This window comes from Sminthopsis crassicaudata, chromosome 3, assembly GCF_048593235.1.
Source record: "Sminthopsis crassicaudata isolate SCR6 chromosome 3, ASM4859323v1, whole genome shotgun sequence".
NCBI lineage: Eukaryota > Metazoa > Chordata > Mammalia > Dasyuromorphia > Dasyuridae > Sminthopsis > Sminthopsis crassicaudata.
Genome location: NC_133619.1, coordinates 114,965,634 through 115,109,812, shown reverse-complemented (window position 1 = coordinate 115,109,812; position 144,179 = coordinate 114,965,634). Strand labels below are relative to the sequence as shown.

Sequence of the window (144,179 nt, the reverse complement as noted above, 5' to 3'; positions counted from 1 at the left end):
GTAATCATCAAAACTATCTGTTACTGGCTAAGAAATAGAGCAGTTGATCAGTGGAGTAGATTAGGTACACAAGGCAAAATAGTCAAGGATCATAGTAACTTAGTACTTGATTAAAACAAAGGCCTAAATCTTTAGGATAAGAGCTCACTGTTTGACAGAAACTACTGAGAAAACTGGAAAACAATAGGACACAAACTAGACTAACATCTCACACCATATATCAAGATAAAGTCAAAATGGGTGTATGATTTAGACATAAAAGATGATATCATAAGCAAATTAGAAGAGCAAGGAAGGGTCTACTTGTTAGACGTATAGGTAGGAGAAGAATTCATGACTAAGATAAAGAGCACTATGAAATGTAAAATAGGTAATTTTGATTATATTAAATTAAAAAGCTATATAAACAAAACAAATGCAATCAAGATTAGAAGGAAAGGAGAAAGATGGGAAACAATTGTTACAACAAGGATTTCTGATAAAACCTTCATTTCTAAAATTTATAGAGAACTAAGTGAAACATGAGAATATAAGACATTGCTCAATTGATAAATGGTCCAAAGATATGAATAGGCAATTTTTAGATGATCAAAGTGCTCTAAATCACTTATTAGAGAATGCAAATTAAAATAACTTTAAGTTTAAGACTTCACTCCTATCAGAGTGGCTAATATGACAAAAAAAGGAAATGCTAAATGTTAAAGAGAATGTGTAAATTGAGACACTAAATGCACTATTTGTGAAGTTATAAACTACTCCAATTATTCTGGAGAACAATTTGAAACTATGCCCCAAAGCAACCAAGCTGCCCATATCCTTTGACCCACTCATGTCACTAATAGATCTATATCCCCCCAAAAAAGGGAAAGGATCTACATGTGCAAAAAATATCTATAGAAGTCCTTTTCATGGAAGCAAATATTAGAAATTGAGGGATGCCTATCAGTTGGGGAAATGGGTAGACAAGTTGTGGTAATAAATATAATGGAGTACTATAATACAGTAAGAAATGATGAATAGAAAGATTTCAGGAAAAAAAAAAAAAGTAGGCAAATAAATAAACCCTAGAAAGATTTGTGTAAACTGATTCAAAGTGAAATGAGTTGAACCAGGAGAAAATTGTACTTGTGCTTGTACAATATCAGCTGCTTGGTAACACAATGATCCAAGACAAATACAAAGGTCATAAAGGAAAATGTTAATCCCTATCCAGATAAGGAAATGATAGTCTCTGAAAGCTGTAAACTTTTCAAAGAAAAGATTGAAGCATACTTTTTTCACTTAATTTATTCTTTTTTGTGGGATTTTTCCCTTTTGATATGTTTCTTCTTTCCCAATTGTGACTAATATGCTTACATGGTAGCATATGCATAAATCCATATCAAGTTACCTATTATTTTCAGAAAAGAGGAAAGAAGAGAGGGAGAATAATTTGTAAAATTATAAAAATGAATGCTAAAAGTTATCTTAATATATATATTTGGGGAAAAATTCTATTAGAAATGTATTTAGCTATAAATGACAGACCATGATCAGTGATCAAAAATTACCCAGAGAAGAATAAAAACTGATGTATCAGTTTTGATCAAAAGATCAAAGGAAGATGTTTCTAAAAAAAGATGGTTCACAGAAAACCACATGAAGGAACTGGATTTTATTGTGCTTTCCACAAGAAAGATTATTTCATTAAACTTTCAGTCATTTTGGATTGGAATTCAGAAATGATCATGTGACCTTTCTATGAGCCTCAGATTCTTCACTTTTAAGTTAAGAAGCTAGAATATCTATAAGGACCCTTTATGAAATCATTGCCTTTTATACCAAACAACTTCATCCAGATACCCATTTATTCCCTTACCCCAAACCTTTGCTCTAAAATCATCTGTGGAATGAAGAAATTTTTTTGAGAATGAATGGAAAAGAAACTTGAAAGAACATAGCATATTTTCAGTATCCACATTTTTCTAGATTTCTAGTATAAGCCTTATTATATATTATCTTAGTATAAAATTCCAGTAAATAGGTGTGGAAAGGCAAAAAATAAACAAGTTTTTATATTTTCTGGATCTATGATTTCATCTATGTAATATACCTCCTGGAGATGAGATCTCCACTAACCATGCTGATTGACAATTCATTTACAATCTATAGTCTTAAATAGCTTCCAGGGAGACTAAAAAGTTAAATGATTTGCCTAGGGTAATGTAACTAATATATGCAGATGACACAGGTCATCCTACATCTGAGGTCAGATCACTATCCAATATACTACTATATTGCTTTAAAATTATTGATTATAGCCTAAGAGAATAGGTTGTAAGTCAATGGGTTTTTTAATGTTTAGAAGAGATGATAAGAGGGGTGACAATAACAGTCTAAAAATTTCTAAATACTTTCAATCACCTGTTAAAATGTAATATAATGCTCATTAAATAGCACTACATGATGTGGAGCATCACTAAATATATCAGTCCCCTTATTGTCCTTCTTTGCCCAACCTCTAATCTTCTATGCCCTTCTGCTTTTGAATAGAATTTTCTAATTCCTTTCATTTATCTAATAGTAATAGAGGTAAATCCATTAAAACAAAAGTCAATTTTTAAAATTAATCAATATAAATCAATCACCATAACAATGAAACTAAAATAAGCTTAAAATGTGTAGACACATATACACATTTGTTTCTAATGGTAGTCAACTCTAGGACCATGAGGGTGAGGGGAGAAAAAAACAAAAAAAGAAGAAATTTACATAATAACTATTATATATTTTAAAAAGAATAGCAAGTTGTACTTAATAGATTTGTAGCTTCATATGTTGTAATCACTTTTTAAAAATTATATTGTGCTGTTATATTATGTTATGGAAATGCTTGTTTTTGTTGTGCCACAGTTCTCTTTTAATGTCCTGACCCAGTTTCCCTAATTGTCCTATTCAGTTACTCTGCCTCAGGTTATAACCATTCCCTTTGAATGTTAGGATAAAGGTTTTATATCTTAGACCTTAGGCTATACTTATTCCCTCTTAATGTTTGATGGGAAAAAGGTCTTTATCCATTTTAGACATCCTTAGAATATTAGGAGCCCCTCTAGTACCTCCCTCCATATTTTATCCTAGGTGCCTCCCCCACCTTAGGTCATCCCCATCCAGGTACCTCCCCCATTATTTCATTGTTCTTGTCACCCTATTAAAAAATCCTGTATCCCATATTCAGTGTTGGATTCTTTGAGACAATAATTCTCGTTCAGCCCTGGGACCAACCATGGATCCATTTTGTCCCAGTAAATCTCTCCATTTAATAAATTCTGTATTGAATACTCTCTAATCTCTGTCTTGTTCAGTTTCTCCAGCATTACATTTTATTCCATAAATTAAAAACAAATAAAAATTTTAAAAAGATGGAGGCCAAAGGCAGCATTGGTTTAAATTTATGATCTCATGATCTTGTAAAATCTTTTGTATAAGGATGATGGATGATTACAAGGTAGGTGGCATTATAGACAGACCAAATGTATATATAATAAATGATTGCTATAATTGGTACAATTGTCAAGGCACTGAAGGACAAATTTACAATGTATTTGAAGGAGGGAAAGAAATCAACAGTGTTGAAAAAAATCTCATGTTACAGAAAAAAGTGAGGTCATTCTCCATCTCTTCATCTCCTATCACTCAAGTGTTAAGTGATTCTAGTACATCCTGTTTCCTCCAACAGATTTCTTCCTCTATCATGCCCACTTTAATTTATTCTTTATCTTTCTCTCTCTAGTGGCTATTTCCTACTGCCTTCAAAATGCCCTTCTTTCCCTAATCTTAAAAAAAAAAAAAAAAAAAAAAAAAAAAAGATCCTCACCTGACCCTTCCAACCCTGCTAACCATAGTCCCATATCTCTTCTGATCTTTGTAGTTAAACTCTTCACAAGGCTATCTATAATAGATGACTTATCTTTATCTTCTCTCATTTTCTTAAAACTATACACTAGCTTCCCACCTTATTTTTCCATTGAAATTGCTCTCTTCAAAATGACTAATCTTAGTTATCAGATCAAATGTTTTCTCAATCTTCATTCTCATTGACCTCTTCACAGCTTTTGATAGTTATTACTCTCTCATTTTTTATACTCTCTTCTATGCTTTCAAGATATCACTCTTTGCTGTTTTTCCTGCTGCAATCTGACCATCCTTATTTTCCTTTGCTATATCTTACTCCAGATCATGTCATCAAATCATAGATGTCACTCAGGGTTCTTTTCTGGGCCCTCTTCTGTTTTCCCTCTCTTTTACTTCATTTGGTGAGCTTATCTGCTACTATGAATTTAATTACCATCTCTATGCTAATGATTCTCAAATTTACTTGTTCTGCCCCAAGTCTGTCCTTTGACCTCTAATCTAGCATTTCTAGCTATTTTTAAGAATTTCCAGCTGGATATACAGTCTTCCTAAAGTCAATATTTTCAAAATTAAATTCATGCTCTTTCCTCCTAAGTCCTCTCTTTTCCTATCCTACCTTCTTTACTACTATAGAAAGCAACGACATCCTCCTAATCCATCAGGTTTGCTACCTAAGGATCATCCTGGATTTCTCACTATTTCTTACCTCTCCGCAATCCAATGTGTTGTCAATTTCACCTTTGCAACATCTCTCAAATCCTTCACATTATTTCTTTTAACAAAGCTACAACTTTCCGTCACAATTCTATTGAAATTGTTTTGAATCACTGCATTATTGAAAAGAGCCAAGTCTACACAGTTGATTATCACATAATCTTGTTACTGTATACATTGTTCTCCTGGTTCTGCTCACTTTACTCAGCATCAGTCCATTTAAGTCTTTTCAGGATTTTCTGAAATCAGTCTGCTCATCATTTCTTATACAACAATAATATTCCTTAACATTCATACACCATAACTTATTCAGATATTCCCCAATTGATAGGCATCCACTCAATTGGTAGTTCCTTACCAGTACAAAAAGGGCTGCCACAAACATTTTTGCACATGTGTGAACTTTTCTCTCTTTTATGATCTCTTTAGGATATCTCTTTAGTATACACAGAAAGTAACATCTGTCAGAGAATGAGATAAGATGGAAAACATGTGTCTCATGAAATTTGAAAAGATAGTTCCTACAGAATATAGAAAGGATAAAAAGGTGTGACAAGTAGTAATTTAGATATTACTTTCTAAAAAAAATTGAGCAATATCAAGGATAGAATTAGTCCAGCTGATAATGGGTCACTTTTACTGTCCTATGGGCAATCTTGTAGTTCTTACATTTTGGAAAAACATAGCAGATTCATTCTGATGCTTATAAATCTGATAATTCTTTTTTTTGTTCAAGTAAGGAGGATATTATTTTTCTGGGTCTTCCCAGCACTTTGTTTCATATTTATTTGAAATTTTGGTGTTTTTGTTCATGTTGTTATTATTGTACACACATATAACAGTACTTGGGCTCATTGAAAAGCAGGGAACCTATAATCAAATACTCTTGGTACTCAAGTATTTGAGAAAAAGGGAAAAAGGGCAGTTGAATGAAAGAGTCAAAATTTTAGAATTGGACTCAGATGATCTAGATTTGAATTCTGTTGTGGCTTTTCTTTTGTTTAATAGCATGAAACATTTGGTAAATCACAACTCCACTGCTATCCATCCTCACCTATAAAATAAAAGTATTAGACTAAGTGATTCTTGAAGGTTCTTCTGACCCTGAATGTATGGACATAATCCCTTGGTTTAAAAAAAAAAGTTTGGTCAAAAATGTTGTACTTAAAATATCTTTTCTAAAATTATAACCTATTATCATTTTTGAAATATTAATTTTTCTCTAGTTTAAATGAGACAGACCACAGGTGTCCTTTGCCCCATGTGAAATTCTAAGCACCATAGTATTTCTGCCTAAGCACTATTTATGCAGTTAACTATACCATAAACTTTATTGTATTATGTTATGACTATGGACCGTGTGTGATATTCCATAAAATAGGTTTGCCCAAGCATTTTCCCAAAACTCTAGAGTAAAATAATTAAGATCTTTAATGGACTATACAACCTCTTCTACTTATGAAGTAGAAACATACATTTTACATCAATTGTATTGCCAACTGGTAACGGTACATGAACACAACCATGATTATAAAAGCCATCATTCTCTTTGCATGGTGCCAGGGACTGTTTTCTAGTTGTTTTCATTCTCATATAAACAATATTATATTGGTGTACTTTTTGTTTCATTTAATTTCATTATTATTTTTTGATGATAGAAGAAGGGATACCAGCTTTGTATTACAATAGAATGAAAGGATAGAAATACAATTAGATTTTTCTCTGTAGCAGTCATAAAATTAAAACTTAGAGACTGAATTTATCTAACCCTTCATCAGTTGGAGAGATATATCTACTACATTAGAACCACAGGGTCCTGAATTATTTGATAATTGAATCATTTTCCATTGCCCATAAGTTATATCAGGATAAAACCCTGAGTAAAGACATTGTTCTAAATATTAAAAACACTCAAGGGAACATGCTATGGTTCCTACAACTGAGGACCTTGAAATTCTACTTGGGGGTTCTTTTTGTCATTTAGTTGTTTTCAGTCATTTCTGTCTCTTCATGACTGCATCTAGACACTTGACAAAAATACTGTGATAGTTTGCCATTTCTTTCTCCAGCTCATTTTACAAATAAAGAAACTGGGAAAACAGGATTAAGTCCAAGGTCACATGGTTAGTAAATGTCTGAGTTCATATTTGAACTCAGGAAGAAGATTTCTTTTCACTCCAGATCCAGATCCAGCACTCTACCCACTAAGCCATTTACCTTGATATTTAGAAGTTAGGACATTATTCATATATATAGTCATTTATTAATCAAACATATGTATGTATATATATACATATATACATATGTACATTTTTGTGTCTTCTCTGAACACAGGTATAAATATAGGCAGTGCTATCTAAATCAAGATAGTGTTAGCATAAGTTAAATGCCAAATAATTCATAAGGATATGAATGATTTACTTCAAATCCAAGTTAGTGAAAATGAAAAATATTTGCTAACATTTGGCAAATGTAGCAGGACATCATGATGATGATGATAGTATTTATATAGCACTTAAGTTTTAGAAAAGTTTTACATATGTTCACTCACTTTACCTTCACCCATGGAAATGGGTGTTTATTTATACCCCAATTTACAGAAGAGGGAACTGAGGAAAACAGAGCTTAAATGATTTGTCTGGTTTCACCTAGCTGGTAGTGTCTTAGCTTAAATTTGTACTCAGATTTTCCTAACTCCAGGCCCAGAGCTTTATTCCTGCTGCTAGGATTAGAGTAACAAATGAAAAATTTCTGATAGTAGATGAGTTAATGAATTAGTCAGGAAGAGAGACAATCACAGACAATAAAATGAACTGATTTTATCACATATATTAAAAAATAAAACCCTTTTGCACTACCAACTAATGCCAAAGGAAACATATTATAAAGGCAAAAATCTTTGCAGAAAGTTTTAAAGGTTTCACTTCCAAAATATGTAAGGAACTGATTCAAATTTGTAACAATAAAAGCCATTCCTTAACCTCAATTCCTTAATGTAATAAAATTACATAGATACCAATTGCAATGAAGCCATACAGAATTTCAACCAATAGATAAATGATCAAAGGATATAAACAAGAAATTTTTGAAGCAAGAATCCAAGCTATCAATTATCTTGTGGAAAAAAAGTTTCAAATTTCTAATAATTAGGCAATGTAAAATAAATCAGTTGTTAGATTCTAGTTCATACCCATCATACCCAATGAAAATGACAAAGTTTTGGGGCTGCAGGAAAACAGACATTAATTCTCTGTTAATGGAACTATGGATACTCCAAGTACTATGCAAAACAATTTGATATGAGGACCAAAAGTACAAAAATATTTATAGCAGCTTTTTTTTTTTTTTTTTGCCAGTGCAAAAGAACTAAAAGTAGGAGAATGCCATTAATTGAGGAAACAATGAAAAGTGGGGCAGCTAGATAGCACAGTGGATAGCACCACCAACCCTGAAGTCAGGAGGACCTGCTCCCAAATCTGTCTGTTCTCAGACACTTAACACTTCCTAGCTGTGTGACCCTGGGCAAGCCAATTAGCCCTAATTGCCTCACCAAAACAAGAGAAAGGAAGGAAGGAAGGAAGGAAGGAAGGAAGGAAGGAAGGAAGGAAGGAAGGAAGGAAGGAAGGAAGGAAGGAAGGAAGGAAGGAAGGAAGGAAGGAAGGAAGGAAGGAAGGAAGGAAGGAAGGAAGGAAGGAAGGAAGGAAGGAAGGAAGGAAGGAAGGAAGGAAGGAAGGAAGGAAGGAAGGAGAGAATAGGAGGGAAGGAGAGAAGGAGGGAGGAAAGGAGGAAAGGAGGGAGGGAAGGAGGGAAGGAGGAGGGAAGGAGGAAAGGAGAAAGGAAGGAGGAAAGGAGGAAGGAAGGAGGAAAGGAGGGAGGGAGGAAAGAAGGGAGGGAGGAAAGAAGGGAGGGAGGAAGGGTTTTAGAAAAACATGAATGGATATATGAATGGATACAGAATAAAATGAACAGAATTGAAAAATGAATTTATATAATTGCAAAAAAATCATTAGTACAAATAATTTCATTAAAAATCCTACTGACCTCTTAAAAGAGAGGTAATGCCCTACAATTCCATGCATTTTTAAACATCTGAATGTGGGAACTCATTGTGCTGGCCTATGCACAAGAGACACAAAGGTATTGCTTTTCTTTTCTCCCAGTGTTGGGGAGGAATAAAAGAGGGAAAATGATTGTTGGAAGTTAATGAAACCAGAAGACTGAAGAAAATATAAACCAAACAGAGAAATGGTTCAAAGGGTCTACTTATAAATGCAAATAAAAGAGTTGGCAGAACTATTATGCTTTTTTTTTAGTTACTTATACAAAAATAGAATGCATATTATTGCATACAAAGAAATGGCATTCCATGGAATAGTGGGCCATCTTATATTTCAGTATTCATGATAGTTACATAACATATACAAAAAAATAATGGCAATTTGTATACAATCTGCTGCAAAAAATGAAATTATGACATTTTCTTGAAGAATATGATTCTCCAAATTATATTAACTCATACTATGCAACCAAATAATTTTTAATACAAATATGGGAATAGGTGAAGCTAACAAATATGTTGAGAAATATATATCAAAAATAAAGAATGAAAATAGAAAAAGAACAATATATTCCAAAGAGGCCTTATGTGTATACAACATAAACACTTTATCTCAAGAAAAAAATTAGAAGGTATTGTACATAGAAAGCAACAAATATCACAGTGTACAAGTTGTCTGTACTCTTATCAGATCACTGACCTGCTAAAATAAAGATAAAAATTACTACAAAATTAGAAGAACAAAAATAAGGAAAAGATGATGGCCTGCAATTTAAACAAATCTGATAAAGAAATTACTGATAGTGAAAAAGGGGTTATGGATATAAAATTACATAGATAACAACTGCAATGAAGCCATTTCAACCAATATCAATCAAGTGCCATAACAAGATGACAAAAAGCCTGAAAACTGTCTTAGCACACTTTTGATGGCTGAAATATGACACCAAAAGGTAATACAAGTTTAGAATTTAAATTAATTTACAAAATCCTACAAAAAATAAAATAAATGATGGAAAAGAGCATTGAATCATAACATAAAGAAATAGTGAGTCATGCAATCAATTTAAAATAATTTTGGCAATATATGAAATTTGACAAAGTTATCTCAAGGACATGTTTAGATAAAACTGGAAGCAGGATCACAAACTGACAAAAATAGAAAAGAAATCTCCAATTAAAAAAATAAAAAAAAACTTTTTTCAACATTAAGTAAAATTCAACCACCATATTCAGGATTATTCATTTACAATTCCATGTTTACTTACAGAGGATGCAAGAAAATAAAGATGTGACTATATTAAATTTATGTAAAGGAGGACCTTGCTGGAAGTGACTCAATCTGAAGGCATTGCAGAAAGCAAAATATGAAAATCAAATCATATTTAAAATATTTTAGATTTTATTACTAAGAATGAGCAAAAAAAACCAAACTATATGTTGAGATGATTACACATTTCTAAGAAAACTTTGTTAAAAGTATAAGCGAGGATGACAAAGGCTCTCAGAAGTCCTATTCCACAGAAGCAATATCTATACATTATAAAACTGCCTGAAAGACAGAAAATAAGATAGCCCTCTGGCCCTCTTATTTATTGACAATATTTTTAAACAGGTGGAGTAAAATACTAATTTACAGGCAACTCTTAGAATAAAATGCCCCCTATCTCCCAGCCCCCATATTTACACATTATTTCTTGGCTTATTTAATGAGAGATAATTAATTTAATGAAGCTCTGATTAATTAATATGAGGTAAATGACAAACTATAGAGAAATAATTTTACAAAACATGATTAAAAATGTAATATTAAGAGATCTAGTGAAGAGATTATGTTGAAAATAAATTCCTAAAAGACAATGAGATTTTATAAATATTCCTATTTCCATGTGACATTGGGTTTCATCACACCCAGAAAATTATGGTTCTCCTGGATAGTTTTTAAACCATTAAAAAGTGTTCGATGTAGTTATTCAAATAAGAAAAAAAAAAACAAGCATATCAAGAGTATATAATATCTACAACATTAGTAGATGGACAACCCATGAAACTCATATACATATATGTAAATACACAAATATATGTATAAAAATGTACATATACAATTTCTTGAACAAAAATGAGAATGGATAATAAATTAAATACAGAATTTCATGGGAAGAGAAGAGTAGTTAAGATTGTCCATGGAAAATTTCAGGCTTCTTTAGAAGACACTAAACTCTTTCTGAAAACAAAGTCTCAATACTGACAGCCTTTCAGGATTGTATGGATATGAGTCACAGAACACTAGTTTCTGAAGAATTTAAATTGAATATGACTCAGAAGACAAAGTAGAGGCTCATGTTGAGGGAAATGAGCATTATCAAGTAAAGCAGATGGATTGGCCAAGTGGTAAGAAGAAAAGATAAAATCTAGATAGGAAATTTGTTCTATTTGAATCCTTATGATGCCAAGAGAGGTTGAGGGAAGTTTCAACATGTTCGGTGCGCAGCCTATGGAAAAATTTTGGAAAGTGATGGATAAGAGATATATAAGATTAGTAGATATGAATTAGTTGTCATTTGCTTTGTGGGAATGAACATTCACATTAATAAGACCATAGAATCATTTGTTAACTTGAATGTAGATCAATGTTTGTAGTATTAGATGAAGCAGAGAAATTAAACAAAGAATTAAGTATGTCCCTCTATGGTAAATCAACAAATATTTTTAAATTTGATGAGTTCATTGTTAAAAAAAAGAGGAGGTAAAGTCAATGAAAAATGGAAGTAAGAGTTCAGAAGCAAGAAATAAGTGTGTTCCACTGAAGTTTCATATCTACATATCACAAATACTTTCTTCCAAGAAAGAATCAGAAGATGGCTGATATGACCAAATGTCAAAAAATAGAAATTATGGTATTTTTACCTAATGAAAAAAATGGAAGTTATCACATTATTATCAAGAAGACACCAAAAGATTACTGTGACAGAGTCAGAGGACAGAGTACAATTAGAAAATCTGAAAATTATTGGTCACCTAGATAACCACAAAGATAATTAGAATCTTAATTCAATGTTCTGAAAAAAAAATACAAAAAAATCAAAAGAATTTTAAGAAGAGGGCAGAGTACAAATATATAGGAACCCAGAACACATTTTTATCGTGTTTCACATTGCTTTCACAATAGTGTAAAAGCAAACCAGTGACAATGTGGTAAGTCTTAAACAGGTCTTACTTAGAAGATAACAATATTGTATAAAGCTACACAATTTTCTTCAAAATCTGTTTAGCATAATGGTATTATTTTAAACTTATAACTTTTGAATACATTTTGAAGGAACTGACAATCCTGCCAGCATTTCTAGTCAAACCATCATTTAAATGAGAAGAGGTATGACAGAACCTTGAAATATCTTTGAATGATGAAGTAGGAATCATGGTTTTGAGTCTCAGCTCTGTGATTTACTAATTTTATTTCTTTGGGCAAATAACTTGTCTTCTTTCTTTATCTGAAATTTTTATTTTGGATTTTCCTGAATTTTGTCAACATTAAACCTACTCCAATGATCTGTTATAGCTCCTCTATTCTGTGTAATTCCAATTTGTGCTCTTCCATATATTCTCCTCAGACATCCCACTAAACATTATAGAGATCTTCCTTTAAGTCTCTTAAGCATTAAAAAGATGCCAATATTTCAAATATATTATCCATCAATCCTTAATATGTGACTGGACCATTTTCCATTTATTAATTATATATTTCTTTGATGACATTATTTTGCTCCTCAATTTAGCATTTTTAAAATATCACTGGTTGCTCCCACTTATTCCATGGACTTTCATAGTTCTTTGAGTGGTACACAGGTTTAATTCCTCAGAAACTTCATTTTTCACAACCATAAAGCATTACGAAAAGAATGTTATTATAAAAAATGAACAAATGGGGGTTGCCGCTGTCTTCTGAGGGCAGAGCCAAGCTGGTGAAGATGACACATGATTCTTTCTGACTTTCTCCTACTACCCTCAGAATAATTAGCAAATCCAGTCTCTGAATTAGTTCTGGACTGGCAGAAGCCAGGAATATTGGGAGTGCAATAAATGACCAGCAGAAGGTAATTTTGAAGATCACCAGAAAAGGTCTGTTTCAATCAGGAATGGAGGGAGGCAGGCCAAGAGTTGAGCACAGATGCCAGCACAAACAGCACAGAGCCGGGCATGTAGACTGCTTAGGGTGGTTCAGAGGTCATGTGGTGGAGAATCTACAGGGAGGAATCTACAGGAATCTACAGCACTGTTGGCTACTCAGCCCTGGTTGCAAGCCAGTAGATCAGCAGAGAGGTTATAAAACATTTAACACAAACACAAAAGGTAAAGAGTGGCTTCCCAAATGCCACGCCCACCCAGCACTTTAAGTCAGTGAACAATGACTTAATGCAGCCAGCACTGACGCAGCGCAGCTGCAACCTCTTGTAGAGGAAGCTTGGAAAACCTCCCCTGCCCTAAAAGCAGACCTTAACGTTTTTAAAAAATGCTTTAAAAAGCAGATCCTCTCCAGATGAAGCCCCCAAAAGTGATGTAACTGGTTCCAATCACACAAGTCTCTCCTAGAAGAAATTTAAAAGGATCTTAAAAGAAAGTTAAAAGAAAAATGAGGAAAGGAAAGGAAAACATTGCAAAAGGATTTGGGAAAGACATGTAACTCATTAAAAGATAGATTTGATAAAACTGGAAAAAGAAAACAACTCCCAGAAAAACAGAACTTGTGAAACAGAAAAGGAAAATAACTCCTTAATAACAGAAATTGTGAAATAGAAAAAGAAAATAATTCCTTAAAAAACAGAATTTGTGAAATTGAAAAAAATTCCACAGAACAAAACAACTCATTTAAAAATTGGACAAATAAAAAAATAAATTAAGAAAATAATTTACTAAAATTCAGAACTAAACAAATGGAAATGAATGACTAATTGAGACAAGAATCAGTTAAGCAAAACCAAAAAAATGAAGGAAAAAATGTAAAATACCTAATTGGGAAAACAACTGACCTGGAAAATAGATCTAGGAGAGACAATCTAATGATTATTGAAAAACTGCAAAACATGATGAAAAAAAGAGCCTAGACACTATTTTTCAGGAAATCATCAAAGAGAACTGCCTAGGTGTCATAGAATCAGAAGGTAAAATAACCATTGAAAGAATTCACTGAACACCTCCTGAAAGCGACCCCAAAATTAAAACCCCAAGGAATATCTTGACTAAATTTCAGAACTATCAGACCAAGGAAAAAATATTACAAGCAGCCAGAAAGAAACAATTCAAATACAAAGGAGCCACAATAAGAACTTAGCAGCTTCTACTTTAAAGGAACAAAGGGCCTGTAATCTGAGATTCTGAAAGGCAAAAGAACTGGAATGGAGACAAGAATAAATTACCCTGCTAAACTGGGCATTTTCTTTCAGAGAAGAAGATGGACATTCAATGAAACAGGTGAATTTCTTTTATTTCTGATGAAAAGACCAGAGCTAAACAAAAAAATTGACCTCCAAATATAAAACACAAGAGAAACATAAAAAGGTAAAAAGAAAAGAACTTTTGAGAACTGTATTTCTATTATGGGTATACATAGAGAGTGCATGTATAATCTAATTTTACTGTTATAATATAAAAAAGAAACTAAGGGTGGAAAAGGGATTATACTGGAAAAAAAAGGGGGGAAATGGAAGTAAAATGAGGGAAATTACATCTCAGGAAAAGGCAAAGAAAACCTATTATAATTGAGGGAAAGAAAGGAGGGTAATGAATATTGTGTGAATCTTATTGTCATCAGATTTGGCCCAAAGAAAGAATATTAGATATATTTGGTTTCACCAAGAAACACATTAGAAGAACATAAGGTAGTTTACCTCTCAGATCTGTGGAGGAGGAAGGAATTTTTTTTTTTGTTTTGTTTTTTTTAATTTAGAATTTTTTTTTACAGTATATATGCATGAGTAATTTTTTATAATATTTTCCCTTGTATTCATTTTTCCAAATTATCCCCCCCTCCCTCTATTCCCTCCCCCCGATGACAGGCAATCCCATACATTTTACATGTGTTACAATAAAACCTAGATACAATATATGTGTGTAAATACCATTTTCTTGTTGAACATTAAGTATTAGATTCCTAAGGTATAAGTAACCTGGGTAGATAGACAATAGTGCTAACAATTTACATTCACTTCCCAGTGTTCCTTCTTTGGGTGTAGTTGTTTCTGTCCATCATTGATCAACTGGAAGTGAGTTGGATCTTCTTTATGTTGAAGATATCCACTTCCATCAGAATACATCTTCATACAGCATTCTATTCATTCTATTAATTTCACTCAGCATTAGTTGATGTAAGTCTCTCCAAGCCTCTCTGTATTCCTCCTGCTGGTCATTTCTTACAGAGCAATATTATTCCATAACCTTCATATACCATAATTTACCCAACCATTCTCCAATTGATGGGCATCCATTCAACTTCCAGTTTCTAGCTACAGCAAAAAGAGCTATTAATTTGTTCCTGTCATCTTAACCAAGATAAAAAGGGAAATAACAAATTGGAAAAACATTTTTACATTCAAAAGTTCTAATAAAAACCTGATTTCTAAAATATATAGAGAAATGACTCATTTATAATAGTTCAAGCTATTCTCCAATTGATAAATGGTCAAAGGATATGAACAGACAATTTTCAGATGAAGAAATTGAAACTATTTCTAGTCATTTGAAAAGGTGCTCAAAATCATTATTGATCAGAGAAATGAAAGTTAAGACAACTCTGAGATAACACTATATACCTCTCAGGTTGGCTAAGATGACAGGAAAAGATAATGACAAATGTTGGAGGGGATGAGGGAAAACTGGAACATTGGTACATTGTTAGTGGAACTGTGAACAGATCCAACCATTCTGGAGGGCAATTTGGAACTATGCTCAAAAAGTTATCAAACTTTGAATACCCTTTGATCCAGCAATGTTTCTACAAGGATTATATCTCAAAGAGATCTTAAAGGAAGGAAAGGGACTCACATGTGCAAAAATGTTTGTGACAGCCCTTTTTGTGGTGGCAAGAAACTGGAAGCTGAGTGTATGCCCATCAATGGGAGAATGGCTGAATAAATTATGATTTATGAATGTTATAGAATATTATTTTTTGTAAGCACCAACTAGCAGGATGATTTCAGAGAGGTCTGGAGAGACATATGAACTGATGCTAAGTGAAATAAGCAGAACCAAGAGATCATTATAGACGGCAACAACATAATTATATGATGATCAGTTCTGATGGACTGACTCTCTTCAACAATGAGATGATTCAAACTAGTTCCACTTGTTCAGGGATGAAGAGAGCCATCTACACTCAGAGAGAAAACCCATGGGAATTGAGTGTGGACCACAACATAACATTTTCACTCTCTCTGTTGTTGTTTGCTTGCATTTTGTTTTCTTTATCATTTTTTTTCTTCCTTCTTGATATGATTTTTCTTGTGCAGCAAGATAACTGTATAAATATGTATACATATATTGGATTTAACATGAATTTAAATATATTTAACATGTATTGGACTACCTACCAGTAAGAGGAGGAGGTGGGGGAAGGAGGGGAAAATTTGGAGCAAAGGTTTTGGGTTTTGTAAGGATCAATGTGGAAAAATTACTCATACATATGTTTTGTAAATAAAAAAGCTTTTAAAAAATGAACAGATGGGTGGAACTAAGACACTAGTGGGGAATGTAACAAAGAATCATAGCCACAGAGATCTGTTATAATTGGAAAAGTGGAACCTAATGACTGTATAAGACATCAAGAATCAGTCAAACAAAATCAAAAGAAAGAAAACATAACAAGAAAATTTAAAATATCTCATTAGAAAAGAAGTGACTTGGAAAATAGATCGAGGAGAGAGAATTTATTTTTTAATATCTTTTATTTTTTATTAATTTTTATAATTATAACATTTTCTTTGACAGTACATATGCATAGGTAATTTTTTGTTTTACAACATTATCCCTTGTACTCCCTTCTGTTCTGAATTTTTCCCCTCCTTCCCTCTAACCCCTCCCCTAGATGGCAGGCATTCCCATACATATTAAATATCTTATAGTATATCCTAGGTACAATATATATGTGCAGAACCGAATTTTGTTGTTGTTGTTGTTGTTGCAAAGGAAGGATTGTATTCAGAAGGTAAAAATAATCTGGGAAGAAAAACAAAACAAAACAAAACAAAAATAATGCTCACAGTTTACACTCATTTCCCAGTGTTCCTTTTCTGGATGTAGCTGATTCTGTCCATCATTGATCAATTGGAATTGGATTAGCTCTTCTCTACATTGAAGATATCCACTTCCGTCAAAATATAACCTCATACAGTATCATTGTTGAAGTGTATAATGATCCCCTAGTTCTGCTCGTTTCACTCAGCATCAGTTGATGTCTCTCCAAGCCTCTTTGTATTCCTCCTGTTGCTCATTTCTTACAGAACAATAATATTCCATAACATTCATATACCATAATTTACCCAACCATCCTCCAATTGATGGACATCCATTCATTTTCCAGTTTCTAGCCATTATGAAAAGGGCTGCCACAAACATTTTGGCACATACAGGTCCCTTTCCCTTTTTTATTATTTCCTTGGGATATAAGCCCAGTAATAGTATAACTGGGTCAAAGGGTAAGCACATTTTGATAACTTTTTGGGCATAATTCCAGATTGCTCTCCAGAATGGTTGGATTCTTTCACAACTCCACCAATAATGCATCAGTGTCTCAGTTTTCCCACAGCCCCTCCAACATTCATCGTTATTTGTTCCTGTCATCTTAGCCAATCTGACAGGTGTATAGTAGTATCTCAGAGTTGTCTTAATTTGCATTTCTCTGATCAATAGTGATTTGGAACACTCTTTCATATGAGTGGAAATAGTTTCAATTTCATCATCTGAAAATTGTCTGTTCATATCCTTTGACCATTTATCAATTGGAGAATGGCTTGATTTCTTATAAATTAAAGTCAATTCTCTGTATATTTTGGAGATGAGGACTTTATCAAAACCTTTAATTGTAAAAATGTTTTCCCAATTTGTTACTTCCCTTCTAATCTTGTTTGCATTAGTTTTGCTTGTGCAGAAACTTTTTAATTTGGTGTAATCAAAATTTTCTATTTTGTAATCAATAATGGTCTCTAGTTCTCCCTTGGACACAAACTCCTTCTGAGGAGAGAGAATTTAAAAATTATTGTACTACCTGAAAGTCATGACCAAAAAAATCCTGGGCAACATTTTTCAAGAAATTATCAAGAAAAATTACCATGACATCCTTAAAGAAAAGAACAAAATAGTAATCAGAAAACTCCACTACGGGGCAGCAAATTGATGTTGTGGATAGAGTACCAATTTTGAAGTTAGAAGGACTTAAGTTCAAATCTGATCTCAGACACTTAATACTTCCTGGCCGTGTGACCCTGGACAAGTCACTTAATCTCAATTGCCTTAGGGGGAAAAAAAATCTGCTACTCATCATCTGAAAGAAATTCCAAAATGAAATATTCTTTGTATATTGTATCCAAATTCCAGAATTATCAGGTCAAGTTGAAAATATTGAACTATTGCAGGTAGCTAAAAAGAAACAATGTAAATATCAAGGAGGTACAGTTAGAATTATCCAGGACTTAGCAGCTTGGACATTAAAAAGTTGGGGGCCTTAGAATATGATGTTATAAAAAAGCAAAAAAAAAAAAACATTACAAACAAGAATCAACCACCCAATGAAACTGGATGTAATATTTTTTTAATTAAAACTTTTTTTATTTTTCAAACCATATGCTTGGACAATTCTTCAACATTAGCCCTGGCAAAAACCCTGTGTTCCAATTTCCCCCCTTCCCCCTGCCCTTCCCTAGATGGCAAGTAATTGATTATATGTTAAACATGGTTAGAAATATTATGTTAAATCCAATATATGTGTATATATTTAGACAATTATTGTGTCACACAAGAAAAAAAAAAAGAGAAGCAAAATAAAATGCAAGCAATCAACAACAAAAAGAGTGAAAATACTATGTTGTGAATCACACTTAGTTCCCACAGTCCTCTTTCCAGGTATAAATAGTTCTTTTAATCACTGAACAAAATGGAACTGGTTTCTTTTTTTTTTATTATTATTTTAATTGAAAACAAAGTCACTTTATTATAAATTTTTTGACAGTATATATGCATGAGTAATTTTTTTATAACATTATCCCTTGTAATCATTTTTCCAAATTATCCCCTCCCTCCCTCTACTCCCTCCCCTTGATGACAGGCAATCCCATACATTTTACATGTCTTACGATATAACCTAGATCCAATATATGTGTGTAAATCCAATTTTCTTGTTGCACATTAAGTATTAGATTCTGAAGGTATAAGTAAACTGGGTAGATAGACAGTAGTGCTAACAATTTACATTCACTTCCCAGTGTTCCTTCTCTGGGTGTAGTTGTTTCTGTCCATCATTGATCAACTGGAAGTGAGTTGGATCTTCTTTAATTTGAAGATATCCACTTCCATCAGAATATATCTTCATACAGCATTCTATTCGTTCTATTAATTTCACTCAGCATTAGTTGATGTAAGTCTTTCCAAACCTCTCTGTATTCGTCCTGCTGGTCATTTCTTATAGATCAGTAATATTCCATAACCTTCATATACCATAATTTACCCAACCATTCTCCAATTGATAGACATCCATTCATCTTCCAATTTCTAGCCATTACAAAAAGAATTGCCACAAACATTTTAGCACATACAGGTCCCTTTCCCCTCTTTAGTATTTCTTTGGGATATAAGTCCAATAGCAGCAATGCTGGATCAAAGGGTATGCACAGCTTGATAACTTTTTGGGCATAGTTCCAAATTGCTCTCCAGAATGGTTGGATTCTTTCACAACTCGACCAACAATGTATCAGTGTCCCAGTTTTCCCACATCCCCTCCAACATTTATCATTATTTGTTCCTGTCATCTTAGCCAATCTGACAGGTATGTAGTGGTATCTCAGAGTTGTCTTAATTTGCATTTCTCTGATCAGTAGTGATTTGGAACACTCTTTCATGTGAGTGGATATAATTTCAATTTCATCATCTGAGAATTGTCTGTTCATATCCTTTGACCATTTATCAATTGGAGAATGGTTTGATTTCTTATAAATTATGGTCAGTTCTCTATATATTTTGGAAAGAGACCTTTATCAGAGCCTTTAACTGTAAAAATATTTTCCCAATTTGTTACTTCCCTTCTAATCTTGTTTGCATTAGTATTGTTTGTACAGAAACTTTTTAGTTTGATGTAATCAAAATCTTCTATTTTGTGATCAGTAATGATCTCTAGTTCTCCTCTGGTCATAAATTCCTTCCTCCTCCACAGGTCTGAAAGGTAGACTATTCTCTGTTCCTCTAATCTATTTATGATCTCATTCTTTATGCCTAAATCTTGGATCCATTTTGATCTTATCTTGGTATATGGTGTTAAGTGTGGATCCATATCTAATTTCTGCCATATTAATTTCCAGTTTTCCCAACAGTTTTTTTTTTTCAAATAATGAATTTGTATCCCTAATGTTGGTATCTTTGGGTTTGTCAAAGACTAGATTGCTATAGATGCACCCTTTTATGTCCTTTGTACCTAATCTCTTCCACTGATCGACTGGTCTATTTTTTAGCCAATACCAAATGGTTTTGGTTGCTGCTGCTATATAATATAGCTTTAGATCAAGTACACCTAGACTACCTTCATCTGACTTTTTTTTCATTAGTTTCCTTGCAATTCTCGACCTTTTATTCTTCCATATGAATTTTGTTGTTATTTTTTCTAGGTCATTAAAATAGTTTCCTGGGAATCTGATTGGTATAGCACTAAATAAATAGATTAGTTTGGGGAGTATTGTCATCTTTATTATATTCGCTCGGCCTATCCAAGAGCACTGAATGTTTTTCTAATTATTTAAATCTGACTTTATTTTTGTGGCAAGTGTTTTGTAATTTTACTTATATAATTCCTGAATTTTCTTTGGTAGATGGATTCCCAAATATTTTATACTATCGACCATTATTTTGAATGGAATTTCTCTTTGTATCTCTTGCTGTTGCATTTTGTTGGTAACATATAAAAATGCTGAGGATTTATGTGGATTTATTTTGTATCCTGTCACGTTGCTAAAATTCTGAATTATTTCGAATAGCTTTTTAGCAGAGTCTTTGGGGTTCTCTAAGTATACCGTCATGTCATCTGCAAAGAGTGATAGTTTGATTTCCTCATTTCCTACTCTAATTCCTTGAATCTCTTTCTTGACTCTTATTGCCGAGGCTAGCATTTCTAGTACTATATTGAATAGTAATGGTGATAGTGGGCAACCTTGTTTCACTCCTGATCTTACTGGGAAAGGTTCCAGGTTATCTCCATTGCATATTATGCTTACTGACGGTTGTAAATATATGCTCCTGATTATTCTAAGGAATAGTCCATTTATTCCTATACTCTCAAGCGTTTTTAGTAGGAATGGATGTTGGATTTTGTCAAATGCTTTTTCTGCATCTATTGAGATGATCATATGGTTTTTATTAATTTTATTATTAATATGGTCAATTATACTAAAGTTTTCCTAATATTAAACCAGCCCTGCATTCCTGGTATAAATCCTACTTGATCATAGTGTATTATCCTGGGGATGATTTTCTGAATTCTTTTTGCTAATATCTTATTTAAGATTTTAGCATCAATATTCATTAAGGAAATTGGTCTATAGTTTTCTTTCTCAGTTTTTGATCTACCTGGTTTAGGTATCAGTACCATGTCTGTGTCATAAAAGGAGTTTGGTAGGATTCCTTCATTCCCTATTTTTTCAAATAGTTTATATAACATTGGAGCTAATTGTTCTTTAAATATTTGGTATATGGAACCAGTTTCAATTATCACATTGTTGAAGAGAGCCATGTCCATCAGAATTGATATGTATAATGATCTCCTGGTTCTTCTCATTATACTTAGCATCAGTTCATGTAAGTCTCTTCAGGCCTCTCTGTAGCATTCATATACCATAATTTTTTCAGCCCTTTTCCAATTGATGGGTATCCATTCAGTTCCCAGTTTCTTGCCACTACAAAAAGGGCTGCTACAAACATTTTTCCACATGTGGGTCCCTTTCTTTCCTTTAAGATCTCTTTGTGAAATAAGCCCAGTAGAAACATTGCTGAATCAAAAGTTATGCATAGTTTGATAACTTTTTGAGCATAGTTCCTAATTGCTCTCCAGAATCGTTGAATCTGTTCAAATGTATCAGTGTTCCAGTTTTCCACATCCCATCCAACATTTATCATTACCTTTTCCTGTCATCTTAGTCAGCCTGAGAGGTATGTAGTGCTATCTCAGAGTTGTCTTAACTTGCATTTCTCTGATCAATAGTGATTTGGAGCACCTTTTTAGATGACTAGAAATAATTTCAATTTCTTCATCTGAAAATTGTCTGTTCCTATCCTTTGACCATTTATCAATTGGAGAATGACTTGAACTATTATTATTTTGAGTCAGTTCTCTGTAGATGTTAGAAATGAGGCCCTTTGGTTGTAAAAATGTTTTCTCAGTTTATTGCTTCCATTTTTATCTTGCCTGCATTAGTTTTGTTTGTACAAAAACTTTTTAACTTAATATAATCAAAATTGTCTATTTTGTGATCAATAATGATCTCCAATTCTTCTTTGGTCACAAATTCCTTCCTCCTCCACACATATATGAGAGGTAAATTATCCTATGTTCTTTTAGTTTGCTTTTAATATCATTCTTTATATCTAGATAATGAACCTGTTTTGACCTTATCTTGGCATATGCTGTTAGGAGTACGTTAAGTATAATATTTCAAGAGCAAAGATGGATATTCAATGAAAAAGAAATTCAATATTCCTCCACTCTTCGTGTTTCAAATATAAGAGTCAGAGAAGCATTAAAAAGTAAATAAAAAAGAAAAATAACAGGTTATTCAATAAGATTAAACTGTTTACATCCCTATGTGGGAAGATGATACTTAAAACTCTTCACAACTGTATCTCTATGAGGATAGTTAAAAGAAGTATACATAAACAGACACCATGGGTATAATATGACTTTAATGTAATTATATAAAAATATTAAGTAGTGAATAAAAGGATTGCACTGGAAGAAGAAAAAAGGGAGATTGAATAGGGCAAATTATATCTCATGAAGAGGTGCAAAAAAAAGTATTACACAGGAAAGGAGAGAGGGGGGTAAACATTGAATCCAATTCTCATCAGATTTGGCTCAAAGTGGAAATAACACACACTTAGTTGAGTAGAGAAATTTATCTTAAGTAGGAGGGGAAATGGGGAAGAAAAATGAAGGGCAGGAAGCGGATAGAAGGAAAGGCAGAAATAAAAGAAAAAAGGGAAAAGAAAGGGGACAGATAGAAGAGAGGCCTGATTGAGGATAGTGGAAGTCAGGTGAAGAGGGATGGGGGAAAAAGATAAAGAAACGTACAAATGGGGAAAAACAGGATAGAGGAAAATGTATACTTAATAATCATAATTGTGAGTGAGATTGGGATGAATTCTGCCATAAAATGGAAGCAGCAGAATGGATTAAAAATTAGAATTTTACAATATGTTATTTATAAGAAAAATATATGAATAATTATCCCATAAGATTATATGTAATAAATGGCCATAGAAAGATAATGCAAAAATTAATTGGAAACTAAATAATATAAGCCTAAAGAATGAGTGGATCAAATAACAAATTATAGCAAAACTTATAGAATACAGCCAAAGTATTTCTTAAGGGAAATTTTATATTTCTGAATGCATGCATGAATAAAATGGAGAAAAAGGAGATCAATGAACTCAACATTCAAATTAAAAAAAAAAAAAGAAACAATAAAAAAGAACAAATTAAAAACCTTAAATTTGGGGAAACTAGATGATGCAGTGGATAGAGCACTGGCCCTGAAGTCAAAGGACCTGAGTTCAAAATTGGCCTCATACACAGTACTTTTTAGCTATGTAACCCTAGGGAAATCACTTAACCCCAATCTCCTCACGAAAAACCAAACCAAACCAAACAAAAAACACTCCCCAATTAAATACTAAATTAGAAATTCTTAAAAATCAAAGGAAATGAATTAAATTGAAAGTAAGCAGCCTTTTGAACTAATAAAGTTAATGATGGGGGCAGCTAGGTGGTGCAATGGATAGAGCACCAGCCCTGAATTCAGGAGGACCCAAGTTCAAATCTGGTCTCAGACACTTAACACTTCCTAGCTGTGTGACCCTGGGCAAATCACTTAACCCCAGCCTCAGGGGAAAAAAAAAAAAAGAAACTTAATGATGAATTGTAATGAAAAAAAAAGAATAAAATTGGAAAGCCTTTGGCTAATTTTATTACAAAAAAAGGAAAAACAGAAACAAATCACCAACATCAAAAATGAAAAAGATGAATTCATCATCAATGAAGAAGAAATTAAAGCTATAATTAGTAGGTATTTTGCCCAACTATATGTCAATAAATCTTACAGTGAAAATTCACAAAAATCTAAATTTCCCAGATTAATAGCAGAGGAAATAAAATATTTAAATAACCCAATTTTAGAAAAGAAATTCAAAAAAGAGTCCATGAAATCCTCAAGAAAAAAATATTCAGGGCCAGATGGAATTATAATTGAATTTTACCAAACATTTAAAGAACAATTAATTTTAGTACTACATAAATTATTTGGGAAAATAAATAAAAAATAGTTCTTCCAAATCCCTGACAAACACCAAATATGGTCCTGAAATCGAAATCAGGAAGAGCTAAAACATAGAAAGAAAACTCTAGATCAGTTTTTCTGACTTAGACTTAGACTTAGACTTAAAGCAAAAGCTTTAAGTAAAGGACTGGGAAGATTACAGCAATACATTACCAGGATCATATGCTTTGATGAGATGTCATTTACACAGGGAATTTCAGGCTGGTTCAATATTAGGAAACTTTCAGTGTAACTGACAATAACAAAACAAAACTAACAAATCACATGACTATCTAAAGAGATAAAATATTTGACAAAATATAGCACCAATTCCTCTTAAAAACACTCGTGAGATAGGAATATATGAGATTTTTCCTAAAATGATATGCATCATGTATGTAAAATCAACAGCAAGCATTATATGTAATAGGGATAAGCTAGAAATCTCCACAATATTATCAGGGGGTGAAACAAGAATGCCCATTATCACCACTATTGTTCAATATTGTATTAGAATATTAGCATTAGCAATAAGAGAAGAAAAAAAATGGAAGGAATTAGAATAGGCAATGAAGAAACAAAATTATCAACTTTGCATGGTATGCATGCAAGTGTTAAGTATTGTATACTTAGAGAATCAACCAACACATTACAAGAAACAATTAACAACTTTAGCAAAGTTGTAGAATATGAAATAAACTCACATAAACCATTAGTATTTCTATAAGTTACTAGTAAAGCCAAGCAGCAACAGATAAAAAGAGAAATTCTATTTAAAATAGCTGTAGACAATTTTAAATATTTGGACAACTCTCTTCCAAGACAAACCAGGAACTATGTGAACCCAACTACAAAACACTTCCTACAAACAAAGTCAGATCTAAATAATCAGGAAAAAATATCAGTTGCTTATGAGTACACATTATTGCTGAAGTTGTGAACTGCTTCAACAATTTTGGAGAACAATTTGGTCCTATGCCCAAAGAGCTATAAACCTGTGCATATCTTTTGATACAGCAATGCCACTATTAGGTCTGTTTCCAAAAAAGATTATAAAAACGGGGAAAATACTCAGTGGTACAAAAATATTTATAGCATTTCTTTTTGTAGTATAAAGAATTGAAACTTGAGAGGACACCCATCAATTAAGGAATGGATGAATAAGCCATGCTATTGAATGTGATGAAATACTATTGTTCCATAAGAAATGATAAGCAGGCATATTTTAGAAAATTGATACTGAGTGAAATGAGCAGAACCAGGAAAACACTGTACACAGTAACAGCAATACTGTGTGATGATTAACTCTGATAGACTTAGCTCTTCTTAGCAATACAGTGAAGCAAGACAATTCCAAAAGATCTGTGGTAGAAAATGTCATCAATACCCAGGGAAAGAACTATAGAGACTGAATGCAGATTGAAGTTTTTTTCTTTCTCCTGTTTTTTCTCTTTTGTTCTGATTCTTCTTTCACAACATGACTAATACAGAAATATGTTTAACATTGTTGTATGTGTATACCATATACCTGATTGCTTACTGTCTTGGGAAAGGGGGGGGGAGAAGAAAGAGAGGTAGAAAAATTTGGAATTCAAAATCTTACAAAAATGAATGTTAAAAAGTATCCTTGCTTGTAACTGGAAAATACTAAAATAATATTAAATGAAAAAAAAAAAAAGAAAAATTACCAACATTTGTCTCAGGAAGAAGTTTTATGTCATTATATATATTGTATAATTTCACAAATAAAACTGACATATTCCTCTTTTCTTTAATTCTAGACTTAGTTCATTGTTCTCATACAGTTTTTCTGTAGGATATATGTACTGATAAATTAATTTTATGGTTTGTCCAATGAACTACATATCATAGACTATATAACTGGCATTTTCATCCATTTTTTGTTCTTGTACCGAACTCTTTAGCATAACTATCACCCTCAATTAGATGCAATTTCACTCTCAATCAGAAGTACCTAGAGTATTTCACCATTTAGAGGAAATTTCCCTTCTATTTTGACTCTGTTGGACATTATTCATGATAAGCATAAGAATTTTTTGCTTTAGCTATTTTTTACAGGAGTGTTAAAATGTAATATTCTCCAAAATTAAATCTTCTCTGGGGTCAGGTTTCCACAGCAAAAGAGGAAGATGGAATGAATCTGTCTCAGCCTCCGAGAGTTTCTAGTGTGCTTGTCCTTTTGGCCCTGAGAGCTCCTACTTATATGTTCCACACTAGGAAACCGTTATTTGTTGTAAGATTAAATCAACACTAAACTAGATTTAACCAGTGTCTCCTCAATTCCACTTAGTACCTTGTTTAAAGTGCCGGCCCATAACATCTCCTTGTAGGATTAAATCAATCATACTGAACCATACTAAATTTGATAAATATTGTCTCTATCAATTCCACTGACTTAGTACCTTCTAAGAATCCTAACAGTTATCAAGAAAGAAATTTGTAGGGGCAACTAGGTGGTGCAGTGGATAGAGCACAAGACCTGAAGTCAGGAGGACCTGAGTTCAAATCTGACCTCAGAAACTTAACACTTCCTAGCTGTGTGACCCTAGGCAAGTCACTTAACCTTAGCAAAAAAGAAAGAAAGAAAGGGGAAGAAAAAAAGAAATTTGTAAACTGCAAACTGGTAGACAAATAAATTAATTTGTTTCAAGAATTCTATCATATACCCTGTCAATTATATGAAGGATCTTAAACACTTTCTTAAAGCAAGTATCAGCCACAAACAAATGTATTTTAAAGCATTTGATACTTTGAAAGATATTCTAATTTTTCTTTTTTAACTTTTTTTTATTTAGAAAATATATGCATAGTTTTCAACATTTACCCTTGCAAAACCTTGTATTTTAAATTTTGACTTCCTTTTTTCTCCACCCTCTCCCTTAGACAGCAAGTAATCCAATATATATTATATATGTGCAATTCTTCTCTATATATTGTCACAATTATCATGTTGTACAATAAAAATCAGATCAAAGAAAAGTATAAGGGGGCAGCTAGGTGGCACAATGGATAGAGCATCAGCCCTGAATTCAGGAGGACCTGAGTTCAAATCTGGTCTCAGACATTTAACACTTCCTAGCTGTGTGACCTTGGGCAAGTCACTTAACCCCAGCCTCAGGGGGAAAAAAAAGAAAAGAAAAGTATAAAATGAGAAAGAAAATGAAAAGAAAGCAAACAACAACATAAAAGGTGTTGAAAGAGAGCCATGTTCATCAGAATTGATCACCACATAATCTTCTTGTTGCTGTGTTTTAAAATAATGTGTTCTTGGTTCTACTCACTTCAATTAGCATCAGTTCCTCAAGGCCTTGGATCACCAGGCCTTTCTGAAATCATCCTGCTGATCATTTCTTCTAAGTTTCCTAAAGATATCATTGACTAATAACATTTATTATCGCCTTGCACTATTATCCAGTCACTCAACCTTTCCTAGAATTTCTCCATTTGGATTATAAATGTTTGTCAGAGGACTAAATATCTACTCAGACTGGGAATTACTTTTTCAATTATTTGTCACAAAGAATTCCTCAGCTACCTCCATATCGAATAATCACATCTCCAGATTATTTCAGAGTTTTAAGCAAAACTATTTATAATTCATTTTCTCACAAAGATGTGCCTGTTTCATGACAACTACATCTCAGGAGTTACCTTATTGGCATAAAAAAAAAAAAAAAAAAAGATTCTTTTGGTGAAAAATGGGGAGAAATTAAGCTGGCAGTTTGGAATGGAGAATGACACAAAGTGAGCAGTGTGATTCATAGAGAATATTCTTTTAAGATATTCAGCAGCTAATTATAATGTGCCTTTAAATCAACCTGTTTTATAATCTTATTTTTAAAAAGACTATCTTACAAAAGTCAAACCCTACTATAAAGTCCTCAAAATTAAAATATTTTCAATACCATGGTGACTAAAAAAATATATTACAGACAAACCATGTCATTTCATCAAAATAAAGTAATATGAAAATACAAAACCCTCAGTGTTATAAAAATGCATCTTTCTATATCAGAAATCTATATCTATATATCACTGTATCTTCTAGTAATTTTGAGGCGTTAATTTTCTTTTGATCATTTTATTGGTTTGCTAAATATATGTGCATATACATATTGTGTGGATATGGATATACACATATATATCCATATATATTTATATCATATACATATATATGGATATATATGTGTATGTATGTATGTATACATATATATTTAATCCCATGAGTTTATCTATATGGAGAAATTCCAGTGTCAGGATACCGTTTTTTCCCAGGCTTTAATAAAGCAATTGGTAAGCAGGATCAAAAATATTTTATAATAATTTTAGGATAATTAATTACCCCTTTCACTCTCATTCTCTCAGGAGTGCACAGTGGAGTTTTCTAGAAGCTATGTGATGTATGATTTAAAGAAATTACTACAAACATGAAGACTCAGCTAATATATCATTTGTAGAATGAATTCGTATAATTTTACCTTACAAATGGATGAATTTGTAGACATTATTGGATCTGCTGTTTTACTTGTAATTTTGGTATCAGCACCAATGATCATCAAAAACTTTCCTTTATGCAAATGCTTTCCAAAAAAATACAAGTGATGCTAAAATATTCAAAATATTGAGTAACTTTTTGGAATTTCATGGTTTATCTTGGAACAGCTTTGTTGACATTTTGCTGATGCTATAAAATTAATTTATAATTTACATTTTCAAATATGTAAAACAATGCTACTCTTCTCATTAATTTTTCATTTTGGAAAATACTATTTTCATGCAGATTATGTTATTTACACTGACATATAATGAGTTCATTATTATTTTCAATGAATTAATAGATATTTTAGATTTTATTGGGTTTAATTTCTAAATGGTATATATTTATAACTATTGCCCAAAAAAGCAATATTTATGGTCCTCAATAATTTTTAAGAATATAAAAGAAAGCTTAGATTAAAAAAAATAAAGTCACTATTTTAAAAAGTTGTTTTAGGTCAATGAAAGGTTAATTATTGTTCATGAAATATTTGACCCAGCATTTGGAGATGTAAAGAGAATAAAATCATATATATATATAATAATTTGTCTTTTTTTTCTGATTGTAAAAGAGAAGTTAGAATATCTTGACTCAATAAAGAATTAGGTTAGGATAGAAAGGGGAACATTTTATCTGACAGGCAATTTAGTATGAGACAAGATATTGGACCTGGATATAAGAAGATAGGGATTCAAATTCACCACAAATGCGTAGGCTGACTGATAATTCTCTTCAAATCAATTTATTTTGGGTAGGGATAGGGCTCAGTTTCCTCATTCATAAGGTGATAGGGTGGGATTCATTAACTTGTAAGGGTCCCATCCAGTTCTAAATCTATGATCTAAGATAGCACAATTTATTAATCATATTAAGACAGAACCCATGACCACATTGGTAATTAAAAATAAGGTCTTTTTGAAAAATATATTTTAACTGCATAATGTCAGGTAACTCCTGAGATGTAGTTGTCATGAAACAGGCACATCTTTGTGAGAAAATGAATTATAAATAGTTTTGCTTAAAACTCTGAAATAATCTGGAAATGTGATTATTCGATATGGAGGTAGCTGAGGAATTCTTTGTGACAAATAATTGAACCTCTCTCAAAAAGAAGAAAAACAATTATAAATATCCAGTTGCTAAAAAACAATAACAACAACAAAAACTTGACAGCTTAATATTCTCCTAACCAAATTTTTGTTAAAAGTAATTCTGAAACTAACTCTGGAGTACCTTTGAACATGAGCTTTATGTTTGGGGTGTCTGGACTACAGCATCATTCACTATTCTATGTTAAATCATGCATTCAGTTGTTTCCATTTATATTGCATCAAAGCAGTTGAAATCCAATTGAAAAGTTTCTTTAGACAGCCATTGTGCAGGAACATGATGTCAATATTAATAAAGACTGAATTTCCCCTTGGCTCACTTCTTACAGATAAGCTTTTCAATAATACACTGCTTGCACCAAAGGTCTGATGGGACTGGGAATAGTAAAAAACACTAATAAAAGAATGTTGAATGTTTTTATATTAAATTTCCCCACAGGCAAACTGAAAAGCCTACTTAGAGAACGCCAATCAACATGGCACTTATTAAATGTAACAAGAGTCCTGTTACAACAGATCTTTAAAGCCCCTAAAAATGAATTAGAAAATAGAGACAAAAGACAATTACAAATGCATTTTTAAATGCAAACCCTGGACAGCTCACCTGATACTCACTGACTCAACACTGAGTTATTTGATCTTCAAAAACCTTCCATTCCTGGCAGTTTGTAGTGATTTAAAAAATATATATATATATTTAAATGTAATAGTGAGCTATTTTACCTTTTAAATGTCTGGAATTTTTCTTAATGTATTTTATAATCACTGAATATCCAGTGGTTTTTCAAAAATTTACTCCATACTTCACTTTTTTTAGTGAAAAATAAATTCAATGGCTCAATGACTAAAATAACATTTAAAAGAGTTTTAAGAAAAAGAGATAATTGTTCAAATTAATTATTATAAAACAAATATGATGTGTTGTGATCCTATAATAAAAATAAACACTTGGGGGTAATGTATCAACATTAGCAACCTGGGGGTTATACTCAATTCAAAGACTCTCCACCCTTCACTTTCATCTGAAGTCAAGCAATATCTTTCCCACCATCAAAGTAGTGACAAATATATTAAATCTGCCCATCCTTTGAGAACTTGAACCCCAGGCTGAGATTTGCCTTGGATTCAGTAATAAAAAATAAAGCTCAATTGTTAAACATTGGTTATTTCTTGCAGACATGCAAAAAAAAAAAAAAAAAAAAAAAAAGAAATAGGAAGCAGGTCACAGAGTCTTTAAGTGAGTAATTTGAGTCTGAGGAATCATTTTACATAACTCAGAAAAATAATAAAAAGATTTTTAATCATTAGTGAAGCAACTTGGAAACTTTTCACAAAAATATTTTTAAATGAATCATAGATCCCTAATGCCAAAAAAAAAAAAAAAAAAATCACCCACCCACCCCCAAACAGGTACTAAGATTAAAAAGTATATGAAAAAAAAAAAAGTGGACAAACCATTTTTTCTTTCAACATCCTCTTTCAAAGTAAAAAAAAAAAAAAAATACATACTAAATGAAAAAGTAAGTTACCCATTTATTTGCATTAAGACAGATTTCCCTTCATACTCTCCATACTGTTTATTCTCATAGTCACCATGCATGTTATAATGCTTGCTTTCCCTTTTTGAGTAACCCTATTAGATAAAGTGGCAGTGTGAGATGAAGTATATTGATGGTGAGAAGATGAAGTCAGAAGGCAGTAACCTAGATGTTTTCCATGATTTCCTCACTGGGCTGAAATCAGGGTCATCCCTGAAATCATAGAAATCATTGCTTGAAGACTCATGTCACTTGTGTTTGAATTTCTGCTTCTTCTTAGATCATTTCTTTTCTTTTTCCTGTTCCTTCTTTCTCTTCTATTTCATTCTTGGAAAAGTTTTCTCACAGATTAAATCACTATGATTTTTCTTTCCTTTTTTTTTTTCTCTCAGAGTCCTTTCTTGCACTCTAGAGAGGTCCTATGTTTTCACCCCAATATTATCCAGTTCTCTTTTTTCCAAATTTCCATCTACCTTGTCGTTAGGGAACAGGCTAAGGATTGGGTGCTCCCCATCACATTGGATGATGGGGAGTAGTAGTGATGAGGATAAGACAGGTATCTAAGAAGAGGAGCTAAGAGGAGGTCAGAAGTCTAAGAATGATGAGATCCCTGGGATATTCTGATCCCTTTCTACCAGTTTGCCACAATTGCTGTGTAACAAAAGACAAGGATTAACTGTGGCTCTACCTATTTCATAAATGATTGTGGATGAAACATTTCATCATATGGTTGCCATTTCTTTGGCAGTAAACTCTTCCAAACTTAATTAGGTTGATCATTAGCTTATTTTACAATGCTCAACTATTTTATGGGAATAATATTGCAGAGATTCAGTTATTTGTAATTTGGGTTTTTCTTTTCTTTTCTTTTTTTTACATTTTTATTATAGCTTTTTATATACATGGGTAATTTTTCAACATTGGCCCTTGCAAAAACTTCTGTTTCAACTTTTCCCCTCCTTCCCTCCACCTCCTTCTCTAGATGGCAGGCAGCCCCATATATGGTAAATATGTTAAAGTATATGTTAAATAAAATACATGTATACATATTTCTACAGCTATCTTGCTGCACAAGAAAGACTGGATTTAGAAAGAAGGTAAAAAATAACCTGAGAAGAAAAAAAACAAAAATGCAAGCAAACAATAAGAGAAAGAGTACAAATTCTATGTTGTGGTTCATATTCATTTCCTAGTGTTCTTTCTTTAGGTGTAGTTGGCTCTGTTCATTACAGAACAATTGGAACTTGAAAGCCCTTTAAATGGGCGGTGCCATAGTGCAACAGGAGATTGAATGCCTCAGGAAGTAATCTCTGTGGATATTAGGACTGCCTTGTAGGTGGGATCTTGGCCACATTGAGATAGCTTCATAATGGGTGACTCTCTCACTGATTGGCTGTGTGTGTGACCTCACAGGCCCTTTATAAACCCACTGCAGACAGCAGTCGCTCTCTTTAACCTGGTGCTCTTTAACCTGACTCCCTAACCAGGGGTAGCCAAGCCAAGCGGATGGATGGATAGCGAGAGGTAAGGAGTTTGGTAGTGAACACGTGGGTCTTCTGACCAGGTGTTCACTAGGGAACCAACAAGTCAGGGCATCAAGTCAGGACATTATGTGAGTAGGTATAATAAAGGCTTTTAAGATTACACATGGCTGTTCTTGAGCACGCTACTGGTTATTAAACTATAGATTCAAGAGATCATGGCCAGAGACCTTTAAAGGCCTCAGAGGAGGCAAGCCGTGTAGAGTTGACACTGCAAAGGTCAGTGGTCAAAGGTACTCTGTTGGGCCTAGGACAGACTAGTAATTGTAACTGCCAGGAGGGCATGTTACAGGAACTGATTTAGATCCTCTCATTGCTGAAGAGAGCCACGTCCATCAGAATTGACCATCATATAGTATTGTTGTTAAAGTATATAATGATCTTCTAGTTCTACTCATTTCTATAAGGGGCCTTTAAATGGGTGCCACAGCGCATCGGGAGATTGAGGCCCGGAAGTAATTTCTGTGGATATTAGGACTGCCCTTGGGTGGGATCCTGGCCATATTGAGATAGCTTCATAATGGGTGACTCTCTCGCTGATTGGCTGTGTGTGTGACCTCACAGGCCCTATGTAAGCCCACTGCAGGCAGCAAGCGCCCTCTTTAACCTGGCGTTCTTCACCCTGGCTTCCCAGCCTGGGTGGCCAAGCCAAGATGGATAGCCAAAAGAGGTAAGGGTTTTGGTAGTGAACACGTGGGTCTTCTGACCAGGTGTTCACTAGGGAACCAACAAGTCAGGGCATCAGTTAGGGCATTATGTGAGTAGGTATAATGAAGGCTTTTAAGATTACACGTGGTTGTTCTTGAGTGTGCTACCGGTTATTAAGCTAGTAACTGTAACTGCCAGGAGAGCACGTTACACATTTCACTTATCATCAGTTCATGTAAGTCTCTCCCAACCTCTTTGTATTCATCCTACTGGTCATTTCTTATAGAACAATAATATTCCATAATATTCATAAGCCACAATTTATTCATCCATTCTCCAATTGGTGGTCATCCATTCAATTTCCAGTTTTTAGCCACTACAAATAGGGCTGCCACAAACATTTTTGCACATATAGGTCCCTTTCCCTTCTTCAATATCTCTTTAGATTATAAGCCCAGTAGTAATACTGCTAGATCAAAGGGTATGCACAATTTGATAACTTGAGTATAATTCCAAATTGCTCTTCAGAATGGTTGGATCCATTCACAACTCCACCAACAATGCACTAGTGTCCAAGTTTTCCCACATCCCCTCCAACACTCATTGTAACGAGCTGTCGTCTCCAGAAGCTGCTGGATCGCTCTCTGGGAAGAGATCTGCTGTGTCTACTCAAATCTCTCCAACAGATTCTTCTTCCTGTAACGAACCGTTGTCTCCAGGCAGTTGCTGTTAACTCTTGTCCAAAGAAGTGACTTCCCTTCCTGCAGAGAGCTCCGTCAAGCCTGATGCAATTCAGAGTCTCCTCTTTCTCTGAGAGTCCTCTTCTTTTATTCTCCCAGAGAATGGGCGTGGGATAATGCAAGGGCTTCTGGGAAGAACCACCCCAGCCAATGAGCTTGCCCCCTCTATCAAGTCAACCTGAGTTCTCACCTTGTAACTATCCAGACAACCTCAGTTCTCACTTAGTAATCCTAACAACTCATCATTATCTTTCCCTGTCATCTTAGACAATCTGACAGGTGTGCAGTAGTATCTCAAGTTGTCTTAATTTGCATTTCTCTGATCAATAAGGATTTGGAACACCTTTTCACAGGTCAATTTCTTCATATAAAAATTGTCTGTTCATATACTTTGACCATTTATCAATTGAAGAATGGCTTGATTTCTTGTAAATTAGAGACAATTCTCTATATATTTTGGAGATGAGGCCTTTATCAGAACTTTAGCTGTAAAAATGTTTTCCCAGTTTATTGCTTCCCTTCTATTCCTGTCTGCATTAGTTTTGTTTGTACAAAAGCTTTTTAACTTAATGTAATCAAAATTTTCTATTTTGTGATCAATAATGACATCTAATTCTTCTTTGGTCACAAATTCCTTTCTCCTCCAAAAGTCTGAGAGGTAAACTATTCTATGTTCTTCTAATTTATTTATTATCTCATTCTTTATGCCTAGATCATGAACCCATTTTGATCTTATCTTGATGTATGGTGTGATTGCCTAGTTTTTGCCATACTAATTTCCAATTTTCCCAGCATTTTTTATCAAATAATGAATTCTTATCCCAAAAGCTGGGGTCTTTGGGTTTGACAAACCCTAGATTGCTATAGTTATTGACTATTTTGTCCTGTGAACCTAACCTATTCCATTGATCAACCAGTCTATTTCTTAACTGATACCAAATGGTTTTGGTGACCACTATTTTGTAATATAGTTTTGTATCAGGTACAGCTAGGCCACCTTCATTTGATTTTTTTTCCAATAGTTCCCTTGAAATTCTTGACCTTTTGTTCTTCCATATGAATTTTGTTGTTATTTTTTTCTAGTTCATTAAAATAGTGTCTTGGGAGTATGACTAGGAGAGCACTAAATAAATAGATTACTTTAGGTAGTATTGCCATCTTTATTATATTCACTTGACCTATCCAGGAACAGTTAATATTTTTCCAATTGTTTAAATATGACTTTATTTGTGTGGAAAGTGTTTTGTAGTTTTGCTTATATAATTCCTGACTTTCCCTTGGCAGATAGATTCCCAAATATTTTATACTATTGATAGTTATTTTAAATAGAATTTTTCTTTGTGTCTCTTGCTGTTAGGTTTTGTTAGTGATGTTTAAAAATGCTGATTTATGTGGATTTACTTTGTATCCTGCAACTTTGATAAAGTTGTGGATTATTTCTAATGGCTTTTTAGTAGAATCTCTGTTGTTCTCTAAGTATATCATCATATCATCTGCAAAGAGTGATAATTTGGTTTCCTCATTACCTACTCTAATTCCTTTAATTTCTTTTTCATCTCTTATTGCCAAAGCCAGCATTTATAATACAATATTGAATAGTAATGGCGATAATGGGCAACATTGTTTCACTCAATTTTATTGAGTGATTTTATTGGGAATGGTTCCAGTTTGTTTCCATTACATATAATGCTTACTGATGGTTTTAAATAAATGCTAGTGACTATTTTAAGGAAAAGTCCATTTATCCCTATACTCTCTAGGGTTTTTAATAAGAATGGGTGTTGGATTTTATCAAATGCTTTTTCTGCATCTATAGAGATAATCATATAGTTTTTGTTAATTTGGTTATTGATATAGTCAATTATGCTAATAGTTTTCCTAATATTGAACCAGCCCTGTATTCCTGGTATAAATCCTACTTGGTCATGGTTTATTATCCTAGAGATGATTTTCTGTAATCTTTTTTGCTAAGATTTTATTTAATTTTTTTTCATTGATGTTCATTAGGGAGATTGGTATAAGTACCATGTCTATGTCATAAAAGGAATTTGGTAGGACTCCTTCATTCCCTATTTTTTCAAATAATTTATATAGCATTGGAGTTAATTGTTCTTTAAATGTACAATCACATATAAATCCAGCTGGTCCTGGGAATTTTTTCTTAGGGAGTTTAATAATAGTGTGTTTTCTTTTTCTAAAATGGGACTATTTAACCAATTTACTTCTTCCTCTGTTAATCTGGGCAACCTATATTTTTTAAGATATTCATCCATTTCATTTAAGTTATCAAATTTATTGGCATAAAGTTGGGCAAAGTAACTCCTAATTATTGCTCTAATTTCCTCTTCAGTAATGGAAATTTCTCCCTTTCATTTTTAAGACTAACAATTTGATTTTCCTCTTTCCTTTTTTAATCAGATTTACTGAGGGTTTATCTATTTTATTGGTTTTCTCATAGAACCAATTCTTAGTTTTGTTAATTAATTCAATAGTTTTTTTTTTTTTACTTTCAATTTTATTAATCTCTCCTTTTATTTTTAGAATTTCAAGTTTTGTGTTTGTCTGGGTTTTTTTTTTAATTTATTCCTTTTTTAGCATTTTTAGTTGCAAGTCCAATTCATTAGCCTTCTCTTTCTCTATTTTATGCAAGTAGGCCTCTAGAGATATGAAATCCCCCCTTATTACCTCTTTGGCTGCATCTCACACATTTTGGTATGATGTCTCATTATTGTCATTCTCTTGGGTGAAATTATTAATTGTGTCTATAATTTGCTGTTTTACCCAATCATTCTTTAGGATGAGATTATTTAGTTTCCAATTACTTTTTGGTCTATTTTCCCCTAGCTTTTTACTGAATGTAATTTTTATTGCATCGTGATCTGAAAAGGATGCATTTATTATTTCTGCCTTTCTGTATTTGAATTAGAGGTATTTATGTCCTAATATATGGTCAACTTTTGTATAGGTTCCACGAACTTTTTGTTTAGCTCTGGTTTTTTTCATCAGCAATAAATAGGGATGTCCATTGAATGTCCATCTTCTTCCCTGGAAGAAAATGCTCAGTTTTTCTGGGTAAGTTATTCTTGGCTGCATACCAAGTTCCCTTGCCTTTTGGAATATCAGATTCCAGGCCCTTGGATCCTTTAATGTGGATGCTGCTAGATCCTGAGTGAGTGATTCTTATTGTGACTCCTTGGTATTTGAATTTTTTTTTCTGGCTGCTTATAGTATTTTTGCCTTGGTCTGATATTTCTGGAATTTAGCCACAATATTTCTTGGAGTTTTGATTTTGGGATCTCTTTCAGTAAGTGATCTATGAATTCTTTCAATGTCTATTTTACCTTCTGTTTCTATAACATCTGGCCGTTCTCTTTGATGATTTCCTGAAAAATAGTGTCTGGGTTCTATTTTTCATCATGGTTTTCAGGGAGTCCAATAATCCTTAGATTATCTCTCCTAGATCTATTTCCAGGTCTGTTGTTTTCCCAAATAGGTATTTAACATTTTTAATAATTTTTCATTTTTTTGGTTTTGTTTGACTGATTTATGTTGTCTACTGGAATCATTCATTTCCATTTGTTCAAGTCTGATTTTTAACAAATTATTTTCTTCACTTACTTTTTTTATTTGTCCAACTCAGTTTTTAAATAAGTTGTGTAATGTTCTGAGAAGAGATCTGCTGTCTCAACTCAATCTCTCGGCCAGATTCTTCTTCCTGTAGAGAGCCGCCAACTCTGACCTCGAGTAGAGACTCCTCTCTCTTGCTCAATGTTGCTTCTTTTATCCTCCCAGAGAATGGGCGTGGAATAACTCAGGGGCTTCTGGGAAAAAATACTTCAACCAATGAACTTGCTTCTCTTAAACATGCAAGCTCCTCCCCAAGAAGTTCAAAGGGGTAAAACTCCCCTTAAAAGCCAGAACTAGAGAATTGTTAAGTACCGACTTAGCACTTAGTAAGAAACTATCATCTCTTTATCTCATTAGCACTTAGTAAGAACCTAACAAAGTTGTTTTGTTCTATAGAATCTTTTTCCATTTCCTCAATTTTTTTTAAAAAAAGAATTATTTTCTTTTTCCAATTCACAAATTCTGTTTTCCTGGGAGTGATCTTTTCCATTTTGCAAATTCTGTTTTTCAAGGAGTTGTTTTCTTTTTCCACTCCATCTTTGAATGAGTTCTATGCTTTACCCTGACCCTCTTGCAAAGCTTTCCTTTCCTTTCCCCATTTTTCTTCTAGCTCTCTTTTAAGATCTTTTAAATTTCTTCTATGAGAGACTTATGTGGTGGGGACCAGTCATATCCTCCTCTGGATCTAGAAATAAACTCTTTTTAGTCTCCTCAGGGTTTGAAGTCTGCTCTCTTTCAGTGTAGAAGCTATCAATAGTTAGAGCCCCCTTTGCCTTTTTGCTCATTAAAAAAAAAAAGCTACAGTTTGCTTATGGGGGGCAATGGAGTATTTCTAAGCTTTACAGACAACAGAAAGTGACAGTGAAGGGGCAGTGGGACAGTACACACTGGCTGCACTGGGATTAGCAGATGTGCTAAAATCAGTAGCAGCAGAAAGGCAATATCTGCACTGGGACCAACAACTGGGTTTGTGTTGAGACTAGTGGCTGTGGCTTTGCCTGGATCACTCTGAGTCACTCCCGGTGCTGGGTGGGTATGGCCGGATCCCAAGGGATTTTAGCATTTTGGGGTTTTAGCCTTTATCCCCTGTGTTTATAGCTTCTCTGCTGATTTACTGGCTTGCTGCCAGAGCAGAATAGCTGACACCCAGCAGATTTTCCTCCATCAGAGACCAGCCCCCGCCCCCCTCCAGTCTGCTCAGCTTGAGCTGTTTCCCATGCTCTCACTGCCAACTTGTCTGATGCTGCACCAGGCCTAGCCATCCCCACCCATGAGCAAAAACAGACCTTTTCTGGTGAATTTCAAGATTATTTTATGTTGGTAATGTGTTGTACTTCCAATATTCGTGGGTTCTGATAGTCAAGCACTAATTCCAAGGCTGAATTTCATTCAAATAGCTTGAGGGTAAAGGAGAGTTTAGAAGACCCATGTGTCCTCTCCAACATTTTGGCTCTGCCCCATGTACTTTGTGTTTTTCTATGATGTTTTGAAACATTTATTTTAAAATATATTTTTTAAAAAGACCATTACAAGCATATATATACACATATATGCATACATGCATACATACATATATGTATGTGTGACAAAAAATAGAACAAGTCCTAATACATCACCTAAGCCTTTCTAGCTTAGTAGAACTTGCCAGAATTGTGTTCTTACATTTGAAGTCAAGGTGACTTCCCCATTTTGGGGAATATTGGAACAGTTAAAAAACCAATATTTGATTTGTACACACACAATCATAGAATTGTAGACCTGGAAATGACCTTAGGAGTCATTTTGCCCTGCCCCTTCATTTTATGAAGAACCAGAGTGAAGCCCAATAAAGAAAACTGATTTGCCTTCTACTCTCTATATTTGGACTAGATCTATGTTGGACTAGTGTAAGGAGTTCTGAATGCACTTCCTGTGCCACTGCAGATCTGTATCTTTTCTGAAACTAACAGAACATTACCTGGGCCATGAGAACTTAAGTGACTTTCCCAGGATCACACTTCTGGTGTTTTTCAAAGTGTAGCTTCAACCTGGGTCTTATTGACACCAGGGCCAGATCTCTGTCCATTTCACCACAAATAATTGGATAACACTATGACATTACTGCTCTTAATCTCTTGAAGGTATACTGGTTTGCTGACTTAAAATATCAATGGAATCAGATGAAAAATATTTTCTACATGGTAGTATAGTTTCTTCAAATTCTAAATGAATTTTTATATAAAGCAATTAAGACTAGGAAGCACACCAGCTTTCAGGAACCTAGTGTTACCAATTGCTCTTACAGAATAGTTTTTTTTTTTTCCCTGTACAGTTATTCAGAATGGAGTTATTACAGTAAGTGAACAATTTCTCATGCTTTGGAAGCAGAATGAGTAGAACTATCTGGCCAGAGGATGAAATATCTAATTAAATACATTTTTATTTTTATTTATTTTTTATTAATTTTATTATTATAACTTTTTTTTTTGACAGGACATATGTATGGGTAATTTTTAACAGTATTATCCCTTGCACTCACTTCTATTCTGAATTTCCCCCCCTTCCCTTCACTCCCTCCCCTAGATGGCAGGCACTCCCATACATGTTAAATATGTTATAGTATATCCTAGATACAATATATGTGTGCAGAACTGAATTTCTTGTTGCACAGGAAGAATTGGATTCAGAAGGTAAAGAAAACCTGGGATGAAAAACAAAAATGCTTACAGTTTACACTCATTTCCCAGTGTTCCTTCTCTGGGTGTAGCTGATTCTGTGCATCATTGATCAATTGGAACTGAATTAGATCTTCTCTTTATTGACTATATCCACTTCAATCAGAATACATCCTCATACAGTATTGTTGTTGAAGTGTATAATGATCTGGTTCTGCTCATTTCACTCAGCATCAGTTCATGTAAGTCTCTCCAAGCCTCTCTGTATTCATGCTGCTGGTCATTCCTTACAGAACAATAATATTCCATAACATTCATATACCAAAATGTACCCAACCATTCTCCAAATGATGGGCATCCATTCATTTTCCAGTTTCTAGCCACTACAAAAAGGGCTGCCTCAAACATTTTGGCACATAAGGTCTCTTTCTCTTCTTTAGTATTTCTTTGGGATGTAAGCCCAGTAGTAGCACTGCTGGATCAAAGGGTATGCATAGTTTGATAACTTTTTGGGCTTAATTCCAGATTGCTCTCCAGAATGGTTGGATTATTTCACAACTCCACCAACAATGTATCAGTGTCCTAGTTTTACCACATTTCCTCCAACATTCATCATTATTTTTTCCTGTCATCTTAGCCAATCTGACAGGTGTATAGTGGTATCTCAGAATTGTCTTAATTTGCATTTTTCTGATCAATAGTGATTTGGAACATTCTTTCATATAAGTGGAAATAGTTTCAATTTCATCATCTGAAAATTGTCTATTCATATCCTTTGACAATTTTTCAATTGGAGAATGGTTTGATTTCTTATAAATCAGAGTCAGTTCTCTATATATTTTGGAAATGAGGCCTTTATCAGAACCTTTAACTGTAAAAATGTTTTTCCCAGTTTGTTACTTTCCTTCTAATCTTGTTTGCATTAGTTTTGCTTGTACAAAAGCTTTTTAATTTGATGTAATCAAAATCTTCTATTTTATGATCAATAATGTTCTCTAGTTCTCCTTTGGTCACAAATTCCTTCTTCCTCCATAAGTCTGCGAGGTAAACTATCCTATGTTTCTCTAATTTATTAATGATCTCATTCTTTATACCTAAGTCATGGACCCATTTTGATCTTATCTTGGTATGTGGTGTTAATTTTTTTTAAATTAAACAACAAGGCATTGTGTTTATTAAACAGCACTGAGGACATAAAGATAATTAGTCCCTCTCCTCAAGACAGATTCCTTCTTTTTAATTATGGATTCAGGGAAAGAAATATGTTTGCATAGATGAGTCAGCCAATACAATGTAATTTCCAGTGAGTATTAATAAATACTAATGGTATCATGCAAGGTATACCAAAGTAGTTGGTTTCTTAAGGTTATGTATTTCCACAGATCTAGTGTATCATCAGTGATCCCCCACCATCTAAAGGGCCTGCAAATCATTTTACAGCTTATTGAAATATTCATTCATATTACTAACTGGATACTTGCTTCATTGCAAGGAGTAGATCTGGGCTACATGAACCATGACCTGTTCTAAGGAGTTTTTGATCCAGGTGTTAGGGTACAAACAATCAGATGGCTAGGTGAAAATAATCTCAAAAATAGGAGGATGGATCTACAAAATATTTCTCAGGTGAAAAGATGTAATTCCTCAGAAATTCCACCTCAAAGGGAAAGCTACTATTATGGACTGAATTCACAAATGAATTTAAAAGATCCAGACTATAACTTAACTTCTGAAATTTATAAGATGTGACTATGAGCATAAGGAGTCACTTAATCTCTGAGCTTTCTGTTTCATTATCTGTAACACCTTGGTAATATAGAGAGACAATTAAGTGGCATAGTGAATAGATTGTTAGACTGGGAGTTGAAGACATATTCAAATACATGTGACCCATCACACATAATTTAACTATTTTGTGCCAAAATTTCCTGAAATGATTATGATGAAGTGATAGCATTAGTCTCAATGGCTTCCAAGGTCTTTCTAGTTCTATATGCATGTCTTATAAATATTGAGTTATTGTGAGTTATTGTGAGGCTTAAATGAGAGCACAAAAAGTGCTTCAAAACTTTGAAGCACTTTATTTATATCATTATTGTCTATAGTGTTTATTTAGCATTCCCCACAAATGGGATGATTATAAGTTAACTTTTTTTTAAAACATTCAATTTTATATAGTTAATTTTACATAGCAAACATATGTGTATGTATGTATAATTGTGTTATTAACTTATCTAAAACAAAATTAATTTTGTCAAACATTTTAATAACTATTTAATAACTATGAAAATTTGAAGCAAATACTATAAATAACAAACTGACCTGAAAATAACCTCCCTTACAGTTCCACTGTCATGCCTTCTTATGACACACAGACAACCTAAAATCTCAAATGTGATATCATCAGAAGCTCCTAACAATCTGAAAAGGTTTTGATTATGCATTTGATGATTAACTGTATGTCACTAGTCCAAGCACCAGTTAAATTTGGAGAGGCTTATCACCAGTTTGACTAGACAGTAACAGATTTCTTGGCTCAAACATCTTTCTTACATGTTACACTGACAAAATTATAGCATAATAAAAGCTCACAAGATCATTAGCCAACATATATTGGATCAGACGAATGATAGAGCTAGCTCAGTATGATGGAGGAAATAATTGTATTGTTTAGAATAGGATCACAAGACCTGGAAGGGATCTTGAAGACCATCTACTGTGTAATGCAGCATCCTAATTTTACAAATAAGAAAACTGAGGCTCCAAACTTTTAAGTGACTTGTCCAAAGTTAACAAATAGTAAGTAGTAAAGCTTAGATTTAAATCCAGGGTCTCTGACTTCAAATATAAATCTCAGTTTTTCAAAAATCTATCTTTTAAAATTCCCTAGGCATATGTCTGAGACTATACTTTAGAGATTAAACCAGTACTCCCATATTGGGAGTTCCTAAATTAATAAAATCCACAAGAGTAGAATCAGAGCAGGGAGATGTGAAAATCCCATGATAAAGCTACGTGATTTCAAATCAAAGAGCACAAGACAATCTCAAAATAATCTAAATATCAATGACATAAAGAGCAGTGGTGACATGGTAGATATAAGTAAACTATGGCATATTACTAAACATAATTTTGTTATGATAAGTGATGACTTATAAGTTATCTGTTGTGTGAAAAACATCAATAGTGATAATAACAATAACACATATTTGTATAGTGCTTTAGGTTTTGCAAAGCACTTTTCTCATAACTTTGTGAAGTATTTATCCCATGATTTTTATAGATTAAAAAAAAACTACATGATGTTTTTTGTTTTCACCTCATTTATATCACCCAACTTGTCTTCTCCCAATACCCTGTGTGAGATCTATCCCTTATGATATCAAATGAAAAAATAGAAAAATAATTGAGCAAAACTGATCAATGCATTGAAAAAGTCTGCCATTATATGCAGGATTTAATATTCCCTATCATCTAGCTTGTTGAAAAAAGGAATGAGGTATTTTTTTATATCTCGTCTTTACAGTCAACCTTGATTAGACTAATTTCGTAGCAATTTTAAGTTGTTTTCTTGTTATTGTTCTTTCCATTTGCATTGTTAAGGTCATTAGAAATATTTTTCTGTTTCTTCTTACTTAAATCTGCATCAGTTAATGGTTTTCCATGTTCATCATATTGATTAAAAATTGATTATTATAGACCAATAATAACAATTCCACTAATGCCTCACAACTGATTCAACTGTTTCCTAATCTATGGGTACCTACTTTGTTTCCAGTTCTTTGTTACTACAAAAATAATGCTATTACAAATATTTTTAACATACAGGATATTTCTTTTTTAAATATTGACCTCTTCAGGTTATGTGTCTCTAAGTAAAAATTTTGGTCAAAGTATTTGGACATTTTAATCACTATAGAGAAACTCAATTGCTTTCCTGAAGAGTTAGAGCATCTTACTTGCTCAGTCAATAATGTAGCAATGAATTTGGTTATCTACAACCTCTCCAAGATTTGCTCTTCCTATCTTGTGTCATCTTTTTTGATTTTTCAGGAAAAAGAGAAACATATATTCACTTGTGTTTCTCTTATTGGTGCTACTTGGAACATTCTTTCATATGCTTATTAAGCTTTTATTTCTTCCTCTGTTCAAAAGCTAGAAAATAATATATCTTTATGATTTCCATTAAACTCCTTAGCCAGAAAAAGATATCATCCACTATGATTTTACTTAAATAGTAGTTCTAAACTTATTAAAATTGCATTTGTTAGGAAATAAAATTTCCTTTAACTCTCTGTTGATTAAAAACCTGCTCTGAAAAGTTAAATGATTTCCCTACAATCACACAAATTTAACTGTCAGAAGCATAATATACATTTAGATTTTAAGACTCTTAATAGCAACAACTGGCATTTATATAGTACTTCAAGGCTTACAAAGTACTTAATAAACATCCTATTTTAGCCTCATAATAATTCTGAGAGATAGGTGGTCTTATTATCTCTTCTTACAGGTAAAGATACTGAGGTTAAATAAATTGCCCATGATGACAAAGCTAGTAAATGTATGAAGCATGATTTGAATTCAGGTTTTCCTGTTCTATCCCTTGTGATATTTCACCAATCCATCAACAGAAAAGAAGTTTAGTCAATCATGTGGAAAGAATGAGAGGGTAATTGATGAACATATGTTCATCATGAACGCCATGTTGTTCTGGTCAGTATATTACTTGATAGATATTAGAAGCTTATTAAAATCTTTATTGAGTGATGGACCAGGATCCATGAGATAAAGGACCACAGAGAAGCCTTCAGAATATTGTGTAGAAAATCTTTGAAAGAAAGATTTGTGGAAAGAAATGGACAAAATTTATTCAGAATAAGTTGTGAATGGGGTTTGCTTTACATTTTCTAGGGGAGTACTCACATCATTGAGATGATAGTTCCAAGCAGCTTTCAATGTAATTTTCAAAGTATCATTTGTATCTCCTCATTTAATTGTCACAACAAACCAAACTGAGTAATAGAAAGATTGTAGCTTATCTAAGATCACAAAACTAATATTGGACTGGATTTAGACCTCTAAATATTGTGTCAAGTATAGAATTCTTTCCAGTTCCCCATGTTGTCTATAATAAATGTTCATATCTCTCTTATTTATCTCAACAAGCTTTAGGAAATCAAATAATAAAATGTTTTCAAAAGCACTTAAAAGCATAGAACCCCATAAAACATAAGGTATAGTTATTACTTACTGACTGTTACATTACCACTACTATTGCCTTTACATTACCACTACTATTACCATGATTAACATTTGTAATAAGGAGAATGATGTTCATTAGTGATCTTTGCCTATCACCAATACATACAAATATCCATAGAACAAGACCTGCTATAAAAGTTGTGTTGATTTCATTTCTTTTAAGCCTGTTTTAAGTCTTCACTTTTGTTAAGTCTTAGATTACGGTAATACACTAGTTTGGATAGCATTCTTATTAGTTGCTTGGATATAATTACTGATTAAAAGGAGAGCATTTTAAATATCATTTTCAGTTGTATCATTCCTTGGTTAAATACTCATAGTGCCAGTATCTCTTCAACTAGTAAATATCTGTCACCAAACTTGGAATGAAGCTAACAGAATGAAGCTTGTCCTTATTTCCCTAAAGATAAATACTATCAAAACAAAAACTGAAAGTTCAAGGGATCATCATTGATGCAGTGTTTAAAATGAATTCAAAAAGAAAAGAGACAAAGGTGACATTCATTTCTATATCTGCAGGGTTTTTCGTGATATTTGATTAATTTTTACTGCAAAGGTTAATCTTACTAAAGTCTAGGAAAGAGATAGTGATCCGACTGACATTTTAAAACATTCTACAAGTATGATATATTAAAGTAAGCATTTAGGTTCTCAAGTTATATTGAAAAATTCCATTGTAGAGTTTTAGTATTGTTGTAACTGGGAATTAGATTTTATACAAAAAGGTAAGTTGGCAGACAAATTGATCATAGGCTATGTAAATTCATAGTTACTGCCTAGGAAAATATACTAATATCATTAGTAATTCATGTTTACAAAATGTTTTAAGGTTTATGAGTTTTTTCTCATAAACCTCTATGAAGTATAATAGTTTAAATGCCACTATCTCTATTTAGAAATCAGTCAATCAATAAGCATTTATTAAGTGATTACCAATATGTCAGGCACTGTATTAGGTTCCGGGCAGACAAATACAAAGCAGAAAAAAATTCCTACTCTCAAGGATCTTATAATTATAACAAATATATATGTATACATAGTGGAAACTTCAAATAGATATATAAACATGCTCAGAATAGTTCTATACCTATTCTATAGGCATTTTATAGGCATAAAAATAGAATTAAATACTCTGTTAGTTGAGAGTAAAGGCACTGGCATTTGGAGGGATCCATAAAGGTTAGATATGGAAGTTGATAGTTGAGCTACATCTTAATAAAGAAAATAATTCCTTGAGGCAGAAGTATGGAAGGAGTACATTCCATGCATGGGAGCTGTCCAAAGTAAAACACAGAGAAAGGAGATAGAATATATAAGAAATAGAAGAGTCCATTGGCTGGATCACAGAATAGAGGAGGCAGGTATATAACGTACATAGAACCTGAAAAAATAGAGGCCAGGATTGAGACCAGAATATCCAGAGCCTTAAAAGCTTAACAAATGTAGTTACATTTTTATCCTAGATGCAATTGGGAACCATAGGAATATAGTGAATATCATTGACATGATAGATCTAAATGTAAGGAAAATAATTATGTTAGCATTATGGAAGATGAAGTAGTACAAAGAAAGACTGAAGCAAGTAGAATAGTTAGAATGCTACCATTCTCTATGTAAGAGGTAATAAAGACCTGCATGAGAGAAAGAGGTAGTTATGTGATTAAAGGGAAAGAGCTGGAAGCAAGAGATGTGGAGATTGAAATGACAAGAATTTGCAAACATTTAATTGGAAGAATGATGGGTTGGGGAAGAAAGGGAGTTAAGGGTTGTACAACTTCTTGAGCCTTTTGCCTCTTTTGTAGCCCTAGCACTTAGCATAGTATCTGGCACACAGTAGTTGCATATTAAATGTTTTTAAATTATTGAATTATAAATGTAGGGTTCTATTCTAGACATATTGCGTTTGAGATGTTAGACAAATGCTATCAATTCTGCAATAGTCGATAGAAAACTCAATGGAGAGATGTGAGTCATCTGCTTATAGATGATAATTAATACCATGAAAAATTCTACAATGACTCTTCTGGTGTCAAAGAGAGATTTTTAAAAGCTGATATGTGACCATACAGGCAGAAAATTTGAGTCAGACAGTGGTTTGTTTGGTTTGGTGGAGTAAGGATATTTAGAAATCAGATTGGTAACTTTATTGATATAGGAAACTCCCAGTGAGCCACATTCCTGTCTCCCAATTCCAATGGGTAACTGCTCGTCAAGTTATAGAGATTCATCTGAAAGCACTGAGAACTTCAACTACTTGCCTAAGGTCAAACAATGATTTATAGTGACTGTTAGTCAATAAATAGTTATTAATTAATTATTATATAGTAAGTACAATGTTCAGTATTAAATATACAAAGAAACTCAAAAGTAGTTAATCCCCTCTGGAAGTGCACAGTCTAATGAGGGAGACACATTTACCAGCCTCTTCACCAACCTATACAAACAAGATACCTATAGAATAAATTGGAAATAATTAACACAGAGAAGGCTCTACAGTAATGGGAGATTGGTATATATTTCCTATAAAAAATGAGATATTAACTAGGATTTGAAGGAACTGAGGGAAATCAGGATTTGAAATGGAAAGAGAACATTCCAGGAATGGGGGATAATTAGTGAAAATGTTCAGCAAGGATTTTTGGTTTTAGTGTTTTGATTATGCAGTAGAAATTTTCAGTTAAATTATATAAAATAAATTAATCACATAAAATTTGATTAAATAAGGGATCAATAATATATTTATTTATTAGTCATTAGTATAAAATTAATAACAATGAGCTAATGTTATATTAATGTCAATATTCTAAGCACCCACACATAGAAGTGTCATGACAGGATAGCAATTTAATTAATTTGCCATTAATTCAAAGTATTCATTTTTAGATTGCTAATCATTAATAATAGAAATGCAAAACAAAACAACTCTGAAATTTCACTTCACACCCATCAAATTGGCAAAGATAATAAAAGCTTGAAATAGAAGACCTGAGTAAATACAAGAACACTAATGTATTGTGTGGATTGGCCTATTCCAGAAACCAATTTGGCATTATACTTTAATAGTAACTAAAATCTCTGTACTTTTTGACTGACAGATCCCACTACTAGGTAGATATTCCTGAGAGAACCAAAGAATGAAAGAAAAGAACCAGATTCAGCAAATTATGTATAATAGAACCTTGAGGCATAGTAAAGCATAAGAAATAGAGGATCCTTTAGGAAATAGATTAACAAATTGTGATAATCAATATAATGAAAGACTACAGAATTTCATACAATCTATTCAATTGCCTCATCATGCTATGGAAGTAGGCTATCCAAAATTATACCCTCATATAGAATAAATTCTGGCAATCTTAGCCATGTTAAAAAAGACTATGAGTATGGATCTAGTAATAGAGCAAGGATATTTTCTAAAAATTAACAATTTTATAGGATGACCATCAGTAGGCTGAACCCTTCTCTTGATTACTTATTTGTATATACTAATCCCTGAAACAACAAAAAAATAATGTTCCTCAATCAGTCCTGTGCAACACCTCCCCTCCCACTTTTGTTGTAAGGATGGCAGAATAATTGGAAAGAAAGTAGAGGATACTAAAAGCTGCATAATTTTGAATACCAAAATTTCAATATGAATATTAGTACACTAAATGTGACATCTTTATGCAATAATCAAGTGGTAGACATTTTGCTGGAGATACTAGTAATTTTGATAGTTTTACTATGAGTGAATTGAAAAGAAAAAAGGAAGTCACAGTTCAATAACAGAGTAGCATACAAAAATTCCTTGGAAAGTCAAAGTAAGGAGTTGGCAGAGCAGCATTCCTTGTATTCCTGAAGACATCCTTTCATGGATTATTTAAGCAGTGTGTATACCTCACTAAATCACATTTGTAAAAAAAAAAATGACTTTCATGAAAATATTGCAGATTATGTAGCGGCAATAGTTGATAAAAATAAAGTGGTAGAGAAATTATATCAAGTACTTTGTAAGACCCTTCACATCAAATCAACATATACTCTGTGTGAAATGGGAAAGGGAGAAGAGAGAGTGAAGTATATAGGAAAGCATGGCTCAATAAAGACTTGTAGCTTACACAGAATCCTCACACCTGTATATCATCAATACTTAATTAAAAAAAAAACCTAATATTTATTAGTACATATAAAATGGTAATATGATTTAGTAATTGTGATACAAAAAATGAAAAAAATAGCTGTCTATATATAACTGGACCACCAAATCATCAGAGCTAATTATGAAATTAGTTGAAAACAAGAAAAAAGAATAATGTGAAAAAGAAAGTGTATAACTGAAATGACAACTTCGTTATTTAAATATATAATTTTAAAAAATGGAAATGGACAATAAAAATTATACATAAGTCTACTAATACACACACACACACACACACACACACACACACACACACACACACACATATATATGTATAGATGTATATATGTATATGTGTATATATAGCCACAGGACCACAAAAAAAGTTCACAAAATGCTTTTGTCAGGAAATATCTGAGTTGCCAAAGGCAACATCAAATTAGTTCTTTTCCTTCTTATTCTTGTTCTTCTTTTTCTAGTTGTTGTTGTTCTTCTCCTCCTTCATCCTCCTCCTCCTATTCATTGTCTTCCTCCTCTTCCTCCTTCCTTCTTCCTGTCTTCTTCCTTTTTCTCCTCCTCCTCCTCTTTTTCCTTCTCCTCCTCCTGCTCCTTCTTCTTCTCATTCTTTTTCTGCTTCTGCTTCTTCTTCCTTTTCTTCCCCCTGTTTTCTATAGTATTTTGAGTTTTACAGAGAACATTTCACATTTAACTCATTTGATCCTCAGACAACACTGGAAGCTTAATGATATAATTATCCCCATTTTGCAGAGGAATCTGAGGAACAGAGAGTTTAAGTAATTTCCCATGATTGCCTTGATAATGAAAAATAAACCAAGAAGTGGGTATAACTATTTTCCTGGGCCATGCTCATTCTTTTGTCATCAGTTTTGCTAATGAGCTGAGAACTAGTCATTCCTACTATCACCTCTATATGCTCTTCCCAGTGAAAAATTCTCTCTATTTCTAAAGCATGTAGTTTATAGCATATGTATAATTCCCTAAACTAAAAGCATTAGTAGGAATTTAGTACAACTATGCCCCAAAGTTTCTTTATGCTACCTTAACTCAAAGATTTAAATTATCATTGAACTTATATAGGACTGGAAGAGAGGCTTGATGGGTCAACGAAATAGTCTATGTCAACTCCTAAATTAGCATGAAAGACAAGTGTTATCTTTAAAGACTTATAAAGTTGTAATTTCCCCTTCTCTTTGTTGTTTTATTCCCCTGCATATTTTTCAGAGGTATAATCTTAGTATTGCATAAATATCTTCAGAGTATCATAGGTTTAGATGTAGAAGTGGATCTTTAAGGTCATTTAGTACAACCCTTGGATTTAATAGCTCAAGAAACATACTTAAGCTCATGTAATAAAGTGCCAAAGGATATGAATCTAGGTCCTGTGTCTCTGGTACCAGTGCAGGTTTTTCTCCACTGTATCATCCTGCCTCAGAGTAATGCCTTCTGTTTATGAGGAGGCATTTTTTGTGAAGAATTGTGAAGAAAGGCATAGGCTAATTTAGCACAAGAAGAGAAATCAATAGATTATGTGAGCTATCTTAAAGGAAAGTATCCTATAATAGTAAAATCATAGAGCCAATAAGGTCTATTTGTCATTTGGTTGCTAACAGAAAACACCACAAACAACAACCTGTTAGGAAAGTTATTATATATATATATATATATATATATATATATATATACATACACATATATATTAGTAGACTTATGTATGCAATATTATGGTTAGTTTTAGTATAATTTTTATTGTCAATTCCAATTTTTTTTCAATTATATATTTAAATAAATTGAAGTTATCATTTCAGTTACACACACTTTCTTTTTCAAGCAGCAGAGCCATGGAGTTAGATTTCCTTTTACATGGACCTGGGTAAGAGTGCTTGGCCAAAGTAAAAGGTGATTACACAAACCAACAAGCTAAGTAATCATTGAATGAATCCTGGAGCTCACAGTCAAGATCATGAGGAAGTGGACCAGCATTTAAAACAGATGATTCTCAGACTCACCTCCTTCATTTGTGTAGCATTATTTTTTCTTTTTTTTATTAATTTTTATAATTATAACATTTTTTGACAGTACATATGCATAGGAAATTTTTTTTTTTACAACATTATCCCTTGTACTCCATTCTGTTCCGAATTTTTCCCCTCCTTCCCTCCAACCCCTCCCCGAGATGACAGGCATTCCCATACATATTAAATATCTTATAGTATATCCTAGGTACAATATATATGTGCAGAAACGAATTTTGTTGTTGTTATTGTTGCAAAGGAAGAATTGTATTCAGAAGGTAAAAATAATCTGGGAAGAAAAACAAAAATAATAATAATGCTCACAATTTACACTCATTTCCCAGTGTTCCTTTTCTGGATGTAGCTGATTCTGTCCATCATTGATCAATTGGAATTGGATTAGCTCTTCCCTATGTTGAAGATATCCACTTCCATCAGAATACATTCTCATACAGTATCATTGTTGAAGTGTATAATGATCTCCTAGTTTTGCTCTTTTGCTCAGCATCAGTTGATGTCCCTCCAAGCCTCTTTGTATTCCTCCTGTTGCTCATTTCTTACAAAACAATAATATTCCATAACATTCATATACCATAATTTACCCAACCATTCTCCAATTGATGGACATTCATTCATTTTCCAGTTTCTAGCCACTATGAAAAGGGCAGCCACAAACATTTTGGCACATACAGGTCCCTTTCCCTTCTTTAGTATTTCCTTGGGATATAAGCCCAGTAGTAGCACTGCTGGGTCAAAGGGTATGCACATTTTGATAACTTTTTGGGCATAATTCCAGATTGCTCTCCAGAATGGTTGGATTCTTTCACAACTCCACCAACAATGCATCAGTGTCCCAGTTTTTCCACAGCCCCTCCAACATTCAATGTTATTTGTTCCTGTCATCTTAGCCAATCTAACAAGTGTGTAATGATATCTCAAAGTTGTCTTAATTTGCATTTCTCTGATCAATAGTGATTTGGAACACTCTTTCATATGAGTGGAAATAGTTTTAATTTCATCATCTGAAAATTGTCTGTTCATATCCTTTGACCACTTATCAATTGGAGAATGGCTTGATTTCTTATAAATTAAAGTCAATTCTCTGTATATTTTGAAGATGAGGCCTTTATCAGAACCTTTAATTGTAAAAATGTTTTCCCAATTTGTTACTTCCCTTCTAATCTTGTTTGCATTAGTTTTGTTTGTGCAGAAACTTTTTAATTTGGTATAATCAAAATTTTCTATTTTGTGATCAATAATGGTCTCTAGTTCTCCTTTGGACAAAAATTCCTTCCTCCTCCACAAGTCTGAGAGGTAAATTATCCTATGTTCCTCTAATTTATTTATGATTTTGTTCTTTATGCCTAAATCTTGGACCCATTTTGATCTCATCTTAGTATGTGGTGTTAAATGTGGGTCCGTGCCTAGTTTGTGCCATACTAATTTCCAGTTTTCCCAACAGTTTTTGTCAAATAATGAATTCTTATCCCAAAAGAATAATGAATTCTTATCCCAAAAGTTGGGATGTTTGGGTTTGTCAAAAACTAGATTGCTATTTTTATTCACTCTCTTGCCCTGTGAACTTAACTTATTCCATTGATCAACTAGTCTATTTCTTAGCCAATACCAAATGGTTTTGGTGGCTGTTGCTTTATAATATAGTTCTAGATCAGGCACAGCCAGGCCACCTTCATTTAATTTTTTTTTTCATTACTTCCCTTGAAATTCTCGACCTTTTGTTGTTCCATATGAATTCTGTTGTTATTTTTTCTAGGTCATTAAAATAGTTTCTTGGAGTCTGATTGGTATAGCACTAAATAAATAGATTAGTTTAGGGAGTATTGTCATCTTAATTATATTTGCTTGGCCTATCTAAAAGTACTCCAATTATTTAAATCTGACTTTATTTTTGTGGCAAGTGTTTCATAATTTTGCTCATATAATTCCTTGTAATGTGCTGTTGTCTCCAGAAGCTGCCAATTGCTCTCTGGGAGGAGATCTGCTGTGTCAACTCAAATCTCTCAGACAGATTCTTCTTCCTGTAGAGAATCATTGTCTCCAGACAGTTGGCGTTAACTCTCATCCAGAGAAGATTTCCCTTCCTGCAGAGAGCCTTGTCAAGCCTGGTCTAGAGCAGAGACTGACTTTTTTCCTCCAGAGCTGCCTTCTTTATTCTCCCAGAGAATGGGCATGGGATAATGCAAGGGCTTCTGGGAAGAACCACTTCAACCAATGAACTTGCTCCTCCCAAGCATGCAAGCTCTTCCCCAGGAATTCAGAAGTCAAACTCCCAGGAAAGGCCGGAACTAGAAAATTGTCAAGTACCGACTTAGCGCTTAGTAAGAACCTAATAATCTCATTAGTGCTTAGTAAGAACCTAACAATGATTTTCCTTTGGTAGATATATTCCCAAATATTTTATACTATCAACAGTTATTTTGAATGGAATTTCTCTTTGTATCTCTTGCTTTTGGATTGTGTTGGTAATGTATAAAAATGCTGAGGATTTATGTGGATTTATTTTGTATCCTGCAACTTTGCTAAAGTTCTGAATTATTTCTAATAGCTTTTTAGCAGAGTCTTTGGGGTTCTCTAAATATACCATCATGTCATCTGCAAAGAGTGATAGTTTGATTTCCTCATTTCCTACTCTAATTCCTTGAATCTCTTTCTCGGCTCTTATTGCCAAGACTAGCGTTTCTAGTACTATATTGAATAGTAATGGTGATAGTGGGCAACCTTGTTTCACTCCTGATCTTACAGGGAAAAGTTCCAGTTTATCGCCATTACATATGATGTTTACTGATGGTTTTAAATATATGCTCCTTATTATTTTAAGGAATAGTCCATTTATTCCTATACTTTCAAGAGTTTTTATTAGGAATGGATATTGGATTTTATCAAATGCTTTTTCTGATCTATTGAGATGATTATATGGTTTTTATTAATTTGATTATTAATATGGCCAATTATACTAATAATTTTCCTAATATTAAACCAGCCCTGCATTCCTGGTATAAATCCTACTTGATCATAGTGTATTATCCTAGGGATGATTTTCTGAAGTCTTTTTGCTAATATCTTATTTAAGATTTTAGCATCAATATTCATTAAGGAGATTGGTCTATAGTTTCTTTCTCAGTTTTCAATCTACCTGGTTTAGGTATCAGTACCATGTCTGTGTCATAAAAGGAATTTGTTAGGACTCCTTCAATCCCTATTTTTTCAAATAGTTTATATAGCATTGGAGTTAGTTGTTCTTTAAATGTTTGGTAGAATTCACATGTAAATCCATCTGGTCCTGGGGATTTTTCTTAGGGAGTTGATTAATAGCTTGTTCTATTTCTTTTTCTGAGATGGGACTATTTAAACTATTTACTTCTTCCTCTGTTAATCTGGGCAAGCTATATTTTTGAAGGTATTCTTCCATTTCATTTAAGTTATCAAATTTATTGGCATAAAGTTGAGCAAAGTAGCTCCTAACCAGTGTTCTAATTTCCTCTTCATTAGTGGTAAGTTCTCCCTTTTTATTTTCAAGACTAACAATTTGCTTTTGCTCTTTCCTTTTTTTAAATCAGGTTTACTAAGGGTTTGTCTATTTTGTTGTTTTTTTCATAGAACCAACTCTTAATTTTATTAATTAATTCAATAGTTTTTTTACTTTCAATTTTATTAATTTCACCTTTTATTGTTAGAATTTCAAGTTTCACATTTGTCTGGGGGTTTTTAATTTGTTCTTTTTCTAGCAATTTTAGTTGTAATCCAATTCATTGACCCTCTCTTTCTCTATTTTATGCAAGTAGGCCTCTAGAGATATAAAACTTCCCCTTATTACTGCTTTGGCTGTATCCCACACATTTTGGTATGATGTCTCATTATTGTCATTTTCTTAGGTGAAGTTATTAATTATGTCTATGATTTGCTGTTTTACCCGATCATTCTTTAGTATAAGATTATTTAGTTTCCAATTATTTTTCAGTCTATTTTCCCCTGGCTTTTTATTAAATGTAATTTTAATTGCATTGTGGTCTGAAAAGGATGCATTTACTATTTCTGCCTTACTGCATTTGATTTTGAGGTTTTTATGCCCTAGTATATGATCAATTTTTGTATAGGTTCCATGAACTGCTGAGAAGAAAGTATACTCCTTTCTGTCTCCATTTAGCTTTTGCCAAAGATCTATCATATCAAACTTTTCTAGTATTCTATTTACCTCTTTGACTTCTTTCTTATTTATTCTGTGGTTTGATTTATCTAATTCTGAGAGTGCAAGGTTGAGATCTCCCACTATTATAGTTTTGCTATTTCTTCTTGCAGCTCTCTTAATTTCTCTTTTAAGAATTTAGATGCTGCACAACTTAGTGTGTATATGTTTAATATTGATATTGCTTCAATATTGATGCTACCCTTTAGCAGGATATAATGCCCTTCCTTATCTCTTTTAATTAGATAAATTTTTGTTTTTGCTTCATCTGAGATAAGGATGGCTACCCCTGCTTTTTTGGCTTTACCTGAAGCATAGTAGATTCTGCTCCACCCTTTTACTTTTAGTTTGAATGTATCACCCTGTTTCAGGTGTGTTTCCTGTAAACAACATATAATAGGATTCTGACTTTTAATCCAGTCTGCTAACTGCTTCCTCTTTATGAGGGAGTTTACCCTATTCACATTTATGGTTAGAATGACTAATTCTATATTGCTTGCCATCCTGTTAACCCCTGCTTATGCTTTTCTCCTTTCCTTCCCTCTTACCCCCCTCCCCAGTATTAAACTTGTGAACACCACTTGCTTTTCACAGCCCTCCCTTTTTAGTATCCCTCCCCCACCTTAAAGTTCCTCCCCTTATTTTACCCCTTTTCCTCACAATTTCTGTTTTCCCTTCCCCTTAGTTTACTCCTTCCCACCCACTTTTCAATGAAGTGGAAGAAGTTTCACCATAAATCGAATATGTCTATTGATACACACTATGTTCATGTTCCTCCTTCTCTCAGATATAATAGGTTACCTTTGCCTCTTCATGAGATGTAGTACCACCACTTTACCCTTTTTCATGATATAATTTCCTTTACACCTCTAATTTCTAGGACAAATTATACATGTGTTCTTTACATATCTTTATGGCAGAAATATAGTTCTCAAGATTTCTTTTTACCTTTTTAGAAATCTCTTGAGTTCTATATTTGAAGATCAAACATTTTGTGTAGGTCTGGTTTTTTCATCAAGAATAGATGGAATTCATTTATTTTGTTAAATGGCCATCTTCTTCCCTGGAAAAGGATGCTCATTTTTGCTGGGTAAGTTATTCTTGGTTACATACCAAGTTCCTTAGCCTTTTGGAATACCATGTTCCAAGCCCTTCGTTCTTTTTTGTAGAAATGGCAGAGATTGTACCCCTCTCCCCTCCGGTCTGAGCTGTGTGAGCTGTCTGTCTCACTCTCGCTGCCTGCCCTCAGTCTGCACCCAGTCTGTTCAACCCTCCCCCAAGCAAACACAGACCTTCTTTGACAAATTTCAAGGACGTCTTCTGTTGGTGTTTATTTGTGGGTTTCTTTTCCAGTCAAGCATTAACTCCAAGGCTTGTCATGAAGTAAGTCCTGAGAGAAAACACGGAGCTCAAGCAGCTGTCTGCCTCCATGACGCCATCTTGGCTGGAAGTCTATTTTTTCTTTAATAAAATATTATTATGTGTATGTGACTACCTGCCATCTAGGGGAAGAGGTGGAGGGAAAGAGGGGAAAAGTTGAAACAGTAGTTTTTGCAAGGGTCATTGTTGAAAAATTACCTATCCATATGTTTTGTATATAAAAATCTATAATAAAAAAGGGAAAAAATATTTTTCCAAATACATGCAAAGATAATTTTCAAAATTCACCAATTCAAAATCTTGTGTTCCAAATTTTTTCTCCCTCTCTCCCTTCTCCAACCTGTCCAAGATATCAAGCAATCCAATATAGGTTTAATTTTTACAAGTCTTGTAAACATATTTTTATTTTTTTTTTTTTTTATTTTTTTTTTGAGGCTGGGGTTAAGTGACTTGCCCAGGGTCACACAGCTAGGAAGTGTTAAGTGTCTGAGACCGGATTTGAACTCAGGTCCTTCTGAATTCAGGATTGGTGCTCTATCTACTGCACCACCTAGCTGCCCTTCTTGTAAACATATTTTCACATCTATCATATTGTGCAAGAAAAATCAGTTCAAAAAGGAAAAAATGAGAAAAAAGCAAGCAAACAACAACAAAAAGTTGAAAATGTTATGCTTTGAACCACATTCAGTCTATAGTTCTGTCTTTAGATGAGGATGCCACTCTTCATCTCAAGTCTATTGGAATTGCCTTCAATTACCTCATTGTTAAAAAGAGCCCAGTCCTTTACAGCATTATTCTTTTCTTTTCTTTTTGCTGAGGCAATCGGGGTTAAGTGACAGCTAGGAAGTGTTACATGTCTGAGATCAGATTAGAATTAAGTTCCCCTTGACTTCAGGACTGGTGATCTATCCACTGTACCACCTAATGCCCCAGGATTATAATGATTATGATTATTATAGCTTTTTATTGACAGAACATATGTGTGTATAATTTTTCAACATTCACCCTTGCAATCACTTCTGCTCCAACTTTTCCCTTCCTTCCCTCACCCTAGATGGCAGGCAGTCTCATACATGTTAAACAGGTCAAAGTATATCTAAAATACAATGTATGTGTACATATTTGTACAGTTCTCTTGTTGCACAAGAAAAATCAGATTTAAAAAGGTAAAAATAATCTGGGAAGAAAAACAAAAATGCAAGCAGTCCATACTCATAATATTCCATAACATTCATATATCACAACTTATTCAGTCATTCTCCAATTGATGAGCATCCATTCAATTTTCAGTTTCTAACCACTATGAAAAGGGATGCCTCAAACATTTTTGCACATACAGGTCCCTTTCCCTTCTTTAATATCTCTTTGGTATATTAGCCCAGTAGAAACACTACTGAATCAAAGGGTATGCACAGTTTGATAACTTTTTGAGATAGTTCCAAATTGCTCTCCAGAATGGTTGGATCTGTTCACAATTACACCAACAATACACAGGATTATTCTTTAAATTAAAATTTTTTAAGTTGCAAGTTAATTTGCAACCAAGAATGAATGAATTTCATCACTGAGGGTCATCCATGTCATTGCCCAAGTCAAAACTTTCAATCCTCCCTAATAAATTCCTTATCCTACCCTGCAAGAATATTGCAAGCTTTCTTATCACTTCTCAAACATCTCAGCCTCCCTCAACTTTCTTAACTGAGGAACTTGTGTCACACTTCGTGAGAAAATCTGAAAGCTTCACCATGAAATCTTTCTTTCCTTCCTTTCATCTAAAAATCTTTCAATATCATACACTATTTTTTTTCCACTGATGTAGAGATGATACTCTGAAAAGATATGTTTGGATTAGATAAGAGAGCATAAGGCTAATTACCTATTTGTTGTGAGATAATGGCTCTCTAAGCATATATTTAGATGATTGCTCTCCTCACCATTGGTGTTTGCTGAATGTGTGGTGGTGAGGTAATCGTAGGCAAGGATTGGAGAGCTGAGGAAGAGAAGTCAGGGTCACTTGGCAGCAGGATGAGGAGAAAAGAGTCTAGAGATTCTGGACTCCAGAATCCAGGATACATCTTTAGCAAGCCATGTGGCAACTTGCCTGGCTCCTTCACTTCTCCCCCTAAAGAACAAGGACTTTGATTTATCTTGACTCTGGCTGATCCTGAGATCCTCCAGGGAGCTAGCTCATACTTTATACACTGACTCTCTCACATTGACATGGCTCTTCCCCTTGCCAATTCCATATGTTCTTGATTCCATCCCTTTCTATGTCTTCCAATGTTACCTTTCAACTCTCTTTTTTTCTCTTTCTCTCTCTCTTTCTCCCCCTCTCCTTCTCCCTCTCCTTCTTCTTCTTTCCTTTTCCCTTTCCCCCCTCTTCCTTTCCCTTTCCATCTTTCCCTGTCCCTCTCCTTTCTACCTTCCCTATTATCTTCAAACATTCCCACAACTTCTCTAACCTTAAAAACTCTTCACTAGACCCCAGTAGATCATACATTTATTACTGTCCAACTTTTTTTCCTAAAAAGGCTGCCTACATTTGCCCTCTTTATATTTTATTTTGCTCATCACTTCATTTATCAGTAATCTAGATTCCTTCATCATCATTTAAATGAAACTTTCTCTCATATTATAAATTTTCTTTTAGTTACAAAAGTTGATGGATTCTCTTTTTCTCAATTCTCTTTTTTTTTTGAGAAAAATTATCTCAATTTCTGCCACATATTCCCTTGTTTACAAACCTCTTAGTTTTTGTATCACTACTTTTTCCTCATTGTCTTCCTATATAATTATTCCTTTTTCATTCTCCTTCTGGTTCATCATACATATCCTGCCTTCAAATTATGGTTTGGACTTCCTCTCTTTTTTGATTCTCTTCTTTTCTTTCTTTATTCTCATTTATTTGATGACTATATTAACTTTCACAGGTTTAATTATCATCTCTATGCACATGTCTCATAGATCTATATATCTAGTTTCAATCTTTCTCTTCATATTTAATCCTGTGACATCAAATGTCTATTGAAAATTTCCATCTGCATGTCCCATTGAAATCTCAAATTCATTCTAAAACATAACTCATGATCATTTCTCCTTAAACTCTACTTCTCCTGAACTTCCCTATTTCTGTAGAGGATCAAAATTTTTCTGGTTTCCCAAGTTTGAAACTGTTATGTTCAACTATGCTCAACTCCTCACTCTTCCTCACTAATCTCTTATCACATTCATTTCCCCAACTTTTTTGCATCACATCCCTTCTCATTATTCCCACAGCCACCACTATATTGGAAAGCAATCTTTCCTTTTGTGTACCCTCTAATTGATAGGACATCCCTTCATACATTGTTGCCTCTCTCTCATTTCCATTCATTGTTCTTAATGCTTTTCATGGCCAAACCGAACAAGACTAATTCCTCTTCTATATGACATCTCTTGCAATATTAGAAGACAATGTTACTTTCTTATAAGTTCTTTTTCCTCCAAGCTAAGCATCTCTATTCTCTTCAGCTAATGTTTTAAAATTATGCCAATTTTAGAAATTGCACACAAAATTAACATAGATCAACAACATAAAGTTTTTCTTTGTGAACTCTGCATCCCCAAGGAATTTATAACTCAGCTAAACAAACTGGAAAAGAAATCTTGAAATAAAATTTTCCTTCTCCCTATTCACAATTTGTTTTTACAACTATAAGCATATGTAGAAAACTTCCACAACTAGAGATTTCAATGAATCATTTAGTTTTGCAGAGTATAATTCAGCTTCCCTCAAGGCTGAACAGAAAATTTGCTTCCCCAAAATCTTCAGATCTCTTGGACAGCATTCAGACAAATTTCATCCAGAATAAACATTTTCTACAATTCCTTTGATACCTTTTTGAAGTGCTAATAATGGGTAGGAATATATATCAGATTGAAATTCGTGCCAATACAATCCAGCAATGAGGTGATGATAAGCATTATCCTTAAACACCAAGAGATGTGAAAACAAATTGAGGCAATATTAGAAAACAGCTTAAATTAATATCTTTTGCTGCTATTCAGTCTCCAAAATTTTTAGAAAACATATTCATTCTTTTAGAAGTTACCACTCCCTATCTTTAAATCGATAATTTTGAAGGTTTAAAACATGATCCTTGCATGATGAGGAGAAGGAACAGCATGGTGTTCTTCCTTTCAATCCCCTCATTCCTGACTCAATTAAAAACATTCTATAATCTCTCTGTAAAACTTCTCTATAATATTGAGTTCATCTTTAATGTTAACCATAATGATCTAGGTTCCAAAATTTTAAAAATATGATAAGGCTAATTTCTAAGGTAGATCTGTGGGTATAAAGCATCATGAGCAGCATATTCCTTGGGCCTGAATTTCTTGGATTGAGAAAATAAAATTTTAAATAGATTTTATTCCTGTTATTCATTAGTAAGTTATTAAATAGAAGTTAAAGGTTGATCTAGTACAATTATTCAAACATTGGGAATGTAATTGCCAAATTACTTTTAGTCAGATATCTTGATTTTGTTTTTGTGTGATTTATAATGGTCATTGATTGAGTGCTGAGGAGTATTCATATGACTGATTGACTTTGTCCCAAAGAGAAAATATCATTGAGTTTGACTTTGTGATACATATAAATGATACCACTATTCTCTAAGTCATTTATTTTTATAACCATGTCAGCATTTTTTCCTTTGACCCCAGAAATGAAGAAGTCACAATGTAGTATGCCTTCTCTTGTTATGTCTTCCCAAATAGCTTCTCCTTTACATTTATACTTTACCACTCTATTTAATTTCCTTGGTAGATCTTACATGGTCCAGCAAAATGAACATTTAATTGGTTTCATCTCTTGTAGCTTCTCTTATTTCTAATTTATCCCATATATCTCTTTCAAATAAAGTGTCCTAATTTCATTTGGTTATGATCTGAACATGTCACTTAAGTATTGAAAAACCCTCAAAAGTTCTTTATTGCCTAACAATAGAATCCAAACTCATTACCCTGACATTCAAGGCTTTTAAACAAACTCACTACAAATTGCCATTTTAGGTTTCAATTATACGACTGTCCCTAATTTATTGTATGTTCCAGCCAAAGAGATCTATTTTCTAATCCTGTGAATTTATCCCTCACATTTCTATCTTTGTGGGTCACACCCCTCTCTATGCTTGGATCATTTTCCCCTATACTTTCTTTCCACACTTTTTTAATAGAATTTATTCATCCTTACAGTCCCAATTCATATACCATTTTCCCATTAATCCCTTCATGATCTAGGTTCCAAAATTTTAAAAATATGATAAGGCTAATTTCTAAGGTAGATCTGTGGGTAAAAAGCATCATGAGCAGCATATTCCTTGGGCCTGAATTTCTTGGATTGAGAAAATAAAATTTTAAATAGATTTTATTCCTGTTATGCATTAGTAAGTTATTAAATAGAAGTTAAAGGTTGATCTAGTACAATTATTCAAACATTGGGAATGTAATTGCCAAATTACTTTTAGTCAGATATCTTGATTTTGTTTTTGTGTGATTTATAATAGTCATTGATTGAGTGCTGAGGAGTACCACCAGAAATCATTTCTTCCTCTTCTGAATTTTTATAGAAAATTGTATATATCGTACTTGGAAGTTTATAATATTATATTTTATATTATAGTTGTTTGTATATAAGCCTTATCTATTCCATTTACTTTTCCCATCTTGCAATCAGAGATTTCCTTGTTCTTGACTGACACGAGATAGCTCAGGATTTTGTGTATTAGGATACTAGATAAGTATTTGTTGAATAAGTGGGTGAAGTAATTAAAGAATAAATGAGATTCTGTAGTATCTTCAATTGATGGGTCATGCTACATGAAAATTATTATTCCCTGCACAGGAAGAATTGTGATGGGGTTTTGTCTAAACTTCCTATCAGAGAGTTTTTCTGCAAAATCAGTGAGATGCAATGAGAAAAATTATATAGCTTTGAGTTGAAGAATTTAGTTTCAAGTTTCTATTCTACACGGACGTGGGCAGGTCATTCAGTGTTAAGGTAAAAGACTTGATGATTTCCAAGGTCCCTTCCAAATCTAACATTCTGCAAATATTTTGGCTTTCATAGTTCATTTTTAAAATATAATCCAAATTTAAAGAATTGAGCTCTCTGGTGATAATGAATCTTTAAAATAAATTTATTTATTTCTTAACTTCATCCTAAGGAATTCCACCCCACTCCACCCTGAATCTCCTATTATTTGGCCTTTTATTTACTATTTATTATTTGTATCACCTTTGAAAGCAGATTTGAAATAAACTACTAAAATCTATTTGGCCTCAAAAATTCTAGTCAGAGCTCCAACGATATTTTCTTTTGGTGAAACAAGAGAGAGAAGAGAAAGGGGGAGGGGAGTTCAGAAATTTCCCCAGTGCAATTTTTTCACTAACAATATAATTTTTCTTTCCTACCATTGCATATGCTTGCTTTGAGAATCATGCTATGTACATGAGATTCTGCCTTCCACTTACCATTATTTACCATGGGATTTCACGTATAAAAAATGAATAATGTGAGGATAAAATAGCCTTCAAAAATTCCAAGATATTCTGATACTTCTATATAAATTACAACTAGTTCCAAATGTCTTATATTTGTTATATAAGTTACAGGAGGAAAAGATAATTAACTATTCATGTTAACTAAGATATTATCTCTTGATGTGTATGGTATTCTTGAAAATCACTCAAAGAAATAGTTATTTAGCTTTTCTCTGCTTCATTATCATTTTTCTTTCTTTCTTTCTTTTTTTTTTTTTTTTGGCTGTCCAACACTAAATGTGTGGATATGCATTTATAATTAGAGCAGTAAGTATTTGGTGGCTTCAAATTCTATGTAAACTAAGTTATGCTTGACTTGTTGGAAAGGAAACACTTAAATGCTTTTGTTTAAAGATCACCTAAAATACCATCTCTCCAGAGCCATCTTGGACCCAGTGGCCAGATATAGATCAGGAAAACAGGAGATGGTCCTGGATACAATGGAAGATTTTGGACTTTTTAAGCTAAGATCTTTAACAAGTCTCAGTTTGATTGAGGCCATACTCATTGTGATTTAAACTAGATAAATTAAGGTAAAAAAAAATCTCTTTCATCTAGTCAAAAAAAAAAAAACTAAATTAATATGCTACCAACTATTTTATTTATCATACTTTTGTCCCTTACCAGATTATAAACTCCTTGAGACCAGAGACCATGTTATTCATCTTTGTATCTTATAGTATAAATCTAATAAAGACTCAATAAATATTTTTGAATAGATATTTGGAGAAAGAAGTTTTTCGACTCAAACAAATATTGGGCTAAAATTTTAAGTATAAGAGAGTTGGTTGTCACTTAATAATTTGTTTGGCTACAATAACAAAAATATCCATTAAGATATGAAAAAAATCACCATGGTATTCCTAGAAAGAGTTCCCATACCAATGATTTATGAAGAATTAAAATAAGAAATAAGTTTATGAGGGAAAAGACAAAATAAAGATTAATTATTTTTATTTCTTTAAATCATGAGATTTAACAATTCTTTTTTGTTTTAATAGGTTTTTCTTTTTTTCTGATCTCAACAAAATCTTATAGAAACAAATGGGAAACTATTCAATAGTCATTATTTCTGATTAAATTATACTTAATACCAGAATTGTTTCTTGGAAATTCAGTAAATTTTTGCCACCTTTGTGGTTAGATAGATTCTACCATGCATTAGCTTAGCTAGAAATTCAAGGTTCATTGCTGACCATCACCTCACATTATATAAAGTGTTCAAATATCAAATCTGGTAATGCCCACTTTCAGTGACAAACAACCATTTCAAAGATCAGAGCATTTTTGTCAGTTCAGCAAGTCTGAAGTCATCCATCAGGACTGTTAGGTCTGTCATATGTGTTTAACTTCAGTATCAGCAACAATCCGAAGTCTTTCTTATTCATCAGTGTCACTGTAACTGGAGCGAGGGGGAAGGTGGAAGTAGAGTAGAGGAAATAGAAAAAACACAAGAAGCCAAGTTAAAAACAAAATAAATAGAAAACTTTTCCTGGCATTTTTTAGTTGAGTTTTCTATTTTAGGATTCCTGAAACATGGCATGGGAAATTTTAGAATGCTATGCTTCCAGCATTCTTAATGTTTCCTAAATCCTTCTGATTGGTAAAAGTGGCAAGGAGAGAAAAGAAAAAAGAGAAGCAGACTGAATGGTTAACATGTCATACTACATGTAAAAATTCAAAAGTTGAATGATGTGACTTCAAGACAATGTTCAGAGCATATATTCTTTGAGTCTTTAAACTCTGGACTACAGTTGTGCAAAATGAAGATCAAATGATGGACTCTGTTCTCTTTCCATCATCTAAGCTATTCTCAGTAGCCAATGAGGCTTACAGGAATGTATTGACTCACATAGGAGAATCAATAAATAAAGGAAATTTTTGTTTTTCAGAGATAGTATTTATCAAAAAATAAATATCTACTCTCATTATGATGTTTGAATATGTAGTACTCAAATTTTCTATAATATAATCTTGAATATTATAGTCAAATTTCTAATACAATGAATTTTGAAGAAATGCATCAATTTAATTTGCTTATTGAGTATATATATATATTTAGTAGACCATTTCTGAGTTCAAAGAGTATCATTATTTGTGAAATGTCAGAAATAAACACTAGATAGATGTTTAGATTATTAAACAGACCAGTCTTAGATAGGATGCAATTCAAGTTTTAGTTCTTCAATATATAAACACTTTTTAAAGTCAATATTCATATTGAACACATTCCCCAAAAGATAAAGGGAAAATGGCCCAAGGAGACCATGAATAATGTATAAAGCAGTTTATTCACATGTTCTGCTACCCTATTGTTGTTGTTCATTTGGAGTTACCTGGTCAAAAATACTGGAATAGTTTGCCATTTCCCTTTCCAGTTCACTTTTCAAATGAAAATGATAATGCAAAAAGTGATGTATTGAGTGGCAGAAAGCCTATCAAGTAATAAAAACAGTCAGAGAAAATGCCAGAGACATGAAATGGAGTGTCTTGCTCAGCAATTTGGATTGATGGTTAGATAAAAGGGAATACCATAGAAGAAGACTGGAAAGATAGAAAGAGGCTAGATTATGAAATGCTTTGAATATCAAATTCTAAAGAAATTAACAATAAATTCCCAAAAGAGGATTTTATATTTAATTGTGGAGGTAATGGGAAGCCAATGGAGTGTATTAGGTAGGGGATTAACATGGCTGGACTTGAACTTTAGGAAAATCACTTTGGTGGCTAAATCAAAGTGGATTGGAAGAAAAGACTCCCAAGAGGCATATCTATCAGTAAGCCAATTGTCCAATTAATTTGATTTTGGACATACTGAGTCTACTGGACATCCATTTCAAGATGTCTAAAAACTAGAGGAGATTGTAGGTGATCAGAGAAGTTGGGGCAAGATAAAAAGATTTGAAAGTCATTACAAATAGCTGGTATGTTCAATAAGTGAAGTAGCATAGAAGGAAAAGAGCCTACAACAGAAATCTAGGGAATAACTAGGTTTAGATGGTATGGGTTGGAGGAAGATCTGTAGAGGGCTGAAACTCCAAAAAGGTGTGCTTGAATCAGACAACTGAGCACTTAAGACTAATTACCTATTTGATGTGAGACAATGATTCTATTAGTATATATTTGGATAAATGGCTTTTCTCACTGTTGGTGTTTGCTGAATGTTTGGTGTTAAGATAATCAGAGTCAAGGATTGGAGGGGGAGGGAGATAGGCAGAGTCACTAGGCAGCAGGAGGAAAGAACTTGGTGACTCTAGACTCCCAAGTCCAGGATTCTGCTTGGTTGCTTCTTTCACTTCTCACTTTAAAGACTAAGGACTTTGATTTATCCAGACTCTGGCTGACCCTGAAGCCCTCCAGAGAGCTAGCCCATACTCTACAAAAATCCAGCAAAGAAGATTGAGGAATTCCTTCTCTGTGAATATGTTTTTTTATCAGTAAAATGGAATTTAAAACACTTATACCATATATCTCATAGCACTTTTTTGAGGATCATAGAAATTATTATATATAGTATAGTCTGTAAAGTATATGAAGAGCTATATTAATGTAAGCCATTATTATTCAGCTTGCCACATTGCCATTCCAAAAGGAAAGGTGATTGATTTCTTTAAAAAAGCCTTTTGCTTCAGTTGGTGATTTTGTTTTGTTTTGTTTTGTTTTTTTACAAAGAGATGCACTACTAATAAATGTACACATATTAAATAGTTTTACCTCAGGTGAAAGATAATGGTTTTATAAGGGAGAAAATATAAAGAATTGTTTAAATACCTTGAATTATGTCCAATAAAACTATTTTTATATTTATACTATTATTTTCTTTAAATAATTCAAAGCACATTAGGATGTTAGCAATTCATTAATGCTTATAACATCCCAGGAGGATTGGAAATCCATATAACAGAGAAAAAAAAATTTTAAGAAAGCTTCATTTATACTCAATCTTGAGAAAAAAATAAAAGATGAACTCATTGTAAGACTTTTCCTATTACATTTCTTGTTTCTGATATATATTTTTGCAAGGGATTCTAGTCTTCTTGCTATACATAATGATCTCTGAGAGAATTTTTAGGAATGGACCATAAGTTCAGTTCTAACAGGTTGGGGGTGAAGATCATAAATTCTTGATAAGAGGGAGTGAAGAAGGTAGTCAAACTAGAGACAGGAAGTCTGGAACAAGAGATATGCTTACCTATCTCTAAATAATTTATTTACAATTTATGGCTCTAGGGAATGCTAATGGTCAGGGTTCCCATCCCTAATTTCTATCAGTTCTAATGGTCAGGAAGGATTGCAACCAGGTGGATTGAGGCAGAACAATTCAAAGAACTGAATCAGAACAATTTAGGGAACTTGAGACAGAACAATTTAAGGAAACTGAGGCAGAACAGTTAAAGGAAACTGTGGCATAACAGTAACTGAATGGGGCTCATAAAATTATTATTTATTATCAGTAAATATTTGATTTGCATGCCTATTTTATTTATGTATATTTCTGAGGTCATGTAAAAATTTCTCAGGTGAAAAGGAGTTGGGAGCCCTGCTCTAGAATAAAATGAGTTCAAATCATGCCTGTGATATTTGCTAAATTGGGAGATCTTGGGCAAATTATTTAATTTTTCTCATCTGTGAAAAAAGGATGAATTTGATTGTTTCTTAGGTACTTTCTGTTGATCTATTTTTGAAGAGAAAAAAATAATCAAGATTTTTTTAGATGTTGCTTAAGAGCTGCTGATTGACAGAATTCCTCTGGGGTCAGAATTTTTCTAGAGGGGGAAGGGATTATCTCCTTTATAAGCATTTCCTGAATGCCTCCTAGGTATGAAGAATTGTCAGCAGTTTGAGGGCAGAGGTAACTGGTGAAAGATAATGAGAACATTCTAGTTAGAGAGACAAATTATATATACAAGACAGATTGACCAATGTAATCACTTGAGAAGTACAAAATCACATAATATAAATCCAATATTAAGTTTTTAAAACATAAAGAGATCAAAATTTGGCCATACTTGATCATGAGAGGCAGAGGAATTTGGAATAAAGTTTAGGAGGTAAAAGAGCAAGAGAAAAGGAATCATCTACTCAATCTTGGCTATATGAAAGGCACTTCATCAAGCATTATCAGCTGTATTCTTGCTTTAAAAATAAACTTGAATATTTAAATACAGAAATATATTAGCCTATATTTATTTCAAGCAGGGAATTGGCAGCTAGATGGCTGCATAGAGTGTTGGGCCTGGAATGAGAAAGACTCATTTTCCTGAGTTCATATCTGAGCTGAGACATTTATTTGCTTTGTGACCCTGGTCACTTGGCCTCAGTTACCTCATATATAAAATGAGCTTGGCTTAAAAATGGTAAACCACTCCACTATTTTTCCCCTCCCCCCAAAAAAATCAAGCAGGGTCATGAAGAATTGGACATGACTGAAATGACTGACCATCACAACTATCTCAAAGCAGAAAAAGTACCAGCAAAAACTTCCACTAGAATACAATTTGTTGGATTTTGTATTCAGGTGTATTTCATCTAGCATTGTTAGATGGTCCCATGAAAACTTGGCCTGAGACACAACGGTAAAAGACCAATTAATTCCATTGATAGTGAAGTCATCAGAAATGAAAGAGCAAGTTGCTACAAGTAGTTAATATCTTTAGAACTGAACACAAAGGCTTATCAGTATCCACTATCCAATTTGTATCTGTAACATCTTAAGACCCAGTCACAGATACTTGAGACTGATTTTCCTTAAAAGGTATTGAAACTGTCCTCAAGATATAATTGGTTCAGTGGACTAAAGCTATAACTATTGACCTAGCTTTCTTGTTGTTTGCTTGTAAGTGTAACCATGACATAGAGGTTGGAGTTCTTCCTTCAGACTTTAGACATGGACCATCAAAATTGTTGAGGTATCAGGTATGGTTTATGGTGTCCCCTCTGAAAGAATTAAGGTTCAGACATTCTCCAACCCAAGCAAAGACATTTTAATGAAACTTGTGCATTCAGTAAGCAGGCCAAGTCCCTGAAGGAATCAACAGCAAAGCTAGTAAAGGATTTTTAAAAAGTAAATGATGCTGATTACATCATAAGATGTGTAAAATTTGAGGTTATTGGAGGAGTTTTCTATAGGAGATCCTAAAGCCTTAGTAGAATTGTGTATACAGTTACCCAGAAAGCACACAGAAAATCTATCCTAGAGGATAGAGGATGTGATATATGTGGTAATAATATTTTGACAAGCAATAGGTTCACCTAAAAACATCAAAAACAAAAAGTAGCTATGCAGGTGCCATGTAGGAGTTTACAGTCTAATGTCCAATTGTGCATCCTGTTGATGCTACTTTCTGACTGATTGATTTCTGTGTTATGTTTTGCAGTAAACATAATGTGATAACCTGGTGACATGGTTACAGAATATGCTGGCAGGCTCATTGTTCCAGTGAGACCTAGATTAATTCCTGTGGGGCAGGGGCAGATCTAGGCTATGGACAATCAAAATCCTATCAAGAATGATCAACAAGATTTTGGACCTAGACCAGCAGTATAACTAACAAAGCTTTGGAGAGAGAACTTTGCGGAGCTTGGTCCACAACCAACAGTTATACAGAAAATCATTGTTCAGTTAAATCAGTTGTGTCCTCATGGAATGTCCTTCCTCTGCTATTGCTAAGTACATTGTCTTTTGGTAATGATTAGATGAACTACTAGTGGATCCTTTTATTCCAGACTAAGACCTAAGCTTAAAACTAACCTGTCTGGATTTTTCCTGTTACACCATCTTAGGAGCTGAGTGGAACTATAATAAAGTTTAGCAACACAAGAGCAGAATTTCTTTGTAATGCATTAATGATATTTATGGTATCACAAAATGTTAGAAATAGAGGGGATTTTAGAGAGATTATTTGACTACTTCTTTTAACAAAAATGCAATCAATCCACATTCATTCCCTACAGTCCTCTGTCTGTGTTCAGAAGGCTCTCTGCAACACAATTTCATTGGAACTGGCCTGAATCACCTCACTGTTGAAAATAGCCCCCTTCATCAGAATTTATCTTTGTATAATCTTGCTCTTACTATGAACAATGTTCTTTTATTTCTACTCACTTCACTTAGCATCAGTTCATGGAAGTCTCTCCAGACCTTTTGAAATCATCCTGTTGATTATCTCTTATAGAACAGTAATATTCCATTAGATTCATGTACCATAACTTATTCAGGTATTCTCTATTTGATGGACATCCACTCACTTTCCAGTTCTTTGCCACTACAAAAAAGCCTGCTACATATATATATATATATATATATATTTTGTACATGTAGGTCCTTTTCTCTTTGTTATGATCTCTTTGAGTTACAGTCCCAGTAAAAATGCTGCTGGATCAAAGAGTATGAAGAATTTGATAGCCTTTTTGGTATAGTTCCATTATGTTCTCCAGAATAGTTGGGTCAGTTTACAACTCCACTAATAGAGTATTAGTATCCCAGTTTTCCCACAGCCCCTCCAACATTCATCATTATTTTTTCCTGCCATCTTAACTAATCTTAGACAGTGTAGTGGTACCTCAGAGTTGTGATAGGAAAAATGAGGTTCATAAAAATTCTGACGTTCAGTGATTTATTTAGGGTCACAAGCTAGTATCTGGGATAAGATTCAAAATCAGGCTTTCCTGATCCCAAATCTAATGCTTTAATCACTGTACTATACTTGTTTCAACCTTGTGAGATAAGTGCTATTATTTCCTCTTGTAAACATATGAGAATACTGAGATTCAGAGTGACTTGATCTAAAGATCACACATCCAAGAAAGGATCAGAGCTTGAATTCAAACCTAGAAGCCAATATTCCAATTCCATCGTTTATTTATTTATTTTTGCTGAGGCAATTGGGGTTAAGTGACTTGCCCAGGGTCACACACCATTATTCTTTTAAACATATTACATTACCTCCTTGACAGTATTAGTGGTACTTTCCACCCAGACAAGTCAGTGAAAAAATCATGTAAGGGTCAAAATATTTCTTTTGTAAGGTAAAAGGCATCTGCTGTAAACTCCAAAGAGCAATTCTCTGAGTTAAATGGCTATGCACTTAACTACAAACTTTTGGCTTTTGGTTGGTACTGTTTTTCCAGTAGTAAACTAAAAATGGATCTTTACATCCACTATGATACAAAACATGTAAGTATGAGGATTGAAAAAGATTCTTATTTTCTTCATCTATTTTTGTCATTATCAGAATATTATCAATGAGTCCCTCTTTAATTTTGTCAAATTTGGTACTTGACCACAAATGACTTCCTTTTGAATCATCCCACAACTAGCAGAATTCCTGTAAGAAACAATTTCCTTGCCATTTTCTTAACAGATAGGCAAGAATGGTGGGGGTGGGGGAAATGCGCAGAATATACTGTAAGCTTATTTGGAAATGAGAAGACATGTCAGAGCATAGACACTGTATTCATAAATTGGCAGTAGTGATACTAGAAAAGAAAACAAACTAATTGTTTTTTTTTTTCCTTTAAAGAAATAGACAAAGGAGTAAAAAGCTAAAAGTAGAAAGTAAAAAAAAAAAAATCATTTTCCTGATTAAAGCTGCTCACAACTGACAGGACTTGAAAAGAAAAGTGAAGACAGGTAGAGAATGCTTAGGGTGGCCCCATTTAAGTTTCTCTTTTAAATAGGGCTTCTTATAAATTATTTTAGGTACTGCCTGCCTCTCCATCCCTTCTGCATCTTCCTTTTATGTGCTATTTTCTTTATTAAACTATGAGCTCCTTGAGTGTTAGGTTCTTACTACTAATAGGATGTTAGGTTCTTACTAAGTGCTAATGAGATAAAGAGATATTAGGGTTCTTACTAAGTGCCTAAGTTGGTACTTAACAATTCTCTAGTTCCGGCCTTTAAGGGGAGTTTTACCCCTTTGAACTTCTGGGGAGGAACTTGCATGTTTAAGAGGAGCAAGTTTATTGGTTGAAGTATTTCTCCCACAAGCCCCTGAGTCATTCCATGCCCATTCTCTGGGAGCATAAAAGAAGAAGTTAGAGTCTGGAAAGTCAGTTTTGGATTGGATCAAGTTGAAGATGTCCCATGGATTAGCAAGTGAAGAGGACAGAGAAAAAGATTCACAGAGAAAAGGAACCTCCTCCCAGAGAAGGATTACAACTGAGAGACTGATCAGAACTTTACAATTTGTTAAGTACCGACTTAGCACTTAGTAAGAACTTAATATCTCATTATCTCATTAAGCACTTAGTAAGAACCTAACACTTGAGGGCTGAGATTGTCTTCTTCCTTCTTTTGTTTCCCCAGTGCTTGGTATGGTTGTAGGATGCTTAATAAGTGTTCATTTTCTGATTGGTTAAATTCTGTTCCTAAACCCAGTAGGATGCTTAATAAGTGTTCATTTTCTGATTGGTTAAATTATGTTCCCAAATTTTTAATTGGCAGTTTGGTCATTCATTTTCCTGTGATTGAGAACATGAGGAGAGCATGGATCAAAAAACAGTTGTCTTTGGGGGTCTGAAGACCTGAATTCAGGTCCTGATTCTTCCCTTTGTGGTTGTGGATGAACCACATGATCTCTTAGTGCCCAAGAAGCTCTTTAAGACTATGAGTTAGATTACAGAAAATCTGTTGAAGGTAAAATTCATATAAAAATTGACTATATTAACATATCACATATTTACATTTCCTGACCCTATTATTTTTAAGAAACTATTTGTTCTGTAGCTTACAGCTGTGTTCTACTTTTTGTGACTCCATATTTGGAGTTTTCTTGGAAAAGATATTGAGTGGTTTGTTATTTCTTTCTCCACTCATTTTATAGATGAGGAACTGAGGCAAAAAAATTAATAGATCACATAGCTACTAAATGTCTGAGGCAAGATTTGAACTCATGAAGATGAATCTTCCTGATTCCAATCTCAGTGCTCTATCCACTTTGTCATTTAGCTTTCATAATAATTCACTAGCAATGACTAATTTTAAAATTTCTAATTGATTTTTTCTCTTAATTACATCTCATTAGGATAACCTGGCACACTATATGGAATCTTTTCATAGCCAAAGTTTATTAAAAATTATATTTCATTAGGAACTACTCTTCTATTATAACCTAAGATGTTTTTTTTTTTTCTATATAAATGAGAAGTGTGAGAGAAAGTCTGGCAAAATAGGTAGATGAAATAAATAAAAATCAGGCTTGGAATAAAATACATAGTTCCAGTCTGATGCATGCTGCTTAATTAATGCTAAATGGTTTATTTAATTTCAGAGGTATCAAGGGAGCCCAGTGGGTAGAGTATTGGAATTGAAGCTAGGAAGATCTGAATTCAAATTTGACTTTAGACTCTGACACCTTGTGGGATCCTGAGCAAGTCACTTTACCTGTGTCTTTTCTCAAGGAAATAATAATAAAAGCAACCACCTCCTATGAATATAGTAAGGATAAAAAAGCACTTAAAATGCTCTTAGCACAATGCCAGGAACTTAGTGGGTGCTTCATAATTGTGTATTTTCTTCTTTCCTGGTTGATTAACCATTCTGCACCCCAAAGCTTATGATTTTAAGTTGGAGAGCCTTTGACAACCAGAATTGGTAAAAGGCATTTCTACATTGGGAGTTCCCTCTACTAATGAAATCATAAGATCAACCCAAAAACCAAATCAAAGAGAAAACTGGATTGAATTTATAAAAAGAGTCAACCATGGAAATCATTTTGCCAAATTTCTCATTTTATAGATGAAGAAACTGAGGCTGAAATCATAGATTTAGAGTTGGAAGGAAGGCCATCAACTTTACAAAGGAGCACTTTAACTTATTTGAACTGATGAAGAAGCTGAGGTCCTGAGTTGAGTGACTTGTCCATAGTCACATAGCTAGCAAGTATCAGATGTGGTGTTTGAATCCAGATCTTTCTTACTCATATCTACTACCTCATTCACTACTATTTCTATTTTAAAATATTTTGTTGACATAATTTATTTTTCATATCATAATTTCTCCCAGGAGTCTTTCTCCTCTCTCTCCCAAAGAATCATTACATTTAAAAAATAATATTTATAAAGGAGCAAAAAAAAAAAAAAAAAAAAGAAAAAAGAAACAAAAAGAAAGCAAAACAATCTAAAAGGATCAAAATATATGCACCAAGAAACTGAAAACTGAGTGGATGTCCATAAGTTGAAGAATGGCTGAATAAGTTATAATATATGAATGTTATGGAATATTATTGTTCTATAAGAGCCACAGGTAGTCCTAGGGAACTTCTAAATTTAGTTCTCTATACCATTAATTTTCTAATTTTTGACAAAGATGCACTGGCTCCAGCAGACAGGTTTTATAACCCACCAGAAGGGCAGTGTCCAGTGCGAGCAGCTCCACTGTCCTTAGATAATCGCCAGGTGAAGTGGAGAGATCCAGAAAGTGGTGAATGGAAGGGACCAGATAGGTTAACTGCCTGGGGGAGAGGGTTTGCTTGTATTTCTTCAGCAGGAGAAGGAATCAGATGGGTGCCAACGAGTCATATTCGCCTTGTCCATCAGAGAAAGACAGAAAAAGAGAAAGACCTCAAAATAAAGGAGAAGATCTAAGAAACATCTTACACCGAAAGAGCATGGCTAATAAAAAGACTGTTAAAGAACTTTAAAACCAGCAGGAATCTTTGGACTTCCTAACACAAGATGAGACTAATGGACAATGGACTTATGGACATTTATAAATTTTCAATTATGATTATTTGATCATGTTATTTGTTATATACTTCTAGCAGGTATTATGTTACTGTGTTACTATGTGTAACTATGTAATCTATGTAATTATGTGTAATACTTCCCATATTGATGGATTTATGTTTCAAAGTCATGACTATCCTATGTTCTAAATCAAAAGAAAGGGGGAGATGTTAGGATTACTAAGTGAGAATTCAGGTTGTCTGGACAATTACAAGGTGAGAACTCAGGTTGACTTGACAGTTTTCTGGCTCAGACCTTTGGTTTGGGTCTTTAAAGGGAGTTTACGCCTGAAAAGGAGCAAGCTCATTGGTTGGAGTACTTCTTCCCAGAAGCCCTTGCATTATCCCATGCCCATTCTCTGGGAGGATAAAAGAGGCAACATTGAGCCTGGACAAGCAGTCTGGACTGGGGAAGGACAAGAGCTGGAGGAGATTCAGAGCCAGGATTCAGGAAGAAGAAGAGGATGGCTGGAGGCTCCAGAAGCCTCCCAAGAAACCTGCTCATAGAGGAAAAGATTATACAGAAAAGAAACCTCCTCCCAAAGAAGGATCACAACTGAGAGACGATCAGAACTTTACATCTAATGCTTTCATTTAACAGTTAAAAACAACAACAACAACAACAACAAACTGAGGCACAAAGAGATTCTATAACTTTTCCAGGATCATATAAATTGTATCCGAGGCAGGATTTGAACCCAGATCTGCCTGAGTGAAAACCAGTATTCTATCCATCATCATACAACAAATGAGTCACCATCATCATCATCATCATCAACTAATTAATAGAAATAATAAATGACCTTAGTTTTCTATAAGAATCAAAAGATGTTACCTTAAAGAATTTTATTGATATCTTCTATCACTGTATCACAATCATTTCTGGTGAAAACAATTCTCCCTTCACCATAGTTTTTTGAAGTGTTAAGAAAACAAGCATTTTTAACTGGAGTAGAACCAAGAACACATTGTACATAGCAACAAGAAGATTACGTGATGATCAACTTGGATACTTTTCAATAAGGGGGTGATTTAAGCCAACTCCAATAGACTTGTGAAGAAGAGAGCCATTTACATCCAGAGAGCCCAGTAGGGGGACTGAATGTAGATCACAATTTTTTTCCACCTTTGTTATTGTTGTTGTTTACTTGCTTGTATTTTTCTTTCTCGCTTTTTTCCTTTGGATCTGATTTTTCTTGTGTAATATGACAAATGTGAAAATGTTTTTAGAATTGTACATGCTTAACCTACATTGGATTATTAGTTATCTAGGGGAAGGCAGAGAGAGGGAGGGAGGGAGGTAGAAAAATGTGGAATACAAGGTTTTGGTAAAGGTAAGTATGAAAAAAACTTTGCATGTGTTTTAAAAAAGAACAATCTATTATTAGATAAAAAAGAAAATAGCAGTTTGTATCATATAACAATGTGACACCTTAACTCTCAATTCCTAGTTCTAAAACTTATCTTGGCATATTGATTTTCTTATCATTTGAAGTCATAAAATATTTATTAATTATCTACATGTCCAGCACTCCACCAGGTACCATCAGTCACAATAAGAGATAGGTCTTACTCATGCAGAACTACTGCTGTGACTATGCTTCAGATCCCATGAGAACCCTATTAGAAATTTCTCAACTCATTATTATGTGTGATATTATAGTGATCAACTTCCAAAATGCAATGATATTGCTAAGTCAGCTATAAACAAGTAATATATATCTATATCTATATCTATCTATCTATCTATCTATATATTCTGGTAATATTCAAATAGAAGTTGGGAGGGTTATTATTGTTTTCATCTTTTGGGGGGATATATTTGCAAAGTCTATAATATTTCATTGACTTTTTTGGCTGTCTCAGAATAATGGTTTTTAATGTTTAAAATAAAATATATAGAATTACAAAGGAAAATAATTATATTGAAATATATTTATCAAAACCAAATTTTTTTACTTTGTGTACCACAGATTAAGAATGTCTGTTTTAATAGTTATGCCACTTAAGATTATAGGGAAATTCACAAATTATCTTTATAGTAAGTATCTCATGTATGTTTAACAAATAATCTTAGTTAATAAAATTATTATGACAGAGTATATAATTTTGAATTATATGCATTATCATAGTAGTATATAGTTTATTAAATTTTTATGATAGGTAAGCTTCTTGAGGGCAGAAAACTACTCATTTTTATCTTTTTATATCCCTGAAATAGGGACTTAAGTATTTAATTGCTAGATTAAAACTTTTATAAGCTCTTCTATGGACTGTGATCATTTGCTTGAGACCTAGAAAGTACCTTGAAAGTTATCTGGTCAAAACACTACATTTTGCCAATGAGTAAACCAAGTAGAGGTCAAGTTACTTGACCAAGGTCACATAAGTAAATATGAAAGTAAGGTATGAGACCTCAATTTTCTGGTTTGTAATTCCATCTTCTGCCCAAATGCAGGAATAGATCCATCCAAGAAAGTCTGAAATGTCGCCTTGGAAATTCCCTGCTTTGAATCAATATTTCATCATTGCTACCTTTTGCCAACAAAAACTAAAAGCAAACCTTTGTTTTAGAAATAATTCTCTGAGTATTACACTATTGATATATTGTTTTTTTAAAAAAGAACAAAGCTTTATTTGTATATGCCTGTTTATATCATATGCATAATCAAAGTATTCTGTTGACCATTCTAGCTTCTTTTTAATTTCACTTCTCTAATTTTAGTCATTTTTTTTCTCCATTTTAGCTGCAGAACATTAGTTTGGAATTTTTTTTTTTTAAAGGCACTGCTGAATACACAATGGGAATTTTAGGTGCCATGTTTTGATATATGAATAATGCTATAACTCTAAAAAATCATAACATTTACAATTCTGAAATGGTTACAGAGTCCATAATTTATTCCGATATATAGTACTGGTTTAAAGACTTGTTTTCATGGTCTTGGCTGTGATGTGTTGATGTGGTAATCTTGTAATTCATGTGGATGGCTCATTCATTATTTTTGAATAGGATAAAGATACTAGAGCCTGTTTATCTTCCTTAATTGTTTGAACCTAGAGACAGAAGGAGAGATATAAAATTCCCCAGCAAGGTTTGTCCTATTCTTGCTTATGTTGTATCACAAGGACAAAGATTCATTAAAGAGACCTTTAAAATGTGTTAATCTAGGTACTTTAATGAAATTTGTTTGCCGGTAACCTGTCCCACTTATTTATGCTTAGTAGTATTCATACATAATGATAATGTGACTACTCATCTCTAAACCATTAAGGAAAGAGATATGAGAAAAGAGGGGCATGATGATTAATTTGGGGTGGACTCCTTGGGAGTCTTTGCCTTTTAAAGCAAACTGTCCTTATCTTACTTAGCCTATTTTTTTTTTCTAAAGCATAACAAAACTTGGCATTAAAATGCAGTAGGCAAAGGACACTAGGAAGGTTAAAAACAAGTTACTCTCTTCACTATGAAAGAAGTATGAAATGTATTTGAAAATATGAGTTTCTTTTTCTAATAGAACAAGTATGTTGAAATGCTCATACAATTTTTAATCCTAATGTAAATGTGGATAGGCTTTGGGAGATTTGTTGTTGTGGTAGTTAAACTAACAATGAAACAATATGAAAGCTGCTGGTATAAAAACCTGGGCTCCTTCAGTGTTATTTTCTATCTCCTGCAAAAATCCAACATTTTTATAGGTAAACAAACATAAAAACATCAGCAACAAATGTGTACACATTTGTTCTTTAGCATTAACAACATGCTTTTCTAATAAGTGCTTATATGTCATTAAACTCTTATTTTTTCTTTGATTCATATCCTTGTTTCATATCTGATGATAGTAACCAAAAAACTCAAAAGTTTACCCAAAAGTTTCTCATTCTCAAATATTATATAAATTATAGTTTGTTAATTTACTTTTAACATTCATTTTTTAAAAAATGTTAAGTTCCATATCTTATCCCTTCCTTCCCTAAAGCAAGCAATAGGTCAGTTATAAATATGAAATCAAGTAAAACATATCTATATCATATATTTGAAACCATGTTTCAAATTTTTCAAAATGTTTCAAATATATATCCCTAAAGTAAGCAATATATATTTCATATATATATATATATTCATATACATAAATATATACTATCATTATATTATATATCATAATATATATGTAATATATATATTATATATATTTATATATTATATCATTATATTATATATCATAGCAATATATATTTCAAATATATATCCCTAAAGCAAGCAATAGGTCAGTTATAAATATGAAATCAAGTAAAACATATCTATATCATATATTTGAAACCATGTTTGAAATTTTTCAAAATGTTTCAAATATATATCATATATTTGAAACCATGTTTTAAAAAATTACAGAAAAATAATGAAAGTTTAAAAAATATATTTCAATCTATACTCAGAGTTTAACAATTCTCTCTCTAGAGGTGAATAGCATTCAGAGTTGCTTTGGATCACTATATTTATGAGAGTAGTTGTCATTTGCAGTTAATAATCATAATTTTGTTGCAACTGTTTACAATGTTCTGGTTCTGCTCACTTCACTTTGTATGAATATAACTTATAGTTTTAAACAGTTGTCTGGAACAATGAAAGATTAAATGACTTGCCAAGGATCACACAGACAGAATATGTCTGAGGTATGTGAGAGACTATGAATTTTCTGGATGATTTTGATAAACAGAGGTCAAATAACTGATATAGATACTATAACTCCCTATACAATCTCCATGTCTGATCTTAGATTCTTTCCATATAATGTCCATTATACTCTCAGATATTTATAAATTATAATGTTCCTTCTCTAATATTTATCATATGACTGAATGGGAACTCATTGTTAGAGGAAGTCTAAAACTACCAGGTTCTAATAAAAACTATTGAAAAATAAGTGAATTTTCAGATTTTTATTTTCCCTATTATAGGCCAAATGCCAAAGAATACTAAGTAACAATACTCATCGAGAGGCTTGGAAGGGCCTTTGTGTCAGTATGTGTTGAACAACCAGAACCAATATGAGAATTTATATTCGGAACTGATCATCTCATCTTAGAGTCTGTTTCTATGATTAAGCCTAAACTTGTGAAGAACCTTAAATTAATGCTGAAAGCAAGAAATTGATGCAAGTGTGGAATAGGTATCAGATATGTGATAGAAGGGACTTTGAATAGGAAAATGGAATTGGGGAGTGACCTACTTAAGAAAGAAGAACTACTATATTAAAAGATTTATTTTGAAAGGAAAAAAAAAAAGTACATGAAAAGTATATGAACTAGTAATTTCTTAAGGGAAGAGATAGTTCAGGAGCCTGGCATAAAATTGTTCCAAATCATAGAATCTTCATATACCTATTAATGATTTAAAAAAAAAAAATTAAGAACCAAAATGATTCTATGGATATAGGGTTGGGAATGAATTTAGGAAAAACTAACTGCAAATGTGGTTCTAGACATTTATTAGCATTCAACTCTGATTAAGTCATATACTCTCTGCTTGCCTCAGTTTTCTCCACTGTAAAAGAAGGATAATAATAGGACCTACTCCTCAAGGCATTTTGTAAGGGTTATTTGAGATAATATTTATAAAGTTCTTAGTCCAGTGCCTAAGAGGAAATGTATAAATGTTTATTCCATTCTCTTCTCATGGAGATGGAAGAGAGATTAAATAAGAATTTCAGGAGCAATTTGATCATACTGTAGAATGCATGAAACAGAATAATCAATTATAAGGGTGGAAAAGTAGATTGGAAGTGAATTGTGAATAACATTGAAGAATTTGTACCTGATCCTAAAAGCAATAGGGAGCCATTGCAATTTATTGAGTGGGTGTGAGATCCTGTGTTTTTGATATATTACATAGCTCTGTGGGAGATGAATTAAAATGGGAAAATCTGAGTCAGGCAAATCACTTAGGAAGCTAGGATAATTATTGATAAATGAGATCATAGAAAAAGGGGATAAATTGAGAGATATTGTAGAAGTAGAATTAGCAAAATTTGAAAAATGGTTGAAAATGTGGGAAAAGGAAGAGTTAGGAGGAAAGGACAACTCCAATGCTGCTAACCTTTGTGACTAAAAATATGTCAATTCTCTTGATAGAAATAGGTAAGTTCAGGAGAGTGATTGGTTTTGGAAGAAAGACTTTAACATTTGGACATGTTAAATTTAATATGTTTATGGGACATAAGCCAGTTAGAAATTTCCATCAGGAAGTGGAAGACATGAAAAGTTCACAAGAGAGACTTTCTTGTATAGAGAAACACAATACACCCTTAATATATGTTTGTAGAATTCAATAAAAATCTCTCTATTATAGTTAATAACAAATGACACACTATAAATAAAGACAATTCCTAAAAAGAGGAATCAATCTAAATTTACAGACAAGGTTAAAAACAAGTAAAATCAAATAATTCAACTATATTACCATTATTATTGTTTAAGTCTTATAGATATCTAAGAAACACACACAGTACATCAAGCATTTTGTATTTCATTGACAAAGTGCCTTAAAATAATATTATATGTGGCTTTTTTTGGACTGGCTCTGTGATTTCATTGAGGAAATTTCCTTTACCAATGTAGTCCGGCTCTTTTCTATAACCTATCATCACTGACAGTTCCCTGTATCATTGAGATATTAAGTGACTTATGCAAGGTAACAAAGTCAGTATAGGTCAGAGGTAAGATTTCTTGATTTCATAACAGCTTTCTAACCTCAGAGAGTCATTCAATCTTAATATCAGCATTATATTTTTCAATTGACAAATGACAATAAAGTATATTCATTTACTTCCATCCAGAAATATTATGAAGATAAGATGAGATAATAGATACAAAGTGCTTTGAAATAGTTAAAATGGAACATAATCATAGACTATTATTGTAATTCTTTATAACCTACATAAAAAAGAGAACGTGAATATAATAACAAATATCAGTGGGGCTGATGCTCAGAAGTAAAAAAAACCTAGAGAGCTAAAGACAATCATAAAAAAAAAGTATTTAGATTTTAAAAACAGGATTAAAAAAAAGCAAAGAATCACTGATAAAGTGGATGGGACCACAATAATGAACACTAAAAAAGAGGTGAAATTCTCAACTTTTATTTTGTTTTTCTTTTTCTTTTCATCTAAGGAGAATAATCACTGGACTAGAAGGAAAAGGATATTATTGTTCAGTCATTTCATTTGTAGCTTACTTTTTGTAATCCCATTTGGAGTTTTCTTGGTAAAGTTAGTGAAATGGTTTACCATTTCCTTCTACAGCTCTTACAGATAAGGAACTTAGGTAAATAGAATTGTCATTTGGTGAGGATCATACAGCTAATAAGTGTCTAAGATCAGATTTTGAACTCAGGAAGATGAGTCTTCATGACTTGAAGCCTAGCACATTATCTACTTTGTCTATTAGTTTCCCAGAAGGCAGAATAAAAATCTGTAATAAAGCACTGAAGTACAAAATGAGCAGAAGTAATATGTTTCTACCTGTCCTCAGTGAATTAGATTTGATGAACCTTGTTGAATAATATCTTGGAGAACTAAAGAAAGTAGCTGATGTGACTTGCTAAACCACTTTCAGGGCCAGAAAAGAATATGTATAATAGATAAAGGTGAATTCTATAGACTTAGAAAAAGCAAACATTTCAATTTTCAAAAACAATTAATACTCCAGATAATTCATCTTAATATTAATCCCTGGCAAAATTCAGAAGATATTACTAAAGGGGTTGTTATCCAGAAAAGGAAGCAACAATCATAAAGAACCAGCATTATTTTATTCAGAAAATATCTAAGAAACAGATCAAATATGCATTTGATTCAAAGGTGGGAATGATATTCAATATATTAATCTTTCCCAGATTTAAAAAGATCTAGACAGACATTTGCCCAAAATAAACGTTCTAAAATTTAATGTGTATGACTATAAAGTTTTCACAAAGATATTCAAAATAACAGCTTCTTAGGTACAAAGCAGGTCATTAATAGGATTGCTTTAAATTTTGCAAAATGTTTTACATATATTATCTCATTTTATCCTCATTACAACTCTCAGAGATAGAGGCTATTATTCCCATTTTATAGATGATGAGGTAACTAAAACAAACAAACAAACAAACAAAAAAAAAAAAAAAAAAACTGAGGTGAAATATTCTGGCATCACACAACTAGTATTAGAGAGAAGATTTGAAGTCAGGTCTTCCTGACTGTAGGAGCAGTTTTCTGTATATATACACCCCAAAGCAAGTCATCTTGGAATACAATAAGTCTATAGTATAATATGGTAGTCAAAAAAAGCCAATAAAATCTATTTTAAGGGGGGGGGGAATTATGTCAATCTAAGACTAATGAACTAAGAAAATATATGGTCTTTATGAATCATATTCCAGGAACTGTCCAAAGTTATCAAAATGAAATTCATAGAATTTTAATTATATATTCAATTATGTCCATTATGCCTACGTAGACATACTGTCAATAGTTTGTTTTTTTTAATTCAATTTTTTTTTTTAATAAAAGAAATCTGTTTTTTTTTTTTTTTTTTTTTTTTTAAGAGAGGGAAAGAGTGAGAAAGAGAGAGGCAGAGAAAGTGCAATAGAGACAAAGGCAGAGATGGAGACACAGCTACACAGAGATAGGCTGAGAGACACAAAAAGACACAGAAACAGAGACACACACATACAGAGACACAGAGACAGATTCATAAAGACACACAAACAGAAAGAGATAGATGAAACATAGGAAGGAGGATGAAAAGTCACAGACAGACAAGAGACAGTAACAGACACTGATCAAGAGAGTCAGAGACAGAGGAATACACATCCAAAGAGAACAACAAGGACAGAGAAAAGGAGAGAAAAAGAGACAGAAACAGAGACATTCAGAGACAGAAGGAGAAAAAAGGAGAGATAAAGAAAAGCACAGTTTCCAAGAACAGAGAAGTTCTAGTCCCACTTTGTTCTGTCGTGGCTACCACATCTACAGTACTGTGTTCAATTCTAGGTGTCCCTTTTTAAGACAATGATGAGCTACAGAGTGTTCAGAGAGCAGGTTCAGTTGAAGGGATTATGTGTATTTAATCTAGAAAAGAGAAAATTTGATGGGAGTGGGAGGGGGTGGGGAATGATAATTATATTTAACTATTTGAAGTACTATTTATATGGAATAGGAATTAATTACTTCAACTTGGCATCAGAAGGCAGAAATAAGAGCAAAGTATGGATATTGAAGAGAAGCATACTTGGATTCCATATAAGGAAAAGGTTCCCAAGTATTCAATAATTATGACAATAGTAAGTGGACCTGTGGCTTCATTGAAATGAAGAGCTCCTGGTCAGGAACTTGCTCTACCAGTGCAAGCTGGCATCTTATTTGCAACTCAGGGTCATAAAAACTTGCCTAAAGCGATTCCCAAAGTCCAGCTTTAGGAGATCATAGATTTTCTTCATTGGAGGTCTTTAAGCAAGGACTGAGGGTCCAATTGTAGCATTTATTATAGAGAGACTTATTGCTTAATTACAGTTTAGATCAGATAACCTCTGATGTCTAACTCTGAAATACTGTGATTTTATATTAGACATGAAGCAATAGTGGCCCAGAAATATTGAGTGCCTTGCTTAAAGTCATACAAATAGAAAGTGAAGGACTAGAACTTTGATGTCTCGGGAATATGCACACACACGTGTATATATATAAAAATATACACAAATATATACATATTTATATGCACAGGCTGATAGGAGAGAGAATCCTAGAGAGTTACACATAAACACATACATACACTTAAAAAGATATATATATATATATATATATACACATGTATATATATATATATATATATATATATATATTATACATCTACAACTATATGACTTTCTTTATCTTTACATATATATGTAGAATCACATATACACATAAATATGTATATATATGTATACATATACATGTATATATGCATACACAAATATAAATGCATTTATATTCTTTTCTGAATTTTGGAAATAGAGTTAGTACTAGAGAATTTCATAATGACAATTTTAAAGGCTATCTAAAGCAATCTGTGATTGGAGCTTGTATAATGAGTCTGGATGATTATGCTGCTTCTGTGTGTTATTTTAAGGATAAGAAAATGGGGTCATACAGTTCTTACCTATTACTTCTCAAAATGTCCTCATTTGACTGTGACTGACAACATCTTATAATGATTGACTGATTTTGATATGCACTGATTTTTAAAAAAGTGACAGCCTGAACCACTTTGAACAAGTTACATTTATAAAAGACATACTATTAATGGAGTAACAATGGTCAGTGAAGAAAGAGACTTTCATTAGAATTATAGACATTTTAAGTAATTGATCAGAAATTGTCACAAGACTCCCTGAAAAACACTGATCATGGATCTGATGAATTTTGACATTCCAAAAAGTATCATTATCTTTCAATTAAAGTTTTCATGTTATTGTTTTGTGTTTTTTAAAGTAATTCAGTCAGTAAGTGTTTATTGTCTACTACATTCCAGTAACTATATTAGTTACAATAAGAATAGCTGTAAGATTTACTGGAGAACAAATATATGAAGTGATTTGCATGGGTGCAAGGAACAGTAATGCACGTCTTTGTGATTCCTGATCTTTGCCCTGGGGGAGGGGGGGGAATCACAAAGCTTTCTATTTTAAGGTAATATAAAGATGTCTTAGAGAATAAGGCAATTAAATGTTTTCAAATGCTGATTTTTCCAACTGGTCTGTATGGTTTACATTTGTTTTCTTTTCAGTAATGATTGTTCCAAAGCCCCATCTTTGAAATTATTTTCACTAATTTTCATTTTCTTCTTCACCCTTTTACCTCTAACAAAGCACAAAAAACACAGGAGCACCCAGAATTAGGCCAGTAATTCTACTGTTCGCTGAGCATTGTCTCTTTAGCAGTAGACATATGCAGAATAGAGGAGCCAAGGAAATGGAAAATTTCTCCAATATCTTTATCAACAAAACCCCTACTAAAGAGAGGAAAGCAGACAAGCTATTGGAATCAGGGAATTCTGGTTCTAGCTCATTTCACAAATGAAGAAACTGAGGCAGTTGATGACTTGGCCAAGGTCACACTGCTAATAAGTGGCTAAAACCAGATTCAGACCCAAGAAGATGAATCTGTCTAACTCTAAAACCAACAGACTATCCATTATACTACCTAGCTGCCTCTGCTAAATATCATGGAAAAACACAGTGGGAAATGTGATGAAGTTCTTCCAGTCCAGTTGCTGCATCACTCCCTGGAACTTTATCAAATCATTTACTTCTATTCTCTTCTCAACACTGCACAAAGAATATTCAGCCCACCACCTCTGTCCTGGAGCTCTCAAAGTAAATCTATTCTCCCTTAAAAATGAGCAGTGGTTGTAGCTGCACAAATTCATGTGGTAGACATCTGGGCTCCTCTATTCTGGCACATATTTCTATTACTAAAGAGAGGAAAGCAGACAAGCTATTGGCATCAGGAAATTCTGGCTGTGGAATGGATGGATATTGCCATTGGAAAATGAGAATCAGGAGTGGGCAGTGGTGTTCTGGTAAATATTTAACAACTGACTTTTTTGGGTGGAAGGAATACGGGTAGGATATGCTTAGCTGTTTAATATGCATAATTAATATTATTCTCCATCATTTTGTCACATCTAGTTGCTTGATAAAACAGTAAATCAAGTCTTGATTTGTTTGATTTGCTGATTTATAAAGCATAAATGCTCACAATGAAAATTTAACAACTGGCTTTTTTGAGCTAGTCCCAACTGACTCTAGTACATTCCTGAGAGTGTACTCCAATTTCCAAGATGACTATGGTATTCAACATAGAATCTAATTCCAGAAAGAAATGGCTTGCTTGGAAAGAAACCTAGAAAATCCAACTTATTATAATCATGGATTAAAGTCAGAAAAGATTCTCTATCAAGTAACAGTTATACAAAACATATAAAAATAATTGGAACATGCAGTCAGCTACCAACTCAATATACATTAAACTGAGGTGAGATAACCAAATGTGCTATTGCAAACTTAATCTTCATTGCAGAAGTATAGGTTCCAAAAGAAGGAGGATGAGTTCTAATGACTTCTTCACTGGCCAAGTCGCCATATCTGGAATATCATCTTAATTTCTACATTCCTTTATATAAAGTGGGACATTGATAAACTGTTACTAGGGGTAATGAAAGAAATGTGTGGTGAACCATCAGTACTATTCTGCAAAACTTAGTATTTGCTTAGAGTCTTTAAAATTTTGAAAATCTCTCTAATCAAGTATAGCTTTCCAGGGATCCTGCAAAACACCCATTGTCCAATGATATGCTCCCAGAAGCCAAATCTACTTAGTTAAATTGACATTTCCCCTGTTTACTGAAAAGGTGGTGGTTAATTAGTTAATAAGCATTTATTAAATGTTTACTATGTCCTAGACACTATAGGGATAGAAAGATGGTACCCCTAAAATGATCCTGTCCTTAAAAAACTTATATTTTAATGGGGGGGGGGAATTAAATATTTAATTTAAAATTTAAAATTTTTGAATATTAAAATATTTAAAATTTTAATTTTAATATGCAAATAACTGAGTACAGTCAAATGTATAGAGAGTAGATGGAAAATAATATGAAATGAAAAGACATTAACGGCTGAGAAGAACCTTTTACCATTAGTTGGATTTAAGGTAAGCTTTGAAGTAAGTCAGGGAAACTGATGCAGAGATAATGGGTCAGAATATTGTAGGCATGAGGAACAACTGATGCAAAAGCACAGAGACAAGAGATAAGAAGATGTCATGTGTGAGGGATAGCAAATAAATTAATATTGCTTGGTCATAGAGTATGTGAAGGATAGTAAGAAGATTTAAAAGGTAGGAAGAGATTATGAAAGGCTTTACATTCCAGAGAACATTATATTTGATAAAAAAGTCAATAGGGAGTCACAGAGCCCATTGAGTAGGAAAGTAACATGGAAAGAACCTTGCTTTTGAAAGTCATGTCAGCAGTTGAATAGAGAATAATAGGTTGAGTATATAGAGAAATGAGATAGGAACACAAGGTAGAAAGCTATTATAGTTGTCTAGGGAAGAGGGGATGAGAACTTGAACTACAGTTGTGGCTGTATGACTAGAGAGAAGGGAATATATATAAGGGATATTATGAATGTAGAATCAACAAAATTTGGTGGTACAGAATGCGAGTTAGATGTATTTTAATTAATTGGATGTGTAATTTGGGGGTTCCAAAAGTAGATCAAGATATTGTCTGGCCATAAGGTTGAAACCCAAGGGTATAGTTTTGTTTACAAGTTTTCTGTTATAAATAGGATTCTCAGAACACCCACTCATCTTGTTTGCAAGTTGCTAGAGCAGAGAATATTATAAGGCAAGAATTTATCAGTTAATATCACAAAACTTTGGAGACAGCTTGTGATGCAAAATTGTTTTCCTCATTAGTACAGTATTTTAGAATTAGAAGGAAAATTAGAAGTCATTGAGTGCATCCAATTCAAAAATCTCCTCTTCAACCAGCCTAAAAGATCATCATCTAGTTTATGTATACAATGCGAAGAAATTCAGATATATTAGAATTTTGATTCCATTTTGATGCTTCTGTTGTAAGACATTTCATCTCGTTAATGAATTCAGCCTTCTTGAAACTTCTACTCTTTGGTTACTCTATGGAATCAATCCATTATTCAAGAAGTATTTATTAGGTGCCTACCACATACTAGGCATTGGGGATACAAATATAATTAATTTAAAAAATTTTTCACTATTGAGGAAACCCACTCCCTCTTCTGCATGATAGCTGTTTAAATTTTTGAAGAAAGCCTACCCCAAAGTCTCTCTGAGATCTCTATTGTTTGAAGATTCCCACTTAATAAATATGTGTTGGCTGATTAATTGATTAGTTTTATTTTGAAAGCTTTTTCTGTCTTTCAATTGTTTTCCAAGTGAGGGTTACTAGATTATTCTCTGGGATTTTTCCACGAGTTCCAGTGTGTTGAGATCTTGTTAAAATTGAGGCCCTAAAGATAAACAGGATAGTTTTGAAAACTACAGATTGAACTTATTATATACTTAAAAAGAAAAGTAAATTTCTATTGTGCACAACTAGCTTTTTCTTTTTATTTACCACATAGCCAGAATGTGCCAGAAATAAGATCGGAACCAAGATCTCTGGCCCTAAAGTTTGGCTTTCTATTCATTACAGCATACTATCTTACTTTTAGTATATCACATTTCCAAATATAATTTGATAAAATTCTATTCTAAGCTGGTGACCCTAAATTTACATAATCATAGTAGGATGAGAAAAAGAATTTCTTTTACTATGTATATGCAGATGTCCATTCTATTTGATGAATGTTGTTTAGAATAAAAATTAATATTTAATAAAAATTTTAAAATAATATATAATTGGAGATCAACAGTGTAAACTAGGTTGTGGTAGTAGTGGTTGCTTTTTGAGCTTGAAGCTACTTGAATGACTGGACCAAAAAAAAATTATTTTTTTATAAATTAATAATTATTTTTTATAAAATCAGTATCAACCTGGATAGAGGTTTCTAGTGGGGCACCCAGAGATTTATCTCTGACTCTGTAACATGTAATAGTCACATTAAAAACTGAGATGAAAGCACAGATTCAGGGCTTATCAAGCATGGGACAAGTGAAGGAGGTGAGTATAACAGCTTTCTTCAAGAATTTGAATGGCTATTAAATGGAAGATAGAGTTGATTTCCTTTAGATTGGTAATTGTTTCATTTGATAAGCATATTAATATGTTGCTGCATAGATAACACAAGGCTAGTAAGAATCATAGAGTTTGGATTCCTTCCAAAGCTCAACCAGTTAAAAGAGTGGGCTAACGCTAATGTTATAAAATCTAAATGGGATAAATGTATAACCATTTGGACTTCTTACTGCACAAATTCAGCATGGGAGGGGGAAGAAATAAGGTTAAATAGTAGTATAGTTGAAAACTATTATAAATATTCTTTGTCTACCAGGTCAATGATATTTATCAAGTCACTTATTCACTCTGAGCAGAAGTTCCTCATCTATAAAAGTAGAGGCTTGGACTAGATGACCTCTGAAGTACTTGATTAAGTAAGCTTATATATTAGTTTTTAATTCAGTCTTTTAATGTCAGTTTTTAATATGTGTGGTTGAGCTCTTCTATGAATCAGAACCTTCAGAGTGGAATCATTCCTGAAATGGAGACCAATAATTCCTTAATTCCCGCCCATATACTCCAAGAAGCCATTTCTTGGTTAAATTCGCATTTCCCCAGTTGATTGAAAAGGATGTCTGTCTTTAAGCATTTTTCTTAATGTTTACCACCCTAAATACTATATTAAGTGTGAGGAATACAAAAAAAAAAGCCCCCAATAAGATCCCATCCTCAAGAATTTCATATTCTAATGGGAATGCAACAAATAAATAAATGGGTACATTCAAGATATCTAGAAAGCAGATGAAAAGGGATTTGAAATGAAAAGGCATTAATTAGCATCTGGGTAATAAATGGTTAATTAGACTTGTAATAGATACAGAACCCAGCAGAGGGCAGCAGAATCCTTACTGAAGCATTACAAAGTTGGTGGTCATGATGGCTCTTACCTCGGGGAATTCCAAACCAAAAGAGCAGAGCTGTTGTTTACTGGAATGCATCTTTACTAAAGTTATTGGAGTTTCCTTCAGTAGCTGTTGCTCCGAAATATTAATGATGTCAGATCTGAGAGATCAGACAAGAACAAGAAGATAACTAGCTATTAAAGTTTGAATTTAAACCAAGAAAGTGGGGCTGAGTTGAAATGAATAAACCAACAAAGTAAAAGAAACATCCAGTAAGCAAATGAACCCTAGATCAAAACTATACTTTATCCCTTAAACTTAAGTTGGTATCCTAATTCAGAGGAGGTGACTCACATCAGGGGAATGAGGTTTGCCAAATTCACAAGCAGGGAATTGCCTCTTCCCCCAGCTCAATAATGTCCTTGAGGGCACTAAGAGCAAAAAGTGTCAGATTAATCTATCTGAGGCATACACTAGTTTGGCAGAAGCTGCAGTCAGCTTCATAATTGGAATGGTTTTCCCTTGGGATCTGAGAAGGCCAAATCATGTCTTGTTCTATTGTCCATGGCTAGAGAAGACTTGGGGTACTACTGAAATATTGGAAACTCTCATGCAATTGTGTCCTAGGTGCTATATGACATTGCTAAATTATATTTCTGAACACTTGTTTTTGACTTTTCCAGGATTAATTGTGTCTGTCTTAATCCTACCAGTATCAACTAATTTTTTTTTACACTATATTGCATATCTCTTCTCTTAATTGCTGGTCCTGAGAAAGAATTGGAAACTGTTGTTGCAGAGAAGAGCAAAGTGTTAATGAGCCCACACTTCAGTGTTTGCTCTTTGAATGTTATTATCTTGTAGGGGGCATGTCAACATTTTGTCCTGTGATGGGGTAATGTGGAAAAATGGCCACTTACTTCTATTTCGGTTCTTCTTGGCAGCCATTCTTTTCACTGTTGGGGCAAACATGGACCCTACCAGGTATTGCCATTATTCAACTAATTAGCAAAGAAAAGTGTTTCTCCCTCTGTTGAGACTTATAATAATAACAGCAATAATAATAAGTTACTTTTATGTAGCTCTTCAAAGTGCCAAGTAGTTTGCTTACAACAGCCATGTGAGGTAGATAGCATAATGCTTATTTATACAAATGAGGAAGCTAAGAGTCAAATATGCTTTTGGTACCCTTGCCTGTAGTCTATCTGACAGTTATCTATCCATCAATGTCTCATACAGAGTATGCTTTGAGACCCTGTCCAAGGTTCCTATTCTAGGTGGCTGCCTATTTTTGCATCAATATGAAATATCTGAAAAAAATGCTGGACTTAATTTCAGATTCTTCCTTAGATACCAGAGCAATTCAATTGACTTCTTCCACCTTGGTTTCCTCATGATAGTATTTAGTACACACGAATTTCAGAGAATTTTTGTAAGTGTTAAGTGATATAATGCTTGCAAACTGCTTTTGTAATCATAAAATATTCTATAAATGTTTGTTTTCATCATCATTACTGTTATTGTTGTTGTTCACAGTTACTAAAAGATAGCATGATGTGCTCCATCCTCTGAATTTGTGTTTGGAAGCCTATTGTAAGGGATTGTGAGGATGAGAGAAATTATATTAGAAGGATTAATTTATTATTATTATTACTATTAGCGGCTGATATTTGTATAACAATTTAAAATATAAAAAAACAATTTTCATGATCATTGTAGATATCTTTATCCCCATTTTTCAGGTGAAGAAACTGAGGTCCAGAGCAGTTAAGCAATTTGCCCATATTCACACAACTAGAAAATGGTAAAGGCAGGAATCAAGTGTTTTCTTAACTCTGGGTCCAGCACTCAATTCTACAATGCCACATCAGGTGAGGAAGGTTAGCCTGGAAAAGAAAAAATAAATTATAAAGTACTTGTTTACTTCAAATCTTTAAATGGTTGACATAAGAAAGAAAAATTCAGCCTATTTGGTAGAGGCCAATAGATGCAAGTCAGAGTGAAGCAAATTTCAAATCAATATGAAGAAAAAATTCCCCTAAATTAGAGCTCTGTGAAGATGGACTGAGATGGCTCTTAGCTAAGGCAGTAAGTTTCCTATATCTAGTGATATTTAAGAGACTGGACCTAGAAGTGACAAATGAACATTTGTCATAGATATGGAGAATGTGAGTGCTGAATAGTAAAATTACCATAAATCTGTTCTCATTCTAGGAGATTTTGGTTCTATATTTTTCATATCCTTTGTACAGAGCAAGTGAATCTCCAGTGTAGTTATAGATCAGTTAAAATGCATCAATTGTCAAATAACTTATAATCTCCTGTTGGCCTCTTCAAATCCTTTAATTGTACTCATTTTTTCTAAAAAACCTTCTCCTATACTTTTTATTATAGAAAACTATGCAAATAGAATATTAATAACACAATTAAAAACTTAAAAAATGGAAGGAAGCAGTTTTTTTGAAAGTTAACACTTTCATCTATCAGACTGACTATTATTATATTGATATAATACAAACTGGTATAGCACAAATTTAGGAAAACAAAGAAATATCAATTTTATAGCTTCAAATAGCTATAATTATTTGATGAAAACTATGTTGGAAACATATAATTTAGCATTCCAATTTGCATAAAATCACCATTAGGTAGTTTTATTACTTTTAGCATTTCTCCTATGTCAATAATTATTAAATGAATTATATTGGAAGATGATAGCTTATATGTATATTACACTTTATTTTTGGTATAGCCATTTACATAGCAACAGCCCTATGAATGCTTTTATACCCATTCAACAAATGAATAAATTGAATATCAGAAAATTTAAGTGATTTGCCTAAAAAGTCACAGTGTCATATTTAAAATTCTAAACCAATCCCTTTTGACTTCAAGGTGCAAATGTCTTTCTTTCACAAGATGGGGATTTTCAAAAATGGGAATAAAATTAAAGTAAAAAATTAGAAGTTATTTCTTTGCCAAGGTTAACTTTTAAATGATGTTTGCTTAAAAAGGACTTATGGTTTTACACATATAGATTCTCAACCTAGTAATATAGATTCATAGACAACAATATTGAGTTTTAGAAACCTACCTAATGCTTTAAGTGACTTGCCCAGTGTCTCATAGCCAGTATGTATGAGAATTAGGCCTTGAACCCTATTAGACCTACTTCCTACCTCTGAGGTAAACTTTCTACTCACTATGTTACAACAAGAGAGTCAAGTCGGAAATTTTTTCTTGCTAGAAGACCTCAAAAACAAAGAAACAAAATACTACTCAGTTATTCTATGATAAAATCTTTTTTCAGACTAAGAATAACAATATATTTTGGACTAAAATATTAATTTGTACTTGAATTTTTAAATAAAAAGTTTAAAAAAGGAAATTACTTTCATAATGATGCCTTTAGAGGGTTATAAAAATTTTAAATGATTTTTACACATTAAAATATTAGGAGGATTCAGTGCCAGAGCTACAAAAACCTATAATGATTTTGATGTTTCTGATTTCTAATTTATAAAGCAATTCATCAAAAATAGTTTATAATGCTGAGAGTTTTAGGGTTCATTATAATAAAATTTCATTCTTTTTATAGACTTCTTATTGAATGCATATTCAATATGATCAGGCTTTCCTAGAACTTCTTTTTTCCATTTACTATCTCACTGATGATCTCACGTTCAACTCTTGTCTCTATGCAAATAATTCTCAGATCTATTCATGAAGCCCTCTAATATCTCTCCTGAGCTCTAGTCTTCCATCACCAATTTCCATTTAAATATCTTCAATATGGAATGTTCTAGACATCTCGAATTCACCATGTACAAAACAGAACTTAGAGTATTTTCCTCCTAATTGTCCCCTCTTCCTATACTTCCTTTTACTGTCTAAGATACCATCATTCTTCTGGTCACTCAAATTTTCAACCCTGGTTTCATCCCCAGCTTTTCACTCATATTTGTCCATGCCACAAATCCAATTTGTTATTAAATCTTATTTTTTTTTCTACTTTCACAAAGTCTATTATGTTCTTTTGCTTCTTGCCCTCAGTCACAGTGCTAGATTATGGATCTTATTTCCTCTAGCCTGGACTATTATATAACTTTCAAATTGTTTTTCTTACTCAAGTCTCTGCTCACACTATTCCATTCTCCATTCATCTGCCAAGAAAATTTTCCTTATAGGGAAAGTCTATTAATGTTCCTCCTGCTAACCCATATCTTCCTCTATACCCCAAATTCCAATAGTTCTACCTCCAATATTAAATATGAAAAAAAAAATTCTTGGTTTATTATTTAAAGCCTTTATAAACTTAGTGTCTTTCTTACATTTTGAGTTTCCTTACATTTTGCTCTCTTTCACACTATGCACTATGGAGTGCATCTTCGAATGTACTATGCTGGCTTTCTTATTTCTTACACATAATATTCCAAAACCCAATTCCATACATTTATATGAACTGTGTCACATTCCTGGACATTGGAATGGAATTTACACTGTATGTACCTTATATGTAACTACACCTTTAGAATGTAATCTTCTTGAGATTTTTTTTTTTTTGTCATTCTTTGTAAATCTACTATTTAACATAGTACTTAGTACATAGCAAGCCTTTAAGAAATGCTTACTATCTAATTACATGAGAATCTTAATTTGAGGTGATCTTCTCAGGAATGAATTATGACAGAGAAAAAGTTATTTTTTGAGCCTGCCATTGGCTCCGTCAGGAAGGAAAGATAGATTTTATTAGTCCCATTTTGCAGATAAAGAAAATGAATCTTTAAAAAATAGTTGTCTGGCTTTCCCAATATATCAAGGTTGGAACCTAGGAAACTGAAGGGTAGAATCAAACTCAAAATCTCTCTCCATCATATCATACTGCAAACTTCAAATCAACACATATCTGGTACATGCCTACTATATGCAAACAGCTATACCTTAACAAGATTTTTGGCAAAAAGTTACCCTCAACAAGCTTGTATTCTATTTGGTTTGTTTAGCTTAGCCTGATGTGTTTGCTCTTCTTTAATTTTTTTTTTTTTTGACAGAAGATGGTGAACTCTGTCTTTAATACTTTATTGTAAAACCTCAGAAGATATTTTATTTTCAGTACCTCAGACTATCCTCAAGCAAATAACCATATTGTTAACATACAAAAACAATTTTATTTGAAAACTTCTATTTTATTAGATGAGGGTCTGTATGTATAAACATTTCCAGTTTCTCTAAATTTAGATTCATCAAGGATGAAAAATCCTTGTGCATTTACATAGTAATATACTGACAAATTCAAATTCAGTTTCCTCTTACAGAAATCTATATTCTGAGAGACATCTGGAGATAGTCATGGGCAAGATTGGTCTCCCAGGAGAATATTTTTCTGTATACTGAAAAATGGTACAATAGTTGGAATGCTGCAATTGGACTGGAAGAATTGGTTTTTAATTCTTCCTTAGACACCTATTAGCTATGTGACATTGATCAACCTTTAATCTCTTCTGGCCTCAGTTTCCTCATTTGTACAATGGTAATGATAATAATAGCTACCACCTTGCAGGGTTGCTATGAGAATCAAATAAGGTAATACATGTAAAATGCAAATTTTAAAGGCAATACACACACACACACACAAACACACACATGAGGAACTGAGGCAGAGTTTAAGTGACTTGCCAAGGGTCACACCATTAGTATCTGATATCAGATCTGAACTCAAGTAGATGAATATTCCTGATTCTAGGCTTGGCACTCTAACCACTGTACCAGCTAACTTCCCCAAGGCACTATATCAGTGCTTTAATTCTTCAGAATTAAAATGTCCTTATATACTACTACCAGATTGACTGCAATCATCAAACTGGTAGAGATGATATAGGGACAAATATGGAATGACACTATTAACCCCTGTGTCAGTTGAAGGTTCCATGTTAGTGCCTCATGAGATGCCAAGGTCCATTTTTTGGTAGTTTCTTATAGCCCTAATTCATTCTATTCCTTGGGTATGAAAAATTAAATATTAACATCAGGCTCTGAATTTTTCATTTAGTTTTGTATTCAGGTTGCAACCTTTAGCATGTACTTTACCTTTAGTTTTTCTATTTGGAAGAAAAAGAAAAAAGTGTCATTCATTGATCCAATTCAGTGGAGGGCTGCTAAAGTGAAAGCGAAGTTTTATTGATACAGCAATAGAGGAAGCTAAACTGGATTTGTAAAAAATAATATGACTAGTTTCCATAACAATTTGGAAATTCAGTTTGCTAACATTATTTATTTTGCCTTAAAGAAGAATAATCCATGATATCAAGGTTGTCTTCTTTTTTCATTGTTTCAGTTCACTTAAAAATATTAATTTTAATATATTCTTAAATAGCTCTCTTTAAGGTTTCAAACCTCTAACTTTTATTCCTGAATCCTCTAATATTTGAACTTGAAGAAAGGGATAATTGGTGCCTTAGGAAAAATAGGATCATAGACTATAGTGCTAAAAGGTATTTTAGATATTTAGCTGGCTAAGTGACACAGTGGTTATAGTGCCTTAAGACTCATCTTCCTGAGTTCAAATCTGGCCTCAGATACTTACTAGCTGAGCAAGTAACTTAACCCTGTTTGCCTCAGTTTCCTAATTTGTAAAAAAAACAAAAAGTGGAAGTGTCTTGGAGGCTTCTGGGAAGATGGGAAAGTAGGTGAGTAAATTTCAAACTCTCCAGATTTCCCCACAAACAGAACAAATTTGTATCTTAGGGCAAATATAGATTGCTGAAAAATCAAGAAGATTTTGGTTCAGAACAGGATACAATTGGTACAACTCAAGAAGAGAGCAAAAAAGACCTCAGACAGGAATTAACCAGTATGAAGTGCAAACACCTCCAGGCTAGCTCCTCTGAAACCCAGCTGGGGAGCCCTGGGGCTAGTTAGGTATGACTGAAGACTCAGCTGAAACCATAGAGACTTTCATCTCCTAGACTGCTTGCTTGAACTGTTCAGAGTCTGAGTTTGGAATGATTGAAGTAAACTCAGTTGATCAGGAACACCAGGTCCAGTAGTGCTGCTGAGACACAACTTGGAGGGGAAGAGCACAAACTCCTGAGTGCAGAAGCAGTGAAGCAGGGATGCTACTGTCTTTGGGCATTTGCAGGAGGCCAGAGCTTTTGATTTGGGGTTTCAGATCAGAGGGGAGAGCTGAAGTGAAGTTGAGACGCCAATCCCCCTACCCTATGATTAGAGGTGCTTACACTAATATTTCTCATTAAAAAAAAAAAAAAAAAAAAAGAATTGGCAAAGAAGAAAGAACCCAACCATAGAAACTCACTATGGGAATAGGGAAGAATAGGGGCTCATCTTCAGTGATGTTTTTACTTCACAATGAAGTAAAAAAAAAGCTTCTATCCCAAAGAATAATGGTAAATGATTCCCTGCCTAGAAAAAAATTATTGAACTCTAAAGAGAATTTAAAAATCAAATGAGAATCACTGAGGAAAAACAAACAACAACAACAAAAAAATAAAAGCCATTCTAGAAAGACAAGAAGATAGTGAAAAAGAAAAGTTATCCAACTAGAAAAAGATTCTTAAAGATGAAAATAACCCTTAAAAAATTAGAATTTGGCAAGGGGAAATCAGTGAAGTTCTAAGAGAACAAGAAATAATAAAACAGAATATGAAGAATAAAAAAAATAGAGCAGAATGTGAAACATCTTACAAGAAAAATGAAAGATCTGGAGAACAGTTCAAGAAGATATTACCTGAAAGCTGTGACCAAAAAAAGAACTTGACACAATAATGCAAGAAATAATACAAGAAAATTGTCCTGAAGTGTTAGATCATGAGAGAAAAGTAGAAATTGAAAAAAAAAAAATCCACCAGTTACCAACTCAAAGAAATTTTTTGTAGAAAACACATAAGAATATTATTGCCAACTTTCAAAATCCCCAGATCAAAGACAAAATTTTGCCAGAAACAAGAAAAAAAGTCATTCAAATGTGCTGGAGCTATAATTAGAATTGTACAGGACTTATCAGCAGCTACAATAAAAGACCACAGGTCCTGAAACCATCTATACTGGTAATCAAAAGAACTATGCCTACAGCCAAAAAATCATATCCAGCAAAATTATCTATAATATTCAATTAAAAAAATGGATTTTTGATGAACTTGCAGATTTTCAGAATGCTCTATCAACCAAACTAGAACTTAGTAGAAAATTTAACATGTAAGAGCCAAGATTAATTTTAAGAAACTTAAAGTGAACAAATTATTTATATTTTCAACATAGAAATATATAGCATATTTTTATGATCAACATTAGGAATTGGGTAGCTCAAAGAAAGATTTATACAAGTGAGGAAGAATAGACACAGAGGCGTTAGAGAGGGGAGGAGGCTTGTAGTTCTGAAAACCTACCCACATAAGGAATGGGCTAAATAGGCAACATTACATATATATCATGAAAGGTATAAAATATTCTTCAAAATATGTAAAGAAATAAAGGGAGAGGAAAAGGCAGAGGGGATGCAAAGATGAGGAAGAAGATAAGGGAGGAATCCATGGGTGGGGGAAAGTTAAGTAATAGCAAGGCAAGTTAAGGAGCAGAATTAAAGTAGAAGAATTAGCAGAAATAGGAAAGAAGAGATGTGCATAAATAAAATAACATAGATCAGTAGTCAAATTTATTAGAAAAAAAAAAGAATGACTAATAGGCATTAATTTAGATACAGTTAAGCTTGAAGATTCAATTAAGAAATAAATTTATATTATATGTCAGCCATACTAATGTTGTTTTAAATGCATGTTTACATATGTGTGTAAATATATGAGTATATGTAGATGTACAAATGTGTGTATATATATGAGTATATGTAGATGTGTATGCATGTTCTATATATGTGTGTATATAGATATATGTATATGTGAGTGTATATGTATATGGAAATGTTTTTTTCTCTTTCTATTTTCTAATAAATTAAAAATAATAAAGAAATTTTTAAGAAATTTTAAAAATGAGTTGGAAAAGGAAGTGGTAAACCACTCTAATATCTTTGCCCAGAATATCCCAGAGGGTCAAGGAGAATCAAACATGCCCAAACAAGTCCATTTTTATTGTTTTCTTGCTCATCTTTCCAAACCTCTTCCTCTTTCCAATAAATCTACATTGCATTGTACACAAAAATTCTAATTACTTAGCATAACTATCTATTATATTGAAAAGCATTTTTACAGGTGTTATCTTATTTAATCCTCACAACAACCCTGTCATTGTTATAATTATTACAATTTTACAGATGAGAAAACTGAGGCTGAAAGAAGTTAAGCGATTTATCCTGGGTTATACAGCTGTTGAAACTCACTTAATATTAGTCAAGGTAATAGCTTTCTAAAGTGAGAGTAGTGAGTATTAGGCTATGACTGGAAATAGTATCAAAAGACAGACTTTTGTCTCTCAAAAATTTTTTCATTGCCAGAAATAAAGGATGGCAAGGTGGAGCCACAGGGAATAAGAGAAGAAAATAAAGAAAGGATAAATGATCTATTACATCTTTTTTTTTTTTCCCTAGTGTTTCTAATTCTGTGAGAACAAGTGCTATTTTATTAAAAAGTTAGAACAATGCCAACATTTCAATAGTAACTGTAAGAAGAATTGGGTTACAGCTACCTAATTTCTATAAAAGTAGTAGAATATAATTTTATACTTTTGTACCTTTATTGCTACATTGTATTACCTAATTTTTTTTTCTAAAAAAATAAAATACATGAGGCAGATGTCCTATGGGAAAAATCTGTTATGCTCTGACGGCATAACTTGCTTTACAATTTTGCGACATCTAACTGAAATATGTACATAAAATTTAACTGTATATATAATTATAGTAAATAATATTTTATCAAATTTATAGTTATTAAAGATTCCCTCAAGATTTAAAAGCTCAATCACTTCATACTATTAGTCCATAATTGTGAAATCCCCAACATTAAAGTTTGCATTACATGACTTACATTACTTTAGACACACATGTCTGGTCTATGAATTCCTATTGAAGTCCTCTGGAAAAAGAAAAAAAAAAAAACACTCGTGCTAATGAAAAGCTTCATTTTCATAAATTATCAAATCTTTGCTATGTATAATTGAATCATGAATTAATTTGCTACATCAAGTTTAAGCTGAAACATGAAAACAAAAAATTTCCATTTGAATATTAAATAGGAAAAGAAATATTATTGGACCTTATAATAATTATATTTATTCATTTTATTGATTATTAGTATTATTATTATTTTATTTTAATTTATTTTATTAATGTGATAGCATGGCAGAATAGATAATGAGTCAAAAAGTCCCAATTCTAGTCCTGCCTCTGACACATACTAGATGTATGGCTATGAACAAATCATTCAGTCTTCCAGTGCCACAGGTAAATTTCCCATTCAGGAAGTTTCAAATCAGTTGCTAATGTTCTTGTGAGAAAGGCATTTGTATTCTGAGAAATTCCCACACCAAAGAAATCACTGGACCAACTCTCCCCCCAAAATAGTATTTGTGATTCTTTGATCCATTCAGTTCTATCCAAACTATAGTTTCAGGGCAAGCATGCCATTTTAATCCTTAGTTTTGAATAAGTAAATGGTTATAGCTAGATAGATTAATCTTTACTACTCTGCATCTTATAAACAAGATCTTAATTTCGGTCATGATGTTCATTCCCCAAAAATGAAATAATCACTGAGACAAGAAGTCACATGCCATCTTTTGAACAAGCATAGTGCTTTATCAGAGGACTTTGTAATTGAATTATTTAATCCATTCATCAGTAATCCTTTTGTCAATTGGTATTAATACCCTTAATGACTTAGTTAAAGTGAAGACATTGTCAAATTTTGCCTATTTGTAATTATCTATTTAGCCTGTGGGAAGATCATTTAAAAATGATCTGAGAGGTTAATTTTACCTTATCTGATTCTTCTTATGCAGCAAAGTAACTGTATGGATATGTATACATATAATGTATTTAACATATACTTTAACTTATTTAACATGTATTGGTCTATCAGCTATCTGGAGGAGGGGGTAGGGGAAGGAGGGGAAAAGTTAGAACAGAAGGTTTTGCAAGAGTCAGTGCTGAAAAATTACCTATGCATATATCTTGTAAATAAAAAGCTATAATTATATATATATATATATATATATATATATATATATATATATATATATATATACACATACATATAGATATGTGTGTATGCATGTGTATATATATACACATACATATATACATATAATTATGAAAAAAAAATCTAAAAAAAATGATCTGAGAATAAAAAGTACATGGTATCTGCTAAACTGAGACTCTTCTTCCAGGATAGATTCAAGTTTTAGAGCCAATCCTGAATTTGAACAAAGACACAACTAGTATATTAATTGATCCATTAATTCTGCAATATTTATAATATGGACATTTTCAAAGGACTTTCTATAAATGGGAAAGAGGTATATAAGACATTTTTCCTGACCTCAGGAGTACATGGCATACAGCATTTCTTCATCACTTTTCTCATAAATTTTTTATAAACATTAAATGGAGTTTATGAACAGGGAGACCAGTGTTTTTAAAATTTTGTATGCCTATACTAAAGTTAAATTAAGCGTTTGAACCACCAGTAGCAGGAGTTTGGTCTACAGCAATTCCCATAAAGATAGGCATGTATTTTAATTCCTTATGGTGAGACACATGTTCTGGCCCTTTGCCAAAGGACATACTTGATCAGTGGCTCCTGGTTGGGTCCCTGAGACTAAGAGAATTGCATAGAAGCTGGTTGATGGATGAGTAAGAAACAAGTACCACTTGGTAAGCAATATAAGCAGAAGAATGAAAAACTCCCTTTTGACCCTTTTGGTTGGGGCTCAGGAAGCCTCTTTAAATTTTCAGGAAAATATGGGGAAGAGGAACATTCTTCTTCCCTCACTTTTCACACCAGCCATAGTGGTCACAACTCATAAACATGGCTGTGTAAATATAGACTTACCTAATTGAGCCTAAGTAGATCTCAAACTTTCAGACCATTTTTCAAGTTTGTTTTTCTTTGCCTGAGCACAGGTAAACTGAGCAGCAATATCAATAGATGGGAATTTCCAAACTCTGTGGCTACCTTGTGATTTTGAGTCAATGCCAGTCATTTATTCCCTCCCAACCCTCCCAAATTTTATTGTAATTCCAATATAGCCCCATAAAGACAGCAAGAGCTGTAATGCATTTTAAGTGCATATCAAATTTATACACATTTATTAAAATATTTAATTATGGAAGCTTGATTATCAAAAGTGATTATAACTAGGGCTGTGTTAATTACAAAAGGTTAGATCCATTTGCTCAGATTATTCAGGCGTTAAGGTATTCACAGGGTTAATGCTAAATCCTACATGTCTCAAAAGGTGGGCTAGAAGAAGGAGAAGATGGCACTGATGGACCCCAGCCTATAAATATGTTATATATATTGATTATAGGGAAAGAATTTTAGAATGCTCCTTTCATTGCCCAAGCTAATTTTCTCCATTTCTATTGACTTTTGGATATGAACAAGGCAATTCTAAAAGTAAATTATAATATTTCCATATGGGACAGTAAGACAGAATGTAATTTTTTTAAGAAGCAAAAACAGAACATATAATTCTTGCTAACCATCAGAAAAGAGGTGCTTCCTAGAATAATTTCATTTCTGGAGGTAGAAGATGACCATATCTAGGAGCCATGCTATGTGTGGCCATGAGATCTGAACCACATGAATTATTCAGGCACAGAAGCCTGAAATAAAAGGTTATCAGTTTCATAGTCCTGAAAAATTGTATTTGTATACAACCATAAGTGCAATAGATTTTATTTTTTTGTGTTCCTTACTTCACTCTTAGGAGTCTTTTATACCTAAATCATTTCTTTTGTAATAAAAGAGAGAAATTATTATCAAATACTTGATATTATGAACAAAGAAAACCTTTTTAGGGGGTCCCTGTTAATCTATTATGAGGATATTGGCAATATTTCTTTTGTTTTAGAGATTTCTCTCTCTCTCTCTCTCTCCATATATATATATATATATATATATATATATATATATATATATATATATATATATATATGTAAAAGCTAAAAACTTTGGTAAAAGCCTGTCTTCTATGGAGTCAGGGTCCTCTAAGCTGAAATTTTTAAGTGTAAGTGCAAAGTAAGAGGTCCTCATGAGATGATTCCTTTTCCACTATCACCACCTCATTCAGCATTTGATCACACATATTTTCTCAAAACTGTGTCATCTTCATATATCAGGGTTTCAATGTGTTCCTGAGGACCATGCTTTCTTTCAACAAATTAAACTCAATATTTTAAAGCACTTATAATGTGTAAGGTAGCACTCACTTAACTAGTTAACCTATGTTATAATCTTGTCTTTCTTTTTTTGCTCTTTGCCTTTTAATTTTTTTTTTTGCCTCAAATCACCTTTTATCCTATTACCAAATTGGGTTCATTTAATCACACAATTTATAATAAGCCTGTGTGGATACTGTGCAGAAATAAGTGCACTTTTTAATGGGAAAATTTTCTCCTTTTTAAACCGTTGTCATTATAAACATACTTTGCTATTTCCATTTTCCTCTCATAAAACCAGTTTTGGAAAAAAAATGGCCTTATTACCTACATTTCTTAATTTCTTTGGTTAAAAGACTCTTTAAATCAGTTTAGGAATATATGAAAGACAGAAGGCACTGTCTCTCACTAGTTGGAAAATGAAAGGAGCTCAGGAGCTACTAATTAGATATCATCATCCACTTTTATTGAGCATGTCCAATATTTAGCAAATTATACAAGAGAAAAGATTTCACTTAGATTTCATTTTATGATATGATGATGAACTTCTTTTTATGATACAATGATGAGTGCACTTGAGTGCATAAACTTATTTCTTCTGTTCTGTCTATGTTTTTTTTGGGGGGGAAGAGATTAAAAAAAAAAAAAAAAAACATCTCTTTTGTCTTGTCCCTTTGGGATTTTCTCTCTTAGCTAAAGTTTATGCCTGAGTGAGGAGAAAATGTACTCTTCCCTCCCAATAGGGCCTGCGAATTAGAGTTCCATTTACATAGATAGTTATATGAAATAATCTACACTTATTCTCTTCTTTCTTTACTTTTCCTGGTCACCTCCAAGCACACACTCACTAATCTTCATGACCCGTAGAAGTCTATAGAGGACAAAGGATACTTGATCTCAGTATATAACAATGGAACCATGGCTCTAATACTTAGAAGCTATGTAATCTTGGCAAGTCATTTAATAATAATATTTCACATTTATTGAGTAATTTCAAATTAATAAAGTGCTTTTCTCATAACAACCCTATAAGGTAGATTCATTATCTCCACCCAACAGAGTAGGAAATGGATTCAGAAAATTGAAGAAATTTGCCCAAAATTATACATCTAGGGATTTTTCCAAACTGGCATTCAAACTCAGGTCTTCTGATGATTTTACTTCTTCTAATATCTACTACACAATACTATTTCACATGCCATTCATTAAATTTCACAGGATTTCAGTGAGGAAAAGCTTTAATAAGTCTGAAACCAAATGGATACTATATGCAGATACTGTATTTCATATAATTATTCTCACTAGAACACATTTTAGGGTACACAGGCCAGAGGCCAAACATGATTGTTTTCTTCTTCTTTGAAGGTAATCATTTATTATAACTCTCTAACTCTCTCCCTTCCATCTTCTCCTAGTGGTAGTCAAGATGAAACTAGTTCTTCAAACACTAAGTAATTAATATAATTTGTATAAATATTTATAATTGATAAACATCTTTAAGACTGACAGAACCATGGCATTGTTGCATATTGGCCACAGAAACAGAAAGATCTAGATTCAAGTCTTACTTCTTACCTGTTTTGACTGAATGACAGTTGGTAGGTCACATTGGTAGGTATCTCAGTGCTCTAATACTTCCTGGTAAAATTGCAGAGAAGGTGGCAATTACCACTTGATAGATAGAAAGTTCCTCATTTGAACCCCATTCATTAATGAGATCCCAACTATTCCTAATAATAGTGACTGATTTAGTTTAAATCAATGATTTAATATTAAACTGCTTTGTCCTACTTGGATTTGAGCTTATGTTTAACTCATTTTCTCTGCTTGAATCTTTCATTTTCTTAGGTGATCATGGAGCACTGAAAAAAGAGCTCATACTAGCAATCTTATGTTAATTTCTCTATTCACCAAAGTCAGGAAGCTACAATTAAATATCTACCATATCCTATGTACCCAAAACAAACTAAATTTAATTGTGAATCAAAGTGTCTTCTAAGGTAACAGGAAAAGAATTCTTATTTTTTAAAAAAATTCTTTGTTTTCTTACAGCAAAATACACTCTGTGAATTAGTCATGTACTTTATTAAGAAATTGATAATTGTCTTTTATGCTTTTCAAGCCTCATAATTTAGTAAACCTATAATTGAAAAGTGAAATTTTGCAATAGAAAAATTTAACACAGTCTATATTGCTATGGGAAAGCAAAGAATTTCCTCCTACTTTAGCTTATTAATTTTCAAATAATGCTTTAGGGCTTGTTGAAATCATTCTTTACAAGGTGGTAAATATATAGTTATCCAGACTGTCTGGGCTGAAAACTAATTACCATTAGAAACTGAAGCATTTCAGCTTGTTATTCCTGCAAATCAAACAACTGCATATACAGTCTCCATATAAACTACAATGTGCTGTGAACTAGGGATATCCTCACAAGTCAAATCATAACCTAAGAAGCCTTGTTTCCTTTTTTTTTATTTGTAAACAAGTTTAATGTAACTTTAAAATGTGGATGGGGTGGGAGGCACCAAAGGAAATAAAGTGGAAGTGTAAAAAGAAATCCAAAATAGAGATTAAAGAATTAAAAAAGAAGAAAGAAAGGAAGGAAAGAAAGAAAGAAAGAAAGAAAGAAAGAAAGAGAGGGAGGGAGGGAGGGAGGGAGGGAGGGAGGGAGGAAGGAAGGAAGGAAGGAAGGAAGGAAGGAAGGAAGGAAGGAAGGAAGGAAGGAAGGAAGGAAGGCAGGAAGGAAGGAAGGAAGGAAGGAAGGAAGGAAGGAAGGAAGGAAGGAAGGAAGGAAGGAAGGAAGGAAGGATGGAAGTAGTGAGGGAGGGAGCGAAGAAAGGAAGTGAGGGAGGGAGCGAAGAAAGAAAGAAGTGAGGGAGGGAGGGAAGAAAGAAAGAAGTGAGGGAGGGAGGAAGAAAGAAAGAAGTGAGGGAGGGAGGGAAGAAGGAAGGAAGGAAGGAAGGAAGAAAGGAAGGTAGGAAGGAAGGAAGGAAGAAATTCACTATCTGCTATAGAATCCAGATGTCTTTCTGAGAAGAAATAGTGAAAATTAAACAGACTGGGAAAATCAGAACAGATAGAATGGTTAAAGTACCTAGTGATCCTTATATGTGAAACTGATTCTTAGCTTATTTCTTTGAGAGATGGAATTTAGGGAGAATAGAATAAATTTTCAAATATCAGGATGATTGTTGTGAAATGAAATGGTAAAAATTAGGAAACAAAAATTATTATATTCAAAAGCAAAGTGAAACAGCATAGATAAGTTCATTTTCTTTAAATTTATTAGGGAAATGATTGATATATTTTCAAAGAATACAAGGTTTTCAAGATTCCAGAGACCAAAAGATATCTTATAAAAACTAATGAGTTTCATTGCCACTTGGACGTCCTTTTAATTTTGGAAAGTATTAAAAAAAAAAAAAAAAAAAAAAAAGATTCAGTCACAGACAAACTACAACAGCACAATGAACATTTGTGCTTTGCTACCACACTGTATTAACTTACAGTGTTCTGACATAGACGGGTATCTGGGTGTGTTAGGTAAGAAGGAGGGAAGGGAGCTTTTGAAGTGGTGAGTGATATGTGTATATGACTCTGTGTGTGTATTTGTTTTTGCGTAGGTGGAGAGAAAGGTCAAAAGGAAAAAAGAGATCAGTTTTGGAAAAATTCCTCAATCTAATTACCTGGAATTCTGCCCATATTACTCTTAGAAAACATAAAAAGAAAGTGCTGATTGAAATATATTATCAAATATCAAATACAAATATGATTTTGAATTGCACTGTCTTTTGTCCTTCCTCTGCCTTCTAAGAAAATATGGGAGTATATATAATAATCCAAACTTAATTAAAAACAATATTCCTGAAAGCATAAACCTAATACAATGTATGTGTTCATAAAAAAGTTTGCATAAATGTTATTTTGTTAATTATTTGTTAATTACATAAGAAAAGTTTGCCATTTATAATAATTATGCAGTAAATCTTTTCACAAGAATGAAAATTTCTAATGCAAAATAATAGCCTATTTTTTCCATTTTGGGGTATGGTGGGTTCAGATTTTATATCTCAGTATAACATATGTTATTTCCTCTAAAATTATAAATATCTCTAGGGAAAAGTCATGGTCTTTTTCATACTAAAAATCTCATCTTTACTTATAGTACTAAATATGTCCAGAGGATGTTTGCAGAATCCTGTGAGGATGATAGGAAGTAGGGAATATAGAACATTGCTGGAAAGCTGTAGTAGCTCTTGACATTAGGCATAGATCCAAGTATAGGAGTGACCATTTTATTAATCACAACAATAGAAAAAACCACATTTGTTATCCAATTCATGTTAGTGCATTGAAGCATGTATGTTCTTTGTTCACTTTGAATCTTAGCCATTAATGACTTGGAAGAAGTTTCTGTGGCTGACATTCTCATTATTTCCCTTAGATCTTCAATCTCCAGCCTTCTCACTCTGTTTCTTTTGGGCATCAGGTGTTTGTAAACTTGATTTATATAATAAATATTTAAGAAAAAATAGAAACTTGAGGAAAATTACAACCTTAAACTCATGAAATTTTACTTTAAAATCATCTCAAAATAAAATTATAATTGATGAATGAAGTATTTATTATATATTTACTTTACTTAAAAGAACTCATCTTGTAATAGGGTGAGACCACATGTATAGAAAGTTTCAACTGCCAAGTCAAATAGAAGCAGCAAAGCAGAATTGTAATTCATCTTCTTCGATGGGTTTTTTTTTCCTATAAGCAAATCTATATCTTTGTCTGATATTAAATTATTTGATAGTACCAAATATTTTAGTGGCAAGAGAGATCTTGCCTGTTGATGTGCCAGAGGATTTTGAGTGTAGAGTGTAGTATGCAGACCCTTTAAAAGTTATTGCCAGGTTTCATCCACATTCACAAGGATAGATAATCTGGATGCTATTTGCAGGGACTACACTGGACAATACCCAGGGCAATTGGTCAGAACACTGCTCTTGGACTTGGTATTCTAGGTTATTAGTAGGACTGTGGAAAGTGATAGTCAGGATCCTAGCAGTGATATACCTCTCCTGTTACAAAGTGCTCAAATTCCCAGCTGTTTGACTGCCTCCAGGGTGATTTGCAGTAGTTATGTAACTTGAGGAAGGTATATAGAATTTTTTTAGAAAGAGGGAGAAGAGAGAGAATCTATAATTTCATTATTGTAGAGAACTTCACATAACTTCACAAAACTCCCTTCAGAGATACAGATTAACAACTTATTTACTATTTATAATCCTGGTTTTCTGGGGCACTAAGAAATGTAGTGAGTTGTTTATAGTCACAAATCAGGACCAAAAATATAATTTATAAATGAATTGAATGATGTTTTAGCAAATACACTTGAATATTGGGAGAACCTTGTAAATAAAAGATTGCTCTTTTTTACATACATAGATTATCTTAGTGAAAATCTTTATACAACTTTTTTTCTTAAAAAAGAGTGCCAAGTTTGGTACCCATGTAGCCCTAAAATGGACATGAGCCATTCCTCTTTATTTCCTTCCCTGGGTACATTGAAAGTAGATAAATCCCTCCGCCAGTGAGTGATCTTTCAAAGACTCTCCCAACTGTGGCCCTGAAGTCAAAATGGGTATCATGAGCTCTGAAAGATTGTTTAGGTGCCAACCATAGAGTGGATGCTATATCAGAAGGACTGAGATTTGGGCCAAGAAGCTATTCAGCATTTTACCATAATAATAAATATTATATTTCATTGACATAATAGCTCATACTTTTAGAACATTTTATAGCTTTAAAAATACATTCCTGATACCAACTCCATGTGGTAAGTAGTGCAATTAATAACCTCTCTTTATAGATCATAGGATCAGAAATCTAAAGTTAGAATTATCTTAAAAGGGGGCAACTAGGTGGCACAGTGGATAGAGCACCAGCCCTGAATTCAGGAGGACCAGAGTTCAAATCTGGTCTCAGACACTTAACACTTCCTAGCTGTGTGACCCTGGGCAAGTCACTTAACCCCAGCCTCAGGGAGAAAAAAAAAAAATTAAAAAAAAAGAATTATCTTAAAAGTCAAGTAGAGAGAGGTGAAAAAACTTCTGAGTTGAATAGATCCAGATTTTCTCACTCTGATTCTATGCTACTTATAATGTTAAATACCATCAAAATGATCTTTGTTAAATCTTATACACACAAAAATATATTGTGATTGAGGCTATCATAGACTAATAAAAGCAAAAGTCATACAATCCATAAATTAGTAGTACAGTTTTGCCCTGAGAATTAGAGAAAAACCATTTCAGAATATGAAGAGATATCCTTTATGTCCCTCTGCTTCTTTAATGAAAGAAGAATCTGTAGTCCCCTCTGGATGGCAGCGAAAACTCTACAATCAATCAAGAAATCTAAATTAGGGAACAAGGAGAAAATAACAGTCACATAGCTCCTCCGTATTGCACTGTACATATCAGAGGTCTTTCTGCTCTTACCTATATATTATAAATATAAATTGCTAGAAATTGCCCAACACACTTCTTGTCCAATTCTGTCTCAAATTAAGAAGGTAAGTAGCTTGTGGAGTTTAATTTGCCTCCTAATCCCAAAGATAAGTAACTGAACTTAAATGAGTTCCTTTTCCATTTTCACACCCAGAATTATGTTATGCGCAATCCCTCTTAGTGAAGAAGAAATCATCACCATCATCATCAAAAATAATTAAAATTTTTGTAGTGATTAAGTTTTGTAGTGATTTGTAAGTGATTTAAGTGCTAGTGTCATTACAATTCTGTGAAATAAGTGCTATTATTAATATTACTTTAGAGATAAGGAAATAGAAGCTATTCTGCTTTTCTAAATATAGATAATATCATCTCTTAACAACAGTGACAAAACTCTTAATAGAAAAGAATATTTTGGGGTTTGTCTTGTCTCTTTGTTTTGTCTTTACTATAAAAAATGAGATCTGTCATTACAAATTACTTTTCCATATTTTGTTAACTACAAATACTTAATTTGTGTGTTTTTTTCATATCAATGTAACATAAATAAAGCTGATGCAATCTTTCTATTTAATCTATATAAAGATGTAGGCATATAACCATGATTTTCTGTGTTTAACAAGTATGTAGCAATTCTCAAGATTCAAGTATATCTCATGCTATAATTATGAAGTAAAATTTATTTTGTATTGGAAATTCATAGCATATTTTCTTTAGCTATGGGTTTCCAAAATGACGTCACATAATACAGAATGGATTTTTTTTTTTTATACAATCAAGGAGTTGAATGGCTAGATCATGAATACTGTGGAGTACCTTTTTTTTTTTTAAAGATTATACTTGACTTCTGGCAAAAATGGCAGAGAAGAGGCAAACAGCTGCTTGAGCTCCACGTTTTCTCTCAGAATTTACTTCACTATAAGCCTCGGAATTAATGCTTGACCAGAAAAAAAAACCCACATATAATCACCAACAGAAGACATCCTTGAAATTAGCCAGAAAAGGTCTGTGTTTGCTCAGAGGAGGGGACGAACAGACTGGACACAGGCTGAAGACAAGCAGCAAGAGCAAGACAGGCAGCTCACACTGCAGACCAGAGGGGGAGGAGTATGATCTCTGCCGTTTCTGCAAAACGACCTATACCCTAGGAGCAGCAGAGAAGTTGTAAACACCGGTGGTAAAGAACAAAACCCCTGGAAAGCTAGAGTCTCTCAGGACCCGGCCACCTCTAAACCCACCCGGAGTGACTCAGCGTGTTCTTAGAGCCTCAGAGTGCAGATGCAGCACAGCCATCGCTGTCCTGGTAGTGCCTTGCTGCTTCTTCCACAGTCTGGTAGAGGAAGCCCAGTAACACCATCCAGCCCCATCCCTCCCAGAAACAGACCAATTGTTTCTCTTGTCAATTTGTTTTCTTTGATTCTGCTCTGACAAAATGAACAAAAAATTTAAAAGGGTTCTAACCACTGACAGCTTCTGTATGGATAGAGAGCAGACTTCAAACCCTGAAGAGACTAAAAGCAGATTGTCTCCAGAGGAATCCCCTAAGGGGGATATGAGCTGCTCCTCAATACATAAAACTCTCATAGAGGAAATCAAAAAGGCTCTCACAAGAGAGCTAGAAGAGAAATGGGAAAAGGAAAGGGGAGCTTGGCAAGAGAGTCTGGAGAAGTCATCCCATGCATTTAAAGACAGAGTGGATAAAGAAAACAAATCATTGAGAAATAAAATTAGGGAGTTGGAAAAAGAAAACAGCTCTCTAAAAAATAAAATGAATGAAATGGAAAAAAAAATTCTACAGAAGAAAAAACTCACTTAAAAACTCAATTGGACAATTACAAAAAGATATTTTAAAAACGTGAATGAAGAAAATACATCATTGAAAATTAGACTCGAACAAGTAGAAATGAATGACTCAAGGAGAGACCAAGAAGTAGTAAAGCAAAACCAGAAAAACGAAACAATTGAAAAGAATGTCAAGTACCTTATTGGAAAGACAACAGACCTGGAAAACAGATCCAGGAGAGACAATTTGGGAATAATGGGACTCCCTAAAAAATGTGAGGAAAAAAAGAGCCTGGACACTATTTTCCAGGAAATTATCAAAGAGAACTACGCAGACATTTTAGAAACAGAGAGTAAAATAGACATTGAAAAAATTCATCAATCACCTATTGAAAGGGACCCTAAAATCAAAATGCCAAGAAATATAGTGGCCAAGTTCAAGAACCATCAGATGAAGGAAAAAATATTGGAAGCTGCTAGAAAAAAGCAATTCAGATATGGAGGAGCCACAACAAGGATAACCCAGGGTCTAGCAGCATCCACATTAAAGGAATGAAGGGCCTGGCATATGATATTCCAAAAGTCTAAGGAACTTGGTATGTAACCAAGAATAACTTACCCAGCAAAAATGAGCATCCTTTTCCAGGGAAGAAGATGGACATTTAATGAAATAAATTAATTCCATCTATTCTTGATGAAAAAAACCAGATCTGCACAAGATGTTTGATCTTCAAATATAGAACTCAAGAGATTTCTAAAAAGGTAAAAAGAAATCTTGAGAACTATATTTCTGCCATAAAGATATATAAAGAACACATGTATAATTTGTCCTAGAAACTAGAGGTGGAAAGGAAATTATATCATAAAAAAGGGTAAAGTGGTGGTACTACATCTCATGAAGAGGCAAAGATAACCTATTATATCTGAGAGAAAGAAAGGAGGGGGATGAATATAGTGTGTATCAATTGACATATTCGATTTATGGTGAAACTTCTTCCACTTCATTGAAAAGTGGGTGGGAAGGAGTAAGCTAAGGGTAAGGGAAAACAGAAATTGTGAGGAAAAAGGGTAAAAAATAGGGGGAGGAACTTTAAGGTGGGGGAGGGATACTAAAAAGAGAGGGCTGTGAAAAGCAAGTGGTGCTCACAAGTTTAATACTGGGGAGGGGGGTAAGAGGAAAGGAAAGGAGAAAAGCATAAGCAGGGGTTAACAGGATGACAAGCAATATAAATTTAGTCATTCTAACCATAAATGTGAATGGTAAACTCCCCCATAAAGAGGAAGCAGTTAGCAGACTGGATTAAAAGCAAGAATCAATTATGCTTTCTGAGTTACATGAGATAACATTTGTTTTAAGTCTTTACAATCATATAAAATAGTTACCACCATGTAAAAGAAAAACATAAAGTTATCCAAACTTTGTGAACAGCAAATTTGGTCATCCTACTTTAAGGGAAAACATACATGACTATGAAAATGCAAAACCAATTTCTGAATTGTACATCTCTCAAATTGATTTTTACAGGTTTACCAACCTTATTATTCGACTAAAACTGCTCTCTCCAAAGTTATCAGTGATTTCTTAATTGCTAAATTTAATGGTTTATTCTCAGTCTTCATCCTTCTTGACCTCTCTCTGAATACTTGGCACTTAATGATCTTTTCTCTAATATCTAGGTATCTACTAGCCAACCACTTGAATAAGAAAACTTTCTTTTCCATAACATCAACTCTGAGGTCGCACTGATCTGACTGATGATTACCTTACTTAGGCCACTATTTGAGGTAGACTCTGAACATTCATATACATAACTTATTCAGCTATTTTCCAACTGACAGACATCTACTCAGTTTCCATTTTCTTGCCACTACAAAAAGAGTTGCTGCAAATATTTTGTACATAAGGGTCCCTTTCCCTTCTTTATGATCTCTTTGGGATACAAACTCAGTAGAAATACTGCTAAATCAAAGGGTATGCACAGTTTGATAGCTCTTTGGGTATAGTTCCAAAATGCTGTCCAGAAGGTTGACAGTTCCACCAACAAGGTATACGTGTTCCAGTTTTTCCACATTTGTCATTATCTTTTCTAGTCATCTTAAATGGAGGTGTATAATGGTACCTCAGAGTTGTCTTAATTTTGCATTTCTCTAACCAATTAGTGATTTAGGAAATTCTTTCATGTGACTGGAGATTGTGTTAATTTCTCATCAGAAAATTTTCATATCTTTTGACCATTTATCAATTGGAGAATGGCTTGAATTCTTATAAATATTAGTTAGTTCTCTATATATTTTAGAAATGAGGCATTTATCAGAACCCTTAAACGTAAATTTTTCCCCAGTTTATTGCTTCTCTTTTGATGTTCCCTTCCAATCTGCATTGGTTTTGTTTGTACAAAAACTATATTACTATAGTCATTGATTATTTTGTCCAGTGAAGCAAACCTATTTCACTGATTGACTAATTCTATTTCTTATCCAGTACCAAATTCTTTTGATGATTGTTGCTTTATAATATAGTTTTAGATCTGGAACAGCTAAGCTGTTTTTATTTGCATTTTTTCATTCATTCCCTTGAAATTCTTGACCTTTTGTTCTTCCAGATGAACATTGTTATTGTTTTTTTCTAGCTCTAAAAATAAGTTCTTGGGAGTTTGATTGGTATGGCACTAAATAAGTAGATTGATTTAGGTAGTTATTGTCATTTTTATTATATTAGTTTGACATATCCATGAGCACTGAATATCTTACTTTATTTGTGTGGAAAGTGTTTTGTTACTGTGTTCATATAGTTTCTGATGTTGCCTTGACAAGTAGACACCCAAATATTTTATATTATCTACAGTTATTTTAAATGGAATTTCTCTTTGTATTTCTTGCTACTGGACTTTGTTGGTAATATATAAAAATGCTGATGATTTATGTGGATTTATTTTGTATCTTGCAACTTTGCTGATGTTGTGAATTGTTTCTAGTAGCTTTTTAGGTGATTCTCTAGGGTTCTCTAAGTATACTAGCATGTCATTTGCAAAGAGATAATTTATTTCCTCATTACCTACTCTAATTCCTTTAATCTCTTTTTCTTCTCTTATTGTCAATGATAAAATTTCTAATATAATATTAAATAACAATGATGATAATGACCAACCTTGCTTCACCCCTGTTCTTATTGGGAATGGTTCTATTTTATCTCCATTACATAATGTGCTTATTGATGGTTTTAAATAGATGAACTTGATCATTTTAAGGAAAAATCCATTTATTCCTATACTTTCTGGTATTTTTAATAGGAATGGATGATGGATTTTTTTCAAATGCTTTTTCTGCATCCAGTGGTATAATCATATGGTTTCTGTTAGTTTGGTTATTGATATAGTCAATTATACTAATAGTTTTTCTAATATTGAAACCACCCTAGATTCCTAATATAAATCCTACTTGCTCATGGTGTATTATCCTAGGGATAACTTGCTATAATCACTTTGCTATTGTATTAAGAATTTTGCATCAATATTCATTAGGGAAATTTATCTATAATTTTGTTTCTCTGTTTTGTCTGTACCTGGTGTAAATATCAGTACCACATCTGTGTTATAAAAGGAATTTGTCAGAACTCTTTCTTCTTCTATTTTTCCAAAGAGTTTGCACAATATTGGCATTAATTGTTCTTTAAATGCTCAGTTTTGCTAATTCTTCTTACAGCTCTCTTAACTTCTCCTCTAGGAATTTAGATGCTATATCACTTGATGCATATATATTTTGTATTGACATTACTTCATTATCTATGGTACCCTTTAGTAAGCTGTAATTTCCTTCCTTATCTCTTTTAATTAGATCTATTTTTGTTTTTGCTTGATCTGACATTAGGATCACTACCCTTCCTTTTTTTTTTTTTTTTTATTACTTCAGCTGAAGCATAATAGATTCTGCTCCAGCCTTTTACCTTTACTCTGAATGTAACACTCTGCTTTAAATGTGTTTCTTATAAACAGCATATTGTAGGATTCTGGCTTTTAATCCAGTCTGGTATCTGCTTTTATTTTATGGGAGAATTCATCTCATTCACATTCAAGAAGGTGGAGGTTTTAATTTGGGGTTACAGGTCAGAGGGAAGAGCTGAAGTTAAGCTACAGGCACTATCTTTCCTATTCCATGATTAGAAGTATTTATGCTAATATTGTTCATTAAAAAAATAAAATAAAATGAACAGGCAAAGAAGAAAGAACCCAACCATAGAAACTTAATATGGGGATAGTGAAAACTAGGATTCATCTTCAGAGGAAGACACTGAAGTTTAAAAAAAAAAAAAAAAGCCTCTCCTATACCAGATATTTATGTCTTTTAACCATTTAGTATTGGTGGCAAAGAATTGAAAAATGAATAGATACCCATCAGTTGGGCAATGGCTGAATAAGTTATGGCATATGAATTTAATGGAATATTATTGTTCTATAAAAATTATGTACAAGCTGATTTTAGAAAGGCCTGAAAAGATTTACATGAACTGTTGCTGAGTGAAACAAGCAGAACCAGCAAAATGTACACAGCAACAAATGTACATAGCTTGTGAGATGTTCAACTATGATCTCCTCAGTGGTTCAGTGATCCAAGGTAATTCTAATAAATTTTTAATGGAAAATACCACTCATATCCAGACAGAGAACTATGGAAACTGAATGTAAATCAGCACATACTATATTCACTTTTTTTTCTTCTTTTGATTTTCCCCTTTTATTCTGATTTTTCTTTCCCAACAGGATTCATATGGAAATACATGAAAAATTAATGTACATATATAACCCCAAAAAATGCTATCTTCATGTAGCTGGGGAAAATTTAAAAAAGAATAAATTGAGCAAATAAATTGTTTTGCCTATGATAAATACCCAAATCAATTATAAAGGAAATATGAAGACTCTAGAGAAAGAACCAATAAATCAAAGTATGTATAAAATATTTATCTACAAAATTTATGTATATAATGTGTATATAAAATAATTATATATGTGTGCATACACATATAAATATGGATGTGCATATATATGTGTGTATATATATGTACACATGTATGTATGTATATAGATTGATAGATATTTGTGTCTAATGGTAGACACATCTCTAGGACAGGGAAGGTGAATAGAGGGAAAAAGAGGGAGAAAAATTTTATATGATAGCTTTATTATATATTGAAAAGAAATAAAGCAGCTAGATGGCTCAGTGTTGGCACCCACCTTGGAGGCAGGAGGAACTGAGTTCAAATTTAGGCTCAGACACTTAACACTTACTAGCTGTGTGACCCTATACCTGAGCTTTGAAGAAGAGAAACATTTTTCTTTTTCATTTTTTGAGAAAGAATACGTGGTGTTTCAGGCTCTTAAAGACCTACTCTAGACATATAAAGAATAAGATATAGAATTTGGAAGCTGCAGAAATGAAAGAAAGTAGGCTCTTCAACAAGTCCATGAATTTCAGATTGCCTCTGAAGTGTCTTTGAGGAATTTTCCTTTGTGTGAGAAAGGGGCAATGCTTTTGATTCTATTGAGTTCTCACCTCACTCCCATATAAATATTTCATTCCATCTATGTATTTTCAATAAATTTTATTCTATATTTCTTGTCCAATTTATTTTTGTTACATGACTGAATAAATGTGAGTACTCACTATTCACTATTTAGATGCGCTTTTGCATAATCAGTATTTGATAGAAAGAGACCAAACCGACAGATTTAAGTAGGCATTAGAACCCCTCATTAAAAGAAAACAGGAAAGTGGCTTTTGTTTTGAAATTGTTTTTGAAGTTGTACTGAGTACAATATTGAAGCTGAATATTGGACAAACAATATTTGAGGGTGGAGCAAAGAGATGTAATATTAATTCTACAGCCCCTGCTCAGACTGGAACATATGAGTCCTTATTCTTGTCCCACCTTATGAGGTGCTTGTCTTTTTGTTTTAAATCCTATGATAGCTATCTCCTTCCTTAGCTTTGGTACAGATCATATCCATCAGTCCCTTCCATGAAACACATTTAGATAAAACATGTGGACATATATATATCTTACATACATACATGTGTACACATACATATGTATGCAATATATACATGTGTACACAATATACATACACACATATACATATATATGTACACATACACACACACACACATATATATATAGCACACATCTTACAAATACATAAAAAAAATCTTCATTAATATCAGTGTTATTCAATTTTCTAAGGCAGACAGTTTAGAATGTTTCGTTTTTAGAAAAGTAAACATGAAAATTCTTAAAATAGAAATATTTTTTCACTGTGATAATATATATATATATATATGTATGTATGTATATCTGTTTTTGTTGATCTTTGGTCAATAAAGAACTGAGTTCTTATTCAAATAGAAGTAGGATGAATCACGTGGAAAATTGCCCAGTGACTTCCATAGCCTTAGTCAGTTTGTCTAAAAAAATTCTTATCTTTTACACTAATAGTCTCTAGATGATTCTGTATGCTAGCAATCACATGAGATGATGACAGTGGAATAAAAATTTAAAGTGATTCAAAGGGCAACAATGTTAGCAAGTTGCTTGGGGGTACCCAAGGTTAAAATGCCTTGGCCAAGGTCATATATGACATTTTTTGATTCATCTAATAGCCTTTGGGATCTAAATATTTTGAATGCCACACAAAGTACAACAAAATGTAATAACTCTTTCTGATAGGTTATAGATATAGTTTAACTTTAAAATTTCATAGAATTCAGTCCCATACTCTCATTTTATAAAGAAATAGAAATGCAAAGAAATCAAGTGATTTAACCCAAGTTCAGGATTATTTATTTTATGGCAGAACAGAATAACCTTTGGCTATTGACTTGAAAACTATTGTTCTCAGTATCAGATATCTACTATTTATTAAATTTTGACCATGTGTTCTTTCAAATAAAAAATAAAAATTTCTTTATTAGAAAAAAAATAAAAACTTGAATATAATGTGTCTATTATGATTCCTCTTCAGCTACATTGGGAGTTAACTAAAAAAAATGAATGAATAAATAACCCAGGCCAGTAGGCACTGGAATGAAATCTCTGATTTTTCTTGTACGTCATGATGAATATAGAAATATGTTTAGAAGAATTGCACATGTTTAATTTATATTGACTTGCTGACTGACTAGGGGAGTTGGGTTTTAAAGAGGTGAATGTTGAAAACTATCTTTGCATGCATTTGGAAAAATAAAATACTATCAATTTTTTTTAAAAAGAAAGAAAAAGAAAAGACTTTTAAAGAACTGTGGCTTGAGAAACAGCATGGATTAAATAAAGAGAATTCAGAATTCTCCTCCCCCCCCAAAAAAAAAAAGAGGACCAAAATGGCATCACTATGATGGAGTTTTTCTGACTGTGACTGATCAGACCAATAAGAGATCAGAAGCTTCTGCCACAGGTCGGGCACAAATAGTCTATGTTCTGAACATGTGGAGTGGAGATGTCTCTAAAGAAATATGAATGGATACTACAAAATGCTTATTATTATTATTATTATCATTATCATCATCCTACAAGGATTTTAATCTCTTGTTTTATGTATATGCAGATCATTTCTCATGATTTTATTTCATCCCTAAATTTCTTCCAGTAAGTTAATTTAAATAAGTCAATTACTTTAAAATGAGTTTTGTTTTGTAGTTTTTACATAATATAATGTAATATTGTATAAAATGATTCAATTTATCCACCTATAAAATGGGTAGAATAATACTGGTATCACTTCTCACTTAGATATAATCAATGCTTGTAAAATGGTTTGAGACCCTAGAATGAAAGGATCTATGTACTTATATTACTGTTATTGAATAGACAGTGGCAAACTTAACATTTGAATATTGCAATGCTATTTAACACAAATATAGTATATTATAAGCCAACTTAGAAGTACTAAAGCAGGAACAGTTAGGTGGTGCAGTGGATAGAGTACTAGCCCTGAAATCAGGAGGACCTAAGTTCAAATCTAGTCTCAGACACTTAACACTTCCTAGCTGTGTGACCCTGGGCAAGTCACTTAACTCTAATTGCCTTATCAACAACAAAAAAGAAGTAGTAAAGCTATCACCCAAAGCTGCCATATACATGACTTCTTGTTATCTTAACAGCAATCTGTTCATTTGTATTCTTGTTTTGCAATGCACAATTATTGTTTTTAGGTTATCTTGGAATCATATTTTCAGAAATTGAAGAGGCCTTTGAGATCAACCCTCTCATTTTCCACATGAGAAAAAAAGTTAGTAGAAAATCAGTGAAATGTCAAGTAGCCCCTTAGTATTAGGGTTCAGATTAAAACCAAGGTATCTGGATTTTTAAGTACTCAACTATTCCATTCTTTCTATTATTTAAAGGGGTAGGGATAAGTCTGAAATATGAACTGTTTCTATAACTACAATTGATTATGGTAGTAAGGATGATGATAGTGGTGGGAGTAATGATGATGATAATGATGATGATAATGATGATGATGAGTTTATAGCTTATGAGGGCTTTGGGTGTCTCTTACAAGGTGTAAATATCACTGGCTTTGAAGTTAGAGGACCTAGACTCATATCCCATATCTATATGATCTCAGTCAAATCAGTTGGCCTTTCGAGCTCTCAGTTTAGTCACCTGCAAAATGAGGGGTTTAGATAAGATAGTCTCCAAGGTTCTTTCTAGCTCCACATTGATAACCTAATGTTTAAAATCTTAAAGATGAAATGTAGTCATTGATTCAAAAAATAGTTAAATCCCTGACATGTGCAAGGTATTTTAGGCTCTAAAAAAGAAATAAAAAGAAGTAACATATGGGCAGCTAAACTTAATGAGGTTAAAGATGGGGTTAATGACCTTTTCAATAAATATTTATTTTTCCTTACCTAATCAAATCTTATTTTCCCAAAAACATGAAAAGATAATTTTCAACATTCATTTATGTAAACTTTGTGTTCCAAAATGTTCTCCCTCCTATTACTTCCCCTTTCCCCAAGAGAGCCATCAATCTGATAGGTTAAATATATGCAATTCTTTTAAACATATTTCCATATTTGTCATGTTGTGCAAGAAAATTAGATCAAAAGGGAAAAATTCATGATAAAGAAAAAAAAGGAAACAACAACAAAAGGTGAAATTATATGCTTTAATCCACATCCCAACTCTGTTGGAATTGCCTTGAATCACCTCATTGTTGAGAAGAGCCACTTATATCATATTTGATCATCATGTAATCTTGTTGTTGTTATGTATAATGTTCTCTTGGTTCTGCTCATTTCACTCACCATCAGTTCATGTAAGTCTTTCCAGGCTTTTCTGAAATCAGCCTGCTTGTTATTTCTTATATAATAATAATATTCCATTACTTTCATATACCAAAATTTATGTAGTCATTCTCAAACTAATGGGAATACACTTAATTTCCAGTGTCTTACTACAACAAAAAAGGGCTGCTACAAACATCTTTGCAACTGTGGGTCCTTTACCCTATTTTATGATCTTTTGGGGATACAGACCCAATTGTAAGACTTCTGGATCATGCACAGTACTTTTTCTCCAGAATTTTTGGAAAATTTCACAATTCTACCAACAATGCATTGTCCCAGTTTTCCCATAACTCCACCAAAACCTATTATTATCTTTTCCTGTCATCTAAGCAAACCTAAGAGGTTTGAAGTAGTACTTCAAAGTTATTCTCTTTAATTTCTCTTATCAATAGTGATTAAGAGCATTCTTATATGACTAGAAATGGCTTTATCAATAAGTATTTATTAAGCATCTACTGTATACCAGGTACTGTGCTAAATAATGGGCATATAAATTCAAAGAATAAAACACTTCATTAACAAAAAGCCTTCAAGTAGTGAGATAGATAAGTACATATAAAATATATAAATATGAAATTAATAAATACAAATGTTTACAAAATAGCAACATACAAAATATTTTGCAAGGGAGTATGTCAAGGACTGGAGGAATCAGAAAAGACATCATGCAGAAGATGTACTTGAGCTATGTCTTAAAGGAAGACTGAGACCTTATGAGGTAAAGATATAAATAAAATATATGTGAGGCATATGCTAAGATTGGAGATAGAATTTAGTAGGTAAGAAACAAAGAGAAAGTTACTTTGACTTGACAAAGGAGTTCAGGAAGGGGAGTAATAATAATGTGGGAAAGATCATTTGGCAACTTGCAAAAGGTTTTAAGTGAAACAGAATCTGTCTCATCTATCTACTATCTATCTATCTATCTATCAACTCATATGTCTGTCTCTACCAGCCTATCTTCATCAATCTGTCTATTTATCTATCTATATTTTTACTAGAGATAATAGGAAACCATTGGAGTTTATTGAATAGATGACTTATTGATATCAGATCTGCTTGTGGTCAAATCTGCACTTATGGAAAAGTACTTTGGTAGTAGTTGAGAAGATATGGAATGAGGGGGAGGTTTGAGGCAGATAGACCATTTAACAATCTGTTGCAATAATCTAAGCAAGAGATAATGAGGACCTGAATGAAGGTGAGGGTGGTTGTTCAGTTCTTTTGGTCTTGTCCAACTTTTCATGATCTCATTAGAAGTTTTCTTGGCAAAGACACTGGAGTGATTTGTCATTTCCTTCTCTAGCTCATTTTTCAGACGAGGAAATTGAGATAAATAGGGTTAAATGACTTGTGCAGGCTCACACAGCTAATAAGATTTATGATCACATTTGAACTCAAGAAGAGGATTCTTCCTGACTTCAATCATTGCATTCTATCTTTTGTGCTACCACAGTAGTAATTTTATTATTTATTAATTATTTTCTTGTAAAACAGCTTTGGTTAGAGAAATGTGGTGTGAAATGTCTCTAATACAAAAGAATATAAGTCCAAAGAGAGAGGTAAACAAAGTGTTATAAGTACATATAGGAATAAGTTCCACTATGGACAAAAACCAACACATAATGTAGATGAATCAAGGTTAGATTCATTATGGTTTGTGAGTTTCAAAGGACATTTTCAGATAATAAAGTTTTGCATATGCTTACATATTTTTATGATATTATTGTCATATCCTAAAGACCTTCCAATTCCATGCTCCAAAGAACCCTACCTTTTCACAATTGTGTACATCTAAGCCATATTGGCTTTATCCGAAAAGGTGTGCTTTATTCTTTACTATAGACCACCACCTCTGTATGGAAAAGTAATATCATACTTTACCATCAGAATACTTTTTTTTTCAAGTTCATCTTATCACTGTTGTCAGTATGGAAGAAAAAAAAATCTTGTTTTATATATCAAAAGATAGGGGGAGAAAACTTGTTTAACATTTGTCATTCAAGTAATTCAGCTTCTATAAAAAGGAAACACTAAAAGCTTTCTGAGATCTAAGTTTGTAGTTTGATCTAAGTTCTCAATGCTGACTTGAAGGGATAAAGGATATCAAGTATTAGACAGACAGGGCCTGTTTGAGTTAAAAGAGAGGAAATCATTCTCTATTATATTTTTCTTTCAAAAAACTCATGCTTGGAAATTCCTAAAAACAATCTTCAAATTGATTAATCCAGTTTCCTTTTTCCTTTATCTCTCATAGAGCCTTTCTATTATTTGCAGTAATGAGTACTGTTTGCTGCTCTAAGAGTTGGAACTCTAGAAAAAAATTAATGACTATTGAAAAGTTGATCTTTCTACCCCATCCATCATTGCTATGTTGATAGTTTATTAAGTAGTAATAGGGATAGAGGAATATATTTTCCTTAAACAGGATACTAATTGTCCCAGCAAACTTTCACAATAGGGCCATAGGTTATCAACAACATTTAGATTTTTGCTTTTTCCTTTCATCTATGTGCTATACATATTTGGAATTTTGTGTATAAATTTTTATCAATATAAAAACTCCAGATGACAAAAGCAGTGAATTGCAAAAGTCCATTTGTAAGTCAAATGTTTGGGAAAACTTCTTCTTCTTCTTTTTTTTTTTTTTTTTTTTTTAATAGAAGCAGTGTTAATAAGGTTGATCAGGTTCCCAGATTAATCAATAAAAGCCAATATCAGAAATATATCAAATTTGCAGAGAAAGTTTATGAAAAATAATATAGTATACATCAATCCAATTTAAATAAAATAAAACTTGATGTAATTGTCTAATTATTGTGAATGCTGACATTTGAGAGTTAGAGTTGTTCATATACATTCTTAAGGGAATAATACCTAAATATTTTCACTGATTTTAGAGTTTAATAGCACTGATTCTTTGATATAAAGATACAAATGTATTATTATCCATAAATTTATTGGGCATGGTTCATACATCAATAATTTAATTTTTCAGTAGATCTGTATTTCATTGATAATTTTGCAAAATTCTAAATCTCAACTCACACACCCCTTTCATCCTATAGAGTTTGAACATGTCCTCTTATAAATCCTCTAATGAATATACTGAGAATCTTTTTCCTAAGGTCTTGACATTTTAGGATTATAAATGCAGCATCTATTACTCCTTATCCATGTTAAATGCCTGGCCCACATCCTATTCCATTCTTCTGTCTCTTTGATTATATCTTATAGATTGTTGTTGAGAATTTTTGCACACAGTTTACCATTACTAATGTGTTACAGCTTATTTATTGTGTCAATCAATCATCTCTCTATTGCTTTTTTGGGTGATCCATAATTTTGATTCCTCAGAAATTATTGTACTATGGTCAATAAAGTGTGTTTCATATTTAATAAATTGGTATCACTCAAACTGACTCTGCACAAGCAGCTGACTTTGCACATCCTTCTTTATAAAATTGAAGGGAACATAGAGGAACGAATCTATTTATATCTATATAGAGATATAGATAGTGATATAGATATGACCAGAAATCTATCATGTCTAATTTTTTCCTAAAATTCTTTTCAGATCCTTAACTTCTTTCTAGTTTATTTTTTGGTTAGATTTGCTAAGTCTGAAAGGATTTACTACTGCAATGACTTTATTCTTTCCCAATGATTTGGTTAGCTTTTCAATTAAATATTTGGATGCTATGTTATTTTGGTGCACACATACATAATACACATGTACATATTTATGTTAAATAATAGTATATTATATTATCTCTGATATTCTTAAGCATAGTTTAGTTACTCTGTTTATCACTTTTATTTATGTCTAATTTACTATTACTATTTCTGAGGTAATGATTATTAATCCTGCTTTTAAAAATGACCAGCAATATTTTCTTTCAGATTTTTACCTTGTGTAAATATTTTGACTTGTGTGAACTTTTATTCAAATAAATGTTTGACTTTGTTTTATGATACTGTATGCTATCCTGTTTAGTTTTATAAGTAAATTCATCCCTTTCACATTAATGGTTATGATTATTAATTAAAGTTCCCCTCCCCTCTCTACCCAACACCAATGTCCTCTGGTGCTTTTCTCTTTCCACTGGATTCCCTCTTTAGAAAAAAAAAAAAAAAAAAAAAAAAAAAAAAAAGTTGGTGGGAAAAGAAGAGTAAGCTTAATGCTAGTGATCTCTAATTGAAGTGATCTGTTTCTGCTCTGTTGCCCCTCTTCCCCTTGTTCTATCCTTAATCACAGAGTTTACTCTTTCTTTCTTTTAATCCTCCATTCATATTCAATCCCTTGATAGTGAAGTCCATTTTGTTTATAAATAATCCCTTTGCAATCCTACCCATCCTCTTAATCTCTTCTGTTCTCTTTCCCTTTATCTGTCATTTCCTTGTTGAATTTAATGTTCTTTAAACATCAAAATTTTCATGTTTGTCTGTTGTTTTTTTTCTAAGCACATGAAATGAGGTTCATATGGCACATGATTACTCTAGACATTCTTCAATGTTTGTATGTTATTCATGTTATTCATCTTATAGACTTCATCTCATGCACCCTATTACATAGATATTAAGTCATTCTTCTTCCTATTCTTTTCTTCTCAATTATGTTCCATCTCATTTATTTCTTTTCCTAAGATTGTCAAAACAGAACAAAAACACCTCCAGATCTCATGTGTGTTTTATTTACTTCATTCTATGACCTTTGGAGGTATTAAGGTGCTAATAGGACATTAATAAGCCATTCATTATTGTATGGACACTTCCTAATGTTCAATATATTTGCTTTTCTAGTACTCTCTTATTTTTGATGTTTGCATTTCAAATTAGTTTCTCAGGAAGTTAATGTCCTCTTGGACTCTGGCAGTCCCTTTGTATGGATGTTGTATTGTTATAGATAAAGATGGTCAGACAGTGGCAAAGCCTACAAGCATCCCAGGCCTAATAAAAGTTTAAAATCCTCAAAAATATTTTTTGAAGAAGAGTATATTTCAGATTGTGATAAAGATACCCAGATTAAGCATTCACCTGGTTTTCTGACAATGATTTCAATATAGGCTTGATTAAAAAAAAGTGAGTTTTATCTATAAAAATCATATTTTTCCAATCTTTAATACTTCAGTTTTGGCATTGTCTTGCCAACAAGTGTTTGTTCCTGGTAGCAACAGTTAACAGCTGTATTATTTGTTGCTTTTTTATACTGGTCTTCTCCCACTTCTTATAACTTCAAGAAACCTTATATCACACTATATATGAATCATTTACAATCTTTTCAATTATCAAGTTATCTTGTTATCTCTGCTTGTTTTCTGAGGATTAATTAGGCAGTTTCATAGCAATAATTTTTAATGTCTCTTAATTTTTGTTTTTAAGAGCGTTTTCCATTGTACTTTGGGGCAACTGATCATATTTTATTGTCCGTTTGTGGGCTTGAAATACTTGACTTCCCCACATCAATAGCTGTTGTAATATTCCTAATACTTAATAAAGTATGTTCTTTATGAGCTATAACTTTTATACATTATCTTAAAATAATATCTATTCTTAAAAAAAAAAAAAACAATAAAATACCTACAGTTTGGTAGCAGCATTCAACCAATAGAGAAATAACTAAAAGTGTGCTATCAGGTTGATCCAATTTTATCTAAACAAGGCTAGGCATTCTGAGTCAGCCTAGTATCAATAGAAGCAAATATATGACTCTTGCAGTCACATTATGAAGTATGATTATCAAAATTATTGCTTTTCCCAAGTAATTCACTTGTCACTGTAATAGCTGATACTGTAATACTTTAAAATTTACAAAATATTTTAGGTTCAGCATTTCATTTGATCACCCCCAAACTCTGGAACATAAGTACTTTAACAACCATAATATTACAAGTAGTCTTTGAAGATAATGCCTATTAGGCAAAAGAGAATTCCAGGCTTTCTCTCACTTAAATCCCATGGAGCAGATAGGCTATGTGACCCTCCTTGGAACAAAAATCTTCTTTCTTTTTAAAGGAAGGAGAGAATTGAAATCGCACAAAAGATTAAATGTGTAATAGAACAATAGGAATTGTTAAAGGACCGAAGAGCACACTGCTTCTTCATCAAAGGAGAGATTATTAACCCAAAGCATACATGTAGACCAGAGGACTACTTCGAGCTTCTGCCCTGCCTCTGTAACCAAGTAGCTTTTACTGTGATCATACAGTTCCCACTTAGAAGCTTTGAGAATGTGAACTTTTCTCAGAGAATACCCCCCCACAAAAAAAAAAAAAGAAAAAAAAAGATAGGAGAGTAGAGAATTGATCAGTGTACCTTGTTATTGCTGTTAGTACACTTTTCCTCAGGTAAGATACTGGGTAAGAACTAGATTTGAGCAATGAGTCAGGAAAAGAAAGATTGTAGTTGTCCATGTTTTCCAGAGTTTAAAAATAGTGAAATCTCTCTCTTTTCTTGGAGATCATGAATTCATTCCAAAGTTCATTTCTGTTTCTTTCAAATCTCTTTTGCATTTCTATCCACATAGTCTCTAAAAAGTGATAGTAAGATAAGACTATGATTAACCAAGGAATTATTCATTTTTGTCTTTAATTTGTTTAAAAGCAGCTGAGAGGGGCTATAGTAAACTTCACAGAGAAAAGGAGATCGTCTTTCCAATCACTGAGATTCTTGTCAGCTGGAAGTTCAAGATGAACCAGAAATTTTTACTAAATCACCACCACACAACTATCACCAATATCATCAGAGCTCTACAAAAGCAGAGAAAAAAGGGAAATAATCAAGACCAAAAAGAATATTAAATTTAATCTGAGCCAACAAGATTCTGGAGGTAGGAAAAGTAGATATATTCAGTAGAATAACAAGTTTATTATGTAGAATAAAAAGAGAGCCCTCTGAGAGGATGGCCCAAATAACTTCCCAACTCATTCCTTTCTGGTCTCATGATTCTGAAACCAAGAGCAACCAACTAGAGTGAGTTATTTCTGAAGTTAGGGAACAAATGGTCAAACACAAGGGTGGGGTCTCTGGACAAAGTAGAGAATTTTCCTAATCAAACAATTTCAAATCCCCATCACTGTTAGACACAGATGAGGAAACATATTCAGAAAAGCTAAGTATGCCCAGGGTCATACAAATTGCATCTCAATAAAGGTTTGAACCCAGTTCTTCCTAATTCCAAGGTTTTCATTCCATTCAATACAACATTCTGCCTATGAGGAAGAAAATAAAATCAAAGTCAGAACCTTTAAGTATGAACAACTCCATGAAAAGCATTTTCACCAAAATATTTTATAGGGCCTCATCGATCACACCTCTGTGTGTGATCACACATAGGTTCTATGCAGATTGAAAAGATTGTTTTAAAATGTAGATTAACTGATCAAAATATACATAGGGAGAATTATATACAAATTAACAACAAATAAAAAGGAATGCTCAAACAGCATCATATTTCAATCCTCAAATAGGATGCCTTTCTGTGCAATAAAAAATTGATCATATGACCTTTGCATTATCTTAGAGAGAAAAGGGATAATTTTTTTACATGCAGATTGGTTTTAGCATCTCAAAGAGACTGTGTTTGAGGTTAAAGAAGCTGTGTTCAAAATACTTACTCTGTAACTTACTCTAGATATATAATTTAATATTATAGTGGTCAGAGATAACAGCTGTAAAATGAAAGCATTCGTTTAGAATCTAGTCTTTATACTATCCCAAAGTTTGTTCCAGCTCTAAAACTATCTTCCTATAATCATGAAAATATTGGTTCCCAACTTCAGGGACAGAGATGAAAATACATGTCATTATTTATAATGCCACTATGTAAATCATGCCTCAGTTCTGAAAGGTACAGCTATACAATTCTATATTGTTTGTGCTTATTCATTACAAAAACACATGGGAAATTTCTTGCTTGTCTGAATAGTTGTTGTTTATAATCCTGTCCATGTTAGATTATACATCCTTCAATCTTCCCTTTGTCTAGAATTTACATAAATTTCTTATGCATAAAAAGTGAGCTCTTTTCTATTTGCTTGTTTTTTTTTTATAATACTAAATGAAAATGTTTTATAATCTGATTTTTAAAAAAAATTAATGAATTATTAGAAATAAACACAACTAATGCAATGAGTCTGGCTTGTGATGACCATATTCTCCCCTAGGGAGAATCCTGGAGAGTGTTGTACTAGTTTCTGAATTGTAAAAGTTTCATCTTGTCAAAAGAATGTATAATGATGTCTTTCTAGAATAGCTAAGGTAATCAAGCACTAAGCACTCAAGAATATTTCCAAGTTTAAGCATTCAGAAGTTTTTTTTGTTTTTTTTGTTTTTTTGCCAGCCAGATTGACACAGTTGTATCTCAGATCTTTGAAATGTACTGGAAGAATTTGCTAGTAGTGATATAACCTTTAGCTAATTTAGCAAAGAATTATGCTCTTTATCCAAGTCAATTGGAAGAAAGTCTCCCTGCTATCCAAGTCTATTGTAGTTTATTCTAAGGCTTAACTGAAGTTTTCATAAAAGTTAGATTGTCCCTTAATTGCTGAAAACAGTCCATTACAGCCTCATGATTTTAAGGGACAGCTTTAAAATGAAGGCAGACACTCAGAAATAGGAAAAAGGAAGAGTTACAACCATAGCAGAACTAATGCCTCCAAAATCAGATCTACATATATCAATATTTCAAGCTAGGAGAGAAGTCATCTCAAATTCAACATGTCCAAAATGGAAGTCCTTCAAACCCAATACTCCTCCACTCTTCTCTATTTCTTAAGCTTTTAGTTATACAGAATTGCAACTTCAAATCATCCTCAACACTTCCCTCTTTCTTACCACCTCTTTCAACTAATCATCTTATCTTATTAATTCTATTCCAAACTTCTTTTTTGATCCGCTTATTTAATTCTGCTCCCAGAATGTTGGAACAACCTTCTAGATTCTCAATCTGCAGTATCTACTCTCATCAATCTATTATCCACACATCTGCCAAAATAATCTTCCTAAAGTATACATCTTACCATGTTTCCTAGCATAAAATGATTCAGTGACTCCATATAGTCTCTAGGATAAAAGTTAAAAGTACTTGCTCCTGTGGGTGTTTAAAGGCCTTGGTGGTCTGGTTCCAGCCTACATTTTCAGGCTTATTTGTTATTACTCCCAGTCTCGAACTCCAAAGTCACTTCCATACTGTTTCCTAAGCTGCATTCTATCACCTACCTCTCTGCCTTTTTACAGGCTTTCCACCATTACTGGAATTCTGACTCATACATTTCTTTTTGATGTTGTTCAGTCATTTTTCAATTGTCTGACATTTCATGACCCAATTTGGGGTTTTCTTGGCAAAGATATGGAGTGATTTGCCATTTCTTTCTCCAGATCATTTTGCAGATGAGGAAACTGAGCCAAAGTGGTTTCTTAAGGTTAAGTTCATTTGCTATATCTCCTATGGTATGTCTTTCTGCAGCTATTGGTAAGTATTTCTTTCTTATCCTCAAATTTTCATGAATATACTTATCTGTTTACATATTATATTTTCTCATTAGAATGAAGTATTTACAGATGGCTGAATGTTCTGGTCAGGGCTTAATTTAGATTAGTTCATAACAATTTAGGTATGATGTTTGAACAAAAGGAGATACTGATAGTTTACTCAACAGTTAACAAAAGGAAATTCACTTAAGCATAGTAAAAAAAAAAAAAAAAAAAAAAAAAAAAAGATATTCAACAAGGAAAGGCATTGAGAACCCCTTTAGTTCATTCAACCCAACAAAACTCCCATTGTGATCTACTAATAGGCATTAGAGCACCTGGGCAGAACTGCTCGTGGCTGCTTTATATTCAGATGATGAGAAAGTGTCATTGCAGTCTAAGCTCCCAAGTTAGTCAAGTATTGAGAAATATCTTTTAAGTAAACAAACAAACAAACAAAACTAATTTAACCTGCAAAGGGTAGACAGGTTAGTTGTTCCTACTGTGCCAGAGTTATTTCGTGTTTAGTTTGTATTTCCAGTGTTTTCTTTTGTGAGTAGTATATAGTAGGTATTTAATAAATGCTAGTTAAATTGGATTTTTTTTTTACTGACTTCCTCCAAATATAATAACAAAATTAAGACATTAAAGGTCAGTCAGTAATCATAAAGGTAAAGCTTGCCATGATTGAATTATCTGGTTTTTATCTGTACATAATACAAAATAGTCAGTTGGTTCTTTTACCATTCTTTCCCAAAATAGTCTGATTTATAAAAGCAAAATAAATAAGCTAGAGATTAAAATTAGTTCTCAATATAAAAATTCAAAGTCATAATTATAATAAAAGAAACATTTCTTCAGAAGTAAAGAAAAAATTATTTTTCTTAAACATCTTATAATAGAAGCAATCATATTCAATATAGAGGGAAGGACTGAGGATACTATTTAGTTTTTTATACAGTTAATTTTTACTATGCTTAACAATAAAATGTAATTTGCACAATAATATTACTAGCATATAAAACATAAAAAACATAAAATAGGGAAATATTTATTTTAAAACAGCATTGTAATAAGCTAGCATATTTGTTTAAAGCAATAAGCATCAATTTTTGTAGTCTTATATTCTTAATGGTAAACATCTTTCAATATATGTATATTTATTTTAAAATTACATGTTTTTACACCTGTGATACCATCCAACTTAAAAAAAAAAATTGAGTGGTTCAGAGCCCTTATTCAACAACCACTGCCTGAGAGCAACCCAGGCCACCCTCAGAGAAAGACACCTGCCCTAACTACAGGGTAATCAAGAAATCTGCCAAGGGAGAAGTAGACTAAGCAGAGAGGGGAATTTTCTTGTGGCACTTTTGCAGCTACTACTGTGGAGTCCTAGGTAGCAATTATCTTTAATCCTCAACTCCCTGAGGGAGGGATGGAAAAGAAGGGGTGAAGCTTCCGAGCTTGAACAGCAGCTTGACAGGGAGAGTAGGAGAGTAGGAAAGAATAATGGATGAAGGGTAGTTGTAGTTATGTTGGATCCAAATTTCTTTACTAACTATAGTTCAGTAAAGGAAGTGATTATCCTGTCATCTTCTTGCTCTGACTAGTTTATCGTTCATTTCTTTGGGAAAGGATAAGCTCCTCCTTTTCCCTACAAAGACTGGGAGAACCCATATTGGAGCCTTTTGGTTTAAACATAGAGTAGTACTAGATCTTGTTTCTCATCTCGATACTTTGTTTTTCCTTCTCATGATGGAACTCACACCCTGTCACTCTACAGCTAGTTGCTGCCAACTTTAAACTGTGACAGTGATGGTTACTATAAAGGGTATTCTGTTTTCATTGCAGAGGTTGTCACAGAGAAGGCGAATTAATTTTTAAAACAAGAACAGATCTGTAAGGTCTCTGAGGCCCCTTGGGGGCAAAAAGGAAAGGAAAAATAGACAAAAATCTTTACAGTGAATGCTTTGATAATTTCATCTTCTACACCTGTTGCTTTCATTTCAGACATGTTTGATCATCCTTTATTTGAGGTAGATACAGTTACTGCACTATTATATATTGATTCTGATAAAATACACATGATTAAAGAAAGGGCTGAAATATGCATCCTCTATTATTTCTGCCAAGCATCTCATGACTAGGAAAAACAAATTATCTCTAAATATACCAGATTTTTCTCCTTTATGTCTAATGCTGTTTAGAGTTAAAGTAATAATACTTTATTTGGGGAGAAAGATGAGAACAATCTACCAATAATTAGTATTCTTATGCATTCTTAAGATCCAATCAATGTGCTTCCTTTTAATATCTTTATTAATGAAGGTCCTAAACTAGAATAACTTATGTTTACCTGACATTATAACATTGGAGGCAAAACTAAAACATTTCTAAAATGTTTTAGATAGACCAACTTAAAAAAGAAATTATAAACATTTATTAACTGTACTCTGTACTTTAATGTTTCCTTTAATGATCTCAGATTTCTCAGATTTCTCCAAGAAACACATTATTATCACTGCTCTGTGGATGCAATTCACAGAAAACAATTGTCAGTGAAGAACTAAAAATAAATATTATACAGGGAACAATGTACACTGATGTGGTGGGTGTGAACAACCAATGAATGGAGAACAATAGGAAGAAGAAAAAGGAGGAGGAGGGTGGGAGAGAAGAAGGAGAAGGAGAAAGAGGAGGAGGAGAAGGAGAAGAGGAGGAGGAGGAAGAGAAGAAAAGAAGGAAAAGAAGATGAAGAAGAAGGAAAAGAAGAAGAAAAAAAGGAGAAGGAGGAGGAGGAGGAAGAGGAGGAGGAAAAGGAGGAGAAGGGAAAGGGGAAGGGGAAGGGGAAGGAAAAAGGGAAAGGGAAGGAGAAGATGATAATTTTAAAAAAATAAATAAATAATTAGGATCCAGAGAATATAATGCAATATAGTTATAATACAATGAAATTCAATAGGAATAAAGGTAAAGCATTGTACAAGACAGTCAACTTGATAAATAAATCAACCTTACATACATATATTTGTATATTTATGCAAATATATACACACATATATAAGGTGGATCTAGAGACTTTCTGGGGCTTAAAAAACTCAGTATGTCAGAAGTGTGATATTATAACTGAATGCAATCTTGGGGTACATAAAAACACTCATAGATTCCAGGAATATGGAACTGTGCCACTGAACTTTGCCAACCTTCCTATGAGTACCAATGTTTAAGGACACTTAAAAATAGAATGTCCTAAAGAGGGGAAACTAGTATGGTAAAAAGTCTTCAGTCCCTTGCCATATCAAAACTAGATGAGGCGATTGAGACTTTTTATCTTGGAAAAGAAAAAATTCAAAGAGAACATGATACTTTCTTCAAGTATCCAAAAGGTTTTTGTTTTTTTTGTTGTTGTTGTTTTCGTTGGGTTATATACCTCATGGTATAACTAAATTAAATGATGTGAATAGCTTAATTATTTGGGGGGTATAGCTCTAAATTACTTTCCAGAATATCTGAACCATTTCACACTTCCACCAACAGTACATTAATCCTCCTATATCTTTTTCTCATTTGATTTTTTTCTTTGAGTTGAATATCAGGCTTATGCTGTTTGCTTTATATTAAGTCTATGTTCTATTTCTAAAATCACTCAAGTATCATAGATTTAGAACTGAGAGACACCTTAGGTGCCATAAATTCCAACTTTTTCAGGTTATATTTGAGGAAACAAAGTCAGAGGAGTTAGATGATGTTCCCAAGTTACACAAACAGTTAATGCAAGCATAATAAGTACATCAAGAAACATGCCACTTCCTACATGATACAATGGATTCAGATTAATTTTTTTCTATCGTACTATTGGTACTTGTTATGTCTAATTTCTTCTGAGTTTTTTCTCTGAGATCAAATGAATAGTATCAGGGCATGAAGCTTCTGTATAGCCGAAAAATCTTAGACTTCTCCAGTTTCTTACTCCTGAACTCTGTTGTCTATTATTATTTTTTTTTTGTTTCATTGAATTCATATATTATTCAGAATTTATCAAAATTTTTATAGCATTTCTATCATTTTAATGTATACAATATGGATTAATCAGTGCTATAATTAGATACTTATATAATTAGTCTTACTACCTTCTAAAATAACAATGATCCATTAATAAATTCTTGAATCCAACAATTCAATGAATTCCACATTCTAATATAAATGAACTCCATCTAGCTCTCATCTTTCCATATTTTCCACAAACATAGCATAACAAACTTGGTCATATGCTTTTCTGAACCTGATTTCTCTCTCCTCTCTCCATTTCATGCATAAGGACCAGACTATGTGTTATACTTAGGTTCATCACTAGCACTCTCATTTGGTATTTACAGAAAATCCACCACAGGTTTATGATATTCAATGGATCTACATTCATTCATTCCTTTAGATCATGAACTCACATGGTTTTCTTTTACAATTCAGCAAGTGGAAGCAATTAGTTGAAAGTAAAAAGAATTTGATGAAAAATCTTGCAGAAAAAAGTGGGAATAGACTATTCCTCCATAAATCTGAAGAACACAAACAGAAAGATATATGTTCAATGGGAAGAGTAAACATTTATATATATAGCTGAGGAATACACGTGGTTAGGGCAAATGTATGAAGCAATGCACAAAAGTGAAAATAAATAGGAAGAACATGTGGCCATCATTCACACTAAGAGGATCACATACTGTAAGAAAGATACTTAGCCAGGACACATGTAAGAAAGGGTAAAATAATCCTAATGCAGAAGGACTACCAATGTCTTCTGGCAATGTCATTGGATTTCTTCTATTGTTCTTGTCTTCTAGGAGGTACCATATCATTAATGTTTTGCCATTCCACCACTGGGTGTGGCATTAGTGCTACTAATTCTTTGTAACTGTTTAGCTTTTCACTATCATTGCCTTTTGGATTTAGATCACTTGCCACTCATCTTGGTCTCGTCTTCTATCATTCCTGATTAGAAATCCCTTTGCTAATATGGTCAGGATGTCACCTCCATATTTATAGACAAATAAGGTTCTGCCTCCACCCATGTAAATGAATAACAGCTAGACCTAGTGCCTCCAGGCTAAAATCGGCTTTATTCTTGTCAATAACTTCTTTCTTTTAGTAGGATAAAAGTTTCTGTCCTAACCTTCTAACTTAATTAGGCTTATTAACTTAACTTTTTTCTGTTCCTGAAGACAAATCAGCATTTCCCTCAAACAAATTCAGGGGCTTTCTTCCAACAAATAGAAAAGGACTATGTGGATCTGAGGAATCAAGGTTTCCTTTAGCTCCTCCAAATCCTTTGGGCTTTACGATGTCCATGAATTAATTGCAAACAGTAGGTTAAGAGCTGTGAGATGCCATTTCCCTCCCACTCAATTCATTTGTTTCAAATACTTGCCTATTACACATAAGTGCAGCAGGTAAAAATTGTCACAGGCTTCTAGAAATAGCATAATTTACAAAATATTAAATCAGGCTTTTATATTAGCGATTCATTTATACTCCCTCCTTGCTTCTGGAAAAGATGATGTTGAATCTTCAAAGAGTACATCTCTGATTGTGAATGTGGTTCTGGGAATTATCTTCCCTCCTCCTCATCATTTTGCTTGCACCACTCTTTTGTGGACAGTGGAAAGCTTTCCTCTTTCTCTTCTTTTCTCTTTCATTTAAATCAAGGCTAAAAATTCAATATGTTGTAACTCATTGCACTAATTGGATCATTACTTTAGAGACAATAATAGTAAAACAGATCCACTTTAAATTCTTTTTATTCGGAGGTTTACTAAATTTTTAATAAAATAAAAGCTCCTGAGCCTAAATTGGAAATATCCTACTAAATAATGCCTAGAATTTCTTCTCTTTCTTGGAAAAATAAATCTTGGAATATTTGTCATTCTCTGCTTTTGTGTAACTCCTGTACTTTATGTTTACTAGCAGTAATTAAGCAAATATACTTGCCATTTGTTTTGCTGCCCCTGGATTTGATAGGTAAGATCTTACAGTGATCTTTAAAGTCTAGAGGAGAATTATGCAAGCAAGGGATGGATGCTCTCATGAATGAAATTATGAATGCAAAAACATGATAAGTTCTGATGAAAATTTTTAACAATCCACTTAAACATTTCAATGGAAACTTCAATGAACAAATAACAGATTTTTAAAAAAGTCAACTTAATGTAATATATTAAGGTTTTCTTTTTATTTACAACAGCCTGAAAGAACATAAATTTCTTCAGTACACAATTTGGGAAACAGGATATGTATTTGTATAACTAGAGCCTAAAACAGTATCTGATACATGATAGTGATTAATAAAATTTTGCTGATGAAATTCATTCATTCACCTGAAATTTATGACTTGAACTAATTAAAAGAAGCAAGTTTCCCTATTTTTCCATCTTCTCTTTTATCTTTTTGTTTCTCTTATCCTTACATTTCCTAATCTTAAGACTTTTCTTCTTCACTGCCCCAAATTTATTTTATTTGAAGAAACAGAATCTCAAAAAAGAAAAACAGAAAAGCATTATAAAACAAAATGAAATAAAAGAGAAAATTATCATATGCCCAGGAGAACATAAGGGTAGGTGTAAAATAGCTAAAAGCCAATGCCAATTTAAGAATATATATATGCCCAAGTACACTATAGTTAAAAAAGATGCATTTCTATATACATATATAGATATATACATGCATACACACACACATCTCCCTTCATCCCCCCTACCTTCAAGCAAGCTACAATTAAGAAAAGATATATTTATGTGTACATATGTAAATATGTACATATGTAAATATATACATATATACATACACATATGCCCCACATACCCACATATCCTTCCTATCCCTGCTGACTCTTTCATTAAATTCTGCTCCATAACTTACAGAACCTTCCCCATCCCAGGGATCCTCCCTTTGTCTTCTTCCTTCACCCTTTGCTTCCCTATTCACCTATTCCTCCTCCCTTATTTCTTTATAGATTTTGGAGGGTATCATATCCTTTATATTATATATGAAGTGTTGTCTATTGAAGCCATTCCTAATGTGAGTAGATTTTCAGAACTATGAGCACTCTCCCTATTCTAATGCCTCTGTGTCTATTCTTCCTTTACACCTCATTTGTGTAACATGATTACAATTTTTACCTTTACTCTGCCAGTTTTTCTTTTGAGCTTACACTATTATTGAAGTAAATCTTTAATATAAAGTATATATTACCCATATTAAAAAAAACAAACAATCTATTGATGTTTAGATAGTTTGTTGATGTTGAGTCCCTTAAAAATGCTCTTTGGTATTAGCTCTTAAATGTTAAATTTTTTGTTAAGTTTGGGTTTGATTGATAGAAAGTCCTGAAAATGTTCAAGTTCATTAAATGTCCATTTTTTTGTCATTCAAAAATATAAATAATTGTTCTGGATATGATATTTTTGTCCACAGGACTGGTTCTTTTGCATGTCTGTAGAAATGATTGTAAGATCTGAGGTCTTTTATTGTAGCTGCTGCTAAATCTTGTACAATTCTAATTGTAGCTTCAGCATATTTGAATTGTTTTATTCTTGTTTCTTGCAAAATATTCTGTTTGATCTGAGGGCTTTTGAAATTTAACAATATTCTTGTTTCCACAAAGGTTCTCATTGAAGTGGTGATTGTGGATAAGATTTTTCATCTTAGTAGAGAAAACAGAAACAAAATTTAAAATAAATTATTTTCTTTCTTTCCATTATCTTTTGTCCCTATCACATTCACATCCAATGGTCCCTGAATTTTATGATTTACCTCTTTCATTTTACATACCCAAATAATTTTTCATTGCTGTCCTTGTTATCACTTGCCAACTTTGGCTCCTTTTTAAGTTTTTATGTTCCTGATTCTATTTTTAAAGGGCCATGCCAGATATCCATATTCCTTTATAGTTGTCTTCCATTGCTTATATTCATTAGAACTCTCTATTTAATTCTGTGCTGATTGATGCTTTTAATTCTCAATTCTCAACAATTTGCATTTTAGTGAAATTCTTTTCCCTAAACCTCTGTGTCTTCATCTTAGGATAGTAATACTTTTTAATACTTAAGTTTGTTGTGAACTTTTAAAAAAAGATATAATAATCATTTAGTTTCCTAAACATTCACAGGTGATTTTCCATATAGAATATTTTCTTTTTCTTCTCAGAACCTATTATTATCTTTCTGCTTAATTTTATTTTTAGAATATGGGTTCTTACCTATCATCCTTCTGAATTTTTTTGAAATCACCTCTCAAATTTTGAATTTCTTAAGAAGTTTTTACCAATTCAATGACCAAATTCAGAGGAAGAATAATGAACCATGATATGCAGCTCTTAACAAGAGGTGATGGATTCTGAATGCAGAATGTGATGTACAATTTTGAATAAGGCCAATAAGGGAATTTGTTTTGTTTGATTATTTATTTTTGCTACAGAGATGTCATTTAATTTTATTTAATTTTTCAAAGGGATTTAGAGAGGATAAAAGAAGAAAATAAATTTTTTTCCATGGGAAAATAAATTTTTTATTAAATTTTTTTTGTTTTCTGGTGCATACATATGTATACAATTATCTTGCTGCACAAGAAAAATCAAATGAGAAAGAAAATAAAATTCAAGCAATCAACTACAAAAAGAATGAAAATACTATATTGTGAACCACACTCAGTTCCGAAAGTCCTCTCTCTCTGGGTGTAGATGGCTCTCTTCATCACAAGATCATTAGAACCAGTCTGAATTATCTCATCGTTGAAGAGAGCCATATCCATCAGAATTAACCATTGTATAATCTTATTCTTGCTATATACAATGATTTCCTGGTTCTAATCATTTCAATTGGCATCAGTTCATGTAAGTCTCTCCAGGCCTTTCTGAAGTCATCCTGCTTATCATTTCTTGCAAAACAATAATATTCCATAACATACTATTTAGCCATTCTCTAACTGATGGGCATCCACTCAGTTTCTAGTTTCTAGCCACTACAAAGCAGGCTGCCACAAACATTTTTTCACATGTGGGTCCCTTTCCCTCCTTTAAGATCTCTTTGGGATATAATCCCAGTTGAAACACTGCTGGATCAAAGGGTATGCATAGTTTGATAACTTTTTGAGCTCAGTTCCAAATTGTTCTCCAAAATGGTTGGATGTATTCACAATTCCACCAATAATGTATCAGTGTCCTAGTTTTACCACATTCTCTCCAACATTCATTATTATCTTTTCCTGTCATCCTAGCCAATCTGAGAGGGGTACAGTAGTATCTCAGAGTTGTCTTAATTTGCATTTCTCTGATCAATAGTGATTCAGGGCACCTTTTTATATGATTAAAATGGTTTTAATTTCTTTATCTGAAAATTGTCTGTTCATATCCTTTGACCATTTATGAAGTGGAGAATGGCTTGAATTCTTATAAATTTGAGTCAATTCTTATATATTTTAGAAATGGGGCCTTTATTAGAACCCTTGAATATAAAAATGTTTTCCCAGTTTGTTGCTTCACTTCTAATCATATCTGCATTTGTTTTGTTTGTACAAAAACCTTTTAACTTGATATAATAAAAATTATCTACTTTGTGATCAACAACGATCTCCAGTTTCTTTCATTACAAATTCTTTCCTTGTCCACAGATCTGAGAGATAAATTATCTGATGTTCTTCTAATTTTTTATAACATTCTTTATATCTATATCATGAACCCATTTCAACCTTATCTTGGTATATGGTGTTAGGTGTGGGTAAATGCCTGGTTTCTGCCATACTAGTTTCCAATTTTCCCAGCAGTTTGTGACAAATAGTAAATTCCCCAAAGCTGGTGTTGCTGGGTTTCTCAAACACTAAATTACTATAGTCATTGACTATTTTGTCCTATGAACCTACCCTATTTCACTGATTGACTACTCTATCTCTTAGCCAGTACCAAATGGTTTTGATGATTGCTGCTTTATAATACAGTTTTAGATCTGGTACAAATAGGCGGCCACCTTCATTTGTATTTTTTTTTTTCTTTAGTTCCCTTAAAATTCTTGACCTTTTGTTCTTCCAGATGAATTTTGTTGCTATTTTTTCTACATCTGTAAAATAATTTCTTGGGAATTTGATTGGTATGCCACTAAATAAATAGATTAATTTAGGTAGTATTGTCATTTTTATTATATTTGCTTGACCTATCCAAGAGCATTTGATATTTTTTAATTGATTAGATCTGATTTTTTTTTGGGGGGGTAAGAAAAGTATTTTGTAATTGTGTTCATATGCTTCTTAATCTTGTTTATATTATCAACAGTTATTTTAAATGGAATGTCTCTTTGTATTACTTGCTGCTGGATTTGTTGGTAACACAAAAATGCTGATGACTTATGTGGATTTATTTTGTATCAGATTTGGCCCAAAGAAAGAATATTAGATATATTTGATTTCACTGAGAAACTTATCTCCCCTTCTAGGGAAATGGGAGAGTAAAAGGAAAAGAAAAGGGAAGGGGTTAATAGAAGGGAAAACAGAAATGTATAAAAAAGGGGGAAGGCCTAAAAGGGGAGGGCTACTTGAGGCAAGTGGTGTTCAGAAGCAAAATACTGGGGAAGAGGGAAAGTGGGAAAGGAAAGAGAAAAGCATAATTCAGGGTAAATTTCACGAGGGGAAATACAGAATTAGTCGTTTTAACTGTGAATGTGAATGGGACGAACTCTCCCATAAAATGGAAGCAAGTAGCATACTGGATTAAAAGCCAGTATCCTACAATATGTTGTTTACAGGAAGCACATTTAAAACAGAATTATACACACAGAGTAAAGGTAAAAGGCTGGAATAGAATCTATTATGTTTCAAGTGAAGTTAAAAAAAAAAAAAAAAAAAAAAAAAAAAAAAAAAGCAGGGGTAGCCATCCTTATCTCATATCCAGAAAAAGCAAGAATAAATCTAATTAAAAGAGATAAGGAAGGAAACTATCTTGCTAAAGGGTACCATAGATAACAAAGCAATGTCAATTCTAAATATATATGCACCAAGTGGTATAACATCTAAATCCCTAAAGGAGAAGTTAAGAGAACTGCAAGAAGAAATAGACAGCAAAATTATAATGGGGAATCTCAACCTTGCTCTCTCAGAATTTGACAAATTGAACCACAAAATAAATAAGAAAAAAGTTAAGGAGGTAAATAAAATATTAGAAAAGTTAGGTATTATAGATCTTTGGAGAAAATTAAATGGAGCCAGAAAGGAATACACTTTTTTCTTGACAATTCATGGAATAAAAATTGATCATGTAGTAGGGCATAAAGACCTCAAAATCAAATGCAGAAAAGCAGAAATAGTAACTGGATTTTTTTCACATCATGATGCAATATAAATTACATGCAATAAAAACTAGGGGAAAAAGATAAAAAATTAATTTGAAATTAACTAATCTTATCCTAAAAAATGAATGGGTGAAACAGCAAATCATAAACACAATCAATAATTTCATACAAGAGAATGGCAATAATGAAACAACATACCAAAATTCATGGAATGCAACCAAAGCAGTAATAAGGGAAAATTGTATATTTTTAGATAGTTACTTGAATAAAATAGAGAAAGAGAATATCAGTAAATTGGGTTTGCAACTAAAAAAGCTAGAAAAAGAACAAATTAAAACCTCCCAATTAAATATCAAAACTTGAAATTCTAAAAAGAAAAGGGGAGATTAATAAAATTGAAAGTAAAAAATCTATTGAATTAATAAATAAAACTAAGAGTTGGTTTTATGAAAAAAACAAAAAACAAAAATGGATTGTCTTTTTTCCAGGTCAGCTCTTTTCCCAATGAGGTATTTTACATTTTTTCCTTTTTTATTTATTTATTTTTTGTTTGTTTGTTTGTTTGTTTTTGTTTAACTGATTCTTGAAGTCTCTTTGAG

The 144,179-nt window shown here is 32.8% G+C and overlaps 1 long non-coding RNA gene across 5 annotated transcripts; it reads left to right on the top strand.

Annotated features, from left to right (window-relative positions):
* The first annotated feature begins 33,090 nt into the window (after positions 1 to 33,090).
* On the top strand, positions 33,091 to 135,170 carry LOC141564892 (uncharacterized). Of its 5 annotated transcripts, XR_012488783.1 has the most exons (6): positions 33,091 to 33,170; positions 91,237 to 91,336; positions 93,547 to 93,675; positions 129,395 to 129,617; positions 132,167 to 132,260; positions 134,745 to 135,170. It is a non-coding gene; the product is annotated as an uncharacterized LOC141564892 (long non-coding RNA). The 5 variants fall into 5 exon arrangements; XR_012488784.1 differs by lacking the exon at positions 93,547 to 93,675 and having other exon boundaries at positions 33,107 to 33,170; XR_012488785.1 differs by lacking the exon at positions 93,547 to 93,675 and having other exon boundaries at positions 33,107 to 33,170; positions 129,392 to 129,617.
* The last annotated feature ends 9,009 nt before the right edge of the window (positions 135,171 to 144,179 follow it).